The sequence below is a fragment of the Artemia sp. Qi Xiang Cuo genome, chromosome 10 (assembly GCF_049724085.1).
Source record: "Artemia sp. Qi Xiang Cuo chromosome 10, ASM4972408v1, whole genome shotgun sequence".
Taxonomy (NCBI): domain Eukaryota; kingdom Metazoa; phylum Arthropoda; class Branchiopoda; order Anostraca; family Artemiidae; genus Artemia; species Artemia sp. Qi Xiang Cuo.
Window position 1 is genome coordinate 7,668,190 of NC_142803.1, and position 144,179 is coordinate 7,812,368.

Below are 144,179 nucleotides of genomic sequence, written 5' to 3' on the forward strand. Positions count from 1 at the left end.
TAATCCACTTTGGATTATGGAAAAAGTTTAGCCTTTATGCTTATAACCCAAAATTAATTGGCCCTATCAATAATGATTAAAGCAATGAAACTATCTAAGCCAATATTGATGTGCTTGGAAAGTGGGCAGCTTCTTCTTCTTCTTAAAATAAAGCACCTGGAATCCTAAATGGGCTCCTTTACAGTTAAATACATGATACATTTTTGGATTGACTTGTGGAAAGTGTATGTACTCAAGCTGCCTGTTCCCAGCAGTTTTGCTGGTTTTGCAGTTTTTTTAGCCAGCAGTTTTGCTGGCTAACAGGTTTGCTGGTTCTGATACAGCTCTTATTGCTTGCTCAAGCTCTCTTTTACACAAATTTACAATGGAGGCTGGCAAGGGAAGATCCAGAATCAGGTTAATATCTAGTGAAAGTTTAAAGTTTGGAGATAGGGTATGCAGTTTGTAAATTCCAGGAGTACTGGCAGTGCATTTGAACAGAAGGTGTTGCAAAGCTTCTTCAGTCAAGTTGCCAGAGTCTAAAATTTGGGTCACTATGCTGGTTCCATCTATATTCTTCTCATATCAGTATTGCTGCTAAGCTTTTTATTTTAAAGTAGGCCTGATTTATTTCAGACTCTTTGAAAATTGGAACCAGAGAAGGAGGAGGCTTTCTGTAATAATGGCAGTTTCTAATTGCATCCCTAAGTGCAATTGAATACTTTGGAGCAAGCTGTGGGGTGAAAGACTTTGGAAATCCCTGTGGCAAGACTGTCTAAGCTTAGAAGCCTGTACAAGCTACAGCAAGCCTAGAAGCCTGAATCCAACATTCAAAGTGCAACATTATTCACAATGGAAAAAAATTTCAGTACTTCCTGGGATCACAAAACATCTCAAAATAGTAATTCATATACAGCAAACTGAACAGGTCTTGGGAGTGCTGGCTTATGATCATCATAAATTCAGCTCATATGTACAGACAACAGCAGCAGAGTCTAACAAAACTTAAGCAAAAAGAATATTCAGCTGTAGATTGCAAAGTTCTTAGAGGGAAGGATTTGACTCAAATTAAAATCTGGAAAATGCACAGTCCTATCAACAAGTCAGATCAAGCAACTGTAGAATCAGTCTAGCAACAAGGAACAAAACAAATGAATGATCATCAAGATGCACATACACATCTAGCTGAAAATGTCACATTCTATACACAAACAAAAGTTTGGTGACATGCTGATAATATACAGGCTATTCTACAACTTTGGTACCATCCCATGTTTGCTATAAGAATGAATTTACATTATTGTCCTAAGCATTGGTGTCACCATAATTGTAATTGTAAGTAAAAAAATATGGTTTAATCCTGCTTTCTAGGACTATAATGAGACAAAGGTTGAGATGGCTAGGACATGTTCTGCAGATGAAGGATGATTGATTGCTAAAGAGAATGCCCTTGTCAGCCAACCACCTATGGCAAAATGAAAAGCAGGTTGTCCCCAAATGGGGTGGCAGGATGTTGCAAGGAAAGATTTAAGGGAAATGGGAACTTTTTGGGAGGCTTCAAATAGATTAGGATGGAGGAGGAGCATGTGAAGCTGTATCGGCCTCAGACAGCTTGGTAGTGCAGTGAGTATTTAGTAGTAGTAATAAAGACTTAGGGTGTTGCAAGGAAAGATTTACCTTAATTCACACTTTGGAGCAAAATAAGGTTCAATGTTGGATCTGCTTAGCTCCATTGTTGAATGGCAGTTAAAAAAACAATTTACACAAAATATAAAAAGAACAGGGTTGTGACAGTATATACAGAACAGTGACATGCCTTCTGACTAAGAGTGTGCTAGGATAGATGTAATTAAGGAAAATGGGAACTTCTTGGGAGGCTTTCAATAGATTGGGATGGAGGAGGAGCATGTACAGCTGTATTGGCCTCAGACAGCTTGGTAGTGCAGTGAGTATTTAGAAGTAGTAGTAGTAATAATAAAGAATACAGCTACTTCCTTAATTAAATTTCTACTATTTCCTTTTAATTCCTTAATTAAAGTTTAATCAAAATTGGTAGTCCTGGTTCAAGAATCCTTTTTTGAACCAAACATTATAATAGCCTTACACAAAATTAATAGGCTAGTCCTACCATTTCATTCCGTTCATCACTCTTTTTGAATAAAATGGGCACTATCCAAAGAATTGCATACCATCACCCCCCCCCCCATAATGCCTGGGTATAGACATAAGCTATAAAATAATTTTGGTGCTAACTCTGCTGTAGTGTAACTTCATATTGACCTAGGATATTAAAATTAATTATTACAATAGCCTAGCTGCTGAAATACTGATGATTTTGGACATAGAAGAGAAATCATATTAAAAGAATATATGAGATGCAGAACATTTCTTTCAAATTTAAATACTCAAGGTTAAAGTTGAATATAAGCTCACCACCCCTAATTTACAGCTACTTATTGCTAATAGTCATTTATAGAGGTCTACCTGTCCTAGCTAACTGGTTGTGTGCTGGGTTTGGAATTTTTGTCTGAGAGGAGGGGGTTTGATTCCTGACAAGGCCAGTTATTTGGTTTGGGACACAGATCAGTGGTGTGACAGTAAGCTCAGCCAGAGTTGAACCAGCTCTAAATGGGTACCTGAAAAAATCAGGGGAAGGTAAGCAGGAAGGGTGTGCAAAAGCACAGGATGGCTGGCCTGCATTGTACTTCCTGGCTGAAGGGCCACAAAATGGAGATCAGCCCTGCCAGTTTGGACCATATGGGTCTAGTGCTGTCATACTTACTTACTTAGCTACCCTATAAGTTTAGTGTTTCTTCTCTCCCAATTAATTCACTCACACTAACTAAACTAATTCACTCACAAATGCACCCCCTCCTTGATGACCCTACATTGAATGAAAATGAAGACATGAAAACTCCTTTTAGCAATATATAACCAGAGAAGAAAAGGCTTTGAGACCCTCTCTTCAAAATCTAAAATTTAGTATAATAGTCCCACAATATCTAATGGATTTTACATGAATAAAATGCTGTCTATATTTTCTTTGAATTTATGACTTGTTTTATATTTTCTATACATTTCCAAGTGCATGTATTCCTATATAACCTAAGCAGTTGGAAAAAAAAAACTAATTCCAATTTTAGGAAGAGCAACTTCAACCCAAAGATATTTCTGAGACTCCACTAAAACAAGGCTTGACTACAGCAGAAAGAAAGGAAAAAAGGTGGAAAGACAAAGCTAAAATTCACATTAAGTTTTTTTTTTTTTGTAAAAAATTGGCATATGACCTTAAGCTTTTCAGTGTTGACATCTCTGGCCCCAACTAAAATTGTACATAGAATTTGTCCAAAATATTTATGTACTCCAAAAAGGTGCCTGGAAAAATTTGGGGAAGGTAAACAGGAAGGGTGTGTGAAAGCACAGAATGGCTGGCCCCCAGCCCCCCCCCCCCTGCGCTTCCCATCTAAAGGGTCATGATATGGAGATGAGCACCACCAGTAGGGACTGTAAAGTCTATTGCTGTATTCTTTACCTTAGCAAAGATTGGAAAATAATTAATTTTCTTATTAAGCTTAATTAATAATAATTAAGCTTCCTTTAATCTCAGCTATATAGCTGCATTAAGTGCTGTATCCATGTTTCTATATTAAAATATTCATACATTCAATAAACTATGAGCTGATTTAGACTCAATTTATGTTTCTAAACTAATCAGGCACCATGCAATGAGGTGGTGTTAATTTAGTTATAACTGACATAGAGACAAGTTGTTCTATAAAAGCCCTTTTTGCAAGGATTTATGATAGTGTAGCCATGCTACATATTTTCTATTTGGTGCTGTTTTACCAAATATTTAGTCAATCTGATCATCTAAAAACAAAGCATGTATTTTTTTAGATATGCTAAGTTTCTGCTATGAGCACATTATATTTAGAATCTTGGAAGCTACAGCAATGACAGTGGGTAAGTATGGTTCTGAAATGTCCCCCCCCCCCATGCACCTCATGAGAAAATATAGTTTGTCTGATCCCGGCGCTAAGCTGTTTGAGCTAACCACTCAAATATCCAGGAAGCAAACTGGCCACAAATGGCAAGTTTGTTGTTGTTTTTTTCTTTGTTTTAAATGTGCTCTTTGTTTTAAATTTACCTTTTTGTACAATGGGTCATAAATAAATATGTAACACACCACTCAATTCCTTTTTTTATGCTCTTTCTAATTATAATGATTAAATTAACATGAATTGATTGTATTCCAAAGAAATATCTAAAAACTAAAAGAAAAGTTATCAGTATAGGCCAGTTGAGAGGGAAGGAAGAATACAACTCTTGCTTCAGAATATACAGGAAGTTTTTATTAATCAGACTTTTGTGTTTCTTTAGTTAAAACAATGATAAAACCTGTTTTTGATGTGTTAACTGCTTTAGAGTAGACAATGACAGTGTGGTTTTCATTACATATATGATATTAAACTGTGGTTTCTTAGGGTTTTGGGGGGTGGGGAAAGGTACCTAGGTTAGGTTACTTATATAATATATGCTTTACCCCCCCCCCCCCCCATAATATGCAAATATATAGCCCAATTTGTTTCTAAACTATTATATATTCATCTTATTGTATTTTATTTCATTAGCATTAACAAAACTTGATTTTTTAGAAAGGGAAAGTACCACGTTATCTAATATGAAATCTAAATATTTAGGTAAAATCTAGAATACTTAGTTATGTAGGCTAGTAGTATTTAGGAATGGTATAAGCAAGTAGTCCTACTTAAATGTTTTACAGTAGACAGGTTCCCAAAATTTAACATTACCTTCAGGGTATTAGTATTAGGCTACTAAACTGATATCACCTAATTTATCCATTGTTTTTTGTTTTTTTGTAAGAACAGAAGGAGGAAATTTATCTAGGGTGGTATAGAAGGGAGTAATCAGTTGATTTTAGGCTACCTGTCAATAAAAATTAATAATCAATAGCCTAAATCAATAATAGGCTACCTGAGTACAGGCAGCATATGGCCTATGGTACTAAGGGACCATTTTGTTCAAAAAATTAGGGTAAATATGGAACAGTCTATATTTCTAACCTACAAATAAAGTGAACATATCAGTCAATGCCATTTTTATGCTCTTTCTGAATGTATTAATTGCTTTTGGCATGAATTCAATTTTAAGCCCTTTTTGAACCCTCAATAATGATAGCCTACCCTTTCCTCCTTAGCATCACTCATGTTAAAACTAGTTTATCCATAAATTGAATTGACAGTGACCAATTTGAGAAGATTGCTCCTAGCTGCAATTTAAGGTATTTAAGGTATAAGTGCATGTGAAATATAGGCTAAATATTTGGATATCATTATAAAGATTAGGTTAGGTTAAAACTAAATTTGCAACAAAAAAAAAATTATATTTACAAAGAGTATAAAAGAGGCATTGTGTGGCATGTTCACTTTATTCATAAGTCAGAAATATGGACTGCTCCATTGCCTATTTGCCAAATTTGGACCCAAGGGTGGATCCAGGATTTTTTTTCAGGGGGGAGGGGGTACTAATTTTACAGATTTTTACCTAGGTTTTACTAATTTTTTACTTATTTTTGACTCAGTCAAAAATTTTTTGGGAGGGGGGCTCAAACCAGGTAATCCCCCCCCGCATACGGCCTTGATTGGACCTAGCCTATTTAGTAGATCTGCAGTGGGTGTTATAATTTAGCTAAGATGAAACTAAAAATATCATTTGATGCCTTTTTTTTATGATCTTTTGTAATTCAATAGGCCAATTGCTTCTGGGGCTAATTGCATCTTGAGCCCTTTTGAAGATGCAATTAGCCCCAGGAGCAATTATTAAATCATGAAAGAGCATAAAAAAGGCATCAAATGATGTTTTCACTTTCATCTTAGTTAAATTATAAGGCCCACTGTAAATTTACAGCAGATTTAGCCTATTAGACTTGGCTAGTTTGGATTTAAGCGTGTGATTTTGCAGGCCTATAAAAAAATTCATGCTATTGTGTTTTTGTTTTAATGTTGACTCATAAATGCTTCTAGTGTCAATAAATATGGTGTCAAAAGACCTTATCTAGCCATGCTAAGCATAGCCTAGCAGAGTTCTTCATCATAAATTTTACCCAGACATTATTGTGGAATATGATAGCTATCACTCATTGACTATATTTAGTTGACTCTTATTTGTAAATATTCTTACCGCTCTTTTGCATGATATCTGGTATTGGAATTCAGTTCTATTTTAAATTTAAATTTATGCTAGATAAGTATTACTCTTCTTCTTCCACTAATCACGAATTAACAAATTAAAGGCTACTTTTCGGCTTTGCACTTTCTATCCATTTGTGGCTAAACTCAATTTATTGATGTCATTTCTCTAAACAAGCTCTCAGCCTTAAGCTATTTTTTTTTTTTTTAACAAAAATCAGGAAAAATATAGTTTTTCTAAAATTCTTCAAGAACCATAATCTGGATATAATCATAATAAAGTTTTAGGTTAAGATGATATTTGCAGTGGTGGCTTGGAGGTATTGGGCCTGAGTTCCGACTCATCTCGGTGAGTCTGCCCATATTGGTATTTGCAATAATAGCTAGGCTAATTCTTTAGACAATTAGCCATTTCATGGTGCATTCAAATTTTATATGCTAGATAGCCTTTCAAGCCTGCTTTACTTTTTATTGACGTTCAGGACTGCCAAGTTTTGTCATTGCCTTGTGAGGAATATTACGTTTTATTGTAAAATCAGAGAACATCACCCAGTCAGCACTTAGTTCGAAAAAAACCTAACAGACACAATGGGGAAATTACGAAATTAAGTTTTTAAATAAGCTTTTTCAAAAAAAGGTACTGAGTGACGATAAAACTTATATTCAAAAAAACACACAACAAAGAGCTGTAATTTAGCTAAGATGAAAGTGAAAACGTCATTTGATGCCTTTTTTAATGCTCTTTCATAATTCAATAATCGGTTTTGTCGCAAATTGCATCTTGAATTCTTAAAGGGGCCCCAAAGGTATTTCATTTTTTTAACCACAAAAATGAGTTATCAACACTTGTTAAGCTACTGACCAGTAGTTAAAAACATATCACTATAGTTTATAAATGAGTTGTTCAAGAGTAATATATTCCAAAAACAATTATTTATAACAATTCAAATCACAATTATTAGGCAACTCAAATATAAACCATTTTTCTACCATTTCAAGTTTTTCAATTACCATCAACAAAAATAGCACTGAATTTTGCGATTCGAAACTTTGCCGTCGACAATTCAGGGTATATTCCAATTCAGGGTATATATTTCCACATTAGGGGGTTGGGGATAAAGGTAATGGTAAATTTGCAGTGGGCCATATAAATCTTAAGCTTCATAAGCTTTCGCTTGTTTGAAGAAGTTTCAAAGATGTGAAGTTTTCAGTGCGATGTTGCTTTGATATAAAATTTTCAGCTAAAAGAAACCATTCTATAGAGAAGGGCGGCAGTGTGCCATTCAGCCCCCCCCCCCTAACTATTTTGGCATTCAGTAAAATTTTCGCCGAAGAAATTTTGCGAAATCGGCTGAAATTTAGCAAAATTCTTGATTCCTGCAGAAAATTCGGCATAAATCAGGTAGCAATTCGGTTCAATTTACGAAGATCACCCCTCCCCCAATAAAACGAGCCCCAGGATTCCCCTGGCTACAATGGTCTCCGACTTCTTTTCTAGCACGTATAGTGAACTCATAAATTGAATTGGAAATATGAAAACCCCACACTGAATAGAAATGAAGAGACCCTAAACACATGAAAGCTTTTTTAAGCAATATATAACCAGAAAAGAAAAATCTTTGAGATCCTCCGAGCAAAATCTAGAATTTAGTACAATATCATAATAATTCACAATATTTTTGACATATATTGAATATCATTTATTTATTTTCCTAAAATTTATGACTTGTTGTATATCTTCTGTTTTTTTTTTATATATTTTCAAGTGACTGTATTTCTATTTAATTTAAGATTTTGAAGAGAACTTTTAAATTCCAGTTTTAAGAAGATGCAACTCGTGACTTGTTGATTTCTGAGACTTTGTTAAACTAGGCTTGGCTATGGCGAAGCGAAAAAATAAAGCTGAAAGAAAAATATACAACACACTGTAAGTTTTATTTTTTGCAAAATTTTGGCTTATGAAATTATGATTTTATGGATTGACACCTATAATCCTAACTCAAATTTTACATTGAAATTTTCTAAATACTTCTGTTCTTTTTCGCACTTTCTCATAAAGATTACAAAAAGGAGCTTCTCTTAATTTTAGGAATATAGTTGTGTTAAATGTAGTAAATATATTAAAATAAAAAAAATATTCAAACATTCCCTACTCTGCCAGCTTATTTTAATTCACTTTTTGCTTTTTTTAACTGCTCTGGCACCACACGAGAAGGTAACAATGCTTCAAAGTTTCGAGTCGATGCATTAACTATGTATGTATTCGGTGTCTTTGATGTAAACACCAATATAATCTGCATCAAATGCTTATTTGGACATTCAGACAGTGAGATTCATGTCCGTGTGTATGACAATGCATTTTAGAACTAGCTTTTCCACTACAGGCTCAAAATTATAGTTCATAACAAATTGGAGCATAAACGGGTCTCCAGAAAAATACATAAGGGCTGGAACATCACATCCCAATTAAATTTTCTCTGAATCTCATCCAGACGATTGACACTGTCATAGTTACCTTTTGATTTTATATGTCTTTGTTTTTTTAGTTTCAAAATATAATAATTAGCGTTTGCAATTAATAATACATAGCCCTTAAACACCGTAAAATTTTAAACACCGTAAATTTTGTAAAAAACAAGATATTTCAACGATTGGCTTATTTTCCAATAAAATGCACAAGTTTCATTAGTGTTAGCAGTTATTTTTTCACGCACAAGGTTCATCATAAAAAAATGCATTGCTAGTTAAAAATCAAATCGCTACAAGTACCCTAGCAATAATCACTGCTCGGTCAGAAACAAAATTAAGAGTAAAACCTCTTCCTAGGAACTTAACCTCAAGCGCAATCAAGCCAAGATAGATTTTAGGTCTGAATTTCCCAAGTAGCTTGAGGCAGAATAGATATATTAGCACAAAATATTTAGGCAACAAATTTTTGGTTGCAAGATTCTTATGGTCTTTTGTCTCAAAGGTGCCAATCATTAAGTTCTAAGCGGTAGCGTAACTATAATGATATATTGGACCATTAAGTTCTCTTTCATCTTCATAAATTGCAAAAAAACGGAAAACAAACCATCTATTAATTATCACTAATTGGATTTGGAACTTTTAATTTCGCTGCTTGAAAAAAAGAGCTCTGAGAATTTTTCAAAATATTAACAGTCAAAATATTACCCAAATAACAAGAATTCTTCTCCTCTTGTAAGCAAAGAAGACACAGTATCATTCACAGGAGATCAATGACAAAAAGGGATCGCGATTGTAGTTTTTGATTTTTGTCATGATATAACAAAATGAACAGAACAGAAATTAAAAGAAATAAGAGTCAAGCTCAAAACGAGCAGAAATTAATATGAGTAGGGTTCTAAGCCCAAAGCTTTCTAAAAGCCAGAATATAATTTTTACTTTACAGAAAAATTCAAATGAATTTACTGACAAAAATCTGCATTGCCAGTTTAATATACACCTGCTGATATTTGTTCCTTAAAATCTTAATTGATTTTTGATTTCTTAAAGTTAGAAAAGTGAAAATATTTAAAAGATTTTTGTCAATAAAGTACAAATTATAATCTGGCTTTTAGAAATCATAGGGTTTAGAACCCTACTCACATTAATATCTGCTCGTTTTGTGTTTGACTCTTATTTATTTTAATTTCTGTTTGTTTTGGGTTTCATTTATTTATTGATACTGATTTATGGTAGTTGTTTTCTTGGTAGATTTTTTTATTCTATTTTTGTTTATCTTGGTTTTATGCAGTTCTTTACATTTAAAAAAAAACTTATTTTGTTGAAGAAGTTTTTTTTTAATTAATTTATGCTCGTTTTATATTGACATAGTCTTTTTTAGGGAGAAAGACTGAGCCTCTTCTAAAGTTAAACAACCATCTCTTCCATAAAAACCTGAAAAACCCCTTGGGCATAGCTTACAACCCTTGCCCCTAATCTCTGAGGATTCTTTCAACCCCAAAGGCCTTGTTATATGATATTTAGACCATTTTGAATAGCTATCTCAAAATTTCTATTAGATTCATTTCGAGACAATGCGACGTGTGTGTGTGGGGGGAGGGGATAGCTGCCCTCCAATCACTTTGACTCTTAAAAAGAATACTAGAGTGTCTGATTACCAATACAATGAGCCCCCTCCGAAGTTTATATGACCATGCTTTCTATAAAAACCTTGTAGGTCCCCAGGGCATAACTTACAATCCTTACCCTCAGGGCTGAGGTTTTTTTTATCCTCAAACACCCAATTTCCAGACCGTTCTGATACGCTGAACAAAATAGCTATCTCAAAATTTTGATTGGAAGGTGTTTGGGGAAATTATGGTCATGGGGGGATATTTGCGCTCTGATCACTTTTTACTAATAAAAAAGGCACTAGTTTTCTCAATTTCCAATCAAATTAGCCCTTTTTGAAGCTTTTACGACAAAACTTTCTATAAAAACCTTATATGCCTCAAGGGCATAACTTATGACCCTTGTCCTCAGGGCTATGGGGGAGGATTTTCATCCCACAATTTCCAGACCTTTCAAATACGTTGAACAAAATTGCAATATGAAAATGTTGATCGCAAATGTTTGGAGAAAAGATGGTCGTAGGGGGGGGGCGAGTCTCCCTCCGAATACTTTCGACTATTAAAAAAGACAATAGCCCTTTCGATTTTGGATGTGTTTGGGGAAATAGTGGGCGTGAGAGGGGGGTTAGTTACCCCCCAATCATTTTCGACTATTAAAAAGGGCACTAGCCCTCCCACTTTCCAATTGAATGAGACTCTTTTGAAGTTTCTACGATAATGCTATCTATACAAACCTTATATACCCCAAGGACATAACTTACAACCTTTGCCCTGGGGGTTCTGGGGGGTTTGTCATTCTCAAATACATAATTTACAGAACTTTCAACTACGTTGAACAAAATGACTATCTCAATACTTTGTTTGTCTGTGTTTGGGGAAATGGTGAGCGTGAGAGAGGGTTATTTGCCCTCCAATCATTTTCAACTATTAAAAAGGGCACTAGCCATTTCAATTTCCAATCGAATGAGCCCTTTTTGAAGGCTCTGCGACAACGCTTTCTATAAAAGCCTTATATGCCCCCAGGGCATATCTTACATCCCTTGCCCTGAGGGCTGTGGGTTGTCATCTTCAAAGACCTAATTTCCAAAACTTTCAACTACGTTCAACAAAATGGCTATCTAAAAATTTTGATTGGATGTGTTTGGGGAAAAGGCGGGCGTGATAGGGGGGTTAGTTTACCTCCAATCCCTTTCAACTATCAAAAAGGTTACTAGCCCTTTGAATTTTCAATTGCATGATCCCTTTTTCAAGTTTCTCCGACATATCTTTCAATAAAAACCTTATATGCCCCCAGGGCATAACTTTTAACCCTTGCCCTGAAGACTGTGGGGGGAGTGTCCTGCTCAAAGACATAATTTCCAGAACTTTCAACTGTGTTGAACAAAATGGATCAAGATTTTGATTGGATGTGTTTGGGAAAATGGTGCGCGTGAGAGGGGGGTTAGTTACCCTTAGCCCTAAGAGCTCTAGGGGGAGTTTCATTCTCAAAGACCTAATTTCCAGAAATTTCAACTACGTTGAACAAAATCGCTATCTGAAAATTTTGATTGGATGCATTTGGGGAAATGGTTGGCGTGAGAGCGGGGTTAGTTACCCTCTAATCACTTTCGACTATCAAAAAGGGCACTAGCCCTCTCACTTTCCAATTGAATGAGCCCCTTTTGAAGTTTAAACGACAACGCTATCTATAAAAACCTTATATGTCCCTGGGTATAACTTACAGCCTTTGCCCTGGGGGCTCTCGGGGGTTTGTCATCCACAATTACAAAAGGATTGTGACGGTCAGAAATGTGGAACAAAATAGCTACCTCAAAGTATCAACTGAATGGGTTCTGAGACTTGGCGGGGATTAGAGGGGGGGTTAGTTACTCTCCATTCACGTTTGAATAATAAAGAGAGCATCAGATTTGTTAATTTGCAACTAAATGAGCCCTTTTTGAAGTTTTTAGAACATCGCTTTCTATAAAAGCCTTATATGCCCCCAGGGCATAACTGACAACCCTTATTCTGAGGACTGGGGGGGGGAGAGTCATCCTCAAAGAAATAATTTCCAGAAATTTCAACTACGTTGAAAAAAACGGCTATCTCAAAATTTTGATTGTATGTGTTTGGCGTAATGGTGGGTGTGAGAGCGGGCTAGTTGCCCTCAAATCATTTTCAACTATTAAAAAGGGCACTAGCAATTTCAATTTTAAATCGAATGAGACCTTTTTGAAGTTTCTACGACAAGGATTTCTATAAGAACCTTATATGCCCCAGGGCATAACTTACAACCCTTGCCCTGAGGGCTGGGGGGGGGTGTCAACCTTAAAGACCTAATTTCCAAAACTTTAAACTACGTTGAACAAAACGGCTATCTAAAAATTTTGATTTGATGTGCTTGGGGAAAAGATGAGCGTGAGAGGGGGGGGGGGTAGTTACCCTCCAATCACTTTCGACTGTCAAAAAGGGCACTAGTCCTTTGAATTTCCAATCAAATGAGTCCTTTTTCAAGTTTCTACGACAAAGTTTTCAATGAAAACCTTATATTCCCCCAGGGCATAAATTATAAACCTTTCAACTGCTTTGAAGTTTCTACGACAACGCTTTCTATAAGAACCTTATATGCCCCCAGGGCATAACTTACAACCCTTGCCCTGAGGGCTGGGGGGGGTTATCATCCTTAAAGACCTAATTTTCAAAACTTTCCACTACGTTGAACAAAATGGCTATCCAAAATTTTTGATTGGATGTGCTTGGGGAAAAGATGAGCGTGAGAGGGGGGATTAGTTGCCCTCCAATCATTTTTGACTGTTAAAAAGGGTACTAGTCCTTTGAATTTCCAATTAAATGAGCCCTTTTCCAATTTTCTACGACAAAGCTTTCATTAAAAACCTTATAGGCCCCCAGGGCATAACTTATAACCCTTACCCTGAAGATTGTGGGGGGATTGTCTTGCTGAAAGAAATAATTTCCAGAACTTTCAACTGTGTTGAACAAAATGGCTATCTAAAAATTTTGATTGGATGTGTTTGGGGAAATCCTGGGCGTGAAAGGGGTGTTAGTTGCCTTCCAATCACTTTCGACTAGTAAAAAAGGCAATAGCCATTTCAGTTTCCAATCGAATGAGCCCTTTTTGGAGTTTCTACGACAACGCTTTCTATAAAAACTTTATATGCCCTCAGGGCATAAATTACAATCCTTGCCTTGAGGGCTGTGGGGGGGGGGGAGGGGATTGTGATCCTCAAAGACCTAATTTCCAGAACTTTCAACTACGTTGAACGAAATGGCTATCTCAAAATTTTGATTGGATGTGTTTGGGGAAAAGGTGGGCGAGAGAGGGGTTAGTTGCTATCCAATCACTTTCGACTATTAAAAAGGGCACTATCCCTTTGAATTTCCAATCGAATGAGCCCTTTTTGAAGTTTATACGACAAAGGTTTATATATAAACCTTATATGCCCCTATGGCATAACTTACAACCGGTACCCTGAGGGCTGTGGGGGGAGTAACCTCCTCAAAAACATAATTTCAATCTGGAAATCTCCAATCGAATGAGCCCTTTTCGAAGTTTCTACGACAACTCCTTCGATACGAAGTACCCTGGTCTAAAGAGGAAAAAAATAATACATTATGCCAACATCGTTCTTTACTTATGCAGCGCTATTGCGCTGCTTATGATTAGCCATGTCTGGATGGCTACTGCAAAATACTTGATTTTATTTCAAATCAACCCTAGATGGTTGGCCGAAAAGCCCAATCTTCGGCAATCTACCATCCTTCGTCCGCAGAACGGGACCTACCCTTCTCATTATAGCTCTAGAAAGCGGAATTGAACCACACTTTTCGTACAGCTTACTTTTTGGAATACGGTCAGTCAACAGAGTACTCAAAACAATCCGTGACGAATCAGTTACCCGATCAATAACCATTACCTGAAATAATAATCAATTAGTGAAAATAATCAATGAATCAATAATCAAAATAGTCAATTACCTGAGCGTTGACAATATATTAATTCCTGATTGTCTCAGTCAATCAATTTAAAATGTCAAAAATATGTCAATAATTTTTTACATAAAGCAAGGCTGAAGTCAACAACCAGCTATCCTATGTTGGTCAGTGTTTGAACATGGTCAAAAAAGATACTACTCGATGCTGCCAGGGCGTCAGTAGTTTTATTAATTTTTCTCAATAGCTATTTGCATTTCTTCTTCATTGAATCATTTTTACAAATATGTCTATCCCTCGATTAACACTGGCTCAATTTTTTTAAAGCAAAATGGCTCATGGATAGGGGAGGCAGGAACTCACAAAAAAATCATACAGAAACGGTTTAGTGCAGTCGTAGAAGCACAGAAACTAGTTTAAATTCAAAATCAAGTTCTCGAAGCTAAGAAAAAACATTCAAAAGGCAAGCCTATATTGGCCTAGGCTAGCTTTAGCTAACTAGGCTAACTATTAGTAATATAATTCTTACCTTATATGTTCATTTTTCAGTAAATTTCCTCCCAACGTTGAGGATTAAATGTTTCTATAAATAGCCCTCTAGTCCTTTGTTATATATTAATAGACAAATTCTGACAAATATAATTAATTTCCCAATTTTACACATTCTAAGGCTAAAAAAAGTTTCAATCCAAAATACTGGATGCCTTTTAAACGGATCAGTTGAAGTGTTTCAATACAGCCGCTTATCCGTTATAACACACAAATTTGCAGCAACAAATGAGTGAAATTAGACGGGTCAAACAAAAACGGTCGCTTTTGCGTGAGCGTTGTAGTCTGAATCAAGGTTATCGGATCTGGGTAGGGAAAAACAATTAACAACAAAACGGTCCAATCCAACCAGATTAATCAGAAAAAACTGACACTTGAAAACTTTGGCTTCCCGACGTGCAATTGCATAAAGTAGAGATATTTTCAAATAGAATATGAATTTTTAGCCCAAAATTACCCAGTTTCCGTAAAGAAGCAGTAGGTTTACAATATGTCCATTTGACATCCTTTCTGACTATACCTAGGAAAACGGTTTATAGATACTATTAGTAATTGTTATTGTGCTATCTTCAAGTACCTTAACCGGACTTAGCCCATTTTGAGAGCTTCTTAAGATGATGGTCCTAAAATTCTTTTTCAAAAGAAGTTGTCAGAATTCAAATTAGTAAAAAGCGATTTAATGAGCTGTATCCCCGAATTTAATAAGCAATGCTTATGCATTGCATCAGTAAGTAACTTGTACCTCCGTTGTATTTACAAGAAATTGTTTTTGACAGTGTTTCCATTACTTTTTTTCTAAAATCGGTTAAAGGTTGCTTAAAATCAAAAGATTTTTGGTAGCCTCTAAAATAAAATTGTTTAAGCTTTTTTCTATAGGTGGTCCGTGGTCCGTTTTGAGGACCAAAAAAACGTTGGTTTCATCAGCTTTAATCCAAAATATTTACCTATTGTCATATTTTTGTCAAAATCACATCCCAGTTGAAATTGGTGCATAGAATTGTTCAAGGAACTTCAACATAAGTTATTAAGTCCTCAAATTTCAGCATAACTACTGCATATATAAATTGTTCATGTATTTGTTTTATTGATTTTTAACTTTTACAGCGAGAAGCAGCATAAACCGAATAAGTACGCTTTAGGTCTATTATTGCTTCAATCCCCTCGTTACCCTTGAATCGCTGAATCATTGCTGAATAAGAGAAAGTGAAACTAAAGAATCATTCAAGTCTAATTTATTCTGCAAAAAGAAAGCATGGCATGCACTTAATCAAAAAAAAAAAAAAAAAAAAAAAAAAAAATATCTAAATTTGTGAATTGAGGTTTATTTCTGACAAGTAGCAAAGTGATATTCAGAAATTTTTTTGGCTGAATGCATTGATATCTAACAGCGAACAAAAATTAGAGTAAATTTACATGCTTTTACTGAATGGTTGCATTAAACTTTAATATATCACTTCTTTCAATACCATCTTTTCTTCTTCACTTTGGTATCCCAAGGAACTTAGTATTATTGATCAGAGACATGCACTCAAAATTGGAAGCCGTGTTATGACGGGAGAGGGCCTTACCGATAGTTTTAATACATCAACTGGTGTGCGGCAGGGCTGCTTTCTTTTACTGGCAATGTTTAAACTGATCCTTTCCACTGACCTGTTACTTCTTGACAATTCTTCTTATGTCCTCGTCAATGGAACAATGATCGACAAACTATCCGATGCAGATGATATAGACCAAGTAGACGACAATCTTGAGAATCTCCTGTCCAAGGTAGACAACATACAGTCAACCGCCAGCCATATTGAAATAGCCATCAATTCCTCAAAGACAAAAGCTAGACTTTGTTCACGAAAGCCGAAAAACCAGGTCTAAGCCTCAAGCTCTTTGGTGACAACATAGAATAAGTCGAAGATTGTACTTACCTTAATAGCTTTGTTATGTCCAATAGCAAACACTCAAAAGATGTCAAAATACGCCAAGTGCTTTCCAACTCTTTTTTTAAGGCCCTGATGCTTACCTGGAGGAACAGGAATTTGTCAATACTATTGACAAGAAGAATTTTAATATACTGATTATTCTCATTGCTGTTCAAGCATGTTACTCATGGACCCTCAAAACAGACAATCAATATCTTAAAATGAGTAAATTAACAAGTTATATCAAGCTGGATGCTCTAAAAGATAAACAATCATATAATTAAAGAAGAAATATTATTTAAGCATTTGCAGGGTATTCACTCAAAAGCAACAAGAGTGGAGTGTGCTGTGGGATGATTTGGGCTGGCAATGGTTTGAAAGAAGATTTTCAAAAAAAACATACCTTATATTCGAATTGCATTCTAAACAATTGCATTTTAAAATATTCAGTCCTCCTTTTGCTTTGAATCATGAATATGGAGATCATGCTGTGGGGCTGCGATCTCAGGGTTGCCACCCTAACCTGGAAGAATTTAATAAACCGGAGAGGAAAAATTTACTAGATCGCATCTGTTCTTACCAAATGCTCAAAAAACACCATCAAGCATCGATTTTTACTATAGGAGGACAATCAATACGATTTTCACAATCTTTTTTCCTTTTTTCTTCTTTTTTTTTCTCTTTTACTCTTTTCTTTCGTTTTTATAGTATGATTGAAAATTCCGGAGACCTACAAGTTAAAAAATCCTTTTTTTGGATATATATATATATATATATATATATATATATATATATATATATATATATATATATATATATATAATGCTACATTTCAACTTACTTTTAATTTCTCTCAGCAGGCTCCTTTTTCCTCAATAAAAATTTTCAAACTGAGGAGATTCACCTAATCACCTTGGGTGGTTTGCTTTTGTTTTGATTCCAATAGATTCCCAATCATCACAAATCCAAGTGTCATTATAGTTTCATTTTCAGTTGATAAGATTTGATACACAGAAAGCTGATTTTGTCGACCTTTAGACGCCGGAAGTGAAGCGTCTGTTTATGAAAATAGGTGACTGTTTGTCTGTCTCCGAGACAGACAAGCAAAATTGTAAATTGTAAAACAGACAAGCAAAAATTGTAAATTGTCATATGTTTATAATAATTTTTTCCCCTGAATTCATAGAAAATCAAAAAAAGTTTTGTTTACTATAAATCATGACTTTTTACTAGTTTTTGCTAGGTTTCGGGAAATTTACTAGGTCCTCTAAATTTACTAGATTTTTATTTTTACTAGATCTAGTAAAATCCTACTGACGGTGGCAAACCTGTGCGATCTCCTATATATACCTTTTGGCTTATTTTATAGTTGGCTATCGAAATGTCAACAAAACTTTTATTTGGCAAACTATTTTGTATTTAAAATTTCAAATCGCAAAATTACGCCCAGTAATTTTTAAGGATCGGTCACAGTCACAGGGGCCTGGTAGACAAGAGGTTACCTTAATCTTTACAATCAGTAAAAAAATCTGATTAATTTTAAGGATGAATAAAAAAAATGGATAGGTCTAAATACATAGCCTATTCTGAATGCTTAGCCTACAATCAATCAAAGATTAGCGTATTACAGGTCTAGGTCTGGTTAGACCACCAAAGTTCCCATTTCTGCCTGCCTAATAAGCACAAAATACCAGATTTAGAATGATTAAGCTGGGGATAATTCATTACAATTAGTACAGAGCAGGCTAAAGTTTACAAACAACACCATTAGGCTATGTAGGCAATTTTACTTTAACATGATTATAGAGTAGTTCTAGAGTAACATATTAATTTCTAGTAGACTAGGGTAAATACACATTTTTTTAGAGTTTAATTAAAATCAGTAGACCAGGAATCCTTTTTTGAACCAAACACTAGGCTATAATTACCTTAAATTACCTTAAATCGCACTAGCCAGCGATAAGGACAAATCCTGTAGACGCCGGTCAATGATGATGGTGGCTCAGCTCATTAGGCGCATCCCAAACTGTGTGCCATGGCTTGCTGCACCAATCTCTGTCAACAGCTGACTTGAAGGCTTCAGTATTAGGGGACATGACTGCATTCTGGCTAAGGGAATTCCATAAGCCAACCACACAGTTGGAGAAAAATTTGTTTCGCAGCCTGGTATTAGCGCGTTTCCGGTAGAGCTTTAAGGGGTGCCCTCTTGTTCTTGACGAACTATCTAACTGGAATAAGTCAGGGATGATATCGTGGTTGCAGATCAATTTGAATGTCATCAATACATCTCCTCGCTTACGTCGGTATGTGAGAGATGGTATTTTGAGCCTCTGAAGTCTGGTAGAATATGGCAAATTTTGAAAACTCCTTATGCATTTCGTTGCTCTCTGCTGCACCAATTCCAGAATCGATTGGTCAAGCTTGTTAACTGGCGTGGCAATGGACATCCCAAATTCTAATTTTGGTCGGATCAGGCCCATTAGGAGCTTAGTAATCACTGCTGGAGATCTACTGCAGAACATTCTCTTTATTATACCGAGAGTTTGGTTGGCTTTGGCTACTGCACACTGCGTGTGTAAGTTGAATTTGAGCTTGTTATCAACCAAGACTCCCAGATCTTTTTGCAGTGACTGGTTGTAAGTGGCTGTTTAAAACCACAATTGGATTCCATAAAATACTGGCTGAGAGGGTTGTTTGCTCCAAAGTGTTTGACCTTGCATTTCTCGATATTAAATTCTAGTCGCCAGGTTTTTGCCCACGTTGAGAGTGCGTCGAGATCTGCTTGGATGTCTTTGGTACTTTGGGGGTCATAAATTGGACCTATTATTTTGGAATCATCAGCATATAAGCATATCTTATTCTTTATGATTGAAGATGCATCATTAATATAGATGTTGAATAGAGTTGGGCCCAAAACCGTGCCTTGGGGTACTCCGCTTTCTACATCTGCTGATTCTGAGAAGAAAATTGATCCACCATCCCCAAATACTCTTACCACCTGCTTCCTGTTGGTAAGAAATTGCATCGTCCAATAGGGTATAGGATTACTTTTCTTTGGCACTCTGGAAAACTAGAGGTGGTTTTTTAGACCATCCAAATATTAGGCTAGCCTACTACAGCATGATGAGTGGTTAGTAACAGAAGCCCCACCTTCTGGGTAAAATTTTCACCAATAACTTGTCAGCGTAAATTAAAAATATGGTCTCTGTTTTGACAAGCAGTGAAAAATATAAATTATATGTAATATTTGTGATTTATAGAATAAATATCAAGCTATTATAGTTAGGCTACATTTTTGGAATGAGAAGAAAATCAGCTTTCTGTTAATATGTGAAAAAAAAAATATGTAAAACACTGAAAGGATATTTACATCAAAATAGGATAATTGGTATTTCCAAAAAGAGGTCCTTGTAGGTAAGTCAATAATTTCAAGTGTTTGATTTAAAATAACTTTAATAATAACCATATTGATGCTCAGCTTAGATTTATAGCTATTCATTGATATATACCATTCTTCTCAATTTGTCTTTAATAATTCAGCACTTTGAAACTAATAACATCCTCACTTCCAATCAACATGGCTTCAGATCTTTAAGACCTGTTGACACTAATCTTATACACACATACAAGTATGTTACACCATTATTGGATAATGATGTACCTGTTGTTATGGTGCTCCTGGACCTCTCAAAAGCATTTGACAGGATTTGCTATGAATTCTTCATTATCAAACTAAAAGCAGCAGCTGTTGATGATGTTATTGTCCAGTGGATGTAGAGTTTCCTTTCAGAAAGAACACAAGTTATAAGAGTTCACGACTCTCAAGGTGTCCCTCATTGGTCCTTGTCTACAACTGTTTTAAGCAGTGTTCCCCAGGGGACCATTCTTGGGCCAAGTCTCTTCAACTTATATATAAATGATGCACCCAATCTCCTCTCAAACCTCCTCACTCTTTATGCTGATGGTTCAAAACTTGTTGGTAAAGCAGCCACAACCTCTGACTGGCAATCTATTCAAAAGGACTTTAATATTCTTGGGACTTGGGCTGATACATGGCTCCTCTTGTTCAGTATTGACAAATGCCATGTAATCCACTTTGGTAATGCAAACATCAGCAATACCATCTCCAAGGTCACTCCCTTTTTGCAGTCTCTGAAGAAAGAGATCTTGGAGTCATTGTTGATTGTTAACTAAAGTTCAGCACCCATGCAAAATCTGTATCATTGTCTGCTCGCCAATCTCTCAGAATGATCAAAAGAACTATCTCTAGCAGACCCCCAAGCCTGTTTATGAAGCTCTACAAGGCACTATTTCATCTGCACCTAGAGGTTGGAATGTCCCTGGTATCACCCTTTTTCAAGAAGGACAAAGAAATTCTAGAAAGAGTTCAACGAAGAGCAACCAAAATGGTCAAAGTCCTCAAACAAATGCCATACAAAGAGCATTAATGTCACTTAAAGCTTCCTACTTTTGCATACAGGAGGAAATGTGGTGACAAGATAATGACCCACAAAATTTTTCCCAAAAATGTTCTCCCTTGTCTCCTTACCCCTCCCCCAGAACATTCCAAAAAGATCTTCAAGCAATGCTCCTTAGTCCAAGAAAGAAGCCATTTTTTCAGCCAACAAGTAACAAACTTGTGGAATCTACTCTCTGAAAATACAGTGGGTGCTGTTTCAACAGGTGCATTCAAGAAAAATCTAGACAAAGAATGGCTACAGCAAGAGTTCCTTTACAACTGGGAAGCTGCTGAGTCCTCAACCAAAATTTAGCAAACAACCCATTGAAGTCATACCAGAGCATTACAAGTATGAAAATCCTTAATTTTGCTCCAAGCCACAATTTAAGGTAATAACAAGGTGTGAGGGTCTTATTTTTACATAATTTTGCTCAATTTGATACTGGTTATTTACTCTAGCCTCCTCACAAAAGTGTAATAGTCTGGGCCAAACATTGTAAAGTTACACAAGATTAATAGGCTAGCTCTACCATTTTATTGTAGTCATCACTCTTGTTGAATATAGGCCTATTTAAAATTGCATAAGCTATCAGTATACAATTAGTCAAGAAACATGTTAAGAAAACACTTCTCACTTCATCATTTGCTGAAAAATTGTATTTAATCATTCCTAAAGATGGTTTGCTTAACTTTACCCCCAACCCCCTTACTGTGCAAATACAAGGGCTATTCAGAAACTAGGGAACGTTTCTGTCTGATGCTGCTAGACATGCAGCAATCACATATGTTTTGGTATGTGCATGCTTGTAACTTCAGTTGGCATCCAGCCATCAGAACAAGAATATCTCTATGCTGCTTGTTTCCCCAATATTCCAATTTAAAATGTGTGCTGCAATTTCAAATCCTGCCAGCTGTGAAGTGTGGTCTGTAATTTGGTTTTTGTTAGCAAAAAACAAAAAAAAAACAATAGAAATTCATCAGCAACTGTGCAAAGTGTATGGCAACAACATAATGAAGGAAAGTTCTGTGTGAAAATGGTGCATCCAGTTTAAAAATGGTCAAACCAATGTGCATGATGAAGAGAGGAGTGGATATCAAGCATTGTGACAGATGATCTTCTTGCCAAAGTTGATGAGAAGATTTGTGAAAACCATTGCTTCACATTAATGGAGCTTTTGCTTTGCTTCCCACAAGTTTCATGGACTTTGTGGTTTGAAATTGTGACTCACAAGATTGGCTACCATAAGTTTTATGCAAGATGGGTGCTAAAAATGCTTACAGACCTCCATAAAGGTCATCAATGGGAGCAGCCTTAACATTTCTTGATGTCTACCACACACATGGTGATTCTTTACTGGATTGAATTGTAACAGGTAACAAGAAATGGGTGAAACACGTCAATTGCAAGATAAAATTGCAGTCCATGGAGCGGGGGCACACAAGTGCCCCCTATAAACCAAAATTTTTTTTGCAAATCTTGTCAGTGAGGAAGATTACGGCTACTGTTTTTTTGGGATCGGCAAGGTGTGCTGCTTATTGACTTTCTTAAGCGTGGTGCAACAATCAACTCTGATCAGTACTGCCAAACATTGTGCAAGCTTAGAATAGCAATGCAAAACAAGTGCCAAGGAAAGTTATCATCAAAAATTTTGTTTTTTCATGACATTGCCCAACCTCACACAACAAATCAAACTGCATAACTTCTTGACTCATTCAAATGGGAGATTTTCCCACATCCACCCTACAGTCCCAACCTAGCACCAAGTGATTTTCAATTTTTCCAGAATATGAAGAACTGGCTAGCAGCACAGCATTTTGATGATGATGAGAAGCTCCAGGTGTGTGTCACTGAGTGGCTGAGATTGCAGCTGGCGGATTTCTATGACAAAGGAATTTCGAAGCTTGTCCACTGGTACAATAAGTGCCTTAATTTGTTTGGTGACTATGTAGAAAAGTAGCATTTTAGTCACTCTTTCAGATGTATATAATAATATATTTTTCCTGTACCTAGTTTTGTTTTATTACAAAATGTTCCCTAGTTTCTGAATAGCCCTCGTCTATAAGTCAAATTATATATTTCCTAAACGTTTTGCCATGTGTCACTATTCTGTTTCAACTTAACACCCATAAATCAAAGCAATGTTGATGAACAAGAAGTAGAAAAAATGGGTGAAGTTGTTGCTGACAACATAATTTAGCTAGGATGAAAGTGAACATCACTTAAGGCTTTTTTTTATGCTCTTTCTAAGTGCAAAAATTGATTCTGGGGGAAATCACATTTTGAGCCCTTAATAGGCCCCCAAAAGGTAAAACAATCAAGAGTAACAAAAGGTCTAAAACATGTCAAATACTATTCTAGGAAGAAAAAATTGGGTACTGTTCCATTATCTGTAAAACATGTAAGAAGTGAAGTTTGGTTAATGCTAATGAAATAAGACAAAATGGATAGAAACATAATTGTTTAGAAACAAACATCAGCTATATATCTGCATTTTAGGGGGGTGGAGGCTGGGGTAAAGCATAGCATATATTAAATACATAACCTAACCTAGGTACCTTCCCCCTCCTCCCTTAACCCCCCAAAAACTAAAGTTTAAATATAGTTCCCAGAGTGAGAAAACCCCTTGTTATACAGCATCACATAGGCAATTACTGGGTAATGGCTATCTGAGCTTCGCTTTTCTTGATGTGTTTTTTACAGATAATAGAACAGTACCAAAAATTGATATTTGTAGCTGATTCAGGAATGGTAATTGTTATTTTCTTTAGTGTTAATAGTAAGAAATGTTATTTTGAAGATATATTTGCATGAACTGTTAAAAAGAGCCCAAAAGCCCTTGAAAAATGACATCACAGCAAAAATGGCATAATTTTTGAGGGATCTGTGACTCTTTTTAAAAATTTCTGCAAATTCGTTTTCATTATAAACATTTATGTTTATTTACCAAAAAAAGAGACTGAAAGCCTGTATCCTCCTTTATGAAGATGGTAACCAGTTCCAATCTGCAGATGGGAAGAAAACTTTGAGAGCAAATTAAACTCAACAATCCTCCCAGACCCATTGGTGCTTAACAGCCTCCCTGTAATTACTGCAGACCCAAACCCACCCCCACTTTGTTCTGAGATATCAAGGGTTTAAGGACAAACAAAGCTGTAGGCCCAGATGAAATCCAACCAGAGTTACTAAAAGTAAATTGCAACCCCTTGTTGAACTATACCTAAAAATTGAAAAATTGCTACTGCTGCTTGGGAAGAAGGTCACATCCCCTCCTCATGATGTGAAGCCACAATAATTCCACTCCATAAGAAAGGCTTGAAAGCCAGGGGCGGATACAGGATTTTTTTTAGGGGGGGGGGGCGCAAAATAGGTTAATCCGATAAACTTGCATTAGGAGCAAGTTTATTTAACGCAAACTTGCGTTAATTAAGTAAATTATGCAGGTATTACTTACCTGGACATGACCTCTAATATTAGGCTGTTTGAAAGCCTCAAGATCAAATACACCATACTTGACAAAATAAAATTGCAACAACTTAGGTGGCCAGGCCACATCCAACATATGGAAAATTCCTGTCTTCCATGGTTGCGTGCATGGTTCTTGCTTCAGAGGTCAGCCCCCAAAGAGATGGTAAGACAACTTCTCTACACTCAACCTGCCACAATTTCTATGCCTGACTGAAGATAGATGGTTATATCTTTTTTTTTCATGTTTTCTCTGGTACTGCTTCTTTTCATACTAAGCTTTTTGAGGATCTGGTATTGTTTGAAGATTGAAGGTTTCATTTTTGGCTGCTGCCTATTCTATCTTTTTGGCCAAGCTTGACCACTAGGCATGTTTGTCCCTCCTAGTCAGTTTCTTCTTTATGCAGTTCTCTGACTGGTGCCCTGTTGGGGATTTTTCTTTTGTCCTTGAAAGCAGTGAGTGTTTCTGTGGTTGGGAAATAGAATAGATCCTTTATGCCTGCACTGTCCTCTTTACCAGAACTTGCAGATTCTCAATTGTAGGTCAAACTCTGCTTGTACTTCTGGAACTTTGAGTTTTTCCGTGTCAAATCTGGGGGGTGGTCTGGATATACACTGGGAGGCTAGCACTGATATACACTCATAGCACAGACTTTATTAACAGGTACACAATGTATACAGTCAAACTAGTGCTATAACACTCACAGGCAAATCCATAAAATAAACTGCATCAAACATCAAACACTTTCTTATGTGTTATCATGTAAATGGCAAGTAAGGGACAAATGATGTATAATATTTATTGGTATTAATAGCTGGTTAAATTATTAATTGTGGATAATTTTTTTTAGTTTGTTGGAATCTAGTGTTTGGCCCTTTAGTTTTGGGGTTCTTAAGGTTAGGTAAAAAAAAAAAATGATGATCTGGAGATTTCAAACAATTTAGTCAAAATTGATATGTCAACTCATGTCTACAACTATCAAGGGAATTCAGTCTGAGTTGTTTCAACTTTTTGACATATATCAACAGTTTTCAGGAGTGTTATGAGAGCCTCTTAAAAATTTCAAAGCTGCAAGTGTGATGAAAAAGAAAAAGTATTCAAATACAAATGTAGCTCCAGGTCCTCTTATGAATTATCAATTGTCTGATTTTCTGTCATTAAAAGGATTAATTGCAGCTTATTGCATGCAGTGCAGCTTAATGTATTGCAACTTATTATATGCAGCTTATTGATTTTCTGTCAGTAGAAGGATTAATTACAGCTTATTGTATATAATGCAGCTTAATGTATTGCAGCTTATTGATTTTCTGTCATTAAAAGGCTTAATTGCAGCTTATTGGGCTCCAAAGGATGCAAACTTTTTAGATTTTGTTGGTTAGCATTAGGCTATTTCTGTGCTTATTTTCTCATCAGTAGTTGATTCATAATGCCAAATAAAATCTCAGTTGAAAACCTCATCCTGAACCAAATCTGTTCAGATTAGAAAAAGAGTAAGACACCTTTTTAGACAGATAGTCAATGTTTGAATTCCATCTTAAATCTTGTTCCAAAAGTAATCCAAGTATATAGCTGTTAGTAAGGAATTTTGGGAAGTGTGACTGGCAATCCTTAGGAAGGAAAAGTTGTAGAAGAGCTCTTAGTCTCACCAACTGCCAGTTTCATCTATCTTACTTAAACTTGTAATTATGTGAACCATTCTCCTCAAATTAGTCTGTTTTGTAGTTGGTGAGCTCAGTCTTAGTACTCTTTTGTCTAAGTGATCAGTAAACTTAAAACATTCATGAATAGCAATAAGACCATTAAGAATTGAAATTGGACCTAATTTAGTCCCTTGGAGCAGACTGTAAAAAGAATCTGAGAGCTCATAATCAGGGAGATAGATACACTGAGATCTATTAACAAGAAAACTAGTAGTATAAATATAATACATATAAATATAATACATATAAATATAATACATAAGGTTGCCCATAACCTTAGCTTCTTCAGTTGGGATGGGAGGATGCCATAAAGAAAGATTTAAGGGAAAAGGGAACTTCCTGGGAAGCAGGGCTATAGTTTGCTATGGGGCAGGGCGGGGGTCAAATGCCCTCTCCAGACCCAAGTTTGGCCCCCCCCCTGGTTGAAATCTAGTTTCTTCTAAAGTTTGGTCAAAACTAGATAAGCCTGCATAATTCAAGCATCCAGAGAAACAGGTCAGTTTTCTTAAGTATATCTTTGCCTATAGGGTAGGCCTACTATGTGGCGCATTTTTCATTTTCACTATCATTTTTGCTTGATTTTGGGAAAATTGGCTCCAACTTTGCCCCTCCCCTCTAGGATTAGGGCGAAATTATGCCACTGCTGGGAGGATGTAAAGAGAGATGCTTTGAATAGATTGAGATGGAGGAAGAGCTTGTATAGCTGTGTTGGCCTCAGGCAGCTTGGTGGTGCAATGAGTTGTTGGTTGTAGTAGTAGTATTATTATCAAAACCGTAATTTTAGATTTTTATCAAATGACTTTGGATTTTTGTTTTGATGACTGTGCAAGGTAATGTCTAAACAAGCCCACTTTTTGAACCCTCAAAATCCTAATTTCCAAAAATTTCTGAATTTCCATAAAACATATTGATATTTTAAGGAGGATTATTATCATAACTGTAATTTAGATTTTTATCATATAAGATTGCATTTTTATCAAATGGCCATGCAAGGAGGAGTCTAAGCAAACCCACTTTTTTCACCCTAAAATTCCCAATTTTGAAAAAAATTAATTTTCAAAAAAAAGATATTGACTTTTTGTGAAGGATTTTTATCCCAATTATAATTTAGATTTTTATAACTTAGATCAAATGACATTGAATTGTTATCTATTGACTACGCCAGTCAGAACCATGATTTAAGAAAATCCAAAATTGAACTTTGAAAAATGACAAAAAACTTATTTTACTTTATTTTGCTGGTGTAACTTATTGGTAATTTGGTGCACAATGCTATTTTCCTTCCTTGATTGAAGGATGTATAAAAGACCCTTTTAGTCTCTTGTACTTACATATATCAGCAGAATACACAGAAGGAAATATGGAGCCAAACAATTTCAAAATGTTCAATTTTCAAATTTCACATTTCAAAATGTTTTTTTTTTCTCAGATGAGTTTTTAAGTCATTTTTTCTGCAATTTACAATTTCAAATAACTTGCTTTTTCACTAGTTATTCATGACTAGCTGGTATACTTCTCACTAGCCTGTCTTATAAGCCAGGCTAGCCTGGCTTATAACACAATAGCCTGTCTTATAAGCCAGGCTATTGTTTTCATTTTTTTTCACTACCAGGACTGTTTATAGAAAACAATCTATAATAGAAAACTACCGGGACACATATAGAAAACAGTAGTCTGTCTTATAAGCCAGGCTATTGTTTTCATTCTTTTTTCACTACCGGGACTGTTTTGCTGCTTGTCACTTTGGATAGATTGAGATGGAGAAAACCAATTTTCCAAAAAAAAAGTTATTGACTTTATGGAGGATTTTTACCATAACAGTAATTTGAATTTATCCCAGTATTTTATCTCACCCTCCATCCTAATCCCTTCAAAGCCTCCTTCTTTGCACCCTCCCAAGAAATTTCAATTTTCTTTAAATCTTTTATTATGACTCCTCACCACCTTTGCAGGTGATTTTTCTTTCAGACCAAAATTTGATCTTGATTTTTTTTTAGGCTTTAAAATGGACCTAGCTGCTACAATGAAATCAGTTGAGAATGATTTAGCTTCTTTATCAGTTCTTGAGGTGGAAATTTCCAAAGCTTATTCAAAATTCCAAGAAAACAAAGAAAATACTCCAAGCAAAAGACACATTTCTGGAACACTCAAAATCCAAAATAAATCCTCACTTCAAAATAGAAAACCTCTTGCTTCATTACAGCCAACAAATAGTGGCTCTGAAAATATTTTATCTGGCTCTCTAAAATGGCGTCGACCATCTGAAATCAGAAGTGAAAGCCAACTGTTTAATTCAGTTTATAAGTCTCGAGCCTCTGTCATGCAAACTTTTCCAAAAGAGCCTGTATTGAAAAAAGATAATTTCATAGATGGCAGTGAAGTATCTGTGAAGGTAAATGATAGACCCACGGTGGAAAAAATCACAGAAATGACTCAATTGCACATGGATGAAAGAGAAAGAAAATATCATCAACATCGTTATTATCAAGTTGCAGATGACAACTATGTTTTGCCTTCAGATATTTGTGGTAGTATGAATGTTTTCCTAATTTTATTTTGACAAATGCTTATTTATTTTTTGCCTGGTGGTTATAGGGTGGCTCTGCCCCTGACTTACCAGCCACCTTAACCAACTATAATCTCGGATAAGTTTTGTAACAGGGTGCAGCTTTTAACCCGAGCTAAGCAACAATTTATTTAAAACTTTATTTATGAAATTAATCCATTTTTTTGTGGTCTATTGGACTATGATATTTAAGTAAACGGTTATTTAAACCACCAAATTTGCATACAGGCAGATCTGGTGACTCTGGCAAATATGGCTACAAATCAGCAATTGAAATAAACATTTAAGTTGCTAAATCTAACATTCTATTTTATTTTGACAAATGGTTATGCATGTTTTATTTGGTGGCTTCAGGGTTGTATAGCTGATCATTGACCTGCCACTTGGCATCTTAACCAACTATGCCCTCGGGTAAACTGTCGGGGGATGGGGAAGAATCTTTGCCTTCTGAGGACAGTCCTAAATATCCAATGGAAAGCAAAGCCGAGTTACAAGATAAGCTGATGAATATTATTGTGAATATTGACTGCAAAGCAAGTTATTTAAAAATACACCACACTTCCTAAATACAAACAGCAAATAAAAGGTGTTTTTTTCTTAAGAAAGTGATATATTAACCCTAGATGAAAATTTCGACCTATATCCAAGGGTCGTCCTCAGCTAAACAAATAAAAATATAAAAAAAACCTCACATTGAAATACGACCACTAAACCTAAAATCCTTTTAAAACAGTCCCAGCATCCTTACTTCAGGGAGTCCTGGTTCGATTTCACTGTTAAAGCAATATCAAACAGCCCTGTGTCAAAAATTTACATTTTTTTTACATTAGTCCTTCTAGTTTGGATCTCTAAAATTACCTGAAAATTAGTTTGGATCTCTAAATTGGATCTCTAATGATTGAAGCGCTACGAATTTACAAGAAATAAAAGCTCTGAATGGGTTTAACCTGGGTGCTCAGCAACTGACTTTACTTTAGAGCAAAGTATAATCACCTACGGAACAAGTACTGACAAAACCTATCCTCTCCAAACACAAAAAAATAACCCTTTGTATACCTATGCGAACCTGGCAACTAAATTGTGTACTTATGCACTTTATCCCGGTCACACGTCGCCTGAATCCCGCTCTAGCATAATTATTGGCCGGACCAAAGTACTTTGGCTCGGAGCGATTAAGTAGTACAACATTTTGCGTCCAGAGGCGCTGAGGTACGCGGGGTCACTTTTGGAGAGTTTTGTCAGTACTTGTTCTGTAGGTGATTATACTTTGCTTTAGAGTTTATTAATGTTTATTCCTTGAAATTTCGTTTTCCAATAAGTTTTTTTATATTGCCAGTAACCAAATAGAAAATTTTATGAGAATGTGATAATAGCCAAAAAGAACAAATTTGTGGTTGGGTGAACTCTGAGTCATTGTTGTTCAGAAACAAATGTATCACTTTCGGCATAAAAAATATGTTTTTTTGGGGGAAATAGATCATTTTGAAAGTTATGGTTCAGCTCACGTTTAAAAAAAAGTTAATCATAGGCAGCACGCTAGCGCTGCCTAAGTAAAGAACAATGTGGCCACAATGTGTTTTTTTTCTTCTTTGACAGGCACTTCGTGTCGAAGGAGTTGTTGTAGAAACTTCGAAAACGGCTCATTTGATAGGAAATTGGAATGGCTAGTGCCCTTTTTAATAGTCGAAAGTGATTGGAGGGCAACTAGGCCCCCCCACGCCAATCACTCCCCCAAATACATCCAATCCAAATTGTTAGCTAGCCATTTTGTTCAGCGTTGTTGATTTCCAGATAGAAAATATGTTTTGAGGAGGAAACTCCCCCTAAACCCTCGGGGCAAGGGTGTCAAGTTATGCCCTGAGGGTATATAAGGTTTTTATTGAAGGCGTTGTCGTAGAAACTTCAAAAAAGGCTCATTCGATTGAAATTCAAAGGGATAGTGCCCTTTTTAATAGTCGAAAGTGATTGGAGGGCAACTAGCCCCCCCCCCCGCACGCCCATCATTCCTCCACACACATCCAATCAAAAATTTTGAGATAGCCATTTTGTTTAGCGTAGTTGATTTCCAGATAAAATATATATTTTTGAGGAGGAGACTCCCCCACAGCCCTCAGGGCAAGAGTTTTAAGTTATGCCCTGGGGGAATATAAGGTTTGTATAGAAGGCGTTGTCGTAGAAACCTCAAAACAGGCTTATTCGATTTGAAATTCAAAGGGCTAGTGCCCTTTTTAATAGTCAAAAGTGATTGAAGGGCAACTACCCCCCCCCCTCCCCCCACGCCCATCCTTCCCCCAAACACATCCAATCAAAATTTTGAGATAGCCATTTTGTTCAGCGTAGTTGATTTCCAGATAGAAAATATGTTTTTAAGGAGGACACTCCCTCACAACCCTCTGGGCAAGGGTTTTAAGTTATGCCCTGGGGGCATATAAGGTGTTTATAGAAAGCGTTGTCGTTTCCAAAAGGGCTCATTCGATTGGAAATCGAAAGGCGTAGTGCCCTTTTTAATAGTCGAAAGTGATTAGAAGGCTTGATATTTTATAGTAAAGATCGAAGTGGGTATAATGTATTATTTTTGTTGTTGTTGTTGTTTAGACCAGGGCACTTCGTATCAAAAGAGTTGTCGTAGGAACTTCGAAAAGGGCTCATTCGATAGAAAATAGAAAGGGCTGATGCCCTTTTTAATAGTCGAAAGTGATTTGAGGGCAACTAATCCCCCTTCCACTCCCACCCTCCCATACCAACCCTCCCACGCCAACCCTCCCATTTCTGCCCTTAAAATTTAAACCAAATCGAAATAGTGTAAGAGTATCCAAGCTATCAAAGAAAGTAAATTTTTGGCGAATGGTATCAAGTTTCCCATTTCAGGTCAACTAGAGGAGGTATAAAACTAAATTAAACAGTACTATTTGTGTCCAGATTTTTAAAAGGGTATATGTTGTTAAACATTGCTGAGAATTTTTTTTCCAGTATACAAATAGCAGGCCAAACTATAAAGTCTAAAAAACGAAAAGATTTAAAGTGTTATTTTCTTTTTCCCTGAAAAGACTATGTCAATGTAAAACGAACAGAAATTAATTAAAAAAACTTTTTCCACAAAATAAGTTTTTCAAAGAAAAGTAAAGAACTCCATTAAATAAAAAACGAGCAAAAATAAAATCAAATAATCTACCAAGCGTGAAACTACCCCGAATCAGCATCGATAAATAAATGAAACCCAAAACGAACAGAAATTACAATAAATAACCAAGTCAAACTCAAAACGAGCAGAAATTAACATAAGTTGGTCACAAAACCCCAATGACTTCCCAAGGCCAGAATATAATTTGTACTTTACTGAAAAAATACAAATGAATGTGCATTGTCAGTTTAATATACATATACTGATATTCAGTAATCAAAATGTTAATATTATTTGATTTATTAAAGTTATAAAAGTAAAAAAATTATATTTTTTTTTATCCTTATTGGAAAATTTTGAAATTTTTCAGAGAAAAAAACAACAATAGTAACATTTTTATTACATTCAGGTTGTAATTAAACTTATAACAAAATGACGTTCTCATTCATGAGGTCGTAACGATAAAGATTAAATGAACTGGAGAAGATGCCAAATATAATCGTACTAGATGCCAATTAAGGTACAAGATACATACGTAAATACGTGATTTACTGGTGACATGAAAGAAAAAGTGTAAGGAGCAGTGGCGCTAATCGGGAGAGGGGTGCGTTTGCAATCCCTCTAGTAGGTTTTGGTTCTCCCCTTGGATTTTGAAAAATACGCTTGCCAACTCACGTATATTGCCATCAAATGATGCTAAAAAAAGAAATAACTTGCTCATAAAAAAAGAAGGAATCTTCCCTCTGTAAAGAACCTGTTATATATCTAAAATTGTTGAAGAGGCCATATTTCAGAGCCCTGCTTGACAACTGTTGCTACCGTCGCCTTAGTATATAAATTTTAGTTCAATCATCAATGACTTATATGGAAAGCACCTATTATATCTTTCTAAAATTTTTGGAGAGCCCATGTTTCAGAGTCCTGCTTTACAATTGTTGCTATTATTGTCGCTACCATGCCTTATATGGAAAACACCTATTATGTTGCTTTGCAACTGTTGCAACCGTCGCCTTAGTATCTAAATTTAGTTCTATGGCTTATATGGAAAGCACCTATTATATCTTTCTAAAATTTTTGAAGAGCCCATGTTCTAGATCCCTGATTAACAACTTTTGCTACCATCGCCCTATTATCTAAATCTTAGTGCCAAGGTTTATCTTTCTGTTCTTTCAAAATTTTCAATTTCGAAGAGAAAACTTGTCTATCCTACTTTTCAATATTAAACTTGATAAAAAGGCTACTACTGTTGCTGACTCACTTCTCTTCTCACTTTACTATTACGCACGCTCTTCCACCACCTCAGTGTATTCCAACCCTCATTCTTTACCTCTTTCATGAAGTTCTGATTTACTTTAAATATTTTGCTGTGGCCTTTTCCCACCCCATTTGGGAACGAACGGCTTTTCTTTTGACCCCGGATAGATGGCCGAAAAGCAAGATTTTTGGCCTTCTATCATCCATAAAACGTGACAGTCTGTCATCCATGGCAGTCTGTCAACCATCACCCCCAAAGAGTTGCCTAGCCATCTTAACCTTCCTTTCTTTATAGCCATAGATAGTAGGATTGAACCACATTTTTCGGACAACACTAAACCGCTTTTTAAACCTTTCTTTCATTATATCCCTAGAAAGTGGGATTGAACCACATTTTTGGAAAATATTGAACCTTATTTAAACTTTTCTTCAATATAGCCCTAGATAGTGGGATTGAACGACATTTTTTGGACAACACTGAACCAAATTTTAAACCTTTCTTTTATTATAGCCCTAGATAGAGGGATTGAACCATATTTTTCAGACAACATTGAACCACAATTCAGTATTTCTTTCTTTATGACCCTAGATAGAGGGATTGAACCACATTTTTGGAAAACATTGAACCATATTTTAAACTTCTCTTTCATTATAGCCCTAGGTAGTGGAATTGAACAACATTTTTTGGACAACATCGAATCACATTTTTAACCTTTATTTTATTACAGCCCTGGATAGAGGGATTGAACCACATTTTTCGGACAACATTTAACCCCATTTTTAACCTTCTTTTTCATTATAGCCCTAGGTAGTGGGATTGAACCACATTTTTCGGACAACTTACAGTTGGTCCGTCAAACGACTGCTTTAAATTATCCAGAGAGAATTCCTCTGGAAAACATTTAACAAATCTTTTTCATCTTCTTATTACTAAATATAACCCGCTCATAATCATTTATTCCTAGTCTATGCGACTTTGTCTTCTTGGCATTAATTTTCTTGGCATTAAGTTATTCTTATACATCGAAGTTTCAAAACCTCCAAAAACTTATTCATTTCCGTAATATTTTCATCCCTGATAATCAAATCTTATCCATAATCTAAGTCTAGGAGAGTTTTACTTTTCCATTTGGTACCATGTCTCTCATAGCCTTTGCTGTATTCCTTAGGACAAATCTTATCAAAATGATCCTTGTAATATGACATGGATAGGACACAACCTTGCTTAACTCCTGATTCTATACAACACCAACTACTAATTTCATTTCCTACCTCAACCACAACAATTTTATTCTTGCACATAACATTAATTACTTAAATATACTAATTTTTTTCACAGTTACTCATCTCTTTTTAACATTTTCCTCACCACTAATTGCGGCCCTGTTCCTATCTTTCACTGGGATAAGTCCAGATTCACTATTCCCTCCCAATTTCTTAACATGCCAATACAATATTTTCTTCTTCTTCTTCTAATTCACAGTAGGCGGGCTATTCAGTTAGTACTATTTAGCCCTTTTCTTTTTGCTTCACTCTGTGGGCTACAGAGCTACTGGCTTGGTCGTCTCTTATTTATTAGGTATTCTCAGATATCTTTCAATAGATCTTTTGACTCAAGGAGTTCAAATATAAGATGATAGATATCGATTTCTGTGCTCTGTGTGCAGGTATAGTTGGCTAGGCTCTTGGCTGATAGTGAGATTTTGTGGTGTTCGAAGCAATTTAACAGTTTACAAAGCAAGGTATGTTGAGCAGACGTCAGCATATTACATTCAAATAGGCAATGGTCAATTTTTTCATTATTCTTATTACACCGCCTTCAAAGAAAGGACAGTGGAGTTGAATAACTTTAATTAGAAAACTTATAAGAGAAGGCAAGGAAACTTAGTCGATTTGTTCAAGAGCGAATTCTATGATAAATTTTAGAAAGATACTTATTGGGAAAGGGGGAAAGGATAGGATTAATCTTATTAAAATTAATATCTGATAGCCTCCATCGGTAAATATCTCTAATGGGATTGGTCTCCCACTTGGCTGGTCAATATTTATAGCATTTTTTGCTATTTCATCAACCTGATGATTACCACTTATGCCAGAGTGGCATATTTTATTATTCCGTCTTCCTGCATGTTCTAGATCTTCAGCAATTTTATCCATGGCCTCCACTTCACATCTCCTTAATCCATATTTTAATGATTTCTTCACTTCTTTTTTCTCTTTGGCCTTATTTTGACTTACCTTTATTTTTCGTAAAAAGGGAACAAATAACACAAAGAAATCAAATTAAAAAGTTCAAAAGACCAACATGAACATATGTAGAAGAAATATTATTTGGCTCCCTTATGTTAAATATGTATCAAAGTATTACATAAAAAATCTGTACGGAAATGACCCAGAGGAGGGGAGGGGGCAAACCGAGGTCTGGGAGGGTCAGTTGCCCCCTACCCTATATAAAAACACCCCTGGGGGGCAAAAAGCTTTGTTTTTACCATTATTTAAATGTGATTGTTTCTAATTATTCATTTAAAAACCTTTCCCACAAAACAAGTCTTTCAAAGAAAATTAAAGAACTCTATTAAGCCGAAATGAGTAGAAGTAAATTCGAGTAATTTTCCAAGCGTAAAACTACTACAGATCACTATCAATAAATAAATGAAATTCTAAACTCACAGAAATTACATTAAATAGCCGAGTCAAACTCAAAACAAGTAAAGATTAACGTGAGTAGGGCTGATAACCCCCATGCATTCTCAAGACCAGAACATAATTTGCACTTTACTGAAAAAAAAAAATGATCGTGGATTGTCAGTTTAATTGACATAGGCTATACTGATATTTATTACTTAAAGTTTTGATAATTTTTTATTTATGAAAGTAAGAGAAGTGGAAACATTTAAAACGTGTTTTGTTTTCAGTTTATAGTCCATATGTTATAAGTTAGAAGTTATAACAGTTATAAGTTTATGTGACCACTCTTTCTATAAAAACCTTATCTGCCCCCAGTGCTTAACTCACAACTCTTGCTCTGAAGGCTGGGGGGGTTGTCATCATCAAAGACATAATTTCCGGAACTGTTAATTACGCTGAACAAAATGGCTATTGAAAAATTTTGATTGGATGTGTTTGGGGAAATGGTGGGCGTGGGAGGGGGGTTAGTTGTCCTCCAATCACTTTCGACTAGTAAATGGGGACTAGCCTCTTCAATTTCCAATCGAATGAACCTTCTTCGAAGTTTCTACGACAATAGATGGCCATCCAAAATGTCTATCCGATGCATTTTGGGAAAATACGAGGCGTAGGGGGAATCTTATAAAAGTTACTAGAACTTCTGATTACAAAATCCAATGAGCCCCCTCCTAAGTTTATACGACCACCCTTTCTATAAAAAAACCCTATATGTTCCCTGGGCGTAACTTACAACCCTTGGCCTGACGGCTGTGTGGGAAGGTTGTCATCCTCAAAGATATAATTTCCGGACCTTCAACTACGTTGAACAAAATGGATTAGATTTGTTTGGGTAAATAGTGGGCGAGGGAGGGGGGTTAGTTGCCCTCCAATCACTTTTGACTGTTAAAAAGGGCTCTAGCCCTTTCAATTTCCAATCGAATAAGCCATTTTTGAACTTTTTACGACAACTCCTTCGATATGAAGTACCCTGGTCTAAAACCAAAAAAAATTGCCCACTCTTTACTTAAGCAGCGCTATTGCGCTGCCTAAGGTCCTCGTTTTGCACATTTAAAATGTCTTTCCGTTTTCCAGGAAAGCCATCGGCCCCTTCCCTCCGGTTCTTATGGCAGCGCAACAAATTCAAATTTGGGTCGTCTTGTTCCTTTTAAGCTGCAGATTAACTTACCTGTAAAAGCTAGACATATTTTGGCTTACTCCAAAGCTAAGCTAAATATACAATTAGCTAAGGTTAAGCTAAGCTAAAATCTCAATGTATTTTGGCTCATATATTTTTGGCTAATTATATATTAGGCTCACCTGTAATGCGAACATCCAAAAGTCTATAATGATCGTTCTTGTAGATGGCACTGAAGTGGTTCTAAATGCAAATCATAAACATTTGAACGAAGAAATCGTTGACCTATCTCAACTGGACAAGATTCCAAGAGGGGATTTTACTGATCATCAAAAATGTCATCAAGTTGTTGACGAAAATTATGTTCCGCTGTCGAAGATGCATGGTAATAGCATTACAATTTATTATCCATTTTAATGTAAATTTATTTTCTCTAAAAATAGTTCCAATAAAACTAAAAAAATAAATTATAGGCAAGTTCCTGATTCTGTTTATTCTTTTAGTTTGAAAACTTATTTTGCAAAGTAAAAGTCGAGATGTAATAAGTGTTGAGATTGTTGTTATAAGTTATGTGTAAGATAAGTCAGGGATATGATCATCATAACTGTCGTCAATTTGGCGATAAAAATTGTGTTTCACTGTTGAACATTTGTGGTAATACCATTACAATTCAATATTCATTTTCGTTTAGGTTTTTTTTTTCCAAAATTTTTATGAGAAAACCAAAATTTATTTCCATTAGAACTAAAAAAATTAAGGTAAAGCCAAGTCAGGGCCGAATCCAGGATTTTAGTTTGGGGGGGGGTATTTTTTCCGGGGGATTAACAAAAAAAAATTCAAAGCCACATCAAAACTGTGTCTTTATGCGTTTTATCAAAAAATTTTGGAGGAACATTTCGGGGTTGGGGGAGGGGGGGGGCAAAACCTCTAATCTTTTTCCTGAATACGGTCTTGAGTTTAGTTCATTTATTGTTTAATATTTTATTGTAAGAGCTTATCTTGCAAAGAAAAATCAAGATACAACAAGTTTTAGAATTGTTAGGATAAGTCTATTTTTCTGAAGCCAATCTGATCAAGTCCACTTTCTACACCCATTGAAATTTGTTTGTAATTGATTGATTGTAATTTTATACAATTACAAGGATTCACTAAAAGTATGGATTAATATCACACAACTTTTCACCTTTTAATGCATAAAAGATGAAGGCACTGGCGGAACAACACGAGTTAGGAACCGGAATGTTGAACCGGAACTAGTCTGTACCGAAAATTTTTGTTCATTTCTTCTGTGTGAATGAAAATTCATGAATATCGAACAGGTTTGAGATCGACTTTAAATCTTTGATCATTTTAAGGGGAAATCGAATTGCGAATGCTAATCATGGCCTTTTGGCCTATTAAAATGCTGTCAAATATTGGGTGTAAATAATTAGCATCACTTAGGGGTGGGGAGTGACTTCCTCCCTCTAATTCCCCGACTCCAAATTTGAATAACACCTTTTTTGGGTATTTTCATTAAATAATACCGTTTTTTATTTTTGTTGAAACATTTGATGAAAAGAATAAAATTGCAGTTGTTGACCACTTCTAATAAAATAAAATAAATAAAATTCTAAAGCTAAATAAATAAAACTAGTGCCATTAGATTCCTTATTTTTTGCTCTTCCCAAATATCTGCTTTTCTGTTTTTCTGAAGAAGGATTTTTTTTAAGCAGTCTAATTGCATATGTTCAGCTATTTCGTTCCCTTGGAAAATATTTACCCCCCCCCAAGCACACGTCAGGTGCCAATTTAATCTAATTGGTTTTGACAATGAGCAGTAAAAAAGATAAAAATCGAGTAAAAAAGATTCTTATGTATCGAAATCGGAACTCTAAAAACGAAATTTTTATAAAAATGTATCCATCAAACATAGTCCCTTTTTATGCTGCTTCTACATATATAAATTTGTTATTTTCTTTATTAACGAAATATCTTTATTTAATAATTATAAAACTCCTTTATTCTTTACCATAAGACAATATTCATAATTTTAGAAGGGGGAGGATAACCCTTAAAAGAGGAGACAATCTTAATGACCCTAAAATTCACCATTAATAAGAACTCTAGTAAAGAGATTTAAAGACTTAATCTAAAAAAGTGCGAAATATCGAATTTCCCCTCAGATGGATGTTCACAGGTGAGAAGCGTTAAGATTAAAGACAAAACTTATGGTTGAGAGGAGAGCAGGGGATTGCGGAGGTCTGTTTTTCAGATCTGCTTTTCTGGTTGCTTTTCTGGCAGACGCCACAAACCCTTCTTCTCTCTGATGGTGTCAGATATAGACCTAGAATATATAACACCTAAAAAATAACATAAAAACAAGAGAATTCCTACTTTATAATGTAATTATATGTTAAAGTATGTATTTTATTTTATTAAAGTATGTTTCTAGTAATCAGATTGTCGTGTTTCCTTCCATAGTTTTTAATAAATAGTTTTTATTATTATAAATATAAACTCATATAATTTTTGAATAATGTTTTTAACCACAATTCCTTTGAAATCACTTAGTCAGAATGGTTTTCAGGGCCAAGAAAGCAGCAAATACGTTTTAACGAAGAAGATATGTAACATCACCTGATAATAAAAAACTAAGAAATTATTTAGGGCTATATCCCGAGCCATCAGAGGGGAGGGGTGGGGTAGTGTGCATTGTGAGAAAAGTGACCTCGATATATGGGAAGAGCATAAAATAAGGGATCTAATGGTACTGTTTTTATTTTATATGTACGAAAAATTATGCGAGAAAAACGGGTTTTAAATCAAAAAAAGTAGTGAACAAAAAATAAAAACAAAAGAACACTTAAATTGAAAAAAATCCGAATATTTCGGCTCCACGTCCGGGGAAAAAAAGCTTTAAGTAAAAAAAACAGTTGTTTTTAACAAACGACAACTGAACTCACAAAAAAGAAAAGAAAAATCCATCAGCGCTGGAAGTTGTTTATAATTATCCCATGTATCCACTGAATGTTGAGAGGAGAATGCCATATTGTTTGCACTATAGACATTCGCTTTGGTTTTATTCTGATGTGGTAACATCAGTGCTGGAAGTTGTTTATAATGTGAGTTTTTTTGTGCGTTTAGTTGTCGTTTTTTGTTGTTGTTAATTTTAAAAACAATGTTTTTTTTCTCTTAAAGTTGTTTTTTTTTTGTTGTTTGTTTTCTTTGACAAAGACCCCCGGACGTGGAGCCGAAATATTCTGATTTTTTTTTAGTTGAAGTCTTTTTTGTTTTTATTTTTTTCTCACTGCTTTGTTGAAATTAAAACCCGTTTTTCTCGCTTAATTTTTCGTAAATGGAAAAGCAGTGTGCTCTAAGAAATTATTTATTTTATATTTTTCCTTAAGAAGTGGTTACCCACTGAAACTTTACCAAAAAGAAAAAAATATATGAGAAATTTCCCCATCCCTAGGCTTTGAAAAATATATTCTCTGTGTCAAAATTGGTTTATTTCTTAAAAAAAAGAATTAGAAAAAAGATCCCAAAATAGAAATTTACAAAAAAAAAATATTTGAGAAATTTCCCCATCCCTTGGTTTTGAAAAACATTCTACCTGCCTCTCCTAAATTTTCATAAACCGATGCAACTGGTGTGAATACGTTGTCTTGAGGGTCAGTTCTTACGTAGTAAACTCAAGCAGTAGAACAAGAAAAATAGAAGAAAAGAGCATATGTAGAAGAAATGAAATATTTGACAATTTATAAATATAAAGTTTTAGTTTCTATGTTATTTTTGTTTTTATTCCCTTTTGTTTTTATTGATGGTTTTTGCTTCTATGAGGCCAGAGGACAAACCTGAGCTCCGACATAAACGCTCTAACAGAAGCTAGTAATAGGCTAGTCTTTATTTTTCGGTTATCTTTATGATTTTTTTTTTGCTCTGACAGAAGCTAGTAATAGGCTAGTCCTCTCTTTGTCCTGCTAGCTCTAGTTGGTAAGACTAAACTATTCAGCTCTCCTTATTTTTTGGTTCTCTTTATGATTTCTTTTCGCTCTGATAGAAGCTAGTAATAGGCTAGTCATCTCTTTGTCCTGCTTGCTTTAGTTGGTAAGACTAAACTATTCGGCTCTCTTTATTTTTGGTTCTCTTTATGATTTTTTGCTCTGACAGAAGCTAGTAATAGGCTAGTCCTCTCTTTGTCCTGCTAGCTCTAGTTGGTAAGACTAAACTATTCAGCTCTCTTTATTTTTTTGGTTCTCTTTATGATTTTTTTTCGCTCTGACAGAAGCTAGTAATAGGCTAGTCATCTCTTTGTCCTGCTAGCTCTAGTTGGTAAGACTAAACTATTCAGCTCTCTTCATTTTTTGGTTCTCTTTATCATGTATTTTCGTTGTTTTGTCGTTTCTTTGGTTCAAAGGGGATCAACAGAGAAAAATCTGTAGCTATTTTAGAAACTTATAAAAATGCATAGCAGATTTTTTCAAAGGTCAGGAGAGTTAGGTGCTCAATCCCCCTTTCTCCTCCGACCCCATCTCCTCTTCCGTGTTAAAAAAAATGTGTCATATACAATAGAAATACCGGATATTTTATGAGCTTATTTTAGTTTGTTTATGTGAAATTATAATATTTTATTTAACTAATGATTTTATAGCCTAGAAGAATCTTCAATTATTTTAGGGAAAAGAACTTACTGTGAAATACAAATGACGGCCCAGCAACTGGTAGCAATATCTTCTCAAATAGGATGTGCAGTATTTTGTCCTCTGTGCGTCAACCATTATGTAGAGGAAAAACACTTGAGGCTGCACTTACTGGATATTCATAAGAATGAGCTGAGGCTTATGGCAAGAAAAGAATATGACCTTTTTACCTATCAAACATGCCCAGCTTGTAATGTGAAAATTTTAAAACGAGGTTGGTTCAACAAATTACAGTTTATTTATATTCATATATTCTTCATTTAAATAGCTTATATTTTCATCTTTTTTTTTATCTAAATTGAATAGCGGCATATCAGATACCTTTAAGTACCTGGTGCCGTGCATATAGGAATAAAAAAGAAATAACAAAAATGAACGCTAATTAGAAAAAAACACTCGAAAAAAAAATTGACGAAAAAACTTAGTTTTTTTACGAAAAAATACCCCCACTAAAAATGAACGCTGAATTATGGAACTTTTACAATCAAAGAAACAACACACACACGCAAAAATTATCACTTGATAAATTCTTAACAAATTAGGGCACAAAAGAGGTTGCATATCTGTTCTTATGGCACTTGACGGGCCGTAGTCCGTTCGACAAGTCTGGTAAGTCTGCTGATCAGTGCAGGGACAGTAGATTGGTACTTATCAGTTGCTAATATCCCTTTTCCGAATACCATTATTCAGCAAATCAAGTTCAACAACTCGAGGACATTTTTGTAGTTATTGTAGCGTCATCCCTATATTATTTTAGTAGCATGTTTTTTAATATCTTCTATTTCTTCTGACAAATAAGCAGCGTTTTTACTTTTGGGACCCCACACAGGACACCAATACTCGAGAATAGACCTAATATAGATTTTGTACGCAAGTAAGATTAATGTTATTTCGACAATTAATCTTTACCCTTAAGCTTTATAGCGGCATACACATTCCTCTTGTTCCAACTCAACGGTTCCTGTGTTCGAGTAGTCGGTCTTAAAAAATTGGGATACAACGTCGAACTATAGCGTAAAGAACAGGTTCAGGAGTGGGGGGGCAGCCCCCTTTATATAGGGAATAATTTCTGTTCGTTTTAAGTTCTACTGTTGATCCTTACTTTCATTAAATAAAAAAAAGTTTTTTCAACTGAAATTAAGGAGCAACATCGAAACTTGGAACAGAAATTATTACGTATATGAGGGGGGCTTTTCCCTCCTCAACATCTCAATGTTTAATTTTTTTAGAACTTTTAAAAAGGCTTATTATTCTAATTAAACTACCCCTGGGTTGCAGGAGTCGTTCGTAAAGAATTGGGACAAAAATTTAAACTTTAGCGTAAAGAACGAGGACGACTTTGAGGAAAAAGGGGGTGGGAGGGGAGCTAATTGCCCTCCAATCTATTTGGTCACTCAAAAAGGACGCTAGAATTTTTAATTTCCGTTCGAATAAGCCCTTTTCCGATATTCTAGGACTGTTGGTTCGATGTGATTACCCCTGAAAAAAAAAGAAAAAAAAAACAAATTAATAAACACGCATCCGTGATGTATGGTGTGGTTTTCAGTCAGATTCCTAAACTTTTAGGGGGTGTTTTTCCCCTTTTTTAAAAACCAGGCAAATTTTCTAAGCTTTTGATGGGTACCACTAAACTTAATGAGTCTTACAAATTTGGAATATTTTTGGAATCAGAATATTTGGAATCATTTTTGGAATCAAATTTTGAATCAGAATAATAAGCCGCTTCTTTTGAAATAGCTATTGATATCGAACTTCCGGTTTTTTGAGTTTCGCTCATAACTTACAGTTCGTAAACGAAGGGATACAAACAAAATAAGCACAAGGATAAAACAACAAGGAGGATTTTTTTGTAAGGGGGGGGGGGTTACAAAAAACTCAGGCTAGGAATATATTTATATCTTGAAGAACTTCTTTATGTAAGTCAAGCATTGCAAAGTCGACAAATTTTTTTTTGACGTCGCCGCTGTTTTCCAGAAGAAGTATGAGTCATCGTGAACTTCCGTAAAATCACCCCTGGAAAAAAAAAAAAAAAAAAACTGTGGGAAATTTTACAATGGTAGGACCCATCAACAAGTAGGTGAACGTTTGCATGAACACAAAATTTCAATAGATAAGTCCATGACATTAAAAAATAACAATGACAACTTTGATTCGGCATTGGCTTCGCATATTTTCGTAAATCCGACCCATCTGGTTCTTTTTGACGAGGCAACCTTAATGTCTCCTGTAAATGGCCTACCACAAACTTTTAAAGAGGTAATTTAAATAAAAAAAATACATGAACCGAAATTTAGCAATACATAGAGATACTGGAGATATTTTATTAAGCCCAATTTACGACAGTTTAATTTTGAAGGACTCAGTCAATATTTTCACCCGGTATAACTTGAGAGAACCTATTTACGAAACCTATTTAACCTGTTAGTAAAACCTATTAACCTATATACGAAAGAACTTTCGTAAACGTTCAAACTTCCAAGAACATTCAACTTCATTAAGTCCAATTCCACTTATCCGACTAGTTTCTAGCTCAATATCCTAATGACTTATACTTCTTTTGGAAAAGAGCGGGCATGTCGAGGTCTATTGGTTGAACTACAGTGCATAAAGTATACAGCTAAAACAAATGAAAAATCATGTCGAAAAAAGTGAAGAAACAAAAGGATAATAAAGGAAAGGATACAAACAAAATAAACAGTACAACAAAATGAATAAAAGGGTAAAACAACAAGTAGGATAATTCCTAGCCAGTGAAAGAGAAAACAAAACAAATCAGTTGTGTAGGCAAGGACCTCTGCCAAGCCTTTTTCAGTGCCCCCAAAAAATATAAAAGAGAAAGTAACCCTTTGCCCTATTGTTATTAAAGTCATCGTGAACTTTCGTAAAACGTAAAACTTAAGCTTAAGAACTTTCGTAAACGTAAGAACTTTCAAGAACATTCAACTTCATTAAGTCCAATTCCTTAAGTCCGTACGGTCATAAGCAGTCCGAATGAAAATATGTTCTGAATGTTCTGAATATGTTCTGAAAATTGAAAATATGTTTTTCAATTTTCAAGACCATTTTATTTTGTTCAAGAATGTCTCTTTGATGTCTAGGGATCGAGGTTTAAAGACAAATTTTCGTGAAACTCTTGAAATAAAGAAAATCTTATTCAAGATTGTTGCTTTGAATCGGGATACAGGTAAGTTTGGGCTGAACTCTATCTATGATAATTTATTAAAAACTGACAGAGTAAAGTTCAATTCATCCAATGTAGTTGACCTTTGTTCAAATGTTATATCATTGAACGCTAATGAACCGAATCCAAGAAGGTCAAAGATCCTAGCTTCCGCCTTTGCTTTGAAAAGAATTAGAGAATTAAACAATATGTAGTTTTATTTGATTTCCTATGTAAACTTTTATTTTAAATTGTTTTAGTTTAGTTTTACTACTGATGACGGTCACTGCATATGTGACCGAAATATCTAGTATTTTTTGTGAATTTCTATACACTGTCTATTAGAATGAATTTTATCCCTATTTTGAACTTCTATTTGATCATTTTGGTACTTTTGGTTGAACTTATAACTACCAAATTTAGGTGAAATCACACTTTCGAATGACGCTTACAAAATTACCTTTTTTTGAGTTACCAGGTTTATGAAAGCTCTGTTTCTGCTAACATACAACATTTTACCATAGTTAACTATTATTACCCTTTTGAATTACGCTGTAAAGAACTTATCTTTTGAGTTTCCAAATTTAAGCAAAATCTATTTTGTGTAAGGTACGGTCTTTTGAATTACCATAGTTATGTAAAATTACCCTTTGTAATTACGCTTACAAAATTACCTTTTTGAATTACCACATTTATGTAAAATTACCATTTTGTGTAACGTACGGTCATTTGAATTAACATAGTTATGTAAAAAATTACTTTTACAAAATTACATTTTTGAACTACCACATTTATGTAAAATTACCATTTTGTGTAACGTACGGTCATTTGAATTACTATAGTTATGTAATATTACCCTTTGTAATTACGCTTACAAAATTACCTTTTTGAATTGCCACATTTATGTAAAATTACCATTTTGTGTAACGTACGGTCATTTGAATTAACATAGTTATGTAAAAAATTACTTTTACAAAATTACCTTTTTGAACTACCACATTTATGTAAAATTACCATTTTGTGTAACGTACGTTCATTTGAGTTACTATAGTTATGTAATATTACCCTTTGTAATTACGCTTGCATAATTACCTTTTTTGAATTACCACATTTATGTAAAATTACCATTTTGTTTAACGTACGGTCATTTGAATTACCATTGCTATGTAAAAATTACCTTTTTGAATTGCCATATTTATGTAAAATTATCATTTTGTGTAACATACGGTCATTTGAATTACCATAGTTATGTAAAATTACCTTTCGTAATTACGCTTTACAAAATTACCTGTTTGAATTACCGCATTTATGTGAAATTACCATTTTGAGTTATGCTATGCCGAATTGTACTTTTAAGCTACCAGATTTGGTTGCCCTTTTTAGTTGCCAGTTGTATGTAAAAATTTGTTCTGTGGAATTTGCAGCTACCCAAGAAATTTTGCAGACTAACTTTTGGAGATAATAGACAATAAAAAAATTACAAAATTCAATTATAAAATGAGTATTGTTAGATTTCTATTAGAATTAAATTGATTATTATTACTCAATTATTAGAATTGAAAGTTATTTAAAACCAAAAAGAAAGCAAAAGACTTTTTTAACTCCATTAATTGTTACCATAATTATATTGTTTGGAGAGAGGAAAGTCGACCCACTTTAAGTTGAACCGAATTACAGGTAAACTAAACTGGAGAGAAACATATTTACAGACAGAAAAGACATAGCACCGACAGACAGACAATAGCATTAGGAAGCACTCGACATAGAGCACTTGACACTCGACTAAGAAGCACACGACACTCGACATAGCACTAAGAAGCACTCAACATAGAACACTTGACACTCGACTAAGAAGCACACGACACTCGACTAAGAAGCACACGACACTCGAGATAGCACTAAGAAGTACTCAACATAGAACACTTGACACTTGACTATGAAGCACACGACACTCGACTAAGAAGCACACGACACTCGAAATAGCACTAAGAAGCACTCAACATAGATCACTTGACACTCGACTAAGAAGCACTCGACACTCGACATAGCATTAAGAAGTACTCGACATAGAGCACTCGACACTCGACTAAGTAGCACACGACACTCGACATAGCACTAAGAAGCACTAAAACTGAGGTGTTTACAAGGTACATTCAAATAGCACAGCACGAACTGCATTTACTTTATGCTTTTAAACAGACCCGTGAAAAAGGCAACAAAAGAATGTTTATTCCGCGTTGTGCAGCCGTAAACTGGTTCTAACTTGTTCTGTCTTCTGGTGAATGCCTTCGGGGGAAGGATATACCGGTGTTTTGAGCGTCTTAGAATGTATTGTCTAAATTTGACTATAAGATTTTGGCGGTTGTTGGGGAGTGTCTCAAGTCCCAGTAATTCAAAGGCCTTTTCGTAAGAAGTATAGCTTTCTCCCATCATAATTTTACAAGCACGTATTTTTATGGCCTCAATATCTTGGTTTATCTCGGGGCTTTTGAATTAAAGTTACAGAAATATTTGGCTATGAAAGATAGGGGTAATGAACTGTGAGGTAATGAATTAGGTGGAGTAATGAAACATACGAAAAAAAAAACAACGAAAATTAAAAATTAAACAGTCAACTTTGTGAAAAACACAATTAAATTATGAAATTAAATATACAATAGATGCAATTAAATTATTATTGTTTTTATAATTGTGATGTTATTTTGTTATGTTATAATTATTATTATTACTATGTTAATGCATTTACAGTATAGATAGATACTTTATTAGTTATTAAGCCGAAAACCCGGTATTTCACATCTACAATAAAGAATGATTAAGACAGCAAAGAACGAAAAAATAAAAATAGCAAAATAGTTGAAAAACAGACTAACGAAACAACTACGAACTAAAGTATAAGCATATCACTTTGTAATTCAATTATGTTCATTAATTGGGTCGGTTTGTGTCAGTGAAAATTAGCAGCATTAAGGACCTTGTAAATTTGCAAATATTAACTGATTAACTAAATTTGCAAAATATTAACATATTTAACGCAAATATGATATTTGGAAAGAGCATAATATAAGGATCCTAATGGTACGGCCTTTTTTTTTTATATAAAAATGTTACCTTTAGTGGAGCCACCCAACTCAAATGCTACCAATGTATGTTTCGTAAATATGGATAGAGGGTTCCTAATCTTAGACAGGATGTGAGTGGATAGCTTGGATTGGGAATAGGCTAATTAAGATAAGGAATAGGCTAATTAGGATTGCGAATAAGCTAATTAGGTTTGGCAGCAAATTTATACAAGATTCTATTTATTGATCCAAACAAAATTCCATTCAACGCCACCACACGAGCAGAGTAGAGTGTAACCTAATTTAGCCTACATAATGTTATCTAACCTAAATTAACAAATTGAATGGAAAAAGACTACAACTCAAGTAAACGTCTTATCGGGATTGAGCAAGGAAAAGAATATGAGGAGCATTCGACGAGGAGAGGACAGCAGCCTTTACCATCACCACAAGTGCAGTGCGTGGTGCTCAATGAATGAATTTAGAGAGAATATGAGGAGCATTCGACGAGGAGAGGATAGCTCATATTCTCTGCCATAAATAATCCGATTCACCTCTTTTAACTCTTCCTTGGGTATGTACTTCTTTAATACATCATCAACATTATGCAATTCGTCCATCTTCAAGCACCACAAATTTAGAGAGAATATGAGGAGCATTCGACGAGGAGAGGACAGCAGCCTTTACCATCACCACAAGTGCAGTGCGTGGTGCTCAATGAATGAATTTAGAGAGAATATGAGGAGCATTCGACGAGGAGAGGATAGCAGCCTTTACCATCACCACAAGTGCAGTGCGTGGTGCTCAATGAATGAATTTAGAGAGAATATGAGGAGCATTCGACGAGGAGAGGATAGCAGCCTTTACCATCACCACAAGTGCAGTGCGTGGTGCTCAATGAATGAATTTAGAGAGAATTTTATTTGGCTTATTTAGAAGACATTAAGCTGTTCAAACTGACACTATGTCTGAACCAGCCCCACCCTACTGTTTTAGTCTGTATTTGTAATTTAGATTGGCTCCAAGCCAATAGTTTTTTGAAACATTTATAGTGTTGGTTTGCTTAAAATTTTGAAAATTTTGCATTCTACTTGTTTGACAGCTACTAATACATTGAAAAAAAAGAAAACTTTAGTCATATGGTAAGTAAGTAGAAGTGAGTGAGTATGACCGCACTAGACCCTTAAGGTCCAAACTGGCGGTGCTGATCTCCGTTTCGTGGCCCTTCAGCCAGGAAGTGCAATGGGGGGCTGGGGGCCAGCCATCCCGTGCTTTCGTACACCCTTCCTGCTTAGTCATATGGTATAGTCATATGGTAAAACTGAATAGATGCTAACCAAGCAGTTTGGCTGGATGGTATTTTGGCTTGCTCAGAGTGTGCAGTTGAAATACAATGTTTTGCTGTGAAAAAAAAAAGTAGAATGCCATAGCTCCTTGGAAAGTACTGAAACCTTTCGCTTGAAGAAAGAAAACATAATCACTACAATGATAAAATTTTATAAAAAAGAACGGATACTACTTGGATATCAATATATCAACATTGAGTAATGTCATTTGATTCTTTGCTTCAGATGTAACTCATAATTTAAACGAGACTTATGTTGCTAGAGCAACATGGATTGCTTTGCAATCTTTGGTAGGTTGCGTTGACAATAGTGTTCCAAAAGTACTACTTTGGGTAGTTTGGCTATCGATTGAATGCTATAGTTTTAAACCTATTAAAAATTAAAAAAAAAAAAAAAAAAAAAAAAAACAAGCGATGACACGTTCCTTAAAGTCAGTCTCAAGATACTATGCATTCTTAGAATCAACTTTTCTCTCTCTATTTTCTGATACCCAATTAATGTCTTTTTCTTTAAATTGCTCTATGTATAAAAACTAATGCCTTATTACTTTGCCCCAAAACATAAAACTTAACACAATTCATGTTGATCTGCTTCAATTACAGCATTTACGAATTATGGCTAGGTTACTTTTCCTCAAAATGTACCACACATTAATTGTATTATGGATAATTGACGGTGAAAACGATTGGGTTCTATATGAACCACGTAAATACTTTGCTAATAATTGCCAACTCCATTGTTGTGTTCCATTATTATTTGTAATTATTGCGTAATAATTTGTAGAAAGACACATTTTCTACCCTAAAAGGTAACATCTACTAATGATTTTATAGATGTTTGATCGTGAAAATGTTTTGGTTCTATGTTTATCACCAACTGATTGCCATATAAACACTTTACGAATAGTTGCCGAACTAAATGGTTGCATTGCATTATTATTTATAATCATAGCGTAACAATTTGCGGAAAGACAAATATTCTGCAAATGGTTACGCCTACTAATTATTTCATAAATGCTTGATTGAAAATGTTTTGATTCTATGTCTATCACCAACTTCTCGCAACATAAACACTTTAATAATTATTGCCGAACTACATGGTTGCATTGGATTTTTATTTAAATTGCTGTGGAACTGTTTGCAAGAAGATAAATTTTTCTACCCTAAAATGCAGCATCCAGTAATTGTTTTGTAGATATCTAACAGTGAAAACATTTTGAAACTATGTATATCATTGACTGGTTGCCACATAAACACTACTAATAATTGACGAACTCTATCATTGCGTTTTGCTACTATTTATAATCATTGCGTAACTATTTGTGGGAAGACATATTTTTCTACCCTAAAATGTAACTCGCAGTGATTGTTTCATAGATGTTAGACATTGAAAACGTTTTGTTGCTCTGTCTGCCACCGACTGATTGCCACGTAGGCACTCTATAATCGACTGGTTGCCACGTAGGCACTCTAATAATGATTGCCAAACTACATTGTTGCATTAAATTACTATTTTAAGTCATTGTAGAACCATTTGCATGAAGACAAATGCAAAAAACAACAACATTTTATACCCTAAAATGAAATGCAAAAAATAAATAGGTAGATCAATTAGCACAAACATGTAAACCTTTGTCCATGAAGAGGGACAAGCCTTGCGATTCTTATTTACAAATCTTTCTTTTGTGATAACAGGGGAGGGGGCTGACTTCCTTCCACATGATGTATATCTCAGGCCGCATGTGTGCTGCACAGTTCCGCCACGCTTAGCACAGTCTCCAAACCGCTTGGCACACTTTTTAAAGTGCTTGGAACAGTTCCGCCACGCTTGGCAGGCACCAAATTGTGTCTGTCTGTACATGATTTCTGAGAGAGAGAGAGCGACCCCTCGAATGATTGAGGGAAAATCCTCAAGCAGTGAAAATTTAAACCCTGATTGTGCCTGGGTTGTTAAGTTCAGCTGTGAACGATTTCTTAACTAACATCAAGGTTGGCTGTACATACCGTCAAGGATAACGTCAAAATAACGTCACGGTTAACGTTGGTTATAAATACCGTCAAGGATAACGTCAAGATAACGTCAAGGTCAACGTTGGTTGTAGATACCGTCCCACCAAATTTCAGGTGAACGTGGGCAGTTTAGTGGGAAAGTTAGGTGGGGCTTCGAAGTTGCAAACGCCCCTGAAAATCCGTCCACTCTATTCCCTTGGCAAAAATTTCATAAGTTGGACGAATGTTGCACCATTATATATATATTGTTGTCTTAGAAGGGTGGAGTAAGAATTATTGTCTGTCCCTAACTGTGGGCCATTTGGCTCTATCAACTTTATACAGGTATTACAGATAATAAAATGTTCTTATTTTTAGGATTATTGGCATATCACGTTATGAAATTCCATCCGGAAGTCATATCTGCCCTTCTTTCATCAGTTTCAAATGAAACGAACCGACCGAAGTGTGGATTTTGCGGATATTTAGTTGATGAAAGCCGTCTTTTATCTTTCATTGACCACCTTCAGTTGGATCACGCGGATAAGGTATTTGAATTCACATGTGGCAATGGGACCAAAATCAAAGAACAGATAACAAATGTGTAAAATACATTTTGATTCTGACTTTTCAGTTACAAGAAGATTTTTTCCCATCTCCTATAATTTGTAAATAACATTCGTTAGATTCGTTACATTCGTTAGAAGAAATTCGTGCTCGTTAAAAGAATTCCTTTGTCATTAGCTTATTCGTTAATTTGGGTAATTTAATTTCTTAAAAAATTTTCGACCTGATTCATCAAGGATTTTCGTTAATTTACGACTGAATCATAGGTTAATAAGACTGAAAATAAAAATAATATGTGCTGTCCAGAAACCTCTCCTCATCCTGCTACCTTTTCTAGAACATTTAATAACTATTACACATTATATATACGCATTATATATATATTACGCATTTAATAACTATAACATTTAATATATATTATATAATAAATATAATAGGCTACAATAATACGAGTTATAGTTGGTGTATTTTTAATGAACGTTTGATTTACGCAATATCAATAAATTTTCAAAATGCGGGGGGTAATTTATAAAAATGTAGGGGGGAGGGCAATGTCTTTTTAAATTTTTTAAAGATACAAAAAAGGAATTTTTTTGGTAGCTTGGGGGAGGGATGTTATTTTGTTCTTTTCCTTTTTTTTCCAATAATATTACCAAAAAAGATGTTTTCAAAATCTAAGGGGCCCCCACCCTTTAATTGGCACCCTCTAATTACGGGTGTCAATTATGAACAAGCTGTTTATTATCTACGAGATTCAAGGGGTTTGATAATTCAGATATGTCTCAATTATTATTCTAAGTGTGAAAATGAGGTAAAAAAGTCTCCTCCGTTTACTAAATTTTCTTAAAACTCAATTTTCGTAAACGTTTGTTAAAACTTTCTTTTAAAACTGGTCTCTAAATCTTTCTTAAAATTTTATTTTAAAACCCTTACAAATATCATACTAGGTAACTTGCTTCCAACTGAAATCAAACACAATGGTTCTATAATTGTGCTGTAAATCACATATATAACACCTACATGATTGTACTACAGACACATTTTATCTGCTAAAAGCTGCACCTCTGTAAATCTATCGAGTGCTTCTGTAAAAATAACGCTATTATTACGATGCGGGGCAACATCACTGCGTTCGTAGTTGATTTTATTTTTCTTGCAGTAGGAAAATTTCTTTTTGCTAATGTAAAATGTGATTTTCCTTGTTATTCTAGGTAAGGGGACGGTAAACGTCCAGTAATGAGTTTTTGACTATGACGACTTTAATAATGACGACGCTATTATTATATTGTGAAGCAATATTACCGTTTTCGTAGTTGATTTTATTTTTCTTGTTGTAGAAGAATTTTATGTTGCTAATGCAAAATATGATTTTCCTTGTTGTTCAAGGTAAGGGGACTATAAACCTCCAGTCAAGAATTTTTTACTATGACGACTTCAGTAACGATGAAGCTATTAATGACGCTATTATTATATTGCAGAGCAACTTTGTCGTTTTCGTAGTTGATGTTACTTTTCTTGTTGTAGGGAAATTTCTTGTTGCTATTGCAAAATAAGATTTTCCTTGTTGTCCAAGGCAAGGGGACTGTAAATCTCCAGTTAAGGATTTTTTACTATGACGACCTCAGTAATGATGAGGCTATTATTATATTGCGGAGCTTTTTTACCGTTTTCGTAGTTGATCTTACTTTTCTTGTTGTAAGAAAATTTCATGTTGCTATGCTTTTTTGTGGAAAATTCAAATGTGCTTTTTTGTGGTTCAAGGTAAGGGGACTATAAACCTCCAGTCAAGGATTTTTTACTATGACGACTTCAATAATGATGAAACTATTAATGACGATATTATTATATTGCGGAGCAACCAAAGATTTTTGATTATGACGACTTAAATAATGATGAAGCTATTAATGACGCTATTATTATATTGTGGAGCAACTTTACCGTTTTCGTAGTTGATTATACTTTTCTTGTTGTAGGGAAATTTCTTGTTACTATTGCAAATTGCGATTTTCATTGTTGTTCAAGGTAAGGGGACTGTAAACCTCCAGTCAAGGATTTTTGACTGTGACGACTTAAATAATGATGAAGCTATTAATGACGCTATTATTATATTGTGGAGCAACTTTACCGTTTTCGTAGTTTATTTTACTTTTCTTGTTGTAAGGAAATTTATTGTTGCTATGCAAAATGTGCTTTTTTGTGGTTAAAGGTAAGGGAACTATAAACCTCCAGTCAAGGATTTTTGACTGTGACGACTTAAATAATGATGAAGCTATTAATGACGCTATTATTATATTGTGGAGCAACTTTACCGTTTTCGTAGTTTATTTTACTTTTCTTGTTGTAAGGAAATTTATTGTTGCTATGCAAAATGTGCTTTTTTGTGGTTAAAGGTAAGGGAACTATAAACCTCCAGTCAAGGATTTTTTACTATGACGACTTCAGTAATGATGAAGCTATTATTATATTGCGGAGAAACTTTACCGTTTTCGTAGTTGATTTTACTTTTCTTGTTGTAGGGAAATTTCTTTTTGCTTTTGCAAAATGTAATTTTTTTGTTGTTCAAGGTAAGGGAACTGTAAGCCTCTAGTTAATGATTTTTTACTATGAAGACTTCAATAATGATGAAGCTATTAATGACGCTATTATTATATTGCGGAGCAACTTTACCGTTTTCATAGTCGATTTTACTTTTCTTGTTGTATGGAAATTTCTTGTTGCCATTGCAAAATGCGATTTTCTTGTTGTTCAATGTAAGGGGACTGTAAACCTCCAGTTAAGGATTTTCGATTATGATGACTTCAATATTGATGAAACTATTAATGACGCTATTATTATATTGCGGAGCAACCAAAGATTTTTGATTATGACGACTTAAATAATGATGAAGCTGTTAATGACGCTATTATTATATTATGGAGCACTTTACCGTTTTCATAGTCGATTTTACTTTTGTTGTTGTAGGGAAATTTCTTGTTGCCATTGCAAAATGCGATTTTCTTGTTGTTCAATGTAAGGGGACTGTAAACCTCCAGTTAAGGATTTTCGATTATGATGACTTCAATATTGATGAAACTATTAATGACGCTATTATTATATTGCGGAGCAACCAAAGATTTTTGATTATGACGACTTAAATAATGATGAAGCTATTAATGACGCTATTATTATATTGTGGAGCAACTTTACCGTTTTCGTAGTTGATTATACTTTTCCTGTTGTAGGGAAGTTTCTTGTTACTGTTGCAAAATGCGATTTTCATTGTTGTTCAAGATAAGGGACTGTAAACCTCCAGTCAAGGATTTTTGACTATGACGACTTAAATAATGATGATGCTATTAATGACGCTATTATTATATTGTGGAGCAACTTTACCGTTTTCATAGTTGATTTTACTTTTCTTGTTGTAGGGAAATTTCTTGTTGCCATTGCAAAATGCGATTTTCCTTGTTGTTCACAGCAAGGGGACTGTAAACCTCCCGTCAAGGATTTTTTACTATGACGGCTTCAATTATGATGAAGCTATTAATGACGTTATTATTGTATTGCGGAGCAATTTTACTGTTTTAGTAGTTGATTTTACTTTTCTTGTTGTAGGGAAATTTCTTGTTGCCATTGTAAAATGTGATTTTTTTGTCGTTGTTCAAGGTAAGGAGAATGTAAACCTCCAGTCAAGGATTTTTTACTATGACTACTTAAATAATAAACTTTCTTTTTCAATCGGATATTACTTTTGAGGTCAGCAGGCCAGGATTTACCAATAGACCACTAGCCCCGAGGCTAGGGCGCACAATACCAGGGAGCACAATAAAGTATTTCGGAGGGATTTTTTCTTAACAAAAACTGGACCGTGTGATTTATGGTCAAAGTGCCATATGCACTCCGCCGCCGCGCAGCTTTTCACAGAAAAGTGATTTTAAAACAACACAGGAATTCCGTGGCTGTCGGATGTCTCCCAAGAATGGCAGCTGAGAGTTCGGTATCACCTCTCTATTTAATTACTTTTGGCTCATCAGTTGTGTTTTGTTCAGTGCTTCTACTATCCTCGAAAATCTCGCAAAAACGGAGCGGCGAAAGCGCTTCGGCGTAGGAGTGGCAAAGCCTTAAATTCGATTGGAAATCAGGCTCTTTTCTCGAAATTCTAAATAATGTCTTCTCGTAATTACAATACAAATTGCTGTAGTTATGGATCTTGGTGAAAATTCGCTATTTCCTAATTAGTGTTTGCTATATAATTATAATGTTCGCATTTTGCATGTTCGCTAAATAATTCGATATTTCCTAATTAGAGAAACATTTGCTACTAGACAGTGTCTCAAAAGTTTGTGTGTGTGTGTGTGTGTTTTTTTAATTTAGGCTATTATAGACCGTAGTTTGCTTTATACTAAATTACAACTATTGCTGTCACAATAATTGTTATCAGTGATTTGGAGGTTTTTAGTGGTCCCAAGAGATGAAAATTTAGATTTTTTTTATGGTATGGAAATCAGGTAACAGATAAGAATAGTTCCTCTGAAGTCTTGAAAATTTCTAGCAGTTTCGCAGAAAGAAAATAAATCTCTTATTTTTCTAGCCTACTAAACAGTGTAAAAACCATCCAAAACGAAACTATTTTTTCTGCGAAAGAAAATTCCGTGTAGAACATGGAATTATCTCTTCGAGAACTTTGGATTGGAATTTTTATCTCTTTTAGATTTCCAGGAAATAATTATGGAAAAGTGGATCACGGAATTCTAGATACCGATTTTTCCATTTTATGTGAAATCCTCGATTTTTGTCGTGTTTCAGGGAATTTTGTATGTGCATAAAACTGGGACAAAAAAGTCTGTTTTTGAGGGGAGAGGGAATCTTGGAAACTTCTTGTCAACACATCTACTGGAAGTGGTTGTCAGATCTCTTCCAAAAATTTCTCCAGTGTCCTAGCCGTGTGTTGTGGCTCCTTGGACATTATCCTGCCTGTGGAGATGAAATGTTATCATAAAAACATCTAAAGAATAAGTTGCCGGATCGGAACCAAACTTGGAAGGAAGGAAGAAAGAGGATTTTAGTTATGGCTTTTAGGGGCTAATAATTGACCCTGTTCTAATGAAGGAGAGAGTGTAAGGGGCTAAGTTCTTGTCGTCTGGAAATCTAGGAGAAGGGATTGTTGGACTTCAACCAAGCTTGATGAGAAGGAATAATAAGTATCCTGGTTGTGTCTTGTGGGGTCCGGATCCAGTCTGACCTCTTAAGAGGTCGGTAAACTCTTGTCATCACATTTACCAGAACAATTTTTTCTGATGTTAACCATATCCGAAGGGAAGTAATAGTTGCTGCCCAAGCTGTGCATTTCGGAAGTCTGGACACAATCCTAATTCAGAGCTGAAGAACGGGTGGGAGAGGAGCATCTAATACTACTACGGCTACTAACAACTCACCGCGGCACCAAGCCGCCTGAGGCCAACACAACTACGCACGCTCCTCCTTCATCCCAATCTATTCAAAGCCTTCCTTTTTACACCCTCCCACGACTTTTGTAATAGTTGCACCTACAAGAAGGGTTTGTCTCACCTTAACCAAATTGTATGGAAAGTAAGAGTAATCATCCTATTTCTTGGTTACCTGACCTCAATGGAGATGGAGGGTTATTATACTTTCTAGGAAAGGTTTTTGGATTTTAATCAAACTTGTTGGGAGGTAAGACAAATTGTCCTTTTTATGCCTCTTTGGTGCCTGAATAGATCCTACCTCTGGGAGGAATGGGGGAAGGGGGGCCTAACTAAAATCAGTTAGAACATCTACCAGACCGGATTGTCAGGTCCTTGCCAAACCTTTTGGGAAGACATTCTGGCATCCTGTCTGAATGTATTTCCTGAATTTTTATGATTATTGTAGTATTTGCTTCTGTTATTGAAAGCTGGTACTAATTTAATCGATAAATCAAATCTTTATTAACGGTCGAATGCCTTTTTTGAATATGTCTTTGACAAGTGATTGTTTGTTTCGTTTATTAGTCTTATCATCATCTTTTTCAGATTGAGAGTATGATAGCTGAGAAACTGTCTTTGTGTGATACACCGAATTCTTCCATTAGTTCTTCAAACGTATCATTGTTTATGACAAAAGAAAGTATTCGAAGTTCAACTGCTTTTAATTCTACAAAGAAGAAACCTATTCTGAAAGTAACCCCCTCAAAAGTAAGACGGAATTCGAAAAAAAAGGTAAAAAGATGTCTATAGTTCGTCATCAAATGAGTGCCTACATGAACTAGGCTATTGCTATGCAAGGTTGTTTCAATCAGTACTTATTTACTTCTGCGTGAATTACGGGATTAGACGTCTAGTTACGACGTCGAGGGGCGAACAGAACTTAAAGTACGAAGCAAAGAGTATGGGTAAGTGAGTCCAATCTTCTGCGATTTAAGGTGGAAAGATAGGAACCGATAACTACTAGCGCGTTAACGCAGCGTAGTGGCCCGGCTCAATAGTAACCGAAACTCTAAAAAACGGAATTTTGATTCCTATAAATACATCAAAAGAATTGAATTTTTGTGCTGATATCAAATATATAAGTTACATCAAGTTTAATCTTACCCATCAAAAGTTATGAGCCTGAGAAAATTTGCCTGATTTTCGAAAAAGGAGGAAATACTCCCTAAAAGCCATAGAATGAAAATCACACCATCAGATTCAGCGTATCAGAGAACCCTACTTTAGAGGTTTCAAGCTCCTGTCTGCAAAAATGTGGAATTTGTATTTTTTGCCTGAAGAAAGATCACGGATGCATGTTTATTTGCTTTTTTTTTCCCTGGAGTGATCGTATCGACCCAGTGGTCCTAGAATATTGCGAGAGAGCTCATTTGAACGGAAACTAAAAGTTCTGGTGTCCTTTTTAAGTGACCAAAAAAACAGGAGGGCAACTAGGCCCCCTCCCACGCTATTTTTTTCCCAAAGTCACCCGATCAAAATTTTGAGTTAGCAATTTTTTTTTAGCATAGTCGAAAACTCTAATAACTATGTCTTTGAGGATGACTTAATCCCCCACAGTCCCCGGAGGAAGGGCTGCAAGTTGTGAACTTTGCCCATTATTTACATATAGTATTGGTTATTGGGAAGTATACAGACGTTTTTAGGTTTTTTTTTCTTGTGGTTGGGTGGTTGGGAGAGAAGGTTACATGGGAGGATCTTTCAAAGAGGGATTTTTCATGGGGTAAGGGAATTTTCCATGTAGGGGGAACCGGATTTCCCAGTATTATTTAAAAAACGATAAGAAATTAAATAAAAAAAAAAGTTTTTTCAACTGAAAGTAAGGAGCAGCATTAAAACTCAAAACAACCAGAAATTATTCCGTATATGAAAGGGGCTGTTCCCTCCCGCTCTTTACGCAAAAATTTGACTCTTTCTCACAACTCTACTTTTTAAAATAATAAAAAACTAGAACTATATATAAATAATAAAATTTATCCTTAGCACAACATTTTCATTTGAAAAAGAATTTAATTTCTAATCGCTTTCTTGATCACTCCACAAATGACCCCTTCCGTGGAAATTTTTTTCCCAGAAATCAAAAAACGCGGAAAATAGTCCCTGGATAATTCTCCTGGAACATCTTCACATGCAAAATTTAGTTAGCAAAGAGAATGTAAGACAGTTAAAATAATTTCGTATAGGAATTCTGTCAAACCCCCCCCCCCCTGTGTAAAATTTCCCCTGGAAAGTTCACCCCCCGAAAATTCTCCTATCCAAGGAAGATTATCCCTATGGAAATCCACCCCAAGCACAAAATCTCCCCGAAAAATGTCTAACAATTCCCAATAACAAATACTATACGTAAACAGTGGGCAAATTTTATAACTTACAGGCCTCCCCCCCCCCCACGGGCAGTGGAGGTCGTTTTACCTCTAAACACGTAGTTATTTGACAAAATGGCTGTCCAAAATTTTGGTTGGCTAACTGTGGGGGAGAAAGGAGCGTGGGAGAGGGGCCAATTGTCCTCCAATCTTTTTGATCACTTAAAAAGAATACTAGCACTTTTAATTTTCATTCGAATGCGCCCTCTCCTGATCTTTTAGGACCGTTATATCAACCAGAACGTTTAATTTTGGTTCGAATACACCCTCTCTTGATTCTTCTAGATCCGTTATTTTGATGCAATTAAACGACGAAAAAACAAACACGCATCCATGATCTTTCTTCTGGCAAAAAATAACAAAATTCCACATTTTTGTGGATAGAAACTTGAAACTTCTACAGTAGGGTTCTCTGGTACGCTAAATCTGATGGTGTGATTTTCATTAAGATTCCTTGAATTTTAGAGGGTGTTTCCGCCCTATTAAAAAAATTAATTAAAAAAACTTTTTCCACAAATAATTTTTTCAAAGAAAAGTAAAGAACTTCATTAAACAAAAAATGAGCAAAAATAAAATCAAATAATCTACCAAGCGTGAAACTACCACAAATCAGCATCGATAAATAAATGAAAACCAAACGAACAGAAATTACAATAATTAACCGAGTCAAACTCAAAACGAGCAGTAATTAACATAAGTTGGGCGCAAAATCCCTATGCCTTCCTAAGGCCATAACATAATTTGCTCTTTACTGAAAAAAAAAAAAAGTTCTTACTTTTATAACTCTAATAAATCAAATAATATTAACATTTTGATTACTAAATATCAGTATATGTATATTAAACTGACAATGCACATTTATTTGTATTTTTTCAAAATCTGTTTACTTTCTTTGATAGCTTGGATACACTTACGCTATTTTGATTTGGTTAAATTTTAAGAGCAGAAGTAGCCCCGAAAGTTTGAACATAATACCCTCGGTCGTTCTCGGGATACTGCTGAGATGCCTTATAGGGAATCAGCATTATCACAGTGTATTTTGATTTAATCTTAAGGCAACATTTACTTTCTAAACATATAAAATTTGGATTTGAGGAAGACTAAAATCTATTCTATAAATCATATACAACAACTTTCTATATAAACCTTATATGCCCCCAGGGCATAGCTTACAACCCTTGCACTGAGGGCTCTAACGGGGGTTATCATCCTAAAAGACCTAATTTTCAGAACTTTCAACTACGTTGAACAAAATGGATATCTCAAAATTTTGATTGGGTGTGTTGTGCGTAATGTGTTGTGGGAAAATGGTTTGCGTAAGAGGAGCATAAGTCGCTCTCCAATCACTTTCAACTGTTAAAACAGGCATTAACCCGTTAGATTTCATACGGAATGAGTCCTTTTGAATTCCTGATTACCTCACTTCCAATAAAAACCCCATGTGCCCCCAGGGTAAAACTTACAACCCCTGGCCTGAGCGCTGTGGGGGGAAGTGTTGTCATCTTTAAAGACCTAATTTTCAAAATTTTTAACTGCGTTGAATAAGATGGCTATCTAAAAAATTTTATTGGATGTGTTTTTGGAAAAGGTGGGTGAGAGAGGGGGGGTTACTTGCCCTCAAATCAGTTTTGACTATTAAAAAGGGAACTAGTCCTTTGAATTTCAAATCGAATGAGCCCTTTTTCAAGTTTCTACGACCAAGATTTCAATAAAAACCTTATATGCTCCCAGGGCATAACTTATAATCCTTGCCCTGGGGGTTGTGGGGGAGTGTCCTCCTCAAAAATATGTTTTCTATCTGGAAATCAACTACGCTGAACAAAATGGCTATCTCAAAATTTTGATTGGATGTTTTTGGGGGAATGAAGGGCGTGAGGGGGGGGGGGGGGCTAGTTGCACTCAAATCACTTTCGACTATTAAAAAGGGTACAAGCCCTTTGAATTTCCAATCGAATTAGCCTGTTTTGAAGTTTCTACGACAACGCCTTCTACAAAAATCTTATACGCCCCAGGGCATAACTTAAACCCCTTGCCCTGAGGGTTGTGGGGGAGTGTCCTCCTCAAAAACATATTTTCTATTTGGAAATCAACTACGCCGAACTAAATGGCTGTCTCAAAATTTATATGGGTTGCTTTTGGGGGACTGATGGGCGTGGGGTGGGGGACTTGTTGCCCTCCAATCACTTTCGACAATTCAAAAGGGTACTAGCGCTTTGAATTTCTAATCGAATGAGCCTGTTTTGAAGCTTTTACGACAACGCCTTCTATAAAAACCTCATATGCCCTCAGGGCATAACTTAAAACCCTTGCCCTGAGGGTTGTGGGGGAGTGTCCTCCTCAAAAATATATTTTATATCCGGAAATCAACTACGCTGAACGAAATGGCTATCTAAAATTTTTGTTTGGATTGGTTTGGGGGAATGATGGGCGTGGGAGGGGGGGGGCTAGTTGCCCACCAATCACTTTCGACTATTAAAAAAGGTACTAGGCCTTTGAATTTCCAATCGAATGAGCCTGTTTTGAAGTTTCTACGACAACGCCTTCTATAAAAACCTTATATGCCCCCAGGGTATATCTTAAAACCCTTGCCCTCAGGGTTGTGGGGGAGTGTCCTCCTCGAAAATATATTTTCTATCCGGAAATCAATACGCTGAACAAAATGGCTATCTCATAATTTTGATTGGATGTGTGTTGGGGAATGATCGGCGTGGGGGGGGGGGGGGCTAGTTGCCCTCCAATCACCTTCGACTATTAAAACGGGCACTAGCCCTTCGAATTTCCAATCGAATGAGCCTTTTTTGAAGTTTCTGCGACAACGCCTTCTATAAAAACCTTATATGCCCCCAGGGCATAACTTAAAACCCTTGCCCCGAGGGTTTTGGGGCAGTGTTCTCCTCAAAAAGATATTTTCTACCTGGAAATCAACTACGCTGAACAAAATGGCTATATCAAAATTTTGATTTGATGTGTTTGGGGGAATTATGGGTGTAGAGGGGGTTAGTTGCCCTCCAATCACTTTCGACTATTGAAAAGTGCACTAGCCCTTTGAATTTCAATCGAATGAGCCTTTTTTGAAGTTTCTACGACAAAGCCTTCTATAAAAACCTTATATGCCCCCAGTGCATAACTTAAAACCCTTGCCCCGAGGGTTGTGGGGGAGTGTCCTCCACAAAAGATATTTTCTATCTGGAAATCAACTAAGCTGAACAAAATGGCTATATCAAAATTTTGAGTGGATGTCTTTGGGGGAATGATGGGCGTGGAGGGGGGCTAGTTGCTCTCCAATTACTTTCGACTATTAAAAAGGGCACTAGCCCTTTGAATTTCCAATCGAATGAGGCTTTTTTGAAGTCTCTACGACAACGCCTTCTATAAAAACCTTATTTGCTCTCAGGGCATAACTTAAAACCCTTGCCCCGTGGGTTGTGGGGGAGTGTCCTCCTCAAAAAGATATTTTCTATTTGTAAATCAACTACGCCGAAAAAAATGGCTATCTCAAAATTTTGATTGGACGTATTTGGGGGAATGATGGGCGTGGGGGGGTGGCTAGTTGCCCTCCAATCACTTTTGACTATTCAAAAGGGCACTAGCCACTCCAATTTCCAATCGAATGAGCCCTTTTCGAACTTTCTGCGACAACTCCTTCAATACGAAGTTCCCGGGCATGGAGAAAAAAAAACAACACATTGTGTCCACACCGGTCCTTACTAAGGCAGCGCTAGCGCGCTTCCTATGATCTGGCAAATTTCCTCTGGCTAGTAACTTTTGATGGATAGTAATAAACTTGATGTATCTTATATATTTGGAATCAGCATAATAAGGTGATATTTTTATATATTTATTGATATCAAAATTCTGTTTTTTAGAGTTTCATTTACTATTAAGTGAATTCGCTCCTTATTTACAGTTCGTTACCACGAACTATTTGATAACATTTAAAGGTGAATTCTCTGTGTAAGTAATAAATAACTGGTAGTTGTCTTGTTTAAAAAACTAATTTAACTCAATAGGCCTATCAATGGGCTGCACAAAGTAGGCCTAGGTTTAAACTAGTAGGCCTACTAGTTAAATAGTTTTGGGCTCTTTACCTTTACTTGCATTTCAAACTGCCTAAAAAGGCCAGTATTTGGCTCTTTAGGGTAGGCGAATCTACTGTTTAAAAGACATGTACTAGGCCTAGCTTAAAGTTTCGCCAGACGCTAGGTGCCGTTGGTGATTTTTTTTGGCACTAGCACGAGTTTCCAATCTCAGTTACCCATACCCTTTGGTGCGAAGGACATCAAACTCAAGCATTTTTTGTCCCTTGGATCCACCGTAGGTACATTCCTACCTGAAAACCATCGTTTTTTTTTACGGTTTCTCTTTTCGACTTTCCAAATTAAGAAGCTTTTAGGCAGTACCACATTTTCTTCAATGTTGTCAGGTTGAACAGTGAAAATAAACAAGCAAGACTAATTAGCTAAATTTGGTAGCCCATGCCATACGTAAAAACTCAAACATTAACAATCTGTTAAAACAACTTCATCTGTTATCTGTTACAATCTGTTAAAACAACTACATCTGTTCTCTAGTACAATCTGTTAAACAACTACATCTACATCTTCAGAACAACTACATCTTTAAATCGGACGAGGCAAAACTGACCGTTTTTCTTCTTTTCTTCTTAAATGACGACTTTTTAAAAACAATTTAATTTGCACGTATAAAAAGCCGACAACAGGTAAATCTGGTTCGTAGATCAAGAATATGCACTTTATTTTGTTTTGAACGCTCATGTTCAGTTCCTCTTCCTCCCGCCCATAAATCAGGCGTTGATATACGGCTGAGAATAATATTACGCAAAGTTTAATCCATACAGAAAAAATTGGACTGCTAATGCAGAGAAGAAGTCGTGTCCACGTTAATTTATCTCCATTCTCCACCCTAAGCGTGACTACCCCAATTTCTTAGAATCCAATAAGCAAATTCTCACAACTAGCTAAATCATTGATTTTAATTTTAACAAAAAAATCATACTCTGGCTTATTTGGCTTTCGGCACGTGCTAAAATCCTATCCTGCGTCTTTTCTTCATGATTCTGGCAAGTTCTGAAAGCCATATAAACCAGATCTGGTAAAAGCTATCAAGCGACTTTTAGAAATTGATAGTATCGGGGAAAAACTTAGTATTACTTGCCCCTAAGTCTTAGACAGGGGCGCTTTGCTTAACAGGATTCCCTGGGCGAAGAAAGAGACATATATGGAAATCTTAGACCAATACTTAAACTACACTTCGGCCAAATATCTAGACCCCATTATTGTCTTTGGCTACGACATCGCTGCTTCGGCAAAAGATATGACTCATCTTAAGCGAACCCGTGACACTAGACCGGAAGTACTGTTTAGCCCAGAAATGAGACTGACCTCCAAGAAAGAGGAATTTCCTTCGTGCAAAACGAATAAAGTCCGTTTCATCAAGACACTCTTTGGTTATTTACGATGCAAAGGTCTAACTTTCTGGTGTTGTTACTTTATGATTGTAATCCTGAGCACCACGTGGTCTACCTGCACTGTAAGCCTATGGCAACCACTTCAGGTGTAACTTGGGACATCGAAGACAATGTCCAGAAGATTGGAACTAAGACCTGCAAACTGCTTCCTTTTGCTCACGCAAATCTTGGCTGCGACACAACTTCCCGTCTACATGGACTTGGCAAAGGGATTGCGCTTAAACGGCTGAGATACAGTGAACAGTTTATAGAAAATGTTTCAACTTTTTTAGAATTGATACTTCGAAAGAAGAGATTAAAGCAGCGGGAGAGGCTGAACTTTCAATAGTGTACGATGGAAAATATACTGACAATCTTGACAGTTATTGACACTGAGTCTTAGTAAATAGCAACGTATACAACTTTCTTCCACCCCCAAGATCTACCTCCCACTTCAGCAGCAGTGAAATATCACTGTTTCTGAACCTACCTTCAAGTAGGAGATTAGATCGGTATTCAGAAAATTGCCCTTAATCCTGAGAATTGGGGATGGAAACTCCAGAACGGCATGCTTTACCCTCTCCTCACGGATCTTCCAGCGGCACCAAAGAAAATTCTCACCGTCGTGATGAGTGGCTGTAAGGGATCCTGTGATAGTGATGGGTGCAGCTGTAATTGAAATGGCATCGAATGTGACATTGCTTGCAAATCTTGCAAAGGAACTAGTTGATCTAAAACTCTGACCCTAATCGGAGATGAAGAAGACATTAATTAAATAAATTAAATTAATTAAATATGATGAATATCTAATCCTTTTGTAACTTCAAATTAACTGAGATTTTTTGGTTCAAATTAAAATCAATGATTTACTTAGTTGTGGGAAGTTGCTTATTGATTTCCAAGAAATTGGGGTTCTAAGAAATTGGGGTTGCTTATTGGATTCTAAGAAATTGGGGTGGTCACGTTTAGGGTTGAGGGTGGGGGAAAGGGTTAAATTGACGTGGACACGACTTCTTCTGTGCATTAGAAGTCCATTTTTTCTGTATGGATTAAATATTTACTGTTATTGTATCAGGGTGGTTAAGGCCTATAGGGGACATTAAACATCTTCTTTCAATTAAAGCCAGTTTTAATTTAATCAATTCTAAAATAAACAGTAAATTAAACTAAGTAAATAGAGCTAATTAATGGTAATAACAGTAAATAATAAATAGCAGTAAATAAAATTACAAATGCCAGTACATATAGCAAAAATAAAATTTTCTCCATGCATAAGCACTTGAGAAATTTTGTTGTCTGTTCAATCATTTTCAATGAAAATACCAAAAAACATCTTTTTTTTAACTATTGACCGTAGCCTAAGTATTCATTTTGTCAAGTTCGTTAAAAAGGGTATTAAATCAAGATATTAATCTATTTTAATATGATATCAAAAAGGTATTGACTATGCATTAAATATTAATTAAAAATATTAATTAGCCGTTTATATAAACGGCTCTGCCGTTTCTTTTTCATAGACTTGGTTGCGTTACATGGGTGTCAATTCACAACAATGTAAGGGTGTGGGGTTGGTGGTTGAGTAAAATGGAAGGTTTGAAATGCTATTGGGGAAACATAGGGGACATTTCCACCCCCTTTCCACCTACTTTCGATGGACGCCCCTGTCCACTGTATATAAATAATATACAGTAAGATCACGACTCAGTGATTTTTGGCTACTACATTCACGGTGCGTAAAAACAGCTCCTCCCATTTAATCGCATCAGCGGTCCAGTGTATATTACCCTGAACAGGTATTTTAGCAAAAACTTTCTCAAAATGCCTTTGAAGCCAACTCGACACTTCAAAACCTACTTGTAATTCCTAAAAACATCTAATACTAACATTGTACTACTAATTACTGATTTTTGTGTACGCATTGGACTAAATTAATTTAAAATTATATTCTTTAAAATTTTGAGTTACAAAGGTGAAGCCAAACTTCTCGTTCAAGAGAAATTTGACTTGTCTACCCGTGAAAAAATCTTATGTCGCTTATATTTATACTTGTTTAAATGTTCTCCAGAGCACATGCATCTCGGTCCTACTTTGTTTAATGGTTGAGATAAGGAATGATCCTACTGTATAATATTCATATACAGTGCCCCTGTCCGACTGCACATTCTCTTTTTGTGTTTCTGTGTTTCTGTTTCTGTGTCTTTCTGTGAAAGCGCTTTGTACTTTCTGTGCTTTGTGCTTTTGCTTCTGCGCTTTTTCTTTCATGCCACCAAAAAAGGTTTTCTGAAGCTATTGACGCAGATAAAACCGGTAGTTAAGGTTTTCTATCAACACTTTTCATAATCATCATTGTTATTGATGCCTTGTGGGCGTTCACCTGTTCTGGTATTGCAATGATTTTTCTTTATTAAATGGTATCTATTCTGGTAATAAATCTTTGGTTTTTGAACAGCAAAATTAATAAACTTATGACTTTGTAAATTAACTGTAAAGTGCTAAAAACAGGGAAAATGAAATGTGACTGGATTTGTTAAGTAGAAATTTACATAACCATATATGTCTTTCAAAATTGGGAAAAATCGGGAATTCCATTTCTAATCGAAGGAAGCCCCATATGCAGTTATTGAAAGTAGCAGGCGCTAGCTTCCAAAGAAAGAAGGTATAAATTTTTGACCTGTACTGGCCATAAGGAGACATGTTAAGAAAAGAATTTTTGCTACATAATATGCATAATAATCCTAGTTAACATACTTTCCAGGGGGAAAAATTATGAAAAAAGCCACGTTTTTTATAAACGTTTTCTTTGTTTTAAAATTCGTGCCGAAGGATATGCAATCTTATACGTATCTTTTATAGGTAGCGTTCATCCTGCCATCCTATAAATTTGATGATTGAAAATTAATTCGATAGTGAAAAATGGATGAACCCCATCTATAAAAAAAATTACAGGATGCCACATCATCCACCACAATTTTAAAACAGAGAAAATGTTTATCAAAAGCATTGTTTTTTCCATAAAATTTTCTGCAAAGTTGGAAAAAGAAGGAAAAAAGGGAAAGAAGTGAGGATAAAGGTGTTCCCCCTGAAAAATATGTTAACTAGGATCATTATGTATACTATGAAGCAAGAATTGTTTTCTTAACATGTCTCCTTATGACCAGTACTGTTCCTAAATTTATACCAGAAAGAAACGTGGGTGAAAAATAAGCTAAAAGCATATGGCATCAAACAGCTTAAGAAGGTGTAGCTTGCCTTTGAAGGTGTAATTGTCTTTGGGAATCAAGAGACTGTTAATGTTTGAATTCTTGCGGATTAGATTTATGATAATTAGTTTTAAGTGTTTATTTTCACTGTTCAACGTGGCAACACTGATGAAGGGGTGATACTGTCCTAAAAATTTCGTAATTTTTCAGCAACCAAAAGAAAATTCTGAGAAATTTATAGTGTTGCCATTCTAATTCAAAGAAGATTCTGAGAAATTCACAGTGTTGCGATTCAAAGAAAATTCTGAGAAATTCACAATGTTGCGATTCAAAGAAAATTCTGAGAAATTCAGTGGTACCATTCAAAGAAAATTCTAAGAAATTCACAGTGTTGCCATTCAAAGAAAATTCAGAGGAATTCACAGTATTGCCTTTCAAATTCAAAGAATATTCTAAGAAAATCACAGTTTTCAGGTATGAGTAGTCCTAAGATGGACACATTGGGCAAAAACTGTTTCTATTTTGATGTCCTTGGTACTTTAAATATTTTTAAAAAAGATAAAAAATGAACAAGTTGCTTTTGTCATTACTAACTTGTAATTAATATGAAATATGCAACAGAATTATTTTTCAATCCTAAACTATTTTAATCAAACGTTAAAACTAAGAACAACGAGAGAAATTGCAAAGTGAGCAAAATATAAATTATTTTGGCAACACTAAATTTTTTATTTGAAATTTTTGAAAATTGAGACCTAAAATGAGTACGTTCGATATATTGGTTCATTCCGTTTTCTGTATATAATTTGCCCTATTATTTTATGTCATTATTATTTTATATCATTAGGTGTGAATTATTATTTAATATTTTATATCAACATATTATATCATTATTTAATATATAATTTGCCCTATTATTTTATATCATTATTATTTTATATCATTAGGTGTGCATTATTATTTAATGTGTTATATCAAATATTATTTTATATCATCAGTAATTTAATTATATCAAGATGATTTGAAGTTTTTGCTTTTCCCCTCCAAAAGTCTTTTTTGCGTAACATTTTTTAGGAATTCTTTTATTGTCTTTTTTGCTGTGTCTCTAGGCTTAACAAGTCATTCCTGGGAAGTTCTCTAAATGATAGTGCCTGGAATACTAAGGAAGTTTAATATTCTATATTTAATCCTTATGTCTTAATTACTTTATTTTTATAAAAATATTTTCTGGAATTTTGTTCCTACTTTATTTTTGAAGCTTTTTGTAAACTTATTTCTTCATTAGGTACTTCTACAAAAAGTGGCGTAAACAGGGGGGTCGGGGCATACTTCTCTCCTCAGATTTTCATGCCGTCGAGATTTTGAAAATACCTTTTTAGGGGGCAGAGTTTTTAATGAAAAATTGAGAAAACGACAAATTCACCCCCGAGTTTTTGAAAAATACTTTTTGTCCCCTTAATAAATTGTCGTAAATTAACGCCACTGCTTATTGGCGTAGCTGTCGTTTGCGTCACCGGTATTTTTTTTTTTTTGCATTATAATTTACCTTCCTTATTGTCAAGTGTAATGATTAATTAAAAGAATGCTCGTGCAACTACGGAAGATTTGTGCTGAATGATATGCCATCCTATAAATATTTTTTAATAGATGACGTTCATCCTGCCATCCTATAAATTTGATGAATGAAAATAAATTTGATGATGAAAAATGGATCAACCCCATCTATAAAAAAAATCATAGGATGGCACATCATTCACCACATTCGCCACTACTGAAGCCACTTTAGAAGCACATTAAAAAAGCTACTACGGATATCTTTTGTTTTGTTTTTCATTCGCTGTTAAAAAAAACGAACCCTAAATGCATGTTCATAATACAAAGCTTTCACAATTCTGATTAGATAATTCAAAAGCCGCTAGGGCACAAGAGATATTATTATTATAGTGTTGTTATTATTATTATTCATATAACATTATTATTGTTATTGTTGTTATGTACGGACTCAAACAATTGAGTTAAGGTTCAAGTCAGGGCTATTCGTGTTCCCTCGGGCCTCGTATTTTGGACTTATCTATCATTTTTTGCCTTTGTGTTGCCATTTTTTGTAGTGTCAAGGTGTCCACTATTACTTTCCCCCATCCTGAGTAACCCACTTGCCAACTTCAGACTGGCTTGGGCAGGCAACACTTTCCAAAGAGAGAGGAGAGTCATTCAGGTTGCCAACCATCTCGCCAACCATCAACGGTAAGCGTAACTTCATCCTCAGAACCGGCACTAGCAAAAGCTGTTCGTTCCCTCATCACTGATTGCTGCTCAAGGGATCTTTCCTAGCGCCAAGGTCTACATTTTATATGTCTAGGAGCATGGACCCTCCAGGCATGATTTGGCAGCTATTACTGACTTTATTTCATAGACTCATAGACTCATTTATTTATAAACAACTATCGTAGCCGTGGCCGAAGCCCCGACTAAATGGCGCTGTTTAGTACATTACATAAAACTGGTCACTGGCGGTTTAAATAACTGACAAAAAAAGGCACGAAAGAATTGCTGTGACGGGTTGTTCGACACTTTGGCGGCACTAGTTGATTTTTATGGCGGGTGTTGGCGGTGATAGGTGCAGGTGGGGGAAGCAACGAACGGTGTTTCTGGGACGAAAGAAGGGACTGCCCAAAATTGCACATTAACTGTACGCGCCTATCACGCAACGTTGGCAGTCGTATGGTACTAAGGGCAGCCTCATAAGAGTTGAATTTCAGGCCTAGTATCACTTTCACTGCCCGTTTTTGAATGGCTTCAAGATCTTCACTTAGGTGTTCAATATTATGAGCTTGAGGGCCCCACACAGGACACGCATATTCAAAGATTGGGCGCACATACGTGACGTAAACATAGACTCATAGACTCATTTATTTATAAACAACTATCGTAGCCGTGGCCGAAGCCCCGACTAAATGGCGCTGTTTAGTACATTACATAAAACTGGTCACTGGCGGTTTAAATAACTGACAAAAAAAGGCACGAAAAGAATTGCTGTGACGGGTTGTTCGACACTTTGGCGGCACTAGTTGATTTTTATGGCGGGTGTTGGCGGTGATAGGTGCAGGTGGGGGAAGCAACGAACGGTGTTTCTGGGACGAAAGAAGGGACTGCCCAAAATTGCACATTAACTGTAAGCGCCTATCACGCAACGTTGGCAGTCGTAAGGTACTAAGGGCAGCCTCATAAGAGTTGTATTTCGGGCCTAGTATCACTTTCACTGCCCGTTTTTGAATGGCTTCCAGATCTTCACTTAGGTATTCAATATTATGAGCCTGAGGGCCCCACACAGGACACGCATATTCAAGGATTGGGCGCACATACGTGACGTAAACCGTCTTCAGCTGACTTTGTGAGAAACCCAGTCGGCGCAAGGTAATTAGCGACTGTAATGCGCAACTACCTTTTTTCACCAGACCGGCGATGTGCGCGCTAAATGAGATGCCTATATTTTGGCTAAAATCCTATTATTCCTATATTTTCGGCTGAAGAGCACCAAGAACATTGCTTATGATTTACAATTTTCACTGCTCGTTAAGTAAGTCATGATGTGCTTTTCTTTGCTTTTGACTCTGCTTGTAGACTGTGCTGTCTTTCGGTGTAGATCGATAATTAATTAAAACTGTTGAGCTGTTTGAGCTTAGCTAATGCTTTGTGTTGGGATTAGTAAGCTGCTTCTGCCTGGGCTATGCTGTTGTGTTGACTTAGTAGCTTATGTTTTGTTTTTTGTCATGTTGGGCCTGTCCGAAATGAGCGAAGATCAGTATATAGGCTAGCAGTCTCTGCTTAATGAGACTGGAGTTCTTTCTTGCGACTTATGCGTTTCCTGAATGAAAGAACGCTATAAAAGGCTGATGCAAATGCGTCCCAGTATCAGAAATATTCACATTTTTTCTTTGTTATGGCCTTTCAATCGCGGGATGCTATTTTGCAGGTGATGCTTGGTAATTAAGTTTGGGGCCTACCAAGTTCAATAGTTCATGGCTTGCTAAGACGGATTGCAGCTGTAGAAAGATTGGCGAATGGTGAAAGACTGGAAACGACCAGTACTCGTTCTTTTGCAATATCTGCTTGAAAAATCTTGGTTGCACAGCTGGGGTTGCTCAGCTAAACCAACTTGTGCGATCTGCAGAACACAAAGCCGCAGTTACTGCTCAACTACATCTACTGCAGCTTCATCTGACCGGGCAATCTCGAGTTGATGAAACAACCAAGGATAAACCATTAGTTGGTACAAACATATTTTGTGAGCGTGATGCCGCTTATAAAGCTGAGTTAATATGGACACTTCAGATGGTACAGAGTTCCATGTCTGCTAACTTTTCAGACCATATTGTCGCAACCTTCCATGCGATGTTCCCCGGTAAGATCCCCGACGGAATGTCCCTATGAGCGAAGAAACTCACTTATCTGATCACCGATGCGCTGCATCCTTACTGTAAGCAAATGCTTGTGAAGGACACTCAGTCATATTTTGTACTAGGATATGACGAGACAGCCAGCAACGCAGGTATGAAAGAGTTACAGATACATGTTCGATATTGGTCCTCATACGGAAACGAAATCCAGAGCAGACATTTATGCACAAGTTTTATGGGCCACGCGACAAGTGATGACCTGTATAGGAAGATCATGTCAGCCATTGAGCAGAATCAGCTGCCACTTGAAAAACTGATCACGCTTGGAAGTGACGGACCAAACGTCATCAAAAGCGTTTGGAACAAGTTCAATGCCGAAAAAAAAGAAAGTGACGGGAAAGGGAATGTTGAAGATTGGTACTTGCAACATTCATATAATTCATAATGCTTTCTTGAAAGGTCTTCAGGTGTTCGGAGAAGAAAGTTCCGACTTTGTTATTCGTGTGCATTCGTTTTTTGACGGCTGGCATGCACGTTGTGAAGACTATCGAAAGTGCCAAAAGAAAGTGGGAGTGCCAGAGAATGCTTTCATGAAGCATGTCCCAAGCCGCTGGCTGAGGATCGGACATGCCCTCGCTAGAATCATGCAGCAGTGGCCAAAAATCTTAGAGTACTTCCTGAACTTCGTGCCAAGAGAGAAAAAACTGAAGAATCTTCTGTCCACTCCCAAATTTCTGAAGATTATGGCTTATATCAAAAGTGCGACGATGAAGGCCCAACTCGAATTTGTTCTAGCCTCAGCATAACTGTTCATGAGTTTCACCCAGCTGTTCCAGAAAGAAGAGCCTCTCAATCATGTTCTGCACTCAGAGATCAAAAGACTAGTTGTGACCCTTTGTAGACGGATCTTTACTCCAGATTTCATGACCGAGACTGAAAATTTCTCTCCAGAAATGTTGAACTTTTCAGAAAAAATTGCAGAAAATCCAATAGTTTCAGAAAATGTGGAACAAGCTTTCGGTGAGAAAGCAACACTGAAAGACAAGACCATTTTCTATTTCAATGTACGAAAATATTTTATTGTGAGCATCTGCCTTATTTTGAAAAAGTGTCCTCTGAAAAGGGATAGCTTTCTAGAGGTTTTGCGCTGTTTGAGTCTAATCAATATGAAAGATTGAAGAAACATTGCAGACATAGCGGTTTTGGTACGCGAGATTGTGATTGGAGTAAACTCAGACGTTGCTCATGCTGAGTGGCTGCTTTTGCGAACGGAAACTGGACCCCGTGAGGACATTACTCGATCATTTTTGGAGCCATTATTTTGGACTGGTGAATGAGCGCGGAGACAGCAAGTACCCGGAACTTACCAAGTTTATCAAAGCGGTGCTGACGTTGTCGCATGGCAGCACAGATGTTGAGCGTGGGCTTTCGCGTTCTGGTAGGATTCTCGGTTAAGACCAGGCCTTGATGTCTGAAAGCGTTCTGGATACGAGACTCATGGTATATGACACCTTAAGGCTTTATGGAGGAAAACCAGAATGGTTTGTTATTACAAAAGAGCTGTTGAATCTTGCTCGTTCCGCACAGTCTCGGTATCAACAATATCTGGATGAAAAGAAAAAAGAAGGGCTATCCAAGAAGGAAAAAGCAGCTTTCGAAGAGGAAAGCAAGCGGAAGTTGCAGGAGGTCCATAACTAAAAGCAAGAAATAGAAGACCTGGAAAGCAAAAGGAAAAAAAACTTAAGAGCATCAGAGTAAGAAAAGAAAACCGTAGCAGATACTCTACTTCAGCGACCGATAGAATGAAGAAGGCTGCCTAGTCCAAGAGTTCCATAGACATTGCTCGAAGAAACAGCCCTAGCTGTTTCTTTGCTCGAAGGAGCTGTGAAGTCCAGAACAAGTGAAAGAGAACAGATGGTGGAATCGGCGAGAATGGAGCAGTCTCTTGCAAAGAGAAATTGACCTAATATCGAAATTGATGCCCAAGAAGCAGCAAGAGTGATTCCAAATATTTTACCTGTATCAGTCAATCGTTGGCACAGTATGTGTATCTGAAACTGTTTTTTACTATTTGTACAGTTTTTATTTGAAATAAAAAAAAAAAAAAAATAAATGCAAAAACTCGGGAAATGACGAATTTATGTGACCAGGCATCCCACGCCATCTACCACAGATCTGATCCCGAGGACTTCCGAATCCTATATTTGGCCTATATTTGGGCCTGGGAAATCCTATAAAAATAGGACAGAGCCTATAATTTGAAACGAATCGACCTGTCCGAACCCTGCATAAAATGCCCTGCCTAATGGTCACACACTTGACAGGACGGCCAAGAGCTGGACAATGAAGGAAATTGACAGTATTAGGCCCCTATTAGTGCCTATTAGTCTGAGAACCACCACGAGAAGGTTATAACCACTGCCCCCAGGGTACAAGACGTTATTCACGAAGAAATAGATAAGCTAAAAAACGATAATGAAATTTTCCAGTTGAATGAGTCGGTTTTAGTCAGTTTTGAGTTTGAGCTAGTTGTCTGAGCAAGACAGAAAAGTCCTTTAGAATATAACTTCTCGAAAACCAAAGATTGCCAAAATAAATTTATTAATGTATTTATAGCTTCTTTATATATACCTTCTAGAATTATATAGCTTCTATATTGTATAATATAGCTTTAGAACCGAAAGGATAGCCAAAATAACTTTCATAAGGTGTTTATAGATTCTAGAAAATTATAGCTTCTATATTCTATAATATAGCTGCTAGAAAACAAAGGATAGCCAAAATGAATTTCGTAATGTGTTTATAGCTTCTCTATATATAGCTTCTACAAATATATAGCTTTTATATTCTATGGTATAGCTTCTAGAAAACCAAGGATAGCCAAAATAACTTTCGTAATGTGTTTATAGATTCTAGAAAATTATAGCTTCTATATTCTATAATATAGCTGCTAGAAAACAAAGGATAGCCAAAATGAATTTCGTAATGTGTTTATAGCTTCTCTATATATAGCTTCTACAAATATATAGCTTTTATATTCTATGGTATAGCTTCTAGAAAACCAAGGATAGCCAAAATAACTTTCGTAATGTGTTTATAGATTCTAGAAAATTATAGCTTCTATATTCTATAATATAGCTGCTAGAAAACAAAGGATAGCCAAAATGAATTTCGTAATGTGTTTATAGCTTCTCTATATATAGCTTCTACAAATATATAGCTTTTATATTCTATGGTATAGCTTCTAGAAAACCAAGGATAGCCAAAATAACTTTAATAATGTGTTTCTATATATATAGCTTCTATATTCTATAGTATAGCTTCTAGAAAACCAAGGATAGCCAAAATAACTTTCATATTTTCATAATAGCTTAATGTCTTTATAGCTACATTATGTCGTATTTCTAAATTAATTTATTTACTGTAAGAAATATGTTACCTAGGTAGTTGCAGCGTGTTTACCTCTAGTCGCAGCACTACGTAGGCTTGCCACTAAATTTTAATGTGCTTCTAGGTGTGCTGCTAAAAAAATTTAATAGAATAGTCAAAAGATGACCTGACGGTCGCTTCACATATTTCCGCAGATTTTCTTCCTTATTGCTAAGTGTTCATAAAAAAAAATAGTCTGACTGAGCTTTCTGAAGCGGGACAAAGCATAGAGAAAATATATAGGCTAGAATTTCTTTCTTATTTTTTACTTCGATAATTTTTTTGCACTAAATAGTCTACTTTAGAAATAAAATGTTATGAAATAATTTAAAGAAAATTTAAGCAATTAAGTAGGCTACAAAAAGTCTTTTTGTAGACTTTTTGTAGCCCACACACAATAAAGAAAGCAAGAAAAAAAAGAGAAAAACTCCAGTAAAATATTATATATATTGAAGGTGTGTATAAAATGCTTATAAGTTTCTAAGAGAGAGAAAAACAAAATCTTATTATCAGCCCAATCCCAAGTCGAATTTGCATTTTGACCGACTATTCTCGAGAGAGCCCAGACTGAATTAAGGTACTAATATTTTAGGTGAAGCCAAATATTCGATTTAGCATCCCGGAATCAACACTTCACCTCTACACTCCGCCCCAGACTGATTCAAGCGCCTCTACATCCAAAACACACGCCTCCGAAATTGCTGCATATCTTAATTTTAGTGAAGAAATGACTGATTTGATGGAGCCTCCTAAAATCCCTGCTATTATCTATGACACGCCTCCAAGGTCCAAACTCCTTTGTGGGAGGAAGAAGAGGATTCGTAGCCCTGTTGCTCATATAAAAAGGTCAGTTTTTTTCGGCTGCCACTCAGGGTTATTGTCCAATTTCTCTTACTTTTTCTATTGCCTGTGACTCGATTTTAGAGAAGATATGGGTGGTTCGAAGGAGCCTCCTAAAATCTCTATTATTACATAGGATGGTCTACCAGGGTCTAAACTCCTTAGTGAGGGGAAGAAGAAAATTAGAAGCCCTGTTAATCGTATGAAAATGTTAATTTTGTTTCGCTGTCACCCGTGTTTAATTGCCACACATTTTCATAACTTCTTCAGTGGGCTCTGGTTCTTTTTTTTTTTTTTTTTTTTTTTTTTTTCTTTTTTTTTGCGGCATCTTTTTGTACGTTTTACACAATAAAGGTTTTAATATCATCAGCTCCATAATTTGCTAAAAAAAAATGGATACATATTGCGCAATTTATTTAAAAAACAGAATCTTACAACAGAGTAGATTTTTGAATTAAAATCAACTTGGTGGAAGTGATGAAAAACTTGAGAACAAGCGCTACGTAGAGTAAAGCGAAGACAGGTAGTCTCTGGGAGAGGCAAAGCTGGCTTCACTTGTTGATAGTTAGTCTATCATCTATCCTAGGGCAGAACTAAGGTAGATGGGCATACTGAATCGATCCAGGATTTGGATCAGGGTCGTATCTAGGATTTTCCTAAAACCCGCTACCCTCTGGATACGACCTTGGGTATACAGTAAGGGTAATTTAAATAGTCTATCAGTTTTGTGAGCCATTTTCATACAGTAAAAAAATAAAACTTTATCTGACATCAAAGGCTGTTTATAAATCTGTTAAATATTCCCAGAAAGCAGGGTTATTGGACATGTATATATACGCGAATGATTTTATTTTCAGGAGCTCATTTTTGCTTGGGCGTGGGTGTATATAATTTTAGCAACAATAATGTAAGTGGAAGTTTGCATTAATCTGCACCCCATCTTTAGGAGTTTTAGTAAGCTTTTATGCAATTAACTACTCTTTACTATGTTTCAATTAATTTCTTTTCATTTAGTTAATTTTATAATTAAGTTTCATGATTTATTCTATAATTATATTATTTTATAATAAGAATATGTATTTTATAATATACTTTATAGTTTAGTTTATTTGATTGATAACTTTTTACTATGTAAATATTAATTACTTTTATTTAATTAATTGAATATAATTAATCCAATTATATAATTCATTATTTTTATAATTTTTTTCTCAATTTACAATTTTTCTTTATTTCTTTTTTATTTTATAATTCTATTTTTTATAATTGTATTATTTTATAATATAAATGTAAATAATATGATTTACATATTTTATAATTTAATTTCGCTAATTAATATTAATTAATTACTCTTTACCAGGGTTTACCCTGTTTACCTTAAGATTTAACTTTTATTTACATTATATTTAGCATTTACATTAGCTTTATAATCCTTTTAGCCGAAATTATTTTTTGAAGATGCAACTTGATAATAGACAGTCTGCAAAATAAACATCTATTGATGTACAATTTTCTGTTTTTGATGATTAATATAAATAATTAGTGATATAAGTATAATATATACTATTCATTAAATATAAATCCATTAAATAACAGAATTAATGTATAATTATTGATTGTATAAATATATAATTCTGTAAATACACATATTAAACATTAATAATTAATATCAATAAATCAAATTTTCATTAAACTTATAGACTTTCCTAACCTTTCTTAAGTGCGTCCTTAGGTCATCAGAACAATAGGTTTTACTTAGTGTTGGACTTGGTACTTAGGCCACATTAACACGAGTCAGATTATTATGACCAGATTTGCGTATCAAGATCTTATATGTGGTACTTTTTTCTGGAATTAACCACGTATATAGCAAAGAATGTCTTAGTTCAATCTAAAAAGTATTTTTCGCAACAAAAAATTATGATTTTTTTTTGGGGGGGGGGAGGGGGTGTAGCTATTGTTCTTTTTGCCTGTATACCTTATTTATGTTAAATGAACCGATTTTGAACTAACTTAACTAGTCCTGTTCCTCCAGTTTTTACACGGTAACAGTTCCATATATTTTTTCACGAGAGAAAATGTTATTGTAACAAATAGAAATTTTGCAATAATTGGAAATTTGATAATAAGCCTTAGGGCTTATGGGGCCATCTTCTGATCGCAAGTCAAAGTATACAATAATAAATTCTCCCAAAATAATATTGAAGAAAAAAAAATAGAAAAAATTACCACCTGGAACCTTGTTTTATATAAATAAAAGATATTCAAATCAGTTCAGAAAAATTGTAGCTCCGAATCAATCAATCAATCTTTTTTAAAGCAAGAGCTGTAGTGTAAGAAAACGTAAAGAAATATAAATTAACTAAATATACAAAATAAAAACAGGATAATAATACTCCCCCTCCAAAAAAAGCAGCAAAAGAAACAACCAAAAACAAACAAACAACTAGACAACAACACAAGGCCGTACCCAGGGGAGGCTAGTGGGTTTGAACCACACCCTGAAATGTTTGCCTGACTCGTAAAAACGAGTAGATGCTGTGAAACAGGGTGCAAAAGAGCAGAAGTACTGAAAAAGTGAGAAGCACTTCTCATTCAAAGTCCCCTAAAATAGGAGGCATGGGTGGAGTGGCGGACTTTTGTAAAATTTGAACAGGCGCATTGCGCGGGATTTTTTCTTTGTTGGGGGTTGGGTAGGTCAATAATGAAAAAAAAAATGTTCACTGTTTGAGCAAAAGTGCCCGGAAATTTGTGAAAGTTTATTCATGGTGAGGGGGTCCTCACCCCCTTTTTTACATGTAGTTTTGTTACTTTTGTACGAGCTAGACATTTTTTAGAGGAGGGGGTCAAATCAGGTAACCCCTGGTTTGACCCAGGGGTTACCTGACCCAGTGGAGGCCAAAAATTGTTCTAGGAGGGGCCGGGCCTCCAGGCCCAACTTTCCCCTGCATATTCCCCTGATTTTGACAAATACTCTACTAAATTTTGGCAACCAGTTACTTGATTTGTAGCTCTACTGCCACAGCTTGAAAAGTTTTCTTGTTCCATTATGGAACGACTTGGGATTTAGAGCCATTTCGGTGGAAGTATCTTCAAATGGGAGGGTGAACATATTATAAAATGTCCAGCTCTACATTTATTGTTTGACTATTCCTTTATTGGCCTATTATTGTCTACTCCTAATTTTACGAAAACTGACTCAGTTTTTGATGTTAAATGGAAAAAATATATTATGTGCACTTAAATCAAGACAAAAATTTTGGCTGCAGATGTATTCCAAGCAAAATGTATTCCAGATACGCACGTATATAGCTTTTTTTCCTGGGCGGAGGGGGGAATAATAAAAATTTAATCTTGTTTGATACTTATAAAAGAAGTGGCAAAGAATGTGGAAGAATCTTTGACTTCTAGAGGGACCCCATCTCCTGTATCTTCCTAATTTCAGAATATTGATTCTTTACCGGACATCTGAAGTGAATTCCCTCTCAAACACATACCTAAACTTTATGTCGATGTGATGGAACGGTCAAATACGAAGAAAAAAAAGGATAGACGAATTATATGAAATACATGCACCGTTATGAGATTACTAAAAAACAATTTTGGAAAATAGGTCCAAATATCTTGATTTGTTTTTTAAGACACTGTAAGCAAGGGTGTATCTGGAATTTTTGTTCGGAGGGGTTTATTTTTTTCGAAGGGTGCCAAAGGCTACCAAAAAAAATGTTTATATAGAATTGTGTTACGTTTTTACGAGTTGGACAAAGATTTCGGAGGGGGGAGGGAGGGTTCAAACCCGGAACCCTCCCCCTGAATACGGCCTCAACTGTAAGAATGTTTTTGCTGGAAAATATAACATTAATTTTATAATAACCAGGATACCTATTTGGCCGAATATGGTACATTTTTTCTACTTTGGTGTCACAATAACTTCTACGGGTGGCAATGCTCCATTTTAGGTGACACTCTCCCCTCCTTCCCCCCCCTCCTTGGTTTTGAAAATAGAAAATTAATTTCAAAAGATTGTTTTTCTATTGTTTTCTATTGTTTTTCTATAAAAAATATTTTCTATTAATTTTCAAACTTGATTTGAAAATAAAACAAACTTGGTTTGTTTTTTGGGTCTTTGTCACGAAATTGGAAAATTTGAAGGTAGAATGTATTGCTTCGGGTATCTCTAGGAATACTGGGACACTTAAGCTTAGTTTAAACTTCTTCTTGATAGCCCAGCTTAGCTGTTGCGATATTTACGATGCGATATTAATTATCCTACAAGACTATTTATCAATTTCCCACTTTCTTGAAGTTGTGATCTGTAAAGTCCAACTAGAAATCAAATTATAACTTTCTAATTAAACCTTCTATTCGGCCCTTAAGAACTATGTTTTCTAGAAACTTAAAAACTTATTTTCTAAAAAGTTATTAGGTTTTGAGTGCAACTTCAAATAAGACTTTTAATTATTATTTCTCTTCACAGTATTAGTTTCTGTATCTACTTTGATAAAACTTGGCCAAATTCTTGGACTGTGTTGACATAAATTCAGCCAATTTGCCGGCCATGATATTATAATTGATATCGTTTTTCAATACCTCTTAATGAATACTTTTGAAGTGTTTGCCCGAATTTGAAATCGCTTTATTTGATTGTGGATTTTATTTTTTATTTCTTTGTAATTACTCCGTGCCTCTTAATGGGCTTTTCTCGCTTGTAAAAGAATAATTTTGTAATAGTTGACCAAAATTCGGAAGGATAGTTTTATTTAATTTTAATTTTTGCGGAATTGCTTGTGCTTGTTAATGCGTTTAATATGTTTTTTATGCTTCTTAATGAATCACCTTTGATTAATCGCCCAAATCAAATTGTTAATTTATTTAGCTGTGTTTTTTTTTCTGAAATGCTCACTGCTTCTTAATGTGCTTTTTTGCGCTTCTAAATGAATAATTTGAAATGATAGACCAAATTTTGGAATGATGCTTCATTTTCTTTATTTTTCTTTTGCAAAATGTTCTTTGCTTCTTAATGCGCTTTTTTGTGTTTCATAATCAATAACCTTGGAATTATTACCGGATCTTCGAAATGTTAATTAATTTAATTATGATTCTTCATTTTCCTTTCCGAAATTCTATGTACTTCCAATGTGCTTTTTTGCTCTTTCTAATGAAGAATTTTGAATCGATTTACCTGAATTTTGAATCATTTATACATTTTAAAGTTCTGTTGCGAAATGGTTATTGGTTTTTAATTTGCTTAATTTGCTTTTCTCTAATTTTGAAATAATCTCTTGAAAATCGTAATGATAATTTGTTTCATTGTAATTTTTCTTGTATTTGAGATATGGAAGCAGGGCTGTACCCAGGATTCTTGTTGATGGTGGGGGTATCACATCGTGAGAAGGGAGATTACTGAAAATAGTGACTATCAATGTTTAAAAACTTTTAGACAAACCTTTTTAGGGGGGGGGGGGCCTCAAACCGGGTATTTACCCCCCCCCCTGGATACTGCCGTGCATGGAAATAGTGATGCTCAAATTGCAATGTTTTAATTAGATAAATTTAATTAGAAACACAGATAAAAATAACTTCCACAGTTGACATAATTACCTATTTGTTTTTTTTTCAATGTTAGTATCAGGCTAGATTTAAAATGTAACGTAAAACATAAATATGACTATGGGCCGAAACTGCATTTTTCAGTGAAATGCACAAGAAAAATTTAATGAACAGGCAAATGTGGAGATGAAAACAAACATTCATACGAAATGTAAATAGAAAAAATGAAACGGTAAAAAGCAGGCAAAAAAATTATGCTATAAAAAAAGAATTGAAATGAAAAAGTAATACGAGGAATCTATGAAGAAATTAGAAATGGAAAATAACTGTGGGGGATGTTAATTTCTTACGTTATTTAGTGTCATTTGGGTGCTAAATTAGCACCTTAAATATTTTAGGTGTCAATTTAGTGTAATGGTGCATTGAAGTATCACGTTTAATTAGCTATTTATGAAAGCATTCTACAATGAAAATATGCTTCCTAATATTGCTCTAACCCATGAAGGGGTTTCTTACGTCTATTATGATGGTAAGCGCAGACGCGCTGGTAAAACGGAACCTTGACCGCTAAAAATGGTCATAGAAAAGTGACTTGGCGTTAAAACAGGACGGTGTTCCCTAGAGGATGGTGCATTTTACACTTCAGGTACGGGTTCTAAGACCTTTAGACGTTTTATGGTGTGGTATTATGGTGTAACACTGTGTATAACTAATCCAGTTGTACAAAATGGCTCTGGGGACACCTGAGGTGCTAAAATATTATTCCATATTTCTAAACGTCTGAGCATAGAGAAGTTGCCATCAAAGGACGATTTTAGACTTTGGGCTTACAAACACACTTGTTTTGTTTGTATGATAAATAGTCCCAATATATTTTCTTTTAATTTGGTTATATATTTACATGTTTATTTGAGGTTAAAAAGGTGAAAATCGGTTAGCTAAAAACGTTTTCTCTGTAAAATAAAAGCCAGTATCGACTAGTGTCTTATGCCTTATCTAGTGTCTTCAAGTAAAAATCTAGAGATGATTGCAAAAACCTATCGGAAAATATTGGTTCTTTCTAATCTTTCTGTCTAGTAATACAGGATTTAATTTTGACACAATAGACTTTAAAGAAACTAAGCAAGGAAGCTAGAAAATTAAGCTTGGGAAACCCTTTCTAGGAAGACTTGGTTATTTCGAGATATGCGAAGGACGTATCTTCGGGCCCTTTCTGACTCTGCTTACCAAGTCCATACGACAACACTTTTGAGGAAATTCAAAATTCCGGGTCCTGTTCACTACTTGTTGGGATGTGAGCAAGGGCGGTCGGTAAGCTAAAGGGCAGATAATTTGGTCCGGACTATTGTCCGGACCTGGACATTTTCTTGGGAATAACTTACAATTGGAAGAGGGATAGTGGATATGGACAAACGAATAGGTTTTGTGTTGTAAAAAGCATTAAAAAATTAACAGAAAAATTTAGTCTACAATCATGAAACAATTTTGTTGTCATTTATTGGTTTTAATACTCAGTCTAAGGAGATACCCTCGTCACTGCTTGAAGTTAAGAGTCAGCCAAGTGCTTTGGCTTGAAACCTCACCAATATATAAACAATAAACTTGGCCAGATTGACTTGTGAAAGGAGCATAGGCTTGGGTTTTCGGATGATATGATTCAAGTGTAAAGCCAGATTTAAAACATGAGTCTCGTTTTCAGGCGAACACGGGTTGTTCTCGTCTAGTGCATCAAGTGTTTTCACAAAGCTGTTTCTCGAGGAAAACACGGGATTGTAACCTCGAATCCGTTGAAACTAGACGAAAAACTAGAAACTTGAAACTAGACGAGAACAAGCCGTGTTCGAACCCGCTGAGTCTGAAAACGCGGCTTTGGTGAAGTGGTGCCAAATACGACTCTTTAAGAATGAAGTGCCTTGCATCATGCCACTCAGGATGTATGCCACGAGACAGTGGTCCACTGGTACTTTCAACAATCAACATTTACGAATAATTTTTATTACTACTACTAACGACTCATTGCAGCACCAAGCTGCCTAAGGCCAAAACAGCTACGAACCCTCCTCCTCCATCCTAATTTATTAAAAGTCTCCCTCTTTACACACTCCCAGGAAGTTCCCATTTGCCTTAAATCTTTCTTTACGACATCCTCCCACTCTATTCGGGGAAGAACTGCTTTTCCTTTGGCCCTTAGATAGTTGGCCGACAGGGACGTTCTCTTGTAATCTGTCATCCTTCATCTGCAGAACGTATCTTTCTCTCATTTTAGCCTTAGAAAGCGGGGTTGAACTACATTTTTCGTACAGCTTACTGTTAGAGATTAGAGTCAGTCAAACGTATACATAGCTTTATATCTGTGTGAAAGTTATAGACTAGTGTATGTTTGTGTTTTATATATTGTAAGACACACAAATCTAAAATAAAAATATATAAAAAATATATTTTTCAGATATTCTAAGGATACTGTGAATATTTTACAGACTAACATATTCACTACTATTACTAATCAATATTTAGGATTTTTTTCACTTTTATTTGTGCATTGCTTTATGAAGCAATATAGCTTTATGAAGCAATTATGAAGTAATATAGTGTCCTTAATTTTATGTGTCAGATTGTCTATTTTTGTTGTTTAATCGCGATTTGACAAATTATTTGAATTTTGCAGTTATATCCTATTTTTCCTGTTTTTGTTTCCTGTTTTCCTGTTTTTTCCTGTTTAATTATTATTTCTTTAATTTTTTCCTGCCTTTTTAAAAAAATCCCGTATTAATAATTAAAGAACTTTATTTTTAATTAGCTAAAGATGGAATTACTTTTATTTAGTCCCAATGGAAGGAGATTATATTCCTAGGTTAATTTTATAAATATCGGCTAAAGGGGCAAAACGCTTGCCCAATTGGTATTTGGTGCGGGCCGCCAGATGAGGGTTGAACGTGAATGTAAGAATTTGACAAAATTTATGGGACTTCTTTTGAAAAAAATTTCAAACAAGGTAAATTGAAAAAGGAGTGTTTGGCATTGTGTCGAAATCAGGTGATTCAACTCTGTAATATTAGTAATTGTTTTTAGGAGAAGTACAAATTAGCCCCCAAAGTAAACTAATCTAATTTTTTTTTTTTTGTTCCTTGGCTACATTTGTCTCAACTATGATGCTTTAGTTCATTTACACTTTATGAGAAAAATATTAATTCTAAACTTCCAACCTAGGAAATTTATTGGAAACTAAAATTTTTCAGAATGAAATAAAATAATATATAGAATAATAAATGCATAGAATAATGAATAAATATGTAAATAATAAATAGAATAAAAAAAGAATAAAAACATATAGAATAAAAAATATATAGAAAAGTAAATAAATAATATAGAATAAAATAATAGAACATAATAAAATAAAAATATTTTTAGAATAAAAAGAAAAGAAGAAAAAATACATGAGCTGCCTTAAAAATCTACAGGAAACCCAATTCTATCGTCCGAAACCTGATACCTCTTTCCGAAGCAGATATATTATAAGCCAAATAATAAAAATTTTTCAACTATATAATTTATATAATTATAAATATATATATTTTATAGTTTATATTTAATTATATAGTTTATATTTCAAACTGTATAATTTATTGTTTAGCTCTCCACAACGTGTGCCCATTCCGTCATGGACCCCTGGTCGAAGCCCGATGAAGCTTTACGAATGCGCCGTTTGCCACCTTTTATTCAGCAGCAACCTCGTTTTACTTCAGCATGTGCGTAGCTGGCATTCAAGAGTGTTTTTTAAGCCCCGTTTTGGTTGCACATATTGCGGAGCAAAGTTTTTCAAAAACAAGTTTTTGCTTAAACATGTCCAGCGTTGTCATACGATTAAGTCGGTTATGAATTTGTCTGTTTTAACACCGAAAGCGGTGAAATGTAAGTTAGATTTTAGTGGTGCTTTCTAATTAATAGCACCACTAATTGTGGTGCTATTTAATAGTGGTGCTCGGGGACAGGGCCAGAGAAAGGCAAATATAGATTTCACTCATTGAGGTCATTTTGCTAACCTCTGTGTATCTTTTGCATAATTTTCAAAAAAAGCCAGCTTTTGAGAATTCTTAATATGTTTTTTTTTCCAGAATAAAATATCCGTAATTTACAATAAGTTTTTCAAGTAGACGTATTTGGTGTCGATTAAATTATCTTTTTATGTAAATTATCTTTTGTATAATTTTCAAAAAATATAAAATTCAGAAAAAATAAACCCACCCAAACGAATTTCGAAAATTATATTTAAGTTGGCTCTTTCGGACATACATCCCCCCTTATTCCCCCATAAAAGTGTAGTGTAGAAACCAACTTCGATTAAATTATCTTTTATCCATTTAAATGAAATATTTCTTGGATTCTACTTCTTCCTATTAAGGCGCATATGGGCACATAACCAATTTTTCTATTGACTCGTAGCCAAGTTTCAAAGAAGCGCCATTAAATCCGGAAACGAGTCACTTTTGTCCCGTCAGTTAAGAATTAGATAAAACGATTTATAATGAATGGAAAACTACATATAACGACATGTCTTAAATCTAGGGGGAAAAAGGGGAAATTCGGTGTCGTAAAGCTTGCTCTAAGGGGGTGTTTTATTAACATTGAAGGTTTATATCAAGATCTCCTGCACCTTGTGAAAGAGAGATTTTTTTCAATTTTTTGGCTAGATGGTTACTGATTTAAGTGGTAAACTGACATATAAAAAATCAGTCAAATACAAAAAAAAAAAAAAAAAAAAAAAAAAAAAATAAGTCACTTATAGTTAACCTTAAAATTAACCAGGAAAAATTAAATTGATTTTAGTATAGAATTTTATTTGAAATAATATTCAGTGTAAATAAAATCGATACAATTCCAGAGATAAAACAAAACCGCGTTCATGGCATTAAAAAATATTATTTTAATTAATAATATAAATAATAAATAATAATATTAATTAAAATAATAAAAAAAATAATATTTCAAATATAGTTAGTGCCATCTTTTCTCAGTAAAACGGATCTAAAAAGGAACGAAAAGTAGACGAAAAAGGAAAGCAAAAGGAAAGGAAACTAATCTAAAAAGGAAAGGAAAGTAAGCGGAAAATGAAAGCAGAAGGAAAGGAAACGGATCTAAGGTCCCAAAGACATCGGAAATTAAATCTGATTGTTTTAATTGCTTAAGTCGAAAATTGCATAACGATCCTTAAAAAATCGAAAAAATCGGGTATTCAATTTCTAATGGAAAAGTTTTTGGTGTATACAGTTTTTGGCAGTAGCGCGTCCGAAAAAAAAAGAAAGAAAAAAAGAAATGTAGGTGAAAATTCCGAAAAAAAGAAGAAAAATCTAACACCAAACATCTGAAGAAGAAGTAGCTTTTCTTTGAAGGTTCAGCTGTCTTTGCCAATTAACAGATTGTTAATGTTCGAATTTTTCGGGTGGAAAGTGCGGCCAAATTTAACTAATTAAAGATGAAAGAGATATGTCTGAGACCATCCTATCAGCTTCTGAACCATCTTCTGGAGCTGATGAAGCAGAGGGTTCTGAGCCTTCAGAATAATCAGCATCAGACCATCTATGCAGACAAATCTACAAGGCTTAAACCAGTAATGTACTGGTTATAACAATTTCACCCCGCAAATGATCAGCTTCTGGGTAATTACTCTTGGAAGTGAGCTTTATCCAGAGGCCTAAGATGAATGGATGTCAATGCTCAAACTGTTGCTGAACTATAAAGGGCTGCTGAAACTATAAAACTGCTGAAGCTGCTACTGAACTGTTAAAATTGTTGCTGAATGCTGATGCTGTTCCTGAAAACTCACTGAATGCTGAAAGTGTTGCTGATCCTATCTGTGCATGGAGGACTTTATATTGATTATACAGTAGCCAGGGCTAGGTTTTTTATGCCGAATGTAGGCATAGTTAAAAATAGAACAAAAATATTATAAGCTTGGAGAGACGGTGTCTAACATGACTTGGTTTCATGAACATACTGGTTTTGACCTCACTCTTCTCTCTTGATCTTGCAGCAGCACCAGGCATTTTCTGCCTCACTCGGATCTGAAATTTAGATATTACACGGGGATTTCTTTACCTGTAAGCTGCTCAAACTCACGGAAGCTGAGCTTGCAGAGTCGCACCACTGACCCGACCCCACGCCAAAGGATTAGCTACGCCAAGACTCGAACCTTTTGACTCAGTATCTAGTTGCCGAAACCGCTGCTGAATGCTGAAACAGTAGCTGAACTGCTGCTGAAATCTGAATGCTGAAACTGTTGCCGAACTGTTAAAAATGTTGCTGATTATACCTGTGCATGGAGGGAGTTTATATTGGTAATACAGTAGCCAAGATTAGGTTTGTATACACAGCGTAGGCTTAGTTAAAAAAAAAGTATTGGTCTATACCAAGACTCGAACCTTTTGACTCAGTATCTAGTTGCCGAAACCGCTGCTGAATGCTGAAACAGTTGCTGAACTGCTGCTGAACTGTTAAAAATGTTGCTGATTATACCTGTGCATGGAGGGAGTTTATATTGGTAATACAGTAGCCAATATTATTTTTGTATACACAGCGTAGGCTTAGTTAAAAAAAAAGTATTGGTCGATACCAAGACTCGAACCTTTTGACTCAGTATCTAGTTGCCGAAACCGCTGCTGAATGCTGAAACAGTTGCTGAACTGCTGCTGAACTGTTAAAACTGTTGCTGATTATACCTGTGCATAGAGGGAGTTTATATTGGTAATACAGTAGCCAAGATTAGGTTTGTATACACAGCGTAGGCTTAGTTAAAAAAAAGAAGTATTGGTCGATACCAAGACTCGAACCTTCCTTTTGACTCAGTATCTGAACGAGTAAAGACTATCTTAGTTAGGCTTAGACATATCCTCCACATGGAAAAAACACTGAATCGGCAATACTCACATCGTTAATAAATTTGCTGAGATGTCCTCAAAGCGTTCCATTGTTGAAAGGGTGAGCTCTATTGGAGTCAACTTACAGGGTTTAGCCATTTTTATGAAATACTAAAAAAAAACTGTTTACAACTCCTGCAATTATGTTCAGGAATTACTGAATACCTTGAATAGTTCAAATAAATAGCCACGTGGTGGTGAAAGAAGGTCTTGTATTTGGCTTGGCAAACCCTGACTTATAATCTTAGGGAGGAACAGTTGTAGATAGGCTGTGAGGGAGGAGAAGGTCAGAACCCTGGGTGGTTTAGAGTACCAAGGACTTCAGAATTAAAACGTTTCTCGTCCTTTGGACTTATGTTAGGTCTATTTTATAATGAAAACCGAAATAATTCAAAATATCTCCTTTGGATGTTTTAAAATTTTGAAGTTTTTAGGCCAGTATCACACCTTCGACAGCATTGCCACGTTAAACCCTAAAATGAATAAGCAAAACTATTAGTTTTGATCTTAATTGCTAATTATATGACATTATGTCAAGTAAGGTTCTTATTTTAACCTCAAGTTTTAATTGTTAATAACTTTACGGTTATTTTGTTAAGCTTTAAATTTTGCAATATTTCCTATAATTAATGCTCTTCTTCTTGCCTAAGATCACACGTGTCTAGTCTTATGGTAACTTGTGTTTTAAGCATACAGTTCTGGTTTGTTTTATTTTTAGATGCCCTATATCTACATGATATTAAAAAAATAATATGCTTTAGTAATAGGGAAATTCGTCTTTTCCTGTTATGTCGTGTACTGTATTAGATGTACTGTTATAAGTGTTGTGTACTGTTTTAGACTTTAGATGGTTTGGTTCAGTAATTAAAGATAATAGCTTGACAAAATTGCTGCTCACGTGGGAGCTGAACCCACGATTCCCTAGGGACTAGCCGAGGCTACCAACTCTGGACCAACCGGTATGCCTAGAGCTGAACTCAAGATTCCCTAGGGAATAGCCGAGGCTACGAAATCTGGATCAACTGGTATGCCTAGAGCTGAACCCAAGATTCCCTAGGGACTAGCCGAGGCTACGAACCCTCGACCAACCGGTATGCCTAGTTATCTTTTCATAGCTTCTTATTGTGGTCTTTAGCATTCCATTTGAATCAACTAACTTGGAATGATAATTAAATACAAGATTTATTTTATACAATAAATAAATAAGTATATTTTATAACATTTTTTTTATCGTATACGATATATCCTTTGTTTAATTATTATTTTAAATTATTTGTTTGATTTTGATTACAGGTGCTCTTTTCATTTATTGTGAATTAAATAAATATAAAAATGAATTAAATGTTTTTTTTTGTTGTTTGTATTTTTCCTGTTGTTCACTAAGTTCCCTGTTCCCTGTTCACTGTTCACTAAGTTCCATATTTTTTAATCTTTTTGATTTTCCTATTGCTAAAATTCTCAATCTGGCGTTGACATGCCGAATTTCTAATTGTTCAATTCTTTTTCATTTGAATTGAATTAAACTTTATTAAAAAAACAATACATAATTTAATCATTTTCCAAGTAGCCGTCCAAGAAGAAACAAAGCTCTGAGGACGAACGATTACAATAATCAATATCAATAAATTCAACTACATAACTCTAATATATATAAAATATATATATATATATATATATATATATATATATATATATATATATATATATATATATATATATATAATACATAAAATAAGTATCACAAATCAATCTCTCGTCAAGAAAAAAAAACAAAGACGAAGCAAACTATGAATCCTTCCCTCTTCCCCTCCCAGTAAATACCTCCTTAACCTTTTCTTAAATTGCTGTAGATGTTTAGCCGCCTTAATACTCGCCGAAAGCTGATTCCAAACACGCGGTCCCAAATGGCGAATCGTAAATCCTGCCCGTTTATTCTGCATATGCTCAATCACAAGGATATCCACATTTCTAGTACTATACTGATGTAAGCAACCATTACTCTTATGAAGATGAGAAAAAATATCTGGATATATATCACTCCAACATAGTTATATAAAAATTGTAGCCCGATAATCCCTGAGCTGTCCAACATTCATCACTCTTAACTTTCTATAGCACGTCTCTTTATTTTTATTTCTGTCTTTTCTTTTTTCCGTCTTACTTTCTTTTTTATTGTATCTTATTTATTTATTTGTTTTTTTTTTCTCAAAGTACCCAACGCGTTGTCGAAAGTGATTCAGGTAAAAAAAAAAAAAAAAAAAAAAAAAAAAAAAAAAAAAATAGTTGTTATTCCCGATAGTTAGAGAAATATCCTATTTTCTATAAGAAAAGACGAGAGCTGAGTGTATATATTTCGCTATGCCTATCGGTATAGATATAAGGAAAATAGGTCTATATATAAAGAGTTCTGTATCTGCGGGTAGTGGAACTGCTGGGCTATAATTAAGTATCCAAATATTTCAATGAAAACTTACGATAGTACAGCTGTTTAGTATGTGTCAAGATTTTTGTACGGAGAGAATTTCCATTGGAAGGAAAGTATCTGGGGTGAACTTTCCAGAGGAATTTTATACGGAGGGGAATTCGCCAGAAATCCTATACGGAATTTGTTTTATTTCTCTTATTATCTAATTGGTCGTGGGAGATTTTCAACGGAGTTGGAATTATCTGTGGAATTTTTACGCGGGGGTGATTTTCCACGGGAAAAATTCTCCGTGGGGGAATTATTATGAGGAGAAATTCTCCATGGGGTAATTTTCTGCGGAAGAACTTTCCATTGGGGGGGGGGGTTCCAGGGGAAAATTTTCTACGCAGGGGTAATCCCAACATGACCTAAAAACGATCAGAAATTAAATAAAAGATAAGTCTTTTTTCAAATGATAGTGTGCTAAGGAGTATTTTTTAGGAGAAATCATCCTCAGCAAATTTTCTGGGGTAAATTCGCAGCGCGGATGGAATTTTCCAAGGGTAATATCCTGAGGGAAGGATTTTATGTGGTAGGAACTTTTTATGAAGGATTTCTTTTTGTGGGGAACGGATTTTCCATGGAGGGGGAGGTGGATTTCCTGGGATTATTTGAAAAACGACATATATTAAGTGAAAAAAGCTTTTTCTACTGAAAGTAAGGAGCAACATCAAAACTTAAAATAAACAGAAATTATTCCGTACTTGAGGGGTATCGCCCCCTCCTCAATATACCACTCTTTACGTTGAAGTTTTTTAGTACTTTTAAAAAAGCTTCTGATTCTAAATAAATTGCCCTTGCGTTTCAGGAGTCGCTCTTAAATAATTGTGACAAAAAGTTGAACTTCAGCGTAAAGAGTGAAATTCATTTTCTATAAGGTAAATATAGTTGCGGTTTTTTCGCGTCGTACCTGATTTTCCAAGTATTTTTATATTTGTTGTCTTTTTATAAATTAAGTCCCAATTGTGCTTTTCTTCAAATTGAAGCATGCGGCAACTAAGGGTATCCTTGTTGATCAAAAATTTTACTGTTTAACATAAATTTGGTAAAAATTCAATTTTTCAGAAGTTGAAGAGTACCTCCCCTTTTGAAAAATCCTCCTTTTTACCTTACCTTTTTTACCTCCTTTTTCCTCTTTACCTTACCTTCCCCTTTTAAAGTTTTTTGTCTTCAAAAAAATAAACATATCGTCCTATGATATGCTTTGAACCCTAAAAAAACCCAATTGAACCAGAATTTTACATTATGAAATAAGTTAGATGGGGCCTCAAGTTTTTGTTAGTAGTTAAGGAGTGTCTCCCGTCCCCTTCTTCCTGAAGGAGCCAACTTGCTTAAAATCCGATCCGTACCTGAAAATATACAAAATAATTGTTGTTGAGCATATTTTCTTCAAATACTTTTACATTCCACGAACTTCAGAATTTTAAAAGACACGTCATTCTTTCTCTTTCCATTTGATTTGTGTTCTACGAGGTATGTTTGACAAGCAACTACCCTATAATTCGTAGATTGTTGACTTTTACAATTTTATGATTTTGTTTTGTATATATTTTCTGATTATTTTGTTTAAGGGAGCCATGTTGTTGAAAATAAAAATTATTGACGTAAATACATATTTACAAAGTACTTTTTTCGTGTCTTTAAGCTGTAATGATAGGTTGCGATAATTCCAAAAGTTCTATGTTAGTGTTTTCGATAAACTGAAATTTTCACCCCCACCCCTTAAAAGCTAGATTTATTGTTCCAGTTTGCTTTCCAGTGGCAAACTAGGTCCTTAAGATAATGAGGGGCTATAGGTCTTTTTTTCCAAGCTGTGCAAACATTATTTTCAGCTCTAGCCAAGGTAATTTGAAAATGACTCAAGGGATGTTTTTGTTTTTAACGCTTCTCTAGGGGGGGTCATGGAAGAGGGCAAGGGTTTTCAGCCCCTGCCCCTCTGTTGAACTGGAAAGTATCAAAAATATGATGAGGTTATTTTGTATGATCAGAAAATAGCTTTCCTGGCAAAAGTAAAATTTCCACACCTTTACGGCCTGGAAATTTTCCACGGAAATTTTCCATCAAATTTCCTTTCACTATTGAATTTTTTACAGTTTTAAACAAGAGTCTTTTTTCATTTTTGAACTCTCTTGTAAATTTTTTGTCTTGTAGTAGAACAAACAAACTTTCAAATGAGGATAAATCCATTTATTTAGACAGTGAAAAAAACAGGTACAAAAGTCCAGGTATTTCGGTCACATATACAGTGACCGTCTTCAGTAGAAATACTGAATCTATAAACCAAACCTTGTAGTAGAAGGTCTTTTATGTAATTGCAGTCAATAATTTAGAAAGTCACTGTCAAGATTTGAAGAAAACGTCATTTTAATTACATAATTGGGAAAAAGAGAGACAAAAATTGAATAGTAAAACAGTCAAAAATATTTTATATAAAAGGAGAACCCCAAAATTGAAGGAGGCCTTTCTTTTATTAATGTTAAACCATGCGTCCTGTAGACTGACTAATGTCTTTTTTCCCTTTTATAAAGCTTTTTGTGCACTCTTGTAAAATTTCGTCTTTTAGCATAGCGCCTTTCAAGTAATTGCAGCCGATAAATTAGAAAGTGATTGTCCAGACTTGAAGAAAACGACATATTAATAGTATAATTTGGAAAAACAGAGAAAAATTGGAAAAAGAGAAAAAATTAAAATTCTTAGAGAAAAATGGGAAAAAGAGAGAAAAATTGTAAAATAATCAAATATATTTGATTATTTTACAATTTTTCTCTCTTTTTCCCATTTTTCTCTAAGAATTTTAATTTTTTCTCTTTTTCCATCCTTTGTAAGGGAAGGATCCAAAAACGAAAGGATTTTTTTTATTTTTCTTATTTTTTTTTGTGCTCTCTTCTAAAATTTGGTCAAAATAGTCTTTGGAAAAGAAAAATCCCAATATTATAGGAAATGCTTTTCTATTATTAATGCTAAACTATGGTTCCTGTTGACCGTCTTATGATTTTTTTTAGGGCTTTTTATTTTTTATTTTCGTGCTCTTGTAAAATTTTCGTCGCGAAAAAATTAATAATAGAAGGGGAAAAAAGAGAGAAAGGAATAAAAAATCTAATAGTAAAATAGTCACGCACATTCATATACACTAAGAGTCCAAAAAAGTCAGAACTATTTTCGTTTTATATTAAACTGCTTCTTCTTTTATATTAAAGTTGACTTGTTCTTATTTTAATATTTTTTTTCTGCGTAATAGTCCGTGTTTTTCTCTTAATGTAATAACAGGTATATGTAATATTTCATTGTTTTATTTGCTTATTTTACCGTTTTGTGAAGAAGTTCAGTTAACTTGTTTTGAGGAGAAAAATAATAATTTAACGAAATAGGTGAAAAATACAAGCATTGGCCCTTTGCATTATTTTCCATTAGCAACTTGTTGGAATTAATGTGGGGTGTCAAATTGTCGAAGTTTGTGAAAAATTGTACAAGTCCACGTGCGTCAATTTTCACTTCAGAGTATCTTTTGGCAGAAAAACAGAACTCTCAAATGGCAAAGACTTAATCCCTGTCAGTGTCAGAAAAGGAGTCGCCAAGTTTTTGAAAAATTGAAGGCGTGAATTGGAACATTGGCTAAAAATATTTTTCTTGTTGCCTCATATGCAGCGACCTGAGTCTATAAAGGTGTTTATAAAATCTATAAATCAAATTTTGATGATAAACAAAAATAAATTTAAAGGAAATGTTATTGCATACCTTCAACGTTTTGAAAAGCAATATTTTTATACGAAAAAGAAGTTTTTATGAAGAGATTTAAGATAAGAAAAATGTTTTTTCCAGCATTAGACTTTATTTCAATGTAAGGTGATGTTATGGAATAACTTCAGTATTTTATTAGAATTGACTTTAACAATTGTAAAGGGAAAGTATATACTCCTTATAATGTAAGGGAATGTAAGCCTTTAATAAGAGGATACATAAGTATGTATCCTCTATATTATAAAGAAGTGTGAAGAGGTATAAAATAAGAGAGATAAACTATTGTTTCGAAATAACTTTCACAAAGCCATGAATGCAGAGTGAGAAATAGTTGCGGTAACTCTCAAAAACATAGGTGGGGTGGGTGGGTGGGATTAGCATGTATTTTTTAAGATCTAGGGGGCTAAACTGTCTTTTTTTAAAATTTGTAAAATTTATTTGAAAATACCAAAAAAAGAATTTTTTTAATGAAAATTCCACCAAAAAAGATACTTTCGAGGGGAGGGAGGGAGGAATCTGGGGAGGGGAAGGGACAAAATCTGAAATGGGGCTCATGGAGCCTGCACCCTCCAATGGGCGCCAATGATGAACAAAAACAATTAAGAAATAAATTTTCACACTTATAACAATCTGTTACACTACTAAAATACACACATTATAAATAAATGATAAAAAGAACAAAATTATTGGCCTTGTCATGAAAAAAAAATTTGCTCTTTACTAAGCATGTCATTCGTCAAATTATCATTCGCAATTAAATTAGGGGTTAAAAATTAAAAGTAACAAGGATCTCAAAATAAAAATGATTCCTCCCTCCGTTTTACATTCATCTAAAGTCTATTCTTGCCTGAAAGCCGGAATTTTTCTCATGGTTGAATAAAAATTATTGATTTTTTATGTAGTATCAAATTTTCGTCACTGTTGCCAGGGTGAACCATAAAAACAAATAAGCAAAACTATTTGATTAAGTTCGACAATGCTTATAGTCCGTCAGTATTCGAACATCAACTTCATTGATTCCCAAGGGCAGAGCAGTTTCTAGAGTTGGGGGCATCAGGGGAAAAAATTAATTAGAGCACTCTCCTCGACTCAGCTGTAAGCAAAACACCCGAATCGAAGTAAAATTTTGATCAAAGTGGGCAACCCCCCAGTCACAGTGCCTGGAGAAGTTGCCCCAGATGCCCCCTCCCCCTTTGAATGGTTCTGCCCAAAGGCAAGTACAACTTAAAAGGGTAGCTATACCCTCGTACGGATACAGATAGGATATTAGTTTGAAACTTACAAGACATGCCTAAACTTTACAAACATTTGATTAGTCTATGTGGCTAAAATAAATCCAACAGATGTTCAATACTGACAAAATGAAACCGGGTAGGTTCACAAACTGTTTAAGCATGGCAATCTAGAAGTGGTCCCAATATAAGGGCTGCTAACAGAGGTGTCAATAGCCAAAAGACTATATAAATATATATATATATATATATATATATATATATATATATATATATATATATATATATATATATATATATATATATATATATATATATATATATATATATATATATATATATATATATACAACCGCATTGTTTTTTGCGGTTGGGAGGATAAGGTTCAAACTGGGCAGTCTTCTTCCTTCCCTTGGAGATTGCCCTTGGACAGATACAAACCATCCTATATGTATTAAGTGTACCAAGCTCTCAAAGTTAAAGAACTAAAATCGAATCTTTTATTTTCGCTTAAAACTTTCAGCGTGGCCAAATTCGCAATGAGTGTAGTTGGAAGGCGACACGACAAATCAAGACAGACCCAGGTGATTGAAACTCAGGTGGCATAATGGTTCAAAATGGTTCAAAGTCTAGTGGTAAAATTCGAATTCATACTGGTAAAATTGATTATGGACAGTAATATAAATTTAATTATTTTAATTCTAAAACCACGCATTGCTGTTCTGCAACCGTGGAAATATGTTGACTAGTTCAGTCGCAAATATTGTGACTAAATAAAACCGGATAGGCGCACAAACTGTTTAAGCATAATAATCTATAGATGATGCCAATATAAGGACTGCAAATCATTATTAATGACATACATTTAATTGGAGAGATACAAGTCATCCCAGCTATGCCAATTTTATCAACCTTCCAAAATTTTAGAAATAAAATCAGAATTCTTATTTCTACTTTCAAGTTTTAGCGCGGTTAAGTTTGCACTGAGTGCTATTGGGAGGTGGTACTACAAATCAGGACAAACCCAGGAAATTGCAATTCCTGCTAAATAATGATTATAACTCTTAGTTGTAAAATAAAAACTCAGTAGGTAAAATTGAGTTTGAATAAGAATTTATCTTCTTCTGTTTCTTCTAAGAACTTAACTTTCTTCTTCTGTGACTGCCAGGGGTGTCCCAAGCTCATTTTCATTGGGAGGGAGGACGTAAAATTTTCCGAATCACTACCTGATTTCTGCCAAATTTTCAGCAGAAATCAGGATTTTCGCAAAATTTCTGCCGAATTTTCAGCAGAATCAGGAATTTTACATAATTTCTGCAGGAATTTGCAAAATTTATGCGCCCCCCCAGTAGAAAGGAGGATACCAGCGCGACGGGCACATGTGCTGCCATCTGCAATTGAATCTAACGCTGAGAGTACATAATGTATGCATGTTTTTATGGTTTTTGTCACTGAGAATGAAAAAACAGGATTTTTCTCACTTTGATGTATTTTCAGGGATTAGTATGCATGGTTTTTATGATTTTTGTCACTGAGAATGAAAAAACAGGTTTTTCTCACTTTGATGTATTTTCATGGTTTCGTTCTGTTTGATTGTTAAGATACAGAGGGGAATGCATATGGCTTTACTTGGGGGAAGAGATGTATTGATCTAGGACTCGAGGGGAAGTGAATATCCGAGAACTTGATTCGCATAATCGCTAGGGGAATTATTGATTCACGAAAGGGGAATTAATTTGTTGTTTCTAAGGGGAATTATTGATTTAAGAAAGGGGAATTAAGAAATAAATATGGCTTCTTTGATCTTAGGTCTGAGGGATAAACGATCTTTAGGTCAGAGATAAAAATTAACATTCTATTTTCAAATATGGCTTCATTGATCTTTAGTGTCTGGAATTAGAAATGACATCACTTGTTATCTTGGAATTATGCGAGAGTCTAAAGTGATAAATTAATATTCTATTTTTTTAAATACGGCTTCTTTGATCTTTAGGTCTGAGGGATAAAATTAATATTCAATCGAATCCATAATAGTGTAGCTAGGAACACCTATGAGATTAAGAGATTAACGCGGGAAAGAGTTTCCTAGGAATTTCAAATGTGACAGCGCAGTGATGCCAAAACAAAAGGAACACGCAGAAATTACGTTTAGGGATTATTTAGGCGAAACCGTTTTGGGACATTTTAGGGAATTTCTTGGGTGAAACAGTTAGAGTCATTTTAGAAGTTGATTTTAGAAGATGATTTAGAAGAGGATTTGGGGTGAAACTCTGTGGTCGTTATAATACACAAGTTGTATTTGAACAGTGTTGTGAGGTCCCCTAACCCAACCCCAAAGGGCCCTCCTACCCCAACCCCAAAGGGCCCTCCTACCCCAACCCGAAAGGGACCCACACAACTCCAGTGGTCCCCCAGGGGCCCCCGAGCCCCTAAATGCCCCCGGGCCCCCAAAGGGCCCAAGGCGCCCCGAAAGGCCCCCAAATGACCCCCGCACCCCCAAAGCCCCACCGAGCCCCACCCTTCCTTATTGATTTTTTTTTGAGTTTTTTTGGACTGAATTTTTTAGACTTAGAAATTATCCAACATTTTTCCGGTTTTCTCTTTAACCCATTGGCATAGATTTTTAGCCTAGAGTCTTAGCTTAGAGTTTTTGTTAGAGTTCTAGCTTAGTTTAGCTTTAATTAAAATTTTAGAGTTTTACCTTAGAGTCTCATCCTATAGTTCTAGTTAGATTTGAAGTTTACTTTAGCTTTAGTTAAAAGTTTAGGGTTTTAGCTTAGAGTATTTGTTAGAGTTTTAGTTTAGTTTAATTATAGTTGAGAGTTTAGTTTTTAGCTTAGTCTTAGCTTAGAGTTTTTGTTAGAGTTCTAGTTTAGTTTAGTAATAGTTAAGAGTTTAGTTTTTAGCTTAGAGTCTTAGCTTAGAGTTTTAGTTAGAGTCGAACTTTACTTTAGTTTTAGTTAAGAGTTTAGAGTTTTAGCTTAGAGTCTTAGCTTAGAGTTTTTGTTAGAGTTCTAGTTTAGTTTAGTAATAGTTAAGAGTTTAGTTTTTAGCTTAGAGTCTTAGCTTAGAGTTTTTGTTAGAGTTCTAGTTTAGTTTAGTAATAGTTAAGAGTTTAGTTTTTAGCTTAGAGTCTTAGCTTAGAGTGTTAGTTAGAGTTGAAGTTGACTTTAGTTATATTTAGGAGTTTAGGGTTTTGGATTACAGTCTTATTTTAGAATTTTAGTTAGAGTTGTAGTTTAGTCTAGTATTTTTTTAGTGCTTAGGCCTTACATTAATTTGACTGAAACAAGTTTTTGTTGAGATTCTAGTTTAGTTTTAGTTAAGAGTTTAGAGTTTTAGATTAGTGTTTTAGCTGAGAAATTTTGTTATGTTTTTAGGTTAGGGTTTCATCATTCCTGAGTCAAGGGTTTAGATTTTATTAATATATTATAGTTTTTGTTAGAGTTCAAGTTTAGTTATAGTTAAGAGTTTGGAGTTTTACCTAAGAGTCTTAGCTAAGAGTTTTAGTTAGAGTTCTAGTTTAGTTTAGCTATAGTTGGGAGTTTAGAGTTTTAGCTTAGAGTCTAAGCTTAGAGTTTTAGTTAGAGTTGAAGTTTAGTTTAGTTATAGTTAAGAGTTTATAGTTTTACCTTAGATTCTTAGATTAGCGTTTTAGTTAGAGTTCAAGTTTAGTTTAGCTATAGTTAAGAGTTTAGTTTTTAACTTAGAGTCTTATCTTAGAGTTTTGTTTAAGTTCTAGTTTAGTTTTAGTTAAGAGTTTGGTGTGTTACCTTAGAGTCATAGCTTAGAGTTTTAGTTGGAGTTGAAGTTTAGTTTAGTTATAGTTAAGAATTTAGAGTTTAGCTTAGGAGTCATAGCTTAGAGTTTTTGTTAGAGTTCTAGTTTAGTTATAGTTAAGAGTTTAGAGTTTTACCCTAGAGTCTTAGCTAAGAGTTTTAGTTAGAGTTCTAGTATAGTTTAGTTATAATTAAGAGTTTAGAGTTTTAGCTAAGAGTCTTAGTTTAGAGTTTTAGTTAGAGTTGAAGTTTAGTTTAGTTATAGTTAAGAGTTTAGAGTTTTAGCTTAGAGTCTTAGCTTATAGTTTTAGTTGGAGTTCTAGTTTAGTTTAGTTTTAGTGAAGAGTTTAGAGATTTTACCTTAGAGTCTTAGCTTAGAGTTTTAGTTAGAGTTCTAGTTTAGTTATAGTTAAGAGTTTGGAGTTTTACCTTAGAGTTTTAGTTAGAGTTGAAGTTTACTTTAGTTTTAGTTAAGAGTTTAGAGTTTTAGCTTGGAGTCTTAGCTTAGAGTTTTAATTAGAGTTTTAGTTTAGTTTAGTTATAGTTAAGAGTCTAGAGTTTTTAGCATAGAGTCTTAGCTTAGAGTTTTTGTTGAAGTTCTAGTTTAGTTTAGTTTTAGTTAAGAGTTTAGAGTTTTAGCTTAGAGTTTTAGTTAGATTTGAAGTTTAGTTTAGTAATAGTTAAGAGTTTAGAGTTATAGCTTTGAGTCTTAACTTAAAGTTCTAGTTTAGTTTACTTATAGTAAAGATTTTAGAGTTTTACCTTAGAGTCTTAGCTTAGAGTTTTAGTTAGAGTTGAAGTTTAGTTTAGATATAGTTAAGAGTTTGAAGTCTTAACTTTAAGTCTTAGCTTAGGGTTTTAGTTAGAGTTGAAGTTTAGTTTAGTTATAGTTAAGAATTTAGAGTTATAGCTTATAATCATAGCTTAGAGTTTTAGTTAAAGTTATAGTTTAATTAAGTTTTAGTTAAGAGTTTAGAGTTTTATTTTAGAGTCTTAGCTTAGAGTGTTAGTTAGAGTTGAAGTTTACTTTAGTTTTAGTTAAGAGTTTTAGCCTAGAGTTTTTAGCTTAGAGTATTTGTTAGAGTTCTAGTTTAGCTTAGTTTTAGTTAAGAGTTTAGAGTTTTTAGCTTAGAGTCTTAGCTCAGCGTTGTTGTTGAAGTTCTATTTAGTTTAGTTTTAGTTAAGAGTTTGGAGTTTTAGCTTAGAGTCTTAACTTAGAGTTTTAGTTAGAGGTGAAGTTTAGTTTAGTTATAGTTAAGAGTTTTACCTTGGAGTCATAGCTTAGAGTTTTAGTTAGAGTTGAAGTTTAGTTTATTTTTAGTTAAGAATTTAGAGTTTTACCTTAGAGTCACAGCTTAGAGTTTTAGTTAAAGTTGTAGTTTAGTTAAGTTTTAGTTAAGAGTTTAGAGTTTTAGCCTAGAGTCTTAGCTTAGAGCTTTAGTTAGAGTTGAAGTTTAGTTTAGTTATAGTTAAGAGTTTAGAGTTATTAGCTTAGAGTCTTACCTAGAGTTTTTGTTAGAGTTTTAGTTTAGTTTAGTTTTAGTTAAGAGTTTAGAGTTTTGCCTTAGAGTCTTAGCTTGAAGTTTTAGTTAGAGTTGAAGTTTAGTTTAGTTTTACTTTATAGTTTTAGCTTAGAGTTCTAGTTTAGTTTAGTTTAGTTTTAGTTGAGTTTAGAGTTTTAGCTTAGAGTCTTAGCTTAGGGTTATAGTTAAGAATTTAGAGTTTTAGCTTAGAGTTTTAGTTAGAGTTCTAGTTTAGTTTTAGTTATGAGTTTTAGCCTAGAGTCTTAGCTTAGAGTTTAGTTAGAGTTGAAGTTTAGTTATAGTTAAGAGTTTAGAGTTTTAGTTTAGAGTCATAGCTTAGAGTTTTAGTTAAAGTTGAAGTTTAGTTTAGTTATAGTTAAGAGTTTAGAGTCTTAGCTTAGAGTTTTTTTTAGATTTAGTTAAGAGTTTAGAATTTACCTTAGAGTCTTAGCTTAGAGTTTTAGTTATAGTTGAAGTTTAGTTATAGTTAAGAGTTTAGAGTCTCAGCTTAGAGTTTTAGTTAGAGTTCTAGTTTAGTTTAGTGTTGGTTAAGAGTTTTAGCCTAGAGTTTTAGCTTAGAGTTTTTGTTAGAGTTCTAGTTTAGTTTAGTTTTAGTTAAGAGTTTAGAGTTTTTAGCTTAGAGTCTTAGCATAGAGTTTTTGTTGAAGTTCTAGTTCAGTTTAGTTAAGAGTTTGGAGTTTTAGATTAGAGTTTTAGCTAGAGTTGAAGTTTAGTTTAGTTATAGTTAAGAGTTTGGAGTTTTACCTTGTAATCTTAGCTAAGAGTTTTAGTTATAGTTGAAGTTTAGTTTAGTAATAGTGAAGAATTTAGAGTTTTATCTTAGAGTCATAGCTTAGAGTTTTATTTAAAGTTGAATTTTAGTTATGTTTTACTTAAGAGTTTATAGTTTTAACTTAGAATCTTAGCTTAGAGATTTAGTTAGAGTTGTAGTTTAGTTTAGTTATAGTTAAGAGTTTATAGTTGTTAGCTTAGAGTCTTAGCTTAGAGTTTCTGTTAGAGTTCTAGTTTAGTTTAGTTTTAGTTAAGTGTTTAGAGTTTTGCCTTAGAGTCTTAGCTTGAAGTTTTAGTTAGAGTTGAAGTTTAGATTAGTTTAGTTTTACTTCATAGTTTTAGATTAGAGTTCTAGTTTAGTTTAGTTTTAGTTCAGTTTAGAGTTTTAGCTTAGAGTCTTAGCTTAGAGTTATAGTTAAGAGTTTAGAGTTTTATCTTAGATTTTTAGCTTAGAGTTTTAGTTAGAGTTCTAGTTTAGTTTAGTTTTGGTTAAGAGTCTTAGCCTAGAGTCTTAGCTTAGAGTTTAGTTAGAGTTGAAGTTTAGTTATATTTAAGAGTTTAGAGTTTTAGTTTGGAGTCTTAGCTTAGAGTTTTAGTTAGAGTTGAAGTTTAGTTTAGTTATAGTTAAGAGTTTAGAGATTCAGCTTAGAGTTTTAGTTATAGTTCTAGTTTAGTTTAGTTTTGGTTAAGAGTTTTAGCCTAGAGTTTTAGCGTAGAGTTTAGTTAGAGTTGAAGTTTAGTTATAGTTAAGAGTTTAGAGTTTTAGTTTAGAGTCTTAGCTTAGAGTTTTAGTTAGAGTTGAATTTAGTTTAGTTATAGTTAAGTTTAGAGTTTTTAGCTTAGAGTCAAAGCTTATAGTTTTTGTTAGAGTTGAAGTTTAGTTTAGTTTTAGTTAAGAGTTTAGAGTTTTACCTTAGAGTTTTAGCCTAAAGTTTTAGTTAGATTTTGAAGTTTAGTTTAGTTATAGTTAAGAGTTTAGAGTTTTAGCTTAGAGTTTTAGTTAGAGTTCTACTTTAGTTTAATTTTAGTTAAGAGTTTAGAGTTTTAGCTTGGACTCTTAGCTTAGAGTTTTAGTTAGAGTGCTAGTTTAGTTTAGTTTTAGTTAAGAGTTTAGACTTTTACCTTAGAGTCTGAACTTAGAGTTTTAGTTAGAGTTATAGTTTAGTTGTAGTTAAGAGTTCATAGTTTTATTTTGGAGTATTAGCTTAGAGTTTTAGTTAGAGTTCTAGTCTAGTTTAGATTTAGTTAAGAGTTTAGACTTTTACCTTAGAGTCTTAGCTTAGACTTTTAGTTAGTGTTGAAGTTTAGTTTAGTCATATTTGAGAGTTTAGAGTTTTACCTTAGAGTCTTAGCTTAGAGATTTTTCTTAGAGGTAACAATTTTTTCGTTTATGAGAGCAACTTTTCTGTCAGAAGTACCAATTTTAGGTTAGGCTAGATTAAGTTAGGTTATGTTAAGTTAGGTTAGGTTAGCCTACGTACGCGCTCGTACGTAGGCTAACCTAACCTAACCATAGTCGCCGGAAAGTCCCCCCAGGTCAACTTTGTACCATGTTTAAGTTAGGTTAGGTTAGCTTATCATGAACGCTCATGATAAGCTAACCTAACCTAACCTAACTTAAACATTATTAAATGTTTCCATTTATTTATTAATATTTATTCATACCTAACCTAACTTATGGTTTTGGAGGTTAGATGAACCTAACTTAAATGTAAAGAAACCACTTAAACATGGAGAAATGTTTCTATTGATTTATTAATATTTATTTATACTTAACCTAACCTAACCTATGGTTTTGGAGGTTAGATGAACATAACTTAAACGTAGTGAAAGCTAACTTTGAAAGAAAACTTGTTAAAAACCTGTAAATTCTAAGAGAAATTTGATAGTGTTAAGTAAAAGTTTATTAGTATTAAGAAAAAGTTGTTACTTCGATGCGAAGATTTGTTAGTATTAAGCAAAACTTGCTACTTCTGACAGATAAAATTGATATCATCAACGAAAAAATTATGAATTTTAAGACATATTTGTCACGTTTGACTTAAAACTTTTTTTTTCGATCAGGTAACTTGTCATCATAATAAAAATTGCTACTTCTAAGAAAAAAATTGGTATCTCTGCGAGAAAAATTGTAAGTTCGGGTAGAAAACGTGTTATCACTGATGAAAAAATGTGACTTCAAGGAGAAATTGGGGTGTGTTAAGTAAAGGTTTGTTAGTATTAAGGAAAAATTCGTTGCTTTGAAGCGAAGATTTGCAATCTTTGACAGAAAATTTGGTGCTGTTACAAGAAATTCATTTCTTCTATAAAAAAATTGTTATATTTGCTGGACAACTTGCTACTTCTAACAGAAATGGTGTTATCAGTGACGAAAAATTGTTAATCTTAAGAAAGAATTGGTATCTTTGACAGAAAACTTGCTACTTCTGACAGATAACTCGTTATAACAATCAAAAAATTGTTATCACTGACGAAAAATTTGGTATCTTTAACATAAAGCATACAAGCTCAACGAGAAAATTTGTTATCGCTAACGCAATTTTGTGATTTCTAAGAGAAATTAGATTGCTGTAATTAAAACTCTGTTAGTCTTAAGGAAAAATTGTTACTGTGATGAGAAAATTTGTAAGTATTAAGGAAAACTTGCTACTTTTGACTGAAAACTTTTGATCATGAACGGAAAAAAAATTATGCTTCTAAGAAAAATTTGATATTTTTAAGTAGAAGTTTGTTAGTATTGAGGAAAAAGTTGTTGATTCGATGAGAAAATTTGTTAGTGTTACTAAAACTCTGTTAGTGTTAAGGAAAAAATTGTTGCTTTGATGAGAAAATTTGTTAGTGTGAAAGGAAAAATTGCTACTTCTGACAGAAAACTTGCTCTCATAAACGAAAAAATTGTTACTTCTAAGAAAAATCTCTGGGCTAAGACTCTAAGGTAAAATTCTAAACTCTTAACTATAACTAAACTAAACTAGAACTCTAACTAAAACTCTAAGCTAAGACTCCAAGATAAAACTATAGACTTTTAACTAAAACGAAACTATAATTATAACTAAAACTCTATGCTAAAACTCTAACGTACAAATATAAACACTTAGATAAACCCAAACTGAACTAGAACTCTAACAATAACTCCTAGATTAGATTTCAAGCCAAAACTCAAAACTATTAACTACAGATAAACTAAAGCATAACTCTAAATAATACTAAAGTCTAAAAATCTAGACTATTAACTATAACTATAACTACAAATCTAAATAAAACTCTAAGATAAGACTATAAGGTAAAATTATAAACTATTAACTAAAACTAAACTAAACTAGAACTCTAACTAAAAATCTAATCTAAGACTCTATGTTAAAAATATAAACTCTTAACTAAAGTAAAATTCAATTCTATCTAAAACTATAAAATATTAATATAAGCTAAAAACTCTAATATATTAACTATAAATAAAATAGACGTCAACTCTAACTAAAACTCTAAGCTAAGACTCTAAACTAAAACTCTAAACTATTACATATAAATAAAGTTAAAATCTAAATTAACTTTAAGATAAAACTATATTCTAAAACTCTTAACAAAAACTAAACTAAAATAACCTAGAACTCTAACTAAAACTCTAAGCTTAAACTCTAAACTCTTAACTATAACTAAACTAAACTTCAACTCTAACTAAAACTCTAAGCTAAGACTCTAAGCTAAAACTCTAAACTAAAACTAAACTAAACTAGAAATCTAACTAAAAATCTAATATAAGACTAACTAAAACTCTAAGCTAAGACTTTAATATAAAAACTCTCGACTAATAACCGTTACTAAACTAAACTTCAACTCTATCTAAAACTCTAAGCTAAGACTTTAAACTAAGACTCTAAACTCTTAACTATAACTACACTTCAACTCTAACTAAACTCTAAGCTAAGACTCTATGCTAAAACTAATAACCAAAACTAAACTAAACTAGAACTTTAACTAAAACTCTAAGCTAAAACTCTAAGCTAAAACTCTAAATTCTTAACTATAACTATAACTAAACTTTAACTCTAACTATAACTCTAAGCTAAGACTCTAAGCTAAAAATTTAAACTCAACTAAGACTAAACTAAACTAAATTTCTAATCTAAAACTATAAAGTAAAAATAAACTAAACTTCAACTCTAACTAAAACTTCAAGCTAAGACTCTAAGGCAAAACTCTAAACTCTTAACTAAAACTAAACTATAACTCTAACAGAAACTCTAAGCTAAGACTCTAAGGTAAAACTCAAAACTATTAACTATTACTAAACTAAACTTCAACTCTAACTAAAACTCTAAGATAAGACTCTAAGCTAAAACTCCAAACTCTTAACTAAAACTAAACTAAACTAGAACTTCAAAAACAACTCTAAGCTAAAACTCTAAGCTAAAAACTCTAAACTATAAACTAAAACTAAACTAAACTAGAACTCTAACAAAAACTCTAAGCAAAAACTCTAAGCTAAAACTCTAAACTCTTAACTAAAACTAAACTAAACTTCAACTCTAACTAAAACTCTAAGCTAAGACCCGAAGGTAAAACTCCAAACTCTTAACTATAACTAAAGTAAACTAGAACTCTAACAAAAACTCTAAGCTAAGACTCTAAGGTAAAACTCTAAACTATTAGCTAAAGCTAAACTAAACTACAACTCCAACAAAAACTCTAAACTAAGACTCTAAGCTCAGAATCTAGGCTTAAACTCTAAACTCTTAACTATAACTAAACTAAACTTCAACTCTAACTAAAACTCTAAGCTAAGACTCAAAGCTAAAACTCCAAACTCTTAACTATAACTAAACTAAACTTCAACTCTAACTAAAACTCTAAGCTAAGACTCAAAGCTAAGACTCTAGGCTAAAACTCTAAACTCTTAACTAAAATTTAATTAAACTATAACTTTAACTAAAACTTTAAGCTATGATTCTAAGCTATAACTCTAAATTCTTAACTATAACTAAAATAAACTTCAACTCTAACTAAAACTCTAAGCTAAGACTCAAAGCTAAAACTTCAAACTCTTAACTATAGCTAAACTAAGCTTCAACTCTAACTCAAACTCTAAGCTAAGACTCTAAGGTAAAACTCTAAACTCTTAACTAAAACTAAACTCAACTAGAACTCTAAGTTAAGACTAAGTTAAAACTCTAAACTCTTAATTATTACTAGCCTAAGCTTCAACTCTAACTAAAACACTAAGCTAAAACTCAAAACTCTTAACTAAAACTAAACTAAACTAGAACTTCCACAAAAACTCCAAGCTAAGACTCTAAGCTAAAAACTCTAAACTCTTATCTATAACTAAACTAAACTAGAACTCTAACTAAAAGTCTATGCTAGGACTCTAAGGTAAAACTATAAACTGTTAAAAAAACTAAAGTAAACTTCGACTCTAACTAAAACTCTAAGCTAAGACTCTAAGATAAAACACTAAACTCTTAACTATAACTAAACTAAACTAGAACTCTGACTAAAACTCTAAGCTAAGACTCTAAGGTAAAAACTCTTAACTAAAACTAAACTAAACTGTAACTTCAACAAAAACTCTAAGCTAAGACTCTAAGCTAAAACTCTAAACTCTTAACTATAACTAAACTAAACTTCAACTCTAACTAAAACTCTAAGCTATGACTCTAAGCTAAAACTCTTAATTATAACTAAACTAAACTAGAACTCTAACTAAAACTCTAAGCTAAGATTCTAAGGTAAAACTCTAAAATCTTAACTATAACTAAAGTAGAACTCTAACAAAAACTCTAAGCTCTGACTCTAAGCTAAACTCTACATTCTTAACTATAACTAAACTAAACTTCAACTCTAACTAAATCTCTAAGCTAAGACTCTAAGGTAAAACTCTAAGGTAAAACTCTAAACTCTTAACTAAAACTAAAGTAAAATTGAACTCTAACAAAAACTCTAAACTATGACTCTAAGCTAAAAACTCTAAACTCTTAGCTATAACTAAACTAAATTTCAACTCTAACTAAAACTCTAAGCTAAGACTCTAAACTTAAACTCTAAATTCTTGACTATAACTAAACTTCAACTCTAACTAAACTTTAAGCTAAAACTCTAGGCTAAAACTCTTAACCAAAACTAAACTAAAATAAACTATAACTATATAAAAAACTCTAATCTGAAACTATAAATTATTAACTATAACTAAACTATACTTCAACTATAACTAAAACTCTATTCTGAAACTCTTAGGAAAAGTACAGACTAAAACTAAAAAAAACTATAAAACGAACTAATGCTCGAATATAAGACTCTAATATATGAATTTAATCTAAAAAATATCAAATAATAACTATAATCAAACTGGAATTCAACTCTATATAAAACTTTAAGCTAAGACTCCAAACTAAAAATCTTCACTATTAATTATAAATACACTTAAACTCTAACTAAACTTTAAGCTAAGACTCTAGGCTAAAGCTCATAACCAAAACTAAACTAAACTAGAACTTTAACTAAAACTCTAGGCTAAAACTCTAAGCTAAAACTCTAAATTCTTAACTATAACTATAACTAAACTTTAACTCTAACTATAACTCTAAGCTAAGACTCTAAGCTAAAAATTTAAACTCAACTAAGACTAAACTAAACTAGATTTCTAATCTAAAACTATAAAGTAAAAATAAACTAAACTTCAACTCTAACTAAAACTTCAAGCTAAGACTCTAAGGCAAAAATCTAAACTCTTAACTAAAACTAAACTAGAACTCTAACAGAAACTCTAAGCTAAGACTCTAAGGTAAAACTCCAAACTTTTAAATATTACTAAAATAAAGTTCAACTCTAACTAAAACGCTAAGTTAAGACTCTAAGCTACAACTCCAAACTCTTAACTAAAACTAAACTAAACTAGAACTTCAAAAACAACTCTAAGCTAAAACTCTAAGCTAAAAACTCTAAACTATTAACTAAAACTAAGCTAAACTAGAACTCTAACAAAAACTCTAAGCTAAAAACTCTAAGCTAAAACTCTAAACTCTTAACTAAAACTTAACTAAACTTCAACTCTAACTAAAACTCTAAGCTAAGACCCTAAGGTAAAACTCCAAACTCTTAACTATAACTAAAATAAACTAGAACTCTAACAAAAACTCTAAGATAAGACTCTAAGGTAAAACTCTAAACTCTTAACTAAAGCTAAAGTAAACTAGAACTTCAACAAAAACTGTAAGCTAAGACTCTAAGCTAAGACTCTAGGCTAAAACTCTAAACTCTTAACTATAACTAAACTAAACTTCAACTCTAACTAAAACTCTAAGCTAAGACTCAACCCTAAAACTCCAAATTCTAAACTATAACTAAACTAAACTTCAACTCTAACTAAAACTCTAAGCTAAGACTCAAAGCTAAGACTCTAGGCTAAAACTCTAAACTCTTAACTAAAATTTAATTAAACTATAACTTTAACTAAAACTTTAAGCTATGATTCTAAGCTATAACTCTAAATTCTTAACTATAACTAAAATAAACTTCAACTCTAACTAAAACTCTAAGCTAAGACTCAAAGCTAAAACTTCAAACTCTTAACTAAAACTAAAGTAAACTTCAACTCTAACTCAAAATCTAAGCTAAGACTCTAAGGTAAAACTCTAAACTCTTAACTAAAACTAAACTCAACTAGAACTCTAAGTTAAGACTAAGTTAAAACTCTAAACTCTTAATTATTACTAGCCTAAGCTTCAACTCTAACTAAAACACTAAGCTAAAACTCTAAACTATTAACTAAAACTAAACTAAACTAGAACTTCCACAAAAACTCCAAGCTAAGACTCTAAGCTAAAAACTCTAAACTCTTATCTATAACTAAACTAACCTAGAACTATATCTAAAAGTCTAAGATAGGACTCTAAGGTAAAACTATAAACTGTTAAAAAAACTAAAGTAAACTTCAACTCTAACTAAAACTCTAAGCTAAGACTCTAAGGTAGAACTCTAAACCCTTAACTATAACTAAACTAAACTAGAACTCTAACTAAAACTCTAATCTAAGACTCTAAGGTAAAAACTCTTAACTAAAACTAAACTAAACTGTAACTTCAACAAAAACTCTAAGCTAAGACTCTAAGCTAAAACTCTAAACTATTAACTATAACTAAACTAAACTTCAACTCTAACTAAAACTCTAATCTATGACTCTAAGCTAAAACTCTTAATTATAACTAAACTAAACTAGAACTCTAACTAAAACTCTTAGCTAAGACTCTAAGGTAAAACTCTAAAATCTTAACTATAACTAAAGTAGAATTCTAACAAAAAATCTAAGCTATGACTATAAGCTAAACTCTACAGTCTTAACTATAAGTAAACTAAACTTCAACTCTAACTAAATCTCTAAGCTAAGACTCTAAGGTAAAACTCTAAACTCTTAACTAAAACTAAAGTAAACTAGAATTTCAACAAAAACTCTTAGCTAAGACTCTAAGCTAAAAACTAAACTCTTAACTATAACTAGATTAAACTTGAACTCTAACTAACACTCTCAGCTAAGACTCTAAGCTAAAACTCTAAACTCTTAACTAAAACTAAACTAAACTTGAAGTCTAACAAAAACTCTAAGCTAAGACTCTAAGCTAAAACTCTAAACTCTTAACTAAAACTAAAGTAAAGTTCAACTCTAACTAAAACTCTAAGCTAAGACTCTAAGCTAAAAACTAAACTCTTAACTATTACTAAACTAAACTAGAACTCTACAAAAAATCTAAGCTAAAACTCTAAGCTAAAAACTAAACTCTTAGCTATTACTAAACTAAACCAGAACTCTAACAAAAACTCTAAGCTGAGACTCTAAGCTAAAAACCCTAAACTCTTAACTAAAGATAAAGTAAAATTCAACTCTGACAAAAAGTTCAAGCTAAGACTCTTAGATAAAAACTTAACTCTTAACTATTACTAAACTAAACTAGAACTCTAACAAAAACTCTAAGCTAAGACTCTAAGCTAAAAACTAAACTCTTAACTATTATTAAACTAAACTAGAACTCTAACAAAGACTCTAAGCTAAAACTCTAAACTTTTGAATAAAACTAAATTAAACTTCAACTCTAACTAAAACTCTAAGCTAAGACTCTAAGGTATAACTCCAAACCCTTAACTAAAACTAAACTAAACTAGAACTCTAACAAAAACTCTAAGCTAAGACTCTAGGCTAAAACTCTATGCCAATGGGTTAAAGAAAAAACTGGTAAAATGTTGGATAATTTCTAAGTCTAAAAAATTCAGTCCGAAAAAATTAAAAAAAAATTCATTAAGGAAGGGAGGGGCTCGGTGGGGGTTTGGGGGTGCGGAGGTCCTTCGGGGGCCCGGGGGTCTTTGGGGGCTCGGGGGCCTTTGGGGGTGCCAGACGCCCTTTGGGGGCCCGGGGGCATTTGGGGGCTCGGGGGCCCCAGGGGGACGATTGGAGTTGGGGGGTCCCTTTGGGGTTGGGGTAAGAGGGCACTTTGAGGTTGGGGTAGGGGACCTCACGACACTGTTCACATGGAACTTGTGTATTATAACGACCACAGAGTTTCACCCCAAATCATCTTCTAAATCATCTTCTAAAATCATCTTCTAAAATGACTCTAACTGTTTCACACAAAAAATTCCCTAAAACGTCTCAAAACTGTTTCACCCAAATAAACTCTAAACGTAATTTATGCGTGTTCCTTTTGTTTTGGCATCACTGCGCTGTCACATTTGAAATTCCTAGGAAACTCTGTCCCGCGTTAATCTCTTCATCTCATAGATGTTCCTAGCTACACTATTATGGCTTTAATAGAATATTAATTTTATCCCTCAGACCTAAAGATCAAAGAAGCCGTATTTAAAAAATAGATTATGAATTTATCTCTTTAGACACTCGCATAATTCCAAGATAACAAGTGATGTCTGTTCTAATTCCAGACACTAAAGATCAATGAAGCCATGTTTAAAAATAGAATATTAATTTTTCTCTCTGATTTAAAGACCGTTTATCCCTCAGACCTAAGATCAAAGAAGCCATATTTGTTTCTTAATTCCCCTTTCGTAAATCAATAATTCCCCTTAGAAACAACAAATTAATTCCCCTTTCGTGAATCAATAATTCCCCTCGATTATGCAAATCAAGTTGTCGGAAATTTAGTTCCCCCTTGAGTCCTAGATCAATACATCTCTTCCACATAAGTGAAGCCATATGAATTCCCCTCTGTATCTTAACAATCAAACAGAACGAAACCATGAAAATACATCAAAGTGAGAAAATCCTGTTTTTTCATTCTCAGTGACAAAAACCATAAAAACATGCATACTAATCCCTGAAAACACATCAAAGTGAGAAAAATCCTGTTTTTTCATTCTCAGTGACAAAAACCATAAAAACATGCACACTAATCCCTGAAGATACATCAAAGTGAGAAAAATCATGTTTTTTCATTCTCAGTGACAAAAACCATAAAAACATGCATAAATTATGTACTGTCGGCGTTAGACTCAATTGTAGATGGCAGCACATGTGCCCCGTCGCGCTGGTACCCCGCTTTCTACTCCCCCTAGGGCACACTGGAGGTGTGTCCCAGTGAGAAAAATCGCTATCTGATGTTAATTTAGGAATTAAAATCTAATATTTTGGTTTATGTTAATATTAAAAGTTTGTTGCAGAAAAAACAATCTGTATGAATTTTGAAAAAGAGCTTGAATTTTGAAAAAGAGCTTGAAAATGATGTCGATTGAAACGAAAAGTGTGCCATTTTGTGTCATTATGGTCAAAAACCCTATACAGGAGAGTTACACTCCACTATCTTGTATATAAAGGAAAATCACTTTTTTTGCATGGGTAGCATTGGTGGGTCTCCTTTTTTACCAGGGCTAGAAAGGCTACCGTGGCATCTTACAAATATGCTTAATGCCTCAATTAATAGCTATTATTCATATCTACATTTGTTTTAATAACGCCGCTTGTAAGTGTCATATGGCACCAACAATGGCACTTTTTGGCGCCATTTCTCGAGTGGAAAGGCTTGTAAGTATACAAATGGGTACCATTATAATTTGCATGATCTAAAGCCTTTGGTTGGAGGTTTACAATTTCCACAACCCCCTCGTTTACACCCCAAGTCCCTTTAGTAGGTATCATAAATCGTGTTGCTAACTAGTAGAATTAGTAGGATACCGCCACTGTAGACTGTAGTGTCTTCTTTTTCCAAAGATGATACAAATTTCATACCGCGCGTATAGACTCTGAACATATACGTCAGAACCTTAGTTCAGTTACTATTCATGAATTTAAGTCGTGAATTTAAGACACCAAAAAACAGGCTTTTCCATAAGTTACTTACTTGCGATTTTTTCATAATTTCTTGAATGAAGTATCTGTACTGTATATCCAATCCAACATGTGAATTCAAGAAAGAATTTGCTACTTAGTTACAATTTTTTCATAATTTCTCGAATGAAATTGTGTATCCAAGAGTTGACTTCAAGAAAGAAATTGTTACTTACTGAGAATTTTTTAATAATTTCTTGAATGAAATTTCTACATCATGTAGCTAAGTGAAAATTGTTTGTGATAAAGAGAAAAAAAAAGTTACTTACTTGCGATTTTTTCATAATTTCTTGAATGAAGTATCTGTACTGTATATCCAAGAGGTGAAATCAATAAGAAGTTTGTTACTTACTTACAAATATTTTCATAATTTCTTGAATTTAATTTCCGTATTGCGTATCCAAGAGTTGACTTCAAGAAAGAAATTGTTACTTACTGAGAATTTTTTAATAATTTCTTGAATTAAATTTCTACATCATTTAGCTAAGTGAAAATTGCTTGTGATAAAGAGAAAAAAAAGTTGGTTGATTGCTATTTTCTCAAAATTTCTTTAATTAAATTTATAGCTCATGTACTTAAGTCATGTAAACAACAAAGAGTTTTTTACATAATCAGAATTTTGTCATAGTTTATTGAACTAATTGTATTTCTTTATAATGCAGGTGAATTCAATAAAGAATTTGCTACTTACTTACAATTTTTTCATAATTTCTTATTGTGTATCCAAGAGGTGTTTTCAAGAAAGAATTTGTTACTTACTTACAATTTTTTTTCATAGTTTCTTAAATGAAGTTTCTGCATTGTGTATCCAAGAGGTGACTTCAGGAAAGAGTTTGTTACTTGCTTACAATAGAACTATTCTAACGAACAAGGACGGGTTAAGCTTAAAGATATTTATTGCTTAAATGTATTAACAGATTTTTTTTTGAGAAAGAAAAAAAAACAACAACAAATGTTTACATAAAAATAGTACTTAGAGTTCACTCTTAAACATCCACAAACGATGGTCCCATGATATAGAATAGATTTAAACATGTCTTATGGATTTATTACGATCAGGTATGTTCTTAGGTATCCACTGTGCGAAGACCCTAACCTCGTCTTCAGGACGGGGATAGCCCCCCTCAAATTTAGGACACTTAAACTCTTCTAGATTGAAAAGTGGAATCCTAGGGTCACACTTTTGAATTAAAACTTTATCTGTAGGTACATTGCCCTTTACGTAGAGTGCTTCAATTCCGAAAAAGTTGCAAATTTCACTGACTTCCTCCTGGACATTTCTCAGTTCCTGACCAGTATTATTAAGTGGTGTAATCACTCTATCATAGAATCCCAGTCTGTTTATAAAACGTAATGTAGTACTCCACAAGCTTTTATCATACTCAAAGAGATTATAGTTCACTAACCAATGATAACAGTCGATTTCTTCGAGATCCATAGACAATAATAAAAAGGCAAATTCGAATTTAACACCGCAAGATGATTTTTTCAAACTGATAAATTCGGTGTCATACAGTCCTATCATCTTGGAGGCTATTAATGTAGTTGTTAAGTAGAGAAATACTTCATCAAACTTTTATACCTTCGCTCAAGGTTGAACGGAGTTATGACTAGTGAGATGAGTCTTAAAACCATCTGAATTCATTGCGGGGAGGAGTCATAGAACCCTTGGAAGTCATTGCGGGGAGGGGTCATTGAACTCTCGGTAACTGATAAATTATGTGTCATACTGTCCTATCATCTTGGAAGTTATTGATATAGTTGTTAAGTAGAAAAATACTCCATCAAACTTTTATATCATCGCTCAAGGTTGAATGGAATTGTGGCTAGGGGGCCGAGTCCTAGAATCATCAGAATTCCCTGAGAGGAGGAGTCATAAAACCCTCCAGGAACCGAACACCCATGAACATCTAAAAAACTATGTCTGAAAACCTAAACAGCTAATTAAAAATTCTAATTCAAGATTTCAGGCACGTAAAACCATAAAATACTAAAGTTAACTTCTCAAATAATAAACCCCAGGAGTCGAGCACGCACGAAAATCTAAAAAACCTAGGTCTGAAAACCCTAGAATGAAATGTCTTTTTTTTATTTATCCAGGAGGCGAATTCAAGAAAGAATTTGTTCCCCTGTGTCTGACAATAGATGTATGCAAATTCCTTTTCTTACATCTCCGACGTTTTATTAGACATTCTAAACGTTTAATACGCTAGTTTACTCTAAAAATAATGAACACATAACAATGTAATGCATAATATATTTTTAATGAAATAATGCTATGTAGAATATTAATACAAAAAATATATTACGATACATTATTAATATCAATGATTAACTTTGGACATTTTGAATCTGTTCCATAAAATAGTTCACCATGTTCTGTCTTGATATTGTAGCTATTGTCTTCTCTTAGTTCATAATCAGGAGAATAATCATTATTTCATTTTGAGTCATACACAATTTTTACTGGTGTCTCATCAACAGGCTCAATATGCTTTTCGTCTTTGGTATTATTTGGTTCAATGACTGTTTGATCAAGGGCAGTAACGTTTGCTGGTGCTTTGTTTTTCATCGATTCATCTTTATATTCCATCGTGATATTTTCTGACAATGCCCTTTTTATTTTTCTGGCAATTTCACTGTCTATTATCACATTATTTTTACACAGGTAACAGTTTCGGCACGTAGACAAGATATGGTTTATGATATTAGTAGAAGAGTAGGCCTTTCTTTTATTGATCTTCCGTTGAATGCTAATACCCGAAAGGTGATGATTGGATGTATCAGTAGGTAATGTGTTACCTGCAACAGTAGCAAGGAGTTGTCCTCCATCATCAATGATTATTTTTATGTTGGCATTCTCTTTGAGTGCAATCATCTCTGGATATCTCAATCTCGCATAACAAACAACGTAATATTTTAATTTTTTAGGTATTCAAAAGAAATATAATTCCTTAATGTAATTACAATTAATTCATACATTTACAATATTGATACCATTTGTACTTGTTTCAAAGTTTAAATACTTCTTTTTTTCAGCATTCAATGCTACAATAACCGTGTTATGTAAAAACACTTTATTAAAATGTTCCATCTTCACTTTTTTTTTAAAGATATGACTTACGTGTTTATCGTTCCACTGCGTAAAAAATACTGATTTAATACATCCAATAGATTAGGTTGTGTCAATAACCAGTCATAGAATACCAGTGGGAAAGTCACATCGTGTCTCTGACCAATCACAGAGCGCAATTGTTAGAACTGTAAGCATATTTTGACATTTTAAGTTATGTACAAAAAGCTATCATCTTGGAAGTTATTAATTTAGTTGTTAAGCAGAAAAATACTTCATCAAACTTTTATATCTTCGCTCAAGGTTGAATGGAGTTATGGCTAGGGGGATGAGTCATAAAACCATATGAATTCTTTGTGCGGAGGAGTCATAAACCCCTGGATGTCATAGAGGGGGGAGTCATTGAAATCTTGGTAAGTAATAAATTCATTAAACTTCCCAAAAAAAAAAAATCACACGGAAGATCCTCGCTTTTTGAACGAACACCATGTAAAGAAAAAATCAAAACGGCTTAAAACAATAGAGCCCCCTCAAACCCCGTAAAGTCATTTTAAAAGGTATAACAATTATTTATTTAACAGAAATCCTCGCCTTCAATTGAACGGGAAAAATATAACAATTATTTATTTAACAGAAATTCTCGCTTTTTTGAACGAACACCATGTAAAGAAAAAATCACACTGGCTTAAAACAACAGAGTCCTTCAAACGGAACTTTGAAAATCAAGAGAATGTAAAAGTTACAAGGTAAACCACGGCCCCTTTGGGAGCCTAGAGAACCTTTGAGGACTGAGGGGCTCCTTCGGGGTTGGGGTGGGGGGATCGGAGCCCTTTGGGGTTGTGGTAAGGGACCTCACGGCTAAACCATGACAAAGCACTACTCTCGTGGAACTCAATTCCCATTTAACTCACCCCCCGTGCAACTGAATTCCCCTTGTAACTGAACCCCTGTATAACCGAAACTCCCGTGCAGCTGTATCCCCTTTAACTGAACCCCTCGTAAAACAACAGAGTCCTTCAAACGGAAATTTGAAAATCAAGAGAATGTAAAAGTTACAAGGTAAACCACGGCCCCTTTGGGAGCCTAGAGAACCTTTGAGGACTGGGGAATTCCTTCGGGGTTGGGGTGGGGGGATTGGAGCCCTTTGGGGTTGTGGTAAGGGACCTCACGGCTAAACCACGACAAAGCACTACTCTCGTGGAACTCAAGTCCCATTTAACTCAACCCCCGTGCAACTGACTCCCCCTTGTTACTGAATCCCCTGTATAACCGAAACCCCCGTGCAACAGTATCCCCTTTAACTGAGCCCCCGTATAACAGCAGCGTTCTTCAAACGGAACTTTGAAAATCAATAGAATGTAAAAGTTACAAGGTAAACCACGGCCCCTTTGGGCGCCTTGAGACCCTTTGAGGACTGGGGGGGTTCCATCGGGGTTGGGGTGGGGGCATCGGAACCCTTTGGGGTTGTGGTAATGGTCCTCACGGCTAAACCACGACAAAGCACTAGTCTCGTGGAACTCAATTACCATTGAACTCAACCCCCGTGCAACTGAATCCCCCTTGTAACTGAACCCCTGTATAACCGAAACCCTCGTGCAACAGTATCCCCTTTAACTGAGCCCCCGTATAAAAACAGCGTCCTTCAAACGGAACTTTGAAAATCAAGAGAATGTAAAAGATACAAGGTAAACTACGGCCCCTTTGGGGGCCTAGAGAACCTTTGAGGACCGGGGGGGGGGTTCCCTGAGGGGTGGGGGGGGGGGGATTGGAGCCCTTTGGGGTTGTGGTAAGGGACCTCACGGCTAAACTACGACAAAGCACCACTCTCGTGGAACTCAATTCCCATTTAACTCAACTCCCGTGCACCTGACTCCTCCTTGTAACTGATCCCGTGTATAACCAACACCCCCCGTGCACCTGTATCCACTTTAACTGAACCCACGAGAAACTCACCCCTCTAAGCAACCCAACCCACTCAAACCACTTTTCAGCCAGTTCTTTTTAAATTGACAATATTTTTCAAACGTTACTTATGTATTATACAGAGCACATCGACGAGGTAAAGCTAGGTCAAGTCACAATGTCATTCTGTCGTTACTTTTCAATTAAGCTATTGAATACTTTCTAGCAATGTCTCTTGTAAGCGTCAAATCTATTAAGTATCTGAGCTTATTCTTTGTATTGTTGATGCAAGCATCTCATTCTTTAATTACCCGTGAGGCACTCTTAACCTTCGCAATGCCTTTACACAAATATCTTTTCGCAAAAAAAATTCGCAAATCTCGTAAACTAAAGACGTAATTACCCTTTTCAAAAACATTAGTCCTTCTATTAATTAACACATTAAGCGAAACCCGTCTTATAGAATCAAACATTCATGCTCCTATCTCAAAAAATGTAATTTATTTTAGTTTAATATCATTTTTTTTAAAAGCATATTATTAAAGTTTAAAAAAAAAAAACCTTATAACCAAATTTAAGATGAATGACCACGGATTTAACCTAAAAAATATTCAAATCCTAATCACCAATCAAGTTATACTCGTTCCTCTTGGCAAAGATGACCTGTAGAAATGTTTACCTATAGGACCGGTAGCATACTATATCTACCAGAAAAACCCAATTACTTGAAAATATACACACATATCCATGCCTCAGGCGTAGGTTTCCTTGTCCCTTTTCAATGCATTGGGGCTTTACTACTAATGCTTACATTTATATCATTAGTATAGATTTATTTTGACTAAGGCACTGTAAGGCCGCATATGGCACCATGGTACTTTTTATGTTATTACTTGAGTGGATATAGGTGGAAGATAAAACGGTGTACCATCGTACTCTCCATGGCCAAAACCTCTTAACTGGATGCTTAAAATCCCCCCCCCCTCGAATGCTGACCCCCCCCCCCTTTTCTTAGTAAGTAAAAACTGGAAAAAAACGAGTTTTGGACAAAATACGCCACAGTGAAAAAATATTTTCACTCAAATTCAAAGTTTATTAAGGAATAATAATAATTACTATTGACGTTTACCTCATCAATAGAAGTAAATTACAAAATCACACTTTCGAAAATTTTGAAAAAAAGCTTGAAACCCTAATGCGTCTTTTTTCTTCTTGTTTTCATAAGCGGTTGCGGGCCCCTGGGGCATTATAGAAGGTTTTAAATGTATAATAAAGCTAAGTTTTCACAACTAGGGTTTTATTTCCTCGCATATTGGCGTAGGCAGCCTCTTGTTTAAGGGGAGCCGAATCTGTTATGAAAAGCGAGGGAGGGGGGGGGGGTGATGAAGTCACAAAACCTCACATCGCTAGTAAGTTCTATCTTACCTTTTGAATTATTTATTTATCAATAATCACCAACAATTTAAAATAAAAATCATCGATTAGCTTTAACATTAATCGTCTTGGGTTACTTTTTTTTCGGGGGGGGGGGGTATTGTTTTGTTTGGTGATGTGAATTTATTATCTGTTAAGTGGAAAGTGCCCAAATGTAAATTGAATTTTAGTGAAGGTGGTACAATTCTCATCTTCTTACATCGTAGAAGAAAATCCTGTTGGTTGATAACATTTGCGACCAATTACGACCATTACGACCAATTGTGTCAAGTACAAGGTCACCAACAAATGTTTTGAGCAAGTGGTTAGTGTCAGTCTGTATACTACTTTTGTCTACACAAATTTCGTACATTTAGAATTCTTCGAATTTGGTTGAAAAACTGAACAAAGTAGATATTTCTTCGATTTCTTTGCTTTCAAGCTTCGAAATTTTATCAATGTACACAAATATTGATGTAGAAGCAGCCGAAACTCTTCTAGAAGGAAAGCTCTTAAGAAATTTTGATTTGATTAGTGGCAAAACCGATTTGGAAATGTCTGTAATTATGCATTTAGCAAGGCTGTGCAGTAAGTTCTCTTATTTTTTTTCAATTTAGAGGGGAGTATTTCGAACAAATAAATGGTTTACTTGCGGAAGCCTCTTTATCCTCTTTGTTAGTTAGTATCTTTTCGGATAGTGTTGAGATAATTGCGTTGGTTTCATTTCCTTAAACATGGTTTTTACGGCTGGTATATGGATGTCATAATTTTAGCATGGGATTATGGGGAGGAGGAATTAAAAGGATTTTTGGAGCATTTTAATTGTTTGGGAGGGGATTTAAAGTTTACTGTCGAATTGGAAGAGAATGGGAAACTTTCTTTTCCTTGATGTTCTTCTTTTGAAAAATCAAAATAGTCTGGATTTTAAAATTTACAGAAAACCGACAAATAAGAATAGATTTTTGTCTTATAGTTCCGGTCACGCTCGCCAAGTAAAAATTGGTTTGATCATTTCTTTCACTGATCGGATCCTTAGTATTTGCTCTCCAAAATTTGTTGAGGAGGAGTTGTCTTTTCTAAGGAAAATACTAATAAGTAACATGTATCCAGAATGGTTAATTAACCAGACTTTTTCAAAAAGAAGAAAAATGTTTCTAGAGATTTCTAAGGAAGTCTTGGAGACAACTCAGGAGAAGGAGATCTTTAGATCCTTACCATATGTACACGGGTTAAGTTAAAAACTTAAGAGAATTTTACAAAGCATTGGTCTAAGGGTAGCTTTAAACAGTAATAATACTTTGGGTAGTTTTCTAAATTTTGGGAAGGATCTAACTTCATTGGGGAAACAAAGTGGGGTTTATCAGATCCCATGTACTTGAGGAAGCTCATATGTGGGACGTACTAACCGGAGTTTGAAAATGAGATTATTATAACATAAAGATTCTATTTCTTCGGCTTTAAAGCAAGATTCTAAGTCTGAATATTTTACTTCAGCCCTTTCAGAACATATTTTTAATTTTCCAGACCATTTTATTTTGTTCGAGAATGTCTCTTTGATTTCTAGGGATCGGGGTTTAAAGCAACATTTTCGTGAAATTCTTGAAATAAAGAAAATCTTATTCAAGAATATTGCTTTGAATCGGGATACAGGTGAATATGGGCTGGACTCTATCTATGATTAAATAAAAAAAACAAGTTTTTTAAACTGAAAGTAAGGAGCGACATTAAAACTTAAAACGAACAGAAATTATTCCGTATATGAAGGGGGCTGTCCCCTCCTCAACGCCTCGCTCTTTACGCTAAAGTTTTTTTATTGTTTAAAAAAATAGAGTTGTGAGAAAGTCAAACTTTAGCGTAAAGAGCGAGGCGTTGAGGAGGGGACAGCCCCCTTCATATACGGAATAATTTCTGTTAGTTTTAAGTTTTAACGTCGTTCCTTACTTTCAGTTAAAAAAACTTGTTTTTTTTATTTAATTTTTGAACGTTTTTGAATTAATGCAGGTTTTGATTTTGGCTCACCGTACATGAATAATTAAAACAAAATTTGCATATTATATTTGGTTAAATGGCTTTCTCGAAACTTGTTTAATTTTATTTACGAACGTTTTTATTAGTAATAAATATACGTAACTTAGAATTAACTTACGTAACGAACTTCTATATTCATAAATTTTTAACACGTATATTAGGGGGTTCGCCCCCTAGTCAATACCATGCTCTTTAAACTATAGTTCGAATTTTTTTTCCAGTTCTTTAAAAATGACCTCTTAATCACAATCAGTTGATCAGTTGAAAAACTTGTTTTTTTTTATTTAATTCCTGATTTTTTTCTTTAATAATGCTGGGAAACCCGGCGCCCCCTTCATAGCAATGTCCCTTCCCCCATGAAAACTTCCTTCATGGAAAGATCCTTCCATATAGCCCCCGACCCTCTCCTTCCCCCACCTACCAGAAAAAATCTCCTCTGAAAAAGTCTGTATACTTCACAATAACCAATACTATATGTTAACATTGAGTAAAGTTTATAACTTTCAGCCCTCCCCCTGGGGACTTTGGGGGATCAAGTCATCCTAAAAGACATTTTATCATATTTTCGACCATGCTGAACAAAATGGCTATCTCAAAATTTTGATCGGGTGACTTTGGGGAAAAAAATGAGCGTGGGAGGGGGCCTAGTTGCCCTCCATTTTTTTTGGTCACTTAAAAAGGGCACTAGAACTTTTAATTTCAGTTCCAATGAGCCCTCCCACGATATTGTAGGACCACTGGGTCGATACGATGACCCCTGGGAAAAAAAAAACAAAAAACAAAACAAACAAATAAACACACATCCGTAATCTTTCTTCTGGCAAAAATGCAAAATTCCACATTTTTTGTAGATAGGAGCTTGAAACCTCTACAATATGGTTCTCTGGTATGCTGAATATGATGGTCTGATTTTGTTTAATGTTATATAACTTTTAGGGGGTCTTTCCCCCTTTTTTCGAAAATCAGCCAAATTTTCTCAGGCACCTAACTTTTGATGGGTAATATTAAACTTAATGAAACTTATATATTTGAAATCAGAATTAAAATTTGATTCTTTTGATGTATCTATTTGTATCAACATACCGTTTTCTAGAGTTTCGGTTACCATTTAGCCGGGTCGCTCCTTACTTACAGTTCGTTGCCACTAACTGTTTGATAATTAATTAAAATCCGACAGAGTAAAGTTCAATTCACCCAGTGTAGTTGACCTCTTTCCAAATGTTATATCATTGAACGCTAATGAACCGAATCCAAGAAGGTCAAAGAGAATAGCTCCCGCCTTTGCTTTGAAAAGAATTAGAGATTCAAACAATATGTAGTGTTATTTGATTTAGTATATAAACTTTTGTTTTAAATTTTTTTTATTTTAGTTTTACTACTGATGACGGTCACTGTATATGTGACCGAAATATCTGGTATTTTTGTGAATTTCTATTACATCACTGTCTATTAAAAGGATTTTATCCCTATTTGAACTTTTATTTATCGTCATGGAAAGGCAGTGTGGTCTCCGAAATTATCTAAGCTTCTAAGAATTCGATAACAGCTTCTAAGAACGGCTTCTTGTTCTAAGAATTCGACTCAATACTTTATATTATATTAAGTGTATATTAAATATCAAAATTGATGTATCTAAATATCGGACCGAAAATCAATATTGAATATTGAAACGTAAATATCGATATCGGAAACGATATTTGAAAATTTCTGTTAATTTCCAGCTTTTTCAACCATCTACCAGTAACATCCACCAGAAAAATTCCAACATACGAAAAGTTCTCGTTAATATCTAGGGTAAATTTGGAGTCCTAGGGGGGCAGCTGCCCCCTGCCCCTTCCCTACGCCCATGCTCCCACATCTTCAAGGTGCGCATGAATCAGCTATTGGTTTTGACGTCACACACAGGCCTGTCATTTGGAGGCAAGGGATTTTGATAATCAGCTATTAAAATGTTGAGGTCCAAGAAGAAAAGTAACGAAAGTTTACTTTCTAATGAGAAAGCTCCTATTAAATATACAAAAATACCAAGTTAAAAATTCTCTTTAGCATTGCAGCAGAAAAATTGCAACAATAATACCGGAAGTTCCTGTAATTTATTTTAACTATGCTTCTAACATTTTTTTAGCCGAATTTATTCTTTACAATTTTTTTTATACATTTAAAGTTCACATAGCCGAGAAAAACGAGGGTAGTGTCAGCCAGTGGAACAATATGAAGGGAAAATAAGGAGATATTTCGATAAAGATTTCCGCCAAGTCGTCCTGAGTGCTAATAAAAAATAAAAAACGAAAAAAAAAACAGTATATATTTGTCTTATATATTTTATTTAGTTAGTTTAGTGTGTATTTGTCTCTTGTGAAGTTTACTTCAAAAGGTCAGATTTCGTTGTTTTTTTTCGTTTTTTATTTTTTCTTAGTAATGAGGATGACTTGGTGGAGGTCCTTGTTGAAATAACTGTTTTTTTTGGCTGCATATTGTTCCACTGGCTGACACTACCCTCGTTTTTCTCGGCTGTTCAATTTTATTTTTCGTTTATTATTTTTTTCTTCTTTGTTTCATGCACCATGCATAGCCGGTATAGTCTTGAAATGTATTTACCCCATTTTCTAAAATCTCTGTATATTTCATATAAAGCAATATTTAATAAATAATTGTATTTTATATGTCTGCAACTCCTCAAAGATACCGATGGTAATATATCCCTTGAACCCTCTATGTGACCGAAATTAATTTTTTTTTTTTTTGCGGAAAACCTGAAGAGAGATGCGAAGTAAAGACTATGTTTACTGCCCTATTAACAAAAATTAAGTTAACTTCTTTAGTGTCTTCGCCTAAGTTAGACAAATATCTTTTTGTAAAGTTTATTGTATGTAACTAAAAAACCTAAAAACAAAACAAATAATTGAAAAAAAAATAAGCTTTTATGATTGAAATAAAGAGCGAAGTTGAACCTTAAAACGAACAAAATTGTTACTTCGTAGTTTACTCAGCAAATATTTGCAATATTGGTTAAATTAACTGACTCGTGAAATTTCCCTATGTTTGTAGAATTCTGAAAAACTGGCGCTTAACTGAAAACACAAAATCGATACGACTCAGGGCGCTAGAATAGGTTTGAAAATTAATGTTAAGAAGACTAAGTCACTATGGCTAGGATGAAAAGGTGACGTTGGGTAATGAAAAGATTGATCAAGTGGGCAGCCTCACTTACCTTGATAGTATTATTAGTAAAGATGGCGGGAGCAGTGAAGATGTTAAAAATAGAATAGCCAAGGCTCAGGGTGTTTTTTCACAGTTAAAAAAAGTTTGGAAAAATAGGAAGATTAGTCTGCAAACCAAGATTAGAATATTAGGAGCTACAGTTATGACAGTAGTCAAATATGCCTCTGAAGCATAGGCGCTTCGAAAAGCGGATGAGGATTTGCTAGATGTTTTCCAGAGAAAAGGCTTTAGGATTGTTCTGGGTACCCGGCTGACTGACCGTATTTCGAACAATAGGCTGCACAAAAAATGTGGTTCAATACCGCTCTCTAGGGCTATAATGAAAGAAAGGTTGAGATGGCTTAGGCATGTTGTGCGGATGAAGGATGGCATATTGCCGAAGGTTGTTCTTTTCGGCCAACCGTCTAGGGCTAAACGGAAAGCGGGTCGTCCTCGTTTGGGGTGGCAGGACGTCATAAAGAAATATTTAAAGGAAACGGGAACTTCGTGGGAGGGTGTAAAAAGGGAGGCTTTGAAAAGATTGGGATGGAGTAGGAGCGTGCGTAGCTGTGTTGGCCTCAGGTGGCTTGGTGCTGCGATGAGCTGATATTAGTAGTAGTTAGTAGATACGACTAAACAGGATCGGGAGAAAAAAAAGTCCTCAAGTAGTCAGCAGAAAATAAAAGACTAATTTATATCGCTCTCAATAATCTTCAGCCGGCCCTGAAACCAAAAATTTTTAGCATAAAGTTTTTATTTTCTAAAAATAAATCTAGCTCAGTTTTCAGTAAAGCTCTAGTTCTCTACAAATTCTACATTATAAAAATTTCTACAATTATCGAGAAATATCAAGAGTCAATGTTACGAAAATCTTAGTACGTCATGGTTTCTTCTGTCCGGAAATCGCTCTATTCTTCTGTATAGGATTCAAAAAACAATTTTTCATTAATAGGAATTATTTTCTCCTTTCAAATTATTAAAAAATGTAGTTTCTGGAGGGGGGGGGGTATGATCCACCAGCCCTCATCATAAAACTATTGCTACATAAAGCAAAGTCTTGAAAGAAGCATATACAACTATGCCATATTGGTTTATGTCTGCATTTCCTGTTGTATTTCTACTATATAAGCACAATTTTTTTTTACGATAAAATTTTACGATTTTTTTTCCCTACACAATAAATTTCAATTTTCATATATAAAAGCGGAGATCCCTGTTTGATATTCAGTTCTATGTTTTGTCTGATACATCGGTTTAAGCATCAAGCCTCTTGGCTTTCTAAACATAAATAGTGAACTTATAACTTCTGCATGCTTCAATAATCTCCAGGGTTCCATTAAGTAACTGAAAAAATAATAATACCTATTTTATTATTTCAGCCTGGGGAGTTTTAAGCATAACAAAATCGTTTTTACTTGAACGCCAAAAGCCGTCAATTTGAAAGTGTCAATTAACAAATTGGATTCGATTCTATAATAAAGTAGGCTTTCCCGTGCCAGAATGAGGATTTTGGAGAAGATTTTTGCTAAGAGTACGTTCTGCATTTTTGAACCTCTAACCTTGACTCATAAGTTTGGACTTCACTGTCTCCGATTAAGTATAGCTCTAATACTGGAACGATACCAACAGGCAGTAAGTCTGTTCAAATCTTTGGTGTGAAGTCGAAGTCACTGGGATTTTCTGGATTCTTTTTATTTCGTAAAGAAGAAGGTAAAATTATTGCAATGATTTGTCTTACGATTAGGTGTTAGGAAATATATAAATGTTGAAGGTAGGGGTTGTCAAAGGTTTCTCAGATGATGATGATGATGATGATGGTTTCTCAGACATTGTCAATCAACACAACATAGTTGATTACTATATATCACTCCATAAGAAGCGAGTCTGACCTAGTATATGTCATTTTTTCTCACTCGATTGGCCAAGAAATTGAACCACGACCTTGATTGAACCAAAAAAGTGTAAAATATTTACCACCCAAAATTTTATTATTTTTAGACCCCTCATCTAAGACTTTTCTAAAATGATACTGCTACTAAAAACTTATTGCAGCTCAAAGACATATGAGTCCAAAGAAGCAACGCCCCCCCCCCATTCACCCCAATCTGTTCAAATCTTTAATTCATTCCATGAGGTTCTAACTTCCTTTAAAAGCTTTCGTGTGACCTCTTCCCACACCTTTTGAGAGGTCTTGTTTATTGTTTGGCTTCAAATGGACGACCTAGAAGGCCACGAAATGGCTCAAACTTCGAAAGAGCAAACTCAAACAGCCCCTCTATAGCAACAACAGTTTTGCCCTTAAACGTAGGGCATTAGAACTATACTAATTTTCCCTCTTATACTATGGTGGTATAGTAAAAACTTCCAATGAGAAAAATACACTACACAGAACAAAACCTACTTGGATAAGTTGCGTCAATTGTATTTTATTGGTAGTGGTTTTTATTTGTCTTTAGTTTTAATTTGGTTTTTTATCTGGTTCTTCTTGTATTTCTCTTGTGCGGAAGACGCCTAGTTTGATACAGGCGAAATATCCGCATTGTTTTAGTTTTTCATCTTTTTCTCTACTGCCTTTCGCAGTCTCGTTTGTCGTTTTTCCATTAATTTTTTTCTCTCTTTATTAATTTCTTATAATTTTTATGATACAATTTTGGAAAAAAATAACAGACAATAAACGAGATTGGTACAGTAGGTCCAGTAAAGTTGCTCTATCGCTTTACTGTTATATTTATCAAACAGTTCGTGTAACGAACTTTAAGTAAGGAGCGACCCGGCTCAATGGTAACCGAAACTCTAGAAAACGTTTTTGATACCAATAGATACATCAAAAGAATCAAATTTCAATGCTGAATGCAAATATATAACTTTCATCAAGTTTAGTCCGACCCATCAGAAGCTACGCGGCTGAGAAAATTTTGATGTTTTTCGAAAAAAGGGGGAAAGACCACCTAAAAGCTCTAGAACCTTAATAAAAATCACACCATCGTATTCAGCGTATCAGAGAACCCTACTGTAGAGGTTTCAAGCTCCTATCTACAAAAATGTGGAATTTTCCATTTTTTGCCAGAAGAAAGATCACGGATGCGTTTTCATTTATTTATTTTTTCCCAGGGGTGATCGTATCGACCCATTGGTCCTAGAATATCGTGGGAGGGCTCATTCGATCGGAAATTAAAAGTTCTACTCCCTTTTTAAGTGACAAAAAATGGAGGGCAGCTAGGCCCCCTCCCAGGCTCATTTTTTTCCCAAAGTCACCTGATCAAAATTTTGAGACAGCCATTTTGTTCAGCATAGTTAAAAATATGATAACTATGTCCTTTAGGTTGACTTAATCCCTAAAAGTCCCCGGGGAGAGGGCTGAAAGTTATGAACTTTACCCAATGTTAACATATAGTGTTGGTTATTAGGAAGTATACAGACGTTTTCAGGGGGGATTTTTTCTGGTAGTAGGGGGGTGGGTGGGTCGAGGGTTATGTGGGAAGATCTTTCCATGAAGGAAGTTTTCATGGGGGAAGGGACATTGCTATGAAGGGGGCGCCGGATTTCCCAGCATTATTAAAAAAAAGATCATATATTAAATATAAAAAAAAAACAAATTTTCCAACTGAAAATAAGGAGTAACATCAAAACTTAAAATGAACAGAAAATATTACGTGTATGATTGGGTTCACCCCCCAGTCAATACCTCGCTCTTTAAGCCAAAGATTTTTTAGTGATTTCATAAGAGCTATTCATTCTAAATAACGGCCTTTGTGATTAAGGGGTCATTTTTAAAGATTTGGAACAAAATTCGAACTTTAGCTTAAAGAGCGAGGTATTGACCAGGGGGCGAGCCCCCTAATACACGTAGTGAAAATATATGAATATAGAAGTTCGTTACGTAAGTTAATTCGTTAGTTACGTATATTTATTACTAATAAAAACGTTCGTAAATAGAATTAAGCAACTCCTTAGGAAGCCATTGAACCAAACAAAAGAAAAACGAATATTCAAATTTTGTTTTAATTATTATGTATGATGAGCCAAAATTGAAATCTGCATTATTTCAAAAACGTTTACAAAGTAAATAAAAAAAAACAAGTTTTTTTAACTGAAAGTAAGGAACGACGTTAAAACTTAAAAAGAAAAGAAATTATAACGTATATTAAAGTGGCTGTCCCCTGCGCAACGCCGCCCTCTTGTAGCTCAAGGTTGACTTTCTCACAAAACTTATTTTTTTAAAAAACAAAAAAAAAACTTTCTCGAAAATAGCGCGGCTCGGCGGAGGGGACAGCCCATTTAAAATAAGTAAAATTTTCTGTTCTTTTTAAGTTTTAACGTCGTTCCTTACTTTCAGTTAAAAAAACTTGTTTTTTTTATTTAATTCTATTAAAAACGATGTTGGAAAGCTCAGTCAAGAAATAATAATTGGGGTGCAATAATTTTTCCGTAATCTAACACTCACCCCTATTTTGGGAAAAAAAACAGACAATAAACGAGATTGGTACAGTGGGTCCGGTAAAGTTTCTCTATCGCTTTATTGTTATATTTATTCTATTAAAAACGAAGTTGGAATGCTCAGTAAGGAAATAATAATTGGGGTACAATAATTTTTCCGTAATCTAACACTCACCCCTAAATTTTGTAAGCATAAAAAATGTGTCTAACAAGAAAAGAACCTTGATTTTTTCTCTCTCTTTGTTAATTTCTTATAATTTTTATGAGAAAATTTTTGGGGAAAAACGGACAATAAACGAGATTAGTACAGTGGGTCCGGTAAAGTTTCTCTATCGCTTTATTGTTATATTTATTCTATTAAAACGATGTTGGAATGCTCAGTCAGGAAATAATAATTGGGGTGCAATAATTTTTCCGTAATCTAACGCTCACAAGAGAAACTTAAAAAAGCCTCATTCGATTGGAAATTCAAAGGTCTAGTACCCTTTTTAATAGTTGAAAGTGATTGGAGGGCAACTAGCCCTCTCCCCCACACCTCTCCCCCAATGAATGTGCATTGTCAGTTTAATATACATATACTGATATTTAGCAATTAAAATGTTAATATTATTTGATTTATTAAAGTCACCCCTAAATTATGTAAGCATAAAAATGTGTCTAACAAGTAAAGAACCTTGATCTTTTCTCTCTCTTTGTTAATTTTGTATAATTTTTATGAGAAAATTTTGGAAAAAAACAGACAATAAACGAGATTGGTACAGTGGGTCCGGTAAAGTTTCTCTATCGCTTTATTGTTATATTTATTCTATTAAAAACGATGTTGGAATGCTCAGTCAGGAAATAATAATTGGGGTGCAATAATTTTTCCGTAATCTAACACTCACCCCTAAATTTTGTAAGATTAAAAAATGTGTCTAACAAGAAAAAAACCTTAAAAATAAAAAATAAATAAAAAGAGAATATTAAGCTGAAAGTTATAATATACCGCTTCGTCATAAATGAAAAAACTAGTGCATATTTTCGAGAAAGAATAAATCGATAGCTAACAAAATAAGGAATTTACCTTTATTTATAGATTTTCTCAATCAAATCATCCACCTTCGTCAATCATCCCTAAACTTTTCCATATCAGTACAGCTTTTTTCTAGTTGTAGATAAAGACATTCAAAAGATGTACTTATTACTGGCCCAGAAAATTCTTTTAACTTAATTATGATTTTTTTTCCTATTTTTTAGTTTCCTAATTTTATTCGTATTTTAAAGAAACGCAGGTAGGATTTTGTACACATAACAAATCTCCCAATCTGGAATATTCGTTTTGCGTCGGAAATCGTATACGAGAGAGATGATCGTAACTTATTTATATTCACAACAACCTGGTAGGTCCAACAAAAGGTATGAAAAAAATGTGACAATGTGAGCTCAATTGGAAGCTCAGTCTTAAGTTTTTTCAAACTGTAATTAAGGAGCGACTCGGTGCAATAGTAACTAAAACTCTATGTAGATTAAAATTCCGTGGAATTTTTATTACAATCGATAGACCAAAGAATTGTCTTTTTATGATGATTTAACATTATGAATTTCATTGAGTTCGATTTTACTCATGAGATGCTACGAGCAAAAGAAAATTTGCTTCGTTTTTGAAAATTGTGAGAAACATCTTTAAAAGTCAAACGATATTGATGAAAATCACACTATCAGATTCAGCATATCAAAAATCCTTTTATAGAAGTTTCAAACTCCTACCTTCAAAACTGTGGAGTTTTTCATTTTTTTCAAGAAGAATGATGACGGATGTGTGTTTTTTCCCAGGATCGTCATATTGAATCAATGGTCCTGGAAAATCGAGAAAGGGCTAATTAGAAAGGAAACTAAAAGCTCTAATGCCTTTTTTAAGTGAACGAAAAATATTGTAGGGTAACTAGCTCCCCTCCTATGTCCTTTATCCAAAAGGGAGATCCAATCCCAATTTTGAGACTTTTTGGCACAATTCTTGAAGAAAGACAGCTCAAACCCGATGACCGTTGAATTTGAATGAGAAGTTATTTTAGGGAGGTTTAAGACTTGAGCACAAAGAGAGAGGGTTGAGGAACGGGGGGCCCAATCATATACAAATAATTTAAGTTGAAGAAACTTTTTTTTTCTTATTTAGTCCCTCAAAGAAAGGAGGTCATATTTATCAACAGTCAGGGAAAGTCCAATGCTATAGAGGAAAGAGGTAGTTAAATTAAAAGAATCAGAAAGCTCCTTCAGTTAGACTGGAAAGTCTAACTGAACTGGAAATGGAACGGAACTGGAAAGTCTAACTGAACACTGGAAAGTCCAATGCTATAGAGGAAAGAGGTAGTTAAATTAAAAGAATCAGAAAGCTCCTTCAGTTAGACTGATTAGGAGAATGGCATCTGCAGAAAGTAAGTATTGGTCATCAGAAATTATAGAAATAGGAGACGGAAGAATATTCAGTTCATTAGATGGACAAAATTTAAAAATAGGAGAGATAAAACCCCCTTTGTTTCAAGCCTGGTCAAACTAAAGAATGTAAATAAAGAGCATCCTAGCCTCATCAGTAGGGGTTTTTTTCCAAGGAACTCAGCGTGTGTCTTGTTGATGGGCAGGGGAAGATCCTCCAGGTATGTAGGGTACCCTCTATGTGAAAAGGAAACGAAGACAAAGAAGAGGCACAGTCCTAATGGACCCATTATTGGAACTGAGTCACCCTCCTTGGGGGTCATAAATACATGTGGATGAGAAATGTTACAAATTAAGTAGAACCTGCCAGCGCGTGGAAACATCTCATGAGATGCAAGGCCTATCCCAGGGATGGATTAAATTGTGCTACTTACAATTTTATTACAAGATACCGTCATGGGGGGCCTCTGCATGTTGACGGAGAAAAGTGACTAACAGGCGCTTCGAGAAGTACATACAAGTGCTACCATGTCCAGGGAAACCAAAAATGCTTGTGATTTGTGATTTGATTTGACCTGACTCAAGAAAGATTGTAGATAAATCGTCCTATAGAGGCCTGGTTCATGCCTGGTCACAAGAAGTAGCTCCAATACGGCTGGCGAGGATAGATTAGTAATTAAGATGGATAAATAAGATGAGGATGGATTAGTAAGTAAGTTACACAGATCATCACAGTTACAAGACGGAGAAAAAGAATACCATTCGAAGTCATAGAATAGTAGGTTTGTGTATGCACAACTGAGTTGAGCTTTGAACAAATCAAAAGTATATATATACAGGCCTTTGACTTTTTCCAAAGCTTAGTGTAACAGAGAATAAGGAACTCCATAGGCGCGCTGACAGTCTAAATCTCTCTGAAACCCATATGAAGAAACTTGATTACCTGTCTCAATATATAGAAAAAATGTTAGGTACCTGAAATTCAACCCATGCCACCCAATCATAGGCAGCGCAATCGCGCTGCCTAAGTAAAGAACGATGCGGGCGCAATGTATTATTTTTTTTTTTCGTGGTCTTAGACCAGGGCAGTTCGTATCGAAGGAGTTTATTTGATTGGAAATTGAAATTTCCCTTTTTAATAGTTGAAAGTGAGAGGAGAGTAATTAACCCCCCTCTCACGCCCACCATTTCCCTAAAAACATTCAATCAAGGTATAGAGATAGCCATTTTGTTCAACGTAGTTGGAAGCTTTGGAAATTATGTATTTATGGATGAAAAACCCCCCAGGGTAAAGGTTATAAGTTATGCCCTGGGGGCATATAAGGTTTTTTATAGACAGAGTTGTCGTAAAAACTTCAAAAGGGGCTCATTAGATTGGAAATTGAGAGGGCTAGGGCCCTTTTTAATAGTAGAAAGTGAGAGGAGAGTAATTAACCCCCCTCTCACGCCCACCATTTCCCCAAGAACATTCAATCAAAGTATATAGATAGCCATTTTGTTCAACGTAGTTGAAAGTTCTGGAAATTATGTATTTAAGGATCACAGACCTCCCAGGGCAAAGGTTGTAAGTTACGACCTGGGGGCATATAAGGTTTTTATAGACAGAGTTGTCGCAAAAACTTCAAACGGGGCTCATTAGATTGGGAATTGAGAGGGCTAGTGCCCTTTTTAATAGTCGAAAGTGAGAGGAGAGTAATTAACCCCCCTCTCACGCCCACCATTTCCCCAAGAACATTCAATCAAAGCATATAGATAGCCATTTTGTTCAACGTAGTTGAAAGTTCTGGAAATTATGTATTTAAGGATCACAAACCCCCCAGGGCAAAGGTTGTAAGTTATGCCCTGGGGGCATATAAGGTTTTTTATAGACAGAGTTGTCGCAAAAACTTCAAACGGGGCTCATTAGACTGGAAATTGAGAGGGCTAGTGCCCTTTTTAATAGTCGAAAGTGATTGGAGGGTAACTAACCCCCCTCTCACACCCACCATTCCCCCAAACACATCCAATCAAAATTTTCAGATAGCCATTTTGTTCAAGGTAGTAGAAATTTCTGAAAATTAAGTCTTTGAGGATGACAGCCCCCCTCCCCCAGCCCTCAGGACAAGGGTTGTAAGTTATGCCCTGGGGGCATATAAGGTTTTCATTGAAAGTGTTGTCGTAGAAACTTCAAAAGGGCTCATTTAGTTGGAAATTGAAAGGGCTAGTGCCTTTTTTAATGGTTGAAAGTGATTGGAGAGCGACTGACCCCCCTCTCAAGCCCATCATTTTCCCAGACATATCCAATCAAAATTTTGAGATAGCGATTTTCTTTGACGAATTTGAAAGTTCTGTAAATTAGGTCTTAGAGGATGACATCTACCCTAACAGCCCTTAGGCTAAGGGTTGTAATTTATGGCCTGGGGGCATATAAGGTGTTTTTTTAGAAAGCGTTGTCGTTTCAAAAAGGGCTCATTCGATTGGAAATTGAAAGGTCTAGTGCCCTTTTAAATAGTCGAAAGTGATTGGAAGGCTTGACATTTTTATAGTAAAGGCCGATGTGGGTATAACGTATTAATTTTTATTTTTTTTTTCAGACCAGGGCACTTCGTATCGAAGGAGTTGTCGTGGGAACTTCGAAAAGGGCTCATTCGATTGAAAATAGAAAGGGCTGATGCCCTTTTTAATAGTCGAAAGTGATGGGAGGGCAAATAATCCCCCTACCACGCCCCCCCTCCCATTTTCCCATTACCTTTAAAAACTAAATGCTGCCTTAAGATTAAATCAAAATGCACTGTGTTAATACTAATTCCCAATAAGGCATCTCATCAGTATCCCAAGAACGACTGAGGGTATTATATTCAAACTTTTGGGGCTACTTCTGCTCTTAAAATTTAACCAAATCAAAAAAGCGTAAGTGTATCCAAGGTATTAAAGAAGGTAAACAGATTTTTTTGCGAATGGTATCAAGTTTTCCATTCCAGGTCAACTAGAGGAGGTATGAAACTAAATTAAACACTACTATTTCTGTCCAGATTTTTAAAAGGATGTATGTTGTTAAAAATTGCTGAAAATTTTTCTCCAGCATACAAATAGCAGGCCAAACTATAAATTTTAAAAAAACGAAAAGATTTAAAGTATTATTTTCTTTTTCCCTGAAAAGACTATGTCAATATAAAACGAAAATAAATTAATTAAAAAACCTTTTCCACAAAATAAGTTTTTCAAAGAAACGTAAAGAACTCCATAAAACAAAAACGAGCAAAAATAAAATCAAATATCTACCAATCATGAAACTATCACAAATCAGCATCGATAAATAAATGAAACCCAAAACGAACAGAAGTTACAATAAATAACCGAGTCAAACTCAAAACGAGCAGAAATTAACATAAGTTGGGCTCAAAACCCCTATGCCTTCCTATGCCAGAACATAATTTGCACTTTACTGAAAAAATACAGATGAATGTGCATTATCAGTTTAATATACATATACTGATTTTTAGTAATCAAAATGTTAATATTATTTGATTTATTAAGTTTATAATAGTAAAAACATTTATATTTTTTATAAATGTGTTATAAAGGTTTTTATAAATGATTTTATTGAATAAGGAATAATTTTCGTTTTTTTAAGTTTTAATGCCTTTCTTAACTTTCATTTGAAAAGAAACTGATTTTTTATTGAGCAGAAACTGGTCTCAAGGCTTGTCAGACCTTGTTGGTTTCAGGATTTCATGGTTATTTTGGTCAAATTATTTTAGGTCTTTTTTAGAGTCAGAGAAACAATTGAAATTCATGCAAACGTCTAACTTCAAATATAAAGTGAATTACAATGACCTTACATCGCATATATATTTTTTTGAAATAGTTGTTTAACAGGAATTAAGTCTGAGGGTATTCTTATCTGATACTATGGGATGGGGGACATTGAGTAAAGAGGGACTTTTATGTCTGGCGAAGCAAAAAATGGTGGAGAGGCTCTAAAAGCTAAAGTAAATTTAGTAAAAAATAAAAAAATTCAAACACTTAAAAACTTTCACCCAAGGAGATTCCTTTGTTATGCAAATGAATATATATGCAAACACCATGTTTTAGGTTTTATGCCCAATTTGTCAATCTTAAAAGAAAGGTCAGCATATTAAGATTACTTTGAATTGTACATTGAGCTCAAATATAGCCCCATTTTTGGGGGGATATCCCTGACCACTGAGCACAAAGGCTTCAATAGAATTATTGGTTGTAGACTTTTGAAAGTCATGATGTGAGTGGAAAATAGCTGTTCCAATGAGAAAGATTCAAATATACAAAAACATGTTTCTGAACTCCCTGATATACCCTTGATTTGATATTGAATTAATTGAAAAACAAATCCATAAAAAAGTATCTCAAAGAAAAGTAAAGAGCCACATTAAACCGAAGATGAGCAGAAATCAAGTCAAATAGTTTTTCAACAGTAAAATTGCCACATACCTCTATCAAAAAATAAATGAAACCTAAAATGATTAGAAATTACAATAAATTACCAATCAAACTCAAAACGAGTAGAAATTACCACAAAGACGAGTAGGCTTGCGCCCCCTGAGCATTCTAAAGATGTGAGGATAATTACACTTTACTGAAATTTTTTATGTTGAGCTATGTGTTTGCCCTGAAAGTGTCAACTTCATACTCTTGGCCTTTTGGTTAGTTCAAAATGCCTAAAATTGTCAACTTATTACTCTAAGTTTTTCCTGAAATATTGCTGATACTGACTTTTGACAACCTGTGTACACGTAGTATGTTTTGATTTAGTTCAACATACCCCTCAATGTTTCCAGGAAATTCACCCGAATACACTTACCCTTCTTAAATGTAGTGGACTAGCGGTAGAACTAGGGTTAGCGGTAGAACTAGCGGTAGAACTAGCGGTAGACTAGCGGTAGAACTAGCGGTAGACTAGCGGTAGTACCATGCACATAGCGCCTTTTGATTACTTCAACATACTCCGTAATACGTAGGTGACTTCGAAGACCACACTGCCTTTCCATGACGATAAACTACTACTACTACTAACAACTCCCCGCAGCACCAAGCCGCCTGAGGCCAACACAGTTACGCACGCTCCTCCTCCATCCCAATCTATTCAAAGCCTCCCTTTTTACACCCGCCCACGAAGTTCCCATTTCCTTTAAATCTTTTTTTATGACGTCCTCCCACCCCAAACGGGGACGACCTGCTTTCCGTTTAGCCCTAGATGGTTGGCCGAAAACAACATTCTTCGGCAATCTGTCATTTTTAATCCGCACAACGTGCCCTAACCACCTCAACCTTACTTTCATGATAGCCATAAAGGACGGTCTTGAATCACATTTTTCGTATAGCCTATTGTTTGAAATACGTTCAGTCAATTGGGTACCCAGAGTAATTCTTAAGCAGTGTCTCTTAAAAAAATCTGGCATTTCTTCATCCGCTTTTCGGAGCGTCCATGCTTCAGAGCCATATTTGACCACTGTCATCTCTGTAGCTTCTAATATTCTAATCTTGGTTAGCAGACTTATTTTCCTATTCTTCCAGACTTTTTTTAACTGGGAAAAAAACACCCTGAGCCTTGGCTATTCTACTTTTAACATCCTCACTGCTCCCACCATCTTTACTAATAATACTACCAAGGCAAGTAAAGCTGCCCACCTGCTCAATCTTATCATTACCCAACGTCACCTTTTCATCTTCACTTATTCCTAGCCTTAGTGACTTAGTTTCTCTAACATTAATTTTCAAACCAATTCTAGCACCCTGAACTCGCAAAACCTCTAAAACTTCATTCATTTTGCTCACACTTTCATCTAGGATGCTTAAATCATCAGCATAATCCAAGTCCAGGAGACTTGATCCTCCCCATTTGATTCCGTGGTCTCCCATTGCCTTTCCTGTGCTCCTTAAAACAAAGTCCATCAAAATAATCCATATAAAGGGGGATAGAACACAACCCTGCTTAACTCCTGATTTAATACAAAACCAGCTGCTAACCTCATTTCCTACCTTAACCGCAGCAGTGTTATTCTATTACTTAGCATTAATCACTTTAATGTATTTGTCTGGTATACCGTACAAGGATAAAACCTTTACTAAAGCTCTTCTATCAGCAGAATCGAACCCTTGCTCATAATCTATAAAACCGAGGACCAAAGGGGTTTGAAAGCTCAGACACTTTTCAACTATTAGCCTAACAGTGAATATTTGGTCGATACATTCTCCACCTTTTATAAAACCGCACTGTTCTTCTCTTAAAATTTTGTCTACGGAATCTCTCAGTCTAAAAAGTATCATATTACTAAGTAATTTGCTACCTACAGAGACCAGACTAATGCCTCGATAATTATCACACTCATTTTTATCACCTTTTTTATAAAGTGGCTTAATTAAGTTTTTCCTAAAATCGTTAGGTACTTCCCCTTTTTCAAAAATCATATTCATAATCTTCAATAACTTATTTCTAACCTCAGAGCCACCATATTTAAGAAACTCATTTACCACCCTATCAGTACCTGGAGCCGTTTTATTATTTAATCCTTTTAGTAATGTTGCTAATTACTCCTCACAAAAAAAAACTTCCTTCACATCCAAGGTATCACAAACTTTTTCATTTTCCTCTATATTTTTTCCTGCAACTCTATCTCGGTTAAGTAGGTTCTTAAAATGTTTGGCCCATCTCTCTTTAGTTTTTTCCTTATCGCTAATTGCGACCCCATTCCTATCTTTAACTGGGCCAAGTCCGGATTGACTACTCCCTCTCAATTTGTTAACATTCCAGTACAATATTTTACTATTATGCCGTCGAGCTGCATCTTCCAGTTCCTCGGCAATTTTATCCATGGCCTCCAATTCACATCTCCTTAGTTCATATTTTAGTGCTTTCTCCACTTTCTTTACATTTCTTTTGTTTTCATACGATCTATCACTCAGATAATTCTTGTACAAGTCCTTCCTCCTTTCTATTAAACATAAAGCTTTTTCATTAATATTATTAGCTGCAGTTATAGCTTTCTTCCCTAATACACCTTCCGCAACTTCACAAATTATTTTTCTAAAATTATTCCAACCATCTTCCACATTATCAAATTTTAAACTCTCGAGCTTAGTATTCAACTGTTCCTGGAAAGTTTCTCTCAAATTTTCATCCTGGGGTCTTCCAAGATCATAGCTCCCCTGAAATTAGTTTCCTTTCCAGAATTTGATCTTTAAATTAACCCTGTATGCTACTAGAAGGTAAACATTACTTTTAACATCACTAACAGCATTCCTACATACCCTAGTGTCTTGTATTGATTCTGCCAGTCTTCGGTTTACTATAATATAATCAATAAGGTTTGCTTTCTTACCATCACGTGAATACCATGTTAACTTATCAGCCATTTATGACCATACACCGTATTGGTTATAACTAGATTGTTATACCTACAAAATTGCAAAAGTCTGTATCCATTGCTGTTTTCTTTTCCTACACCAAATTTAACTAGGCTGGGACACCATCTATTACTACTTCTACCAAACTGGGAATTAAAATCTCCCAATAATAACATCATATTTCTACCTGGGACCATGTCTTTTTGCTCCTGTAACTGTAAGTAAAATTCATCTGAGTCACTAGTATTTCCGTCAGTTGGTTCTACAGGGACGTATACTACTATAACTGATGCCCTAAACTTTCTAGTCATAAAATGAGCAATTAGTATTCTATTATTAATACCTTCCCAGCCTAAACAAGACTTAGCAGCTTCCTTATTCATAATGAGCCCTTTTCCCTGTCTGTGTACCCCATCCTTCCTGCCTGAGTAAACAAATTCTATATCACCTAATTTCATGCTTCCTAACCCTGGGATATGAGTTTCTGAAACTCCTAATAAGTCCAGCTCAAATCGTCTGAATTCGTCAGTCAAAATGTCGATAAGACGGTCTTTTTTTAACGTTATTACATTCCAAGTTCGAATTTTTATGTTCGCTACGTCCTTGAAATTATTGTCGTCTCAGTAAAATCAGTGATCCCGAATGCCAGTGGAGGGCAGGGATCACGCATGTTCTCAAGTCTATGTCAAAGTGCTTAAATCGAATAAGAGCAGTACAGCAAGAAGTCCCTTATACCTCCATGAATGGAGGCTTTGTGCAATCATGGGCCCATCTTGGTCACAACATGGTTTTCAGCACTTGGCGATGCTCTTCCATCAACAAGAGTCGAAATCCTGCACAGACAGTCTCAAGCCTATTACCTCCGACTCATTATATATTCATGCCTACAAATATTATGCTACTACGTGGAGGCAACCCATAATAGATAAATTAGCTAGGAAGAGGCTTTTCAGCCCAAAGACGCCCATCAAAACATACCAAGCCCAGAAGAATTGTCCATTAGTCAAAATCCCGTGCGAATGCTGTGTCGTTTACTAGGCTATAATTTCCTCGACGGGCGCCACTCCTCAAGTGGGAATAGAGTTGACCGCAAGGTCCCCAGTCTTGCAGGTACCCCGAAAAGGTCGAGGCAGCCCTTTGCAGAGGCCGTTGTCCATAGATCTCGATCTTACGTCCTTCCACAGTTGTCCTCCTATAGAGGATCCTCCCGCGATGGTGTTTTCATCACCATGCAATTTAACCCATTAATGGGAGAAGGTTTGTAACTCATGAGAGCTGTGGACGAACCAGTGGACCCTTTTGAGTGTATATTTGAAGGTCCTTCTTCGTCCTCTGCCTGTATTTATGACTCCAGGCAAGGGTGCCCCAGATTTTTTTATGGACCCCCTGGGAAAAGGTCCCCCTTGGTTTGTGCCTCCTTTGGAGGTACCCTACATATCTGAAGAGCGTTTCTCTATCACCAGCTGGGGGCACGCTGAATGGCCCTGAGAAAGCCAGTCCACTACGCTCATGTATGTGTGTGTGTTGTTTTGAGAGCATAACCTTGTGAAAACCAAATCAAATCAACTGTGGTTTCTGCTAAAACCTATCTCTGAACAAAGGGTAATTAACATAATTTAGGGCCATTGCCTGGAAGCTCTGGGTGAAATGTTAACTTTGGAGGCCTAATTTTCAACATTTTGCTGGAGACCTTTCAACATTTTTGAACAAAATGATTATCTAAAATCTTGATCCGTTATCAAAGATGTTATTATGTCCAGCTAGCAGAAAATGGCATGGGAGGAAGGCTTGAAACCCTCCAGTCCCCTTCAGACTTTAAAACAGTAATAAAACTTCCAGTTTCCATGAACTGAGCCACCTCCTAAGTCTCCATGACCAATGTCTTGCCACTTCTACACAAAGTGGCAAGGGTAAAAGAAGTTTTTGGGCCATGTTTTGGGGAAACCACAATTTTTTGTCTTTTTCTGTCTATATTGGGGTCATCTTATTTCAAGCACTCAAGGATATAAGTTTTAAGCCAATTGGAAAGTTTTTGACTGTTTATTAGACTCTATTTTTTTGGGGGGGGGGGGGTTAGGCAGGCAAATAAATTGTTATAGGAATGTAATATTTACCCAAAGAGTTATGGCATTATCAGAAAAAAAACAGTTTTTGGCATAACAAGGCCCCATAATCCTTTTAATAGACAGTGATAAATTTTTACAAAAAATACTGCATTTTTTGGTCACATATGCAGTGACCGAAATATCTAGTATTTTTTGTGAAATTTATCACTGTCTATTAAAACCATTAATCCCTATTTGAAGTTTTATTTGCCCCGTAATACGTCATGGAAATTTCAACTTAATACTCTAAGCTGTTCCTGAGATATTGCTGATATACCCGTTTGGCAATATGCATGCACATAGTGCGTTTTGATTTAGTTCAAATAACCCCTGAACATTCCCTGAAAGTTTTACCATAATACGATTAACCTCAGTAGCATCAGAAATCGTAGTAGCAGTAGTAATTGTAGTAATAGTAATATGCACATACTGCCTTTTGCTTTGCTCAACACCCCCCGAAACATACCCTTGTACTCAGTAGTATTAATAGTCGTAGCAGTTGTAGTAACTTTAACAGCAGTAGTGGTAGCAATATGCACTTAGCGCCTTTTGTTTTTTTCAATATCCTTCACAACATACCTTTAAAGTTTCATCTTTATGCCCTAAGCAGTTTCTGTGATATTGCTGATACGTCCTTTTGAAACCTTGCATGTACACAGGCGGGTTTTGATTTAGTCCAACATCTCCTCAACATTCCCTGAAACTTTCACCTTTGTGTGTAATACTCTAAACCATTCCTAAGATATTGCTGATACGCCCTTTTGTGTGTTTTGATCTAGGTCAACATCCCCCTCAGTATATTTCCTGAAATTTTCACCTTAGTGCTCTTAGCCTTAGTAGTAGTTGTATTAGTAGTAGCAGTAGTAGTAATAGTAGAAGTTGTAGTAGTAGTAGTTGTTGTTGTAGTAGTAGTAGTAGCAATAGTAGTAATAGTAGTAACAATAGTAGCAGTAGTAGTATGCACATATTGCCTTTGGGTCAGTTGAAAATCCCCCTATCATACCTGAAAGTTTCAAAATGATACTCTAAGCTGTTCCTAAGATATTACTCATACGCCCTTTTGACAACCTGTATGCTCATAGTGTGTTTTAGTTCGTTCAACTTTCCCTCAACATTCCCTAAAATTTTCATCTTAATACCCTTAGCCTTGATGGTAGTCACAGTAGAAGTAGCAGTTGTAGTAGTAGTACTAGAAGCTGCAGTAGGAGTGGTAGCATATCCTTGCCCTAAGGGCTTTGGGGGGGTGTCCATCCCCAGAGGCACAGATATTGGACCTTTCAACTATGCTGAACAAAACGGCAAATCTCAATTTTGTATCGGATATCTTTGGTGAATAAGGGGCACAGGGGGGCTGCCTGCCTTCCAATCACTTTTAACCCTTAAAAAGAGCACTAGCACTTTTAATTTCCAATCGAGGGAGCCCCTTCCGTAGTTTCTACGACAACTCCTTCCATACGAGCCACTTCGATTAAAAATAAAGTTGAAGGTTCAATTTTTTTCTAATGGAAGTAAAGAGCGCTACTGACTTCTGAATGGTTCAAGCTATACACAGTAAGATAATACATGTGAAATAGTTAAAAGAAATAGAACACAACGGAAAAAAAGTATTATAATTTTTCTTCTACAAGCTGAGGTTCTGACCCTCGAATTTGGACGCAATTGTTAGGAGCAGGGGAAGTCAGATTCTCCCAAAATCAAACATATACTTTAGAATTTGTGCCAAGGGGGGTGGGGTTATTACTTGAAAATGGAGTAACACTAAATTTCACTAGAATTGTCTCATTCCTTCCAAGTAGTTTATTTTCAAACTTCAGTATAATGTTTGAGAATGGCAATAATATTGCCGAATTCTACCTTTTGAATATCTTACATGAGGGGAGGGTGGGTACTATATTTTTAAACTCTTAAAATCTTTGGCACAAAAGCTACCCAGAAGTTTAATGCCCAAATCGAAT

General features: G+C 34.7%; 2 protein-coding genes across 6 annotated transcripts in view; both read left to right on the forward strand.

Annotated features, from left to right (window-relative positions):
- Positions 1-15,326: 15,326 nt before the first annotated feature.
- Positions 15,327-89,344, forward strand: LOC148947431 (uncharacterized). Of its 5 annotated transcripts, none has more exons than XM_089095260.1 (8): positions 15,327-15,470; positions 28,277-28,810; positions 37,249-37,407; positions 41,682-41,918; positions 51,639-51,808; positions 57,839-58,024; positions 76,738-76,991; positions 86,167-89,344. In XM_089095260.1, the coding sequence occupies exons 1-8, from the start codon at positions 15,452-15,454 to the stop codon at positions 86,471-86,473; spliced, it is 1,866 nt and encodes a 621-aa protein (XP_088951386.1). In that variant the 5' UTR covers positions 15,327-15,451; the 3' UTR covers positions 86,474-89,344. The 5 variants fall into 5 exon arrangements, with proteins under 5 accessions (XP_088951386.1, XP_088951387.1, XP_088951388.1 ...); XM_089095261.1 differs by having other exon boundaries at positions 28,277-28,807; XM_089095262.1 differs by having other exon boundaries at positions 28,277-28,804.
- Positions 89,345-127,482: 38,138 nt separating this feature from the next.
- Positions 127,483-144,179, forward strand: part of LOC148947432 (uncharacterized) — a 105,546-nt gene continuing 88,849 nt past the window's right edge. Inside the window, exon 1 of the mRNA XM_089095884.1 lies at positions 127,483-127,621. The gene's annotated coding sequence lies outside the window, so the exon portion shown is untranslated. The remainder of the gene's footprint in view (positions 127,622-144,179) is intronic.

Coding starts and splice junctions, on each gene's coding strand:
- LOC148947431 (XM_089095260.1), top strand. Junction 28,811..37,248: donor GCCTTCAGATATTTGTGGTA/GTATGAATGTTT, acceptor TCGTTCTTGTAG/ATGGCACTGAAGTGGTTCTA. Junction 37,408..41,681: donor TCCGCTGTCGAAGATGCATG/GTAATAGCATTA, acceptor CAATTATTTTAG/GGAAAAGAACTTACTGTGAA.